At 48.4% G+C, this 141,226-nt stretch overlaps 3 protein-coding genes and 2 pseudogenes across 12 annotated transcripts; 4 read left to right on the top strand and 1 right to left on the bottom strand.

The window, feature by feature from the left end:
• Positions 1 to 37,085: 37,085 nt before the first annotated feature.
• IMPDH1 (inosine monophosphate dehydrogenase 1) lies at positions 37,086 to 54,270 on the top strand. 5 transcript variants are annotated; one of them, XM_082631752.1, is made up of 17 exons: positions 37,086 to 37,321; positions 41,370 to 41,468; positions 43,555 to 43,603; positions 47,055 to 47,156; positions 47,299 to 47,358; positions 47,681 to 47,887; positions 48,039 to 48,126; positions 48,961 to 49,160; positions 49,805 to 49,895; positions 50,123 to 50,218; positions 51,199 to 51,342; positions 51,436 to 51,580; positions 51,886 to 52,029; positions 52,173 to 52,256; positions 52,827 to 52,843; positions 53,235 to 53,324; positions 53,518 to 54,270. In XM_082631752.1, exons 1-17 carry the CDS (start codon positions 37,152 to 37,154, stop codon positions 53,616 to 53,618), a joined length of 1,887 nt encoding a protein of 628 aa, XP_082487878.1. In that variant the 5' UTR covers positions 37,086 to 37,151; the 3' UTR covers positions 53,619 to 54,270. The 5 variants fall into 5 exon arrangements, with proteins under 5 accessions (XP_082487878.1, XP_082487877.1, XP_082487879.1 ...); XM_082631751.1 differs by having other exon boundaries at positions 37,087 to 37,321; positions 47,299 to 47,373; XM_082631753.1 differs by lacking the exons at positions 53,235 to 53,324; positions 53,518 to 54,270 and adding an exon at positions 52,992 to 53,179 and having other exon boundaries at positions 37,087 to 37,321; positions 47,299 to 47,373.
• Positions 54,271 to 72,849: 18,579 nt separating this feature from the next.
• On the top strand, positions 72,850 to 82,890 carry PRRT4 (proline rich transmembrane protein 4). Of its 4 annotated transcripts, none has more exons than XM_082632068.1 (6): positions 72,850 to 73,178; positions 74,411 to 74,490; positions 74,929 to 75,134; positions 75,220 to 75,324; positions 75,650 to 75,763; positions 80,529 to 82,890. In XM_082632068.1, exons 2-6 carry the CDS (start codon positions 74,483 to 74,485, stop codon positions 82,352 to 82,354), a joined length of 2,259 nt encoding a protein of 752 aa, XP_082488194.1. In that variant the 5' UTR covers positions 72,850 to 73,178; positions 74,411 to 74,482; the 3' UTR covers positions 82,355 to 82,890. The 4 variants fall into 4 exon arrangements, with proteins under 4 accessions (XP_082488194.1, XP_082488195.1, XP_082488192.1 ...); XM_082632069.1 differs by having other exon boundaries at positions 74,411 to 75,134; positions 80,529 to 80,755; positions 81,278 to 82,890; XM_082632066.1 differs by having other exon boundaries at positions 74,411 to 75,134.
• Positions 82,891 to 88,727: 5,837 nt separating this feature from the next.
• On the bottom strand, positions 88,728 to 89,856 carry LOC309810762 (chromobox protein homolog 1-like; annotated as a pseudogene). The gene has a single exon. The product of its transcript is annotated as a chromobox protein homolog 1-like (transcript).
• A 477-nt stretch (positions 89,857 to 90,333) lies between these two features.
• Positions 90,334 to 120,271, top strand: RBM28 (RNA binding motif protein 28). The gene is made up of 19 exons (XM_082633176.1): positions 90,334 to 90,568; positions 94,106 to 94,264; positions 94,566 to 94,660; positions 95,093 to 95,168; positions 95,599 to 95,691; positions 96,758 to 96,829; positions 97,469 to 97,652; positions 97,822 to 97,973; positions 101,778 to 101,844; positions 104,141 to 104,250; positions 107,099 to 107,172; positions 107,961 to 108,096; positions 109,079 to 109,143; positions 110,910 to 111,068; positions 112,950 to 113,099; positions 113,647 to 113,721; positions 116,818 to 117,077; positions 117,651 to 117,750; positions 119,835 to 120,271. Exons 1-19 carry the CDS (start codon positions 90,451 to 90,453, stop codon positions 119,967 to 119,969), a joined length of 2,280 nt encoding a protein of 759 aa, XP_082489302.1. The 5' UTR covers positions 90,334 to 90,450; the 3' UTR covers positions 119,970 to 120,271.
• Positions 120,272 to 128,225: 7,954 nt separating this feature from the next.
• LOC309810600 (ADP-ribosylation factor 1-like) lies at positions 128,226 to 128,956 on the top strand (annotated as a pseudogene). Its single transcript has one exon. The product of its transcript is annotated as an ADP-ribosylation factor 1-like (transcript).
• Positions 128,957 to 141,226: the final 12,270 nt, after the last annotated feature.

Genomic DNA, 141,226 nt, shown 5'->3' with positions numbered 1-141,226 from the left:
AGAAATTTGATCTTATGATCCTGGGTCCATTTAAAGAACATGTGCCCACATTGCTGATGAGTATAAATTGGTACACTCTCTATGGAAATCAATTTGGCAATACCTATAAAAATAAAAGAATGCACATGCCCTTTAATCTAGAATTCCACTTCTAGGAATGATCATTACAGGCAACTCCTGCATGTGAAGAATAGAATATGAGGCAGCCATTGCAGCACTTTTTGTAATAACAAAAGATTGGGGGAAAAAAATAGAACAGCGAGCTTATCAGTAGGGGACTGGTTAAGTCTATGACCAGTAGCAGGATTGCATGTTCATACAATGGGTTACCATGAAGCCAGCAAAAAAGAATAAGTAGTTTTGCACATATGAACACGATTTCCACAAAATTAAATGGATAAAGCAAGTGTATAGTGGGTGTAGAGTATGCTACAGTTCGTGTTAAAACAAACTCACAAGATAAGATGTACAAAATGAGATACCACCTCCTACCCACTAGGATGGCAGAAAATAAAATTACAAGTGTTGATGAGGATGTGGAGAAAACGGGACACTTATACATTGCTCTTGGGAATGTAAAATGGTGCAGCTGCTGCTGAAAACAATTTGACAGATCCTCAAAAAGTTAAACATAGAGTTACCGTATGAGCCATCAATTCCACTGCTAAGTATATACCCAAGAGAACTGAAGACATGGGTTTACACAAAAACCTGTACACGAGTGTTCATAGCAGCATTATTCATAATAGTTAAAAAATGGAAGCAACCCAAATGTACATCAACTGATGAATGGATAAATAAAATATGGTACAATGGAATATTATTTAGCCATAAAAATGAAGTATTAATACATGCTACAATATGGAGGAACCTTGAAAATGTTATGCTACGTGAAGAAGTCAGACACAAAAGGACACATATTGCATGATTCCATATACAGGAAATGTCCAGAATAGGCAAATCCATAGACACAGAAAGTAAGTTAGTGGTTGCCAGGGACTGGAGGGAGAGGGGAATGGGGAGTGACAGCTTTTTGAGGATGATGAAAATGTTCTAAAATTAGACAATGATGATGGTTGCACAACTCTGTAAACTGCTGAATTGTACACTTTAAAAGGGTGAATTTTGGCATGCGAATTATATCTGAATAATAGGTGTTATTCTTTAAAAAGAAGGACAAATTAAAGACATCTTCACAGACTCAGATACAGAGAACAAACTAGTGGTTACCAGTGGCAGGGGTGTGTGTGCAGTATAGGGGTGGGGGAGTGGGAGGTACAAACTGTTGGGTGTAAGACAGGCTCAAGGACGTATTGTATCATACGGGGAATATAGCCAATATTTTGCAATAACTGTAAATGGAAAGTAGCTTTTTTTTTAGCTTTTTATTTTATATTGGAGTATAGCCTATTAACAATGTTGTGATAGTTTCAGGTGCACAGCAAAGGGACTCAGCCATACATATGCATGTATCTATTCTCAGAAAGTAACTTTTAAACTGTATAAAATTATTTAAAAAGATATCTTCAGATGACAAACAAAAACAGAATTAACCATTATAGAGCCTTTTAAATTTATTTATTTATTTATTTATTTTGGGCCCGCCACACATCTTGTGGGATCTTAGTTTGCGCCTTCACAGGAAAACGTGGAGTCCTAACCACTGGACCACCAGGGAATTCACTATGGACCCTTATTAGGGAAACTTTTGAAGCATGTACCTAAGAAGAAAACTGAACCTTAGAAGGAAATAGTCAGATGCAAGAAAATGTGAGTAGTCATTTAGAAAACATTTGAATAAATCTAAACAAATAATGACTACTTAAAACCATTTTTTTTTTTTTTTTGGTATGTGGGCCTCTCACTGTTGTGGCCTCTCCCGTTGCAGAGCACAGGCTCCGGACACACAGGCTCAGCGGCCATGGCTCACGGGCCCAGCCGCTCTGCAGCATGTGGGATCTTCCCGGACCGGGGCATGAACCCCTGTCCCCTACATCAGCAGGCGGACTCTCAACCACTGTGCCACGAGGGAAGCCCTAAAACCATTTTTAATGATAATGATTACTTTGGCAAAATAAAACCAGCAAGATGAACTAAAAAAAAAAATGGTAAAGGTTTAAGATAGAACTGGTGAGCAGAGAAAGTTGAGCATGTCTTCTTATATAAGAGGAAGGTAGATATTGATTAATTTTAGACCTTTGAAGTCTTTATTAAAATGTTAAGCATGGCTTTTCCTCAACCTTCCTTTCCTGAACAACTCAGTCTTCAAGCCATTGGGTAGAATAGAGCAGGTGTCTTGCAGTAAAGAGAAGGACCATGGCCCAGGGTGGAAAGTCTCTTATTTTCTGCTGTATACTCAGTGTCTAAAACATCATTCGATGTATATCTGTTGAATGCATGGACTCACTCTCTCCCTCCCTTCTGGACCCCGTCAAATGTCATCTCTCAGGGAGGGCTTCCTAATCACCCTACACAAAGCAACACCCCTCACCCTCTCCATCTCCCTGACTCTGCTTCATTTGTTCTTCATATTACTCAACACCACCAAACCTATTTTATATTTCCTATTTAATTGTCTATCTTCCCTCACTAGAAGGTAGCTCCTTGAGGACAAGGACTTGGGCTATTTTGTCAGTTAATATATACCTAAACCCAGAGCAGTGTCTGGCATATAGTAGGTGTTCAATAAATATTTATTGAATGAATGCATAATAATTTTTGTATATCAGATATTTGACAATTTTTAAAAAAAGAACAGCTGCTCAATGATTGGTTCTATTTATTTGTATTTATTGTGCAACAACATTTTAACAATGATCATTTCTGGGTGATATGGTTATGGGCTTCTTTTTTCTTTTTTTCCTCAAATTTTCTCCCATATACAACTCATATTTATACCATGAGAAGAAAAATTTTAACTTACTAACATTTTGTAAATTAATTGCTTATGCAGCATTTTGACCATGACACATAGGCAATGAGGGGAAAACAGCCGAGTGAGTTTAGATGGGGAAATCAGGACAAGAGCCCCGGGAGCTGTGGGAAGTGGGAGGGCATGGGAGGGCTATGGCAGTGCAGAGCACCAGAGCAGGGTGCCCATGGAGGGGAGAGCCAGCCCTGAAACACGGGCAGAGGGCACCCGAGGCAAACAGTGGCTTCTTCACCCCTATCTAGGCCAGGGATCTCAATTCTGAGTCTGCTTCTGGCACTAACTACCCACTGACCTGGGGCAAGTCACTTCACCAGGCCTCAGTTTCCTCTTCTGTGAAATGCAGGGCTAAGGGAAATGAGCTATCTCTACGTCTTTCTACCTCACAGATTTGTGGTTCCAGAACCTGCACTCAGAGGCTGCAGCCTGGATAGTGTGTGTGTATGTGTGTGTGTTATATATAGAGAGAGTCCTGAAGGCACAATAAACCTCTGTCCCCAATCTCCATTTGGGAAATGCTGGATGAACCATTCACAGTAGGAAAAACAGTATTTAAAACTACAGGACTTCCCTGGTGGTGCAGTGGTTAAGAATCCACCTGCCAATGCAGGGGACACGGGTTCAAGCCCTGGTCTGGGAAGATCCCACATGCCACGGAGCAACTAAGTCCAAGCATACAACTACTGAGCCTGCACTCTGGAGCCCACGAGCCACAACTACTGAAGCCCACATGCCTAGAGCCCATGCTCCACAACAAGAGAAGCCACCACAGTGAGAAGCCTGCACACTGCAATGAAGAGTAGCCCCCGCTTGCCACAACTAGAGAAAGCCCACGCACAGTGATGAAGACCCAATGCAGCCATAAATAAATAAATAAATAAATAAATAGAAGTTATTAAATAAATAAATGAATAAAACTATAGGACTTCCTTGGTGGTGCAGTGGTTAAGAATCCGCCTGGCAATGCAGGGATGCTGGTTCAATCCCTGGTCTGGGAAGATCCCACATACTGTGGAGCAGCTAAGCCCGTGCACCACAACTACTGAGCCCACATGCCACAACTACTTAAGCCTGCACACCTAGAGCCCATGCTTCGCAACAAGAGAAGCCACTGCAGTGAGAAGCCTTCACACTGCAAGGTAGAGTAGCCCCCACTTGCCCCAGCTAGAGAAAGCCCGCACACAGCAATGAAGACCCAATGCCACCCAAAAAATAAACAAACAAACATAAATAAATAAGTAAAACTATATGGGCCATATAAGTTAACAGTGAAAAATTTATATATATTGAGAGACTGATAGGATATACTCTTAAATATTAACATTAACAGTATTTTTCACTAAACAGGGCCTTGTATCCATTAGTCACAACAGGCACAGTGCCTGCGTCCTATAGACTTTACAACAACTCTCAAAAATATTTCAGATGTGAAAATTGCTTCAAGATGGTGGAGTAGAAGGATGTGAGCTTACTCCCTCTTGTGAGAGCACCAGAATCACAACTAAGTGCTGAACAATCATTGACAGGAAGACACTGGAACTCACCAAAAAAGATACCCCACATCCAAAGACAAAGGAGAAGCCACAATGAGACAGTAGGAGGGGTGCAATCACAGTAAAATCAAATGCCATAACCACTGGATGGGTGACTCACAAACTGGAGAACACTTATACCACAGAAGTCCACCCACTGAAGGTTCTGAGCCCCACGTCAGGCTTCCCAACCTGGGGGTCCAGCAACGGGAGGAGGAATTCCCAGAGAATCAGACTTTGAAGGCTAGTGGGATTTGATTGCAAGACTTTAACAGGACTGGGGGAAACAGAGACTCCATTCTTGGAGGGAACACACAAAGTGGTGTGTGCATCAGGACCCCGGGGGAAGGAGCAGTGACCCCATTGGAGACTGAACCAGACCCACCAGCTAGTGTTGGAGGGCCTCCTGCAGAGGCTGGGGGGTGGCTGTGGCTCACTGCGGGGCAAGGACACTGGCAGCAGAACCTCGAAGAAGTACTCCTTGGCCTGAGCCCTCCTGGAGTCTGCCATTAGCACCACCAAAGAGCCTGTAGCCTCCAGTGTCAGATCGCCTCAAGCCAAACAACCAACAGGGAGGGAACTCAGCCCCACCCATCAGCAAACAAGCAGATTAAAGTTTTACTGAACTCTGCCCACCAGAGCAACACCCAGCTCTACCCACCACCAGTCCCTCCCTTCCTTGTGCAAGGAAGCTTGCACAAGCTCTAAGATAGCCTCATCTACCAGAGGGCAGACAGCAGAAGCAAGAAAAACTACAGTCCTGCAGCCTGTGGAATGAAAACCACATTCACAGAAAGATAGACAAAATGAAAAGGCAGAGAACAATGTACCAGATGAAGGAACATGATAAAACCCCAGGAAAACAACTAAATGAAGTGGAGATAGGCAACCTTCCAGAAAAAGAATTCAGAATAATGATAGTGAAGATGATCCAGGACCTCAGAAAAAGAATGGAGGCAAAGATCGAGAAGATGCAAGAAATGTTTAAAAAAGAACTAGAAAAATTAAAGAACAAACAAACAGAGATGAACAATACAATAATTGAAATGAAAAATACACTAGAAAGAATCAACATCAGAATAACTGAGGCAGAAGAATGGATAAGTGACCTGGAAGACAGAATGGTGGAATTCACTGCTGTGGAAGAGAATAAAGAAAAGAGAATGAAAAGAAATGAAGACAGCCTAAGAGACCTCTGGGACAACATTAAATGCAAAAACATTCGCATTATAGGGGTCCCAGAAGGAGAAGAGAAAGGACCCGAGAAAATATTTGAAGAGATTATAGTCGAAAACTTCCCTAACATGGGAAAGGAAATAGCCACCCAAGTCCAGGAAGCGCTGAGAGTCCCAGGCAGGATAAAACCAAGGAGAAATATGCCAAGACACATAGTAATCAAATTGACAAAGACAAAGAAAAATTATTAAAAGCAACAAGGGAAAAATGACAAATAACATACAAGGGAACTCCCATAAGGTTAACAGATGATTTCTCAGCAGAAACTCTACAAGTCAGAAGGGAGTGGCACGATATATTTAAGGTGATGAAAGGGAAGAACCTACAACCAAGATTACTCTACCTGACAAGGATCTCATTCAGATTTGATGGAGAAATCAAAAGCTTTACAGATAAGTGAAAGCTAAGAGAATTCAGCACCACCAAACCAGCTCTACAACAAATGCTAAAGGAACTTCTCTAAGTGGGAAACACAAGAGAAGAAAACGACCTACAAAAACAAACCCAAAACAATTAAGAATATGGTAATAGGAACATACATATCAATAATTACCTTAAATGTGAATGGATTAAATGCTCCTACCAAAAGACACAGGCTTGCTGAATGAATACAAAAACAAGACCCATATATATGCTGTCTACAAGAGACCCACTTCATACCTAGGGACACATACAGACTGAAAGTGAGGGGATGGAAAAAGATATTCCATGCAAATGAAAATCAAAGGAAAGCTGGAGTAGCAATATTCATATCAGATAAAATAGACTTTAGGGACTTCCCTGGTGGTGCAGCAGTTAAGAATCTGCCTGCCAATGCAGGGGACATGGGTTCGATCCCTGGTCCAGGAAGATCCCACAAGCCACAGAGCAACTAAGCCTATGCACCACAACTACTGAGCCTGTGCTCTAGAGCCTGTGAGCCACAACTACTGCAGCCCGCGTGCGTAGAGCCTGTGCTCCACAGCAAAGAGAAGCCACCATAATGAGAAGCCTGCATACCGCAACAAGGAGTAGACCACGCTCGCCACAACTAGAGAAAGCCTGCGCATAGCAACGAAGATCCAATGCAGCCAATAAATAAATAAATAAATAAATAAATAAATAAATAACTGAAAAGAGGGAGAGGACTCAAATCAACAAAATTAGAAATGAAAACAGAGAAGTTACAATGGACACTGCAGAAATACAAAGCATCATAAGAGACTACTACAAGCAACTCTATGCCAATAAAATGGACAACCTGGAAGAAATGGACAAATTCTTAGAAAGGTATAATCTTCCAAGACTGAACCAGGAAGAAATAGAAAATATGAACAGACAAATCACAAGTAATGAAGTTGAAACTGTGATTAAAAATCTTCCAACAAACAAAAGTCTAGGACCAGATGACTTCACAGGTGAATTCTATCAAACATTTAGAGAAGAGCTAACACCCATCCTTCTCAAACTCTTCCAAAAAATTGCAGAGGAGAGAACACTCCCAAACTCATTCTATGAGGCCACCATCACCCTGATACCAAAACCAGACAAAGATACTACAAAAAAAAGAAAATTACAGACCAATATCCCTGATGAATATAGATGCAAAAATCCACAACAAAATACTAGCAAACAGAATCCAACAGCACATTAAAAGGATCATACACCATGATCAAGTGGAATTTATCCCAGGGATGGAAGGATTCTTCAATATACTCAAATCAATCAATGTGATACACCATATTAACAAATTGAAGAATAAAAACCATATGATCGGGCTTCCCTGGTGGCGCAGTGGTTGAGAGTCCGCCTGCCGATGCAGGGGACGCGGGTTCGTGCCCCGGTCTGGGAAGATCCCACATGCCGCGGAGCGGCTGGGTCCGTGCGCCATGGCCGCTGAGCCTGTGCATCCGGAGCCTGTGCTCCGCAACGGGAGAGGCCACAACAGTGAGAAGCCCGCGTACCGCAAAAAAAAAAAAAAAAAAAAAAAACCATATGATCATCTCAATAGATGCAGAAAAAGCCTCTTACAAAATTTAACACCCATTTATGATAAAAACTCTCCAGAAAGTGGGCATAGAGGGAACCTACCTCAACATTGTAAAGACCATATATGACAAACCCACAGCAAACATCATTCTCAATGGTGAAAAGCTGAAAGCATATCCTCTAAGATCAGAAACAAGACAAGGATGTCCACTCTTGCCACTATTATTCAACATACTTCTGGAAGTCCTAGCCACAGGAATCAGAGAAGAAAAGGAAATAAAAGGAAGACAAATTGGAAAAGAAGAAGTAAAACTGTCACTGTTTGCAGATGACATGATACTATACGTAGAGAATCCTAAAGATGCCACCAGAAAACTACTAGATCTAATCAATGAATTTGGTAAAATTGCAGGATACAAAATTAATGCAAAGAAATCTCTCGCATTTCTATACACTAACAATGAAAGATCAGAAAGAGAAATTAAGGAAACAATCCCACTCACCACTGCAACAAAAAGAATAAAATACCTAGGAATAAACCTACCTAAGTAGGTAAAAGACCTGTACTCAGAAAACTATAAGACACTGATGAAAGAAATCAAAGATGACACAAACAGATGGAGAGACATACCATGTTCTTGGATTGGAAGGATCAACATTGTGAAAATGACTGTACTACCCAAAGCAATCTACAGATTCAATGCAATCCCTATGAAATTACCAATGGCATTTTTTACAGAACTAGAACAAAAAATCTTAAAATTTATATGGAGACATAAAAGACCCTGAATAGCCAAAGCAATCTTGAGGGAAAAAAGCAGAGCTGGAGGAATCAGACTCCTTGACTTCAGACTACACTACAAAGCTACAGTAATCAAGACAATATGGTACTGGCACAAAAACAGAAATATAGATCAATGGAACAGGAGAGAAAGCCCAGAGATAAACCCATGCACCTATGGTCAACTAATCTATGACAAAGGAGGCAAGAATATACAATGGAGAAAAGACAGTCTCTTCAATAAGTGGTGCTGGGAAAACTGGACAGCTACATGTAAAAGAATGAAATTAGAACACTCTCTAACACCATACACAAAAATAAACTCAAAGTGGATTAGAGACCTAAATGTAAGGCCAGATACTATAAAACTCTTAGAGGAGAACATAGGCAGAACAGTCTATGACATAAATCACAGCAAGATCCTTTTTGACCCACCTCCTAGAGAAGTAGAAATAAAAATAAACAAATGGGACCTAATGAAACTTCAAAGCTTTTGCACAGCAAAGGAAACTATAAACAAGACGAAAAGACAACCCTCAGAATGTTGGAAAATATTTGCAAGCGAATCAACAGACAAATGATTAATCTCCAAAATATATAAACAGCTCATGCAACTCAATATTAAAAAAACAAACAACCCAATGAAAAAATGGGCAGAAGATGTAAATAGACATTTCTCCAAAGAAGACATACAGATGGCCAAGAGAAGCATGAAAAGCTGCTCAACATCACTAATTATTAGAGAAATGCAAATCAACACTACAACGAGGTATCACCTCACAGCAGTGAGAAGGGGCATCATCAGAAAATCTACAAATAACAGATGCTGGACAGGGTGTGGAGAAAAGGGAACCTTCTTGCACTTTGGTGAGAATGTAAATTGATACAGCCACTGTGGACAACAGTATGGAGATTCCTTAAAAAACTAAAAATAGAATTACCATATGACCCAGCAATCCCACTCCTGGGCATATACCCAGAGAAAACCATAATTCAAAAAGACACATGCACCCAATATACATTGCAGCACTATTTACAATAGCTGGGTCATGCAAGCAACCTAAATTCCCATCGACAAATGAATGGATAAAGAAGATGTGGTACATCTATACAGTGGAATATTACTCAGCCATAAAAAGGAACGAAATTGGGTCATTTGCAGAGATGCTGATGCACCTAGAGACTGTCATACAGAGTGAAGTAAGTCAGAAAGAGAAAAACAAATATCTTATATTAACGCATATATGTGGAATCTAGAAAAATGGTACAGATGAACCGGTTTGAAGGGCAGAAATAGAGACACAGATGTAGAGAACAGACGTATGGACACCAAGGGGGGAAAGCAGGGGGAGTGGGGGGCGTGGTGGAGGTGGGATGAATTGGGAGATTGGATTGACATATATACACTAATATGTATAAAATAGATAACTAATAAGAACCTGCTGTATAAAAAAATAATAAAATAAAATTTAAAAAAAGAATAAAAAAGTATTTCAGATGTGGAAAACACAATATATTGGCTTCAAAATTTTTAAAAAGGCAAAATTAAAATGAAAAAACATTTAATCAAAAGTCTCCAAAATATGACATTATCTCAACTAGACAATTTCAACTCATCTCGATAACCATCAATGTGGGATGTGGGTGTATTTTAATGTGATGGGGGCATCATATGATAGGCATGTTGAGGGCCTGTGGAAGTTCTTAAAGTGGGTGGATGGTAGATTATGGATTCATTTCATAGTTTCCTATCGTTTCCAATTTTTGACTATAAGCATATATTGTATAATAATAAGAAAAAAATCAATGAATGTTTTGAAAAAATGTTAATGAAAAAGCTTAGGAGGATTTGGGGTGAAGAAACCCTGTTTCCTCATCTCAGTAAAAGCTTGTGGACGGTCTAGTCTTCTCTTCTGTAGGCAATAAGCATCAAAGGGGAAACTCACTCAAAACGTGTATTTAAAAGTGTTTTCTCTTTCTGTGCTATCTACCAAACTATGTCCATCCAAGAGTCTGGGCTAAATCTGTGTGTTGACACTCTGCTCTCTCCTTCCTTCATGGAATCATAAAATTATTAAGCGTTAAGACGAAGTCTTTCCCCATCCTGTCCTCTTGTCTTGCGATCAAGGTGAGCTCTCTGAGAGCAGGGGAGCCCAGGCCAGCTGTGACCAAGCCAGGCATGGAGTGAGCTTCATGCCACCTGGCAAGTGGCTGCGGGAGCTACAGGAGGTGGCAGGTGTCCTGCCATCTTATCAGGGAGCTGGCAGTTGGGATAGAGAACTGGGGAGGCAATGGGGTTCTCCCGATTTCTGTGCTGTTTTCATTCATAATTACAATAACACTTCCCCCTCTTCCGGGTATGGCTACACACACATGCCCTGTATTGACATATATGTGCACACATGGGCGCATTCTTCCTCTTCTTGGCTGGCTGGCACCTTTCCCCCAGACACAGATGCCCAGCCAGTTCTGCTGCCAGCTAACTCCTTGGCTCTGTTCTAAGTTGGCTAGTGAAGATGCAGGCTGCCTTGCTGCCTCTTATCCCAGCCAAGAAGGGCAGAAGCTGCCGTGGGGAAACTGTCCAGCCAGAATCTGCCCCTCCATTCCCCTCAACCAGGATGGCTCGGTCCCTCCTGAGCCTGCCCCCACCAACCCACTGGCATGACGGATCCTGAAAGGCAACTAAAACTACTCAGTATCTTAGGCTCCCAGCTCTCTTCTTTGGCCCTGGAAACCTCCCCAGACCGCCACCAGTGGTCTTTTGCATATTCAAGTATTGCTTCCTGATGTCATAGCATTCAGTGTTTATGCCTCTCAATTGATAAGCATGTTCTGTCTAGAGAACCTCTTGTACTGTTCCTAAAAATGATCACAAACATTTTGCTTATTCACTTCCCTCCACTGTTAGATTGTAATCACTTTGAGAGGAAGAGTTATTTTAAGACTTAAAGATGTATTATATCCTTAGTCTATGCCTTGTGCAAACCAGCTGCTCAGTGGTTATCTGTTGATCAATCTCCTATCACATGCAAGCACTGAAGGTCATTAAGCCCCCTGAGCTCACCAAACCCTTTAGCTAGACTGAACCTGTACTCTCTCTGCCCATCCCACGCACGTCACCAAACTCAGGCTCAGCCCTTCCCAGCCCAGAGCAATGGGCCAGTCTCTTTCTGCTTTCAGCCTCAGGGTCCTCACCAGTAAAATAAATGGACCGAGTTCTGTAATGTTCCTTCCAGCTGGTTAGATTCTATAACTCAGTGCTTTTATGAGGTCCTGACAGCCTCCCATTCTCAGCCTTCTGGAATGAATTCATAGCTGTCCCCTGCCTCTTCTCTCTCTGCTAAACAGGGAGAAGTCAAGAAGAAAGAAGAGTAGAGGGTTGTGGAGAATCTCCTTTCACAGCAAAAGAACCAAGCAGCTTTGGGACTTGCTCAAAATGGGGCCTACCCAAAAGAATGAGCTTGGTGTGTAGCGGGATGTAGAGCTCAGGGGGCTCTGAGTGTGCACACCAAGATGGGTGTGCGTGCTTCAGGGCAAGCATGTGCACACTAGGAACCTTGGCACCGTCATTGGCTCCAAGCCTGTGGATGTTCTCATTGTCAGTGTGACTCCTGATGCCCGGAGTGCGTGGGCATGTAGCTTTCACAGCCTCCTTGTGCAGGTCACTTAGTCAAGGGGCATGTGACTATTGGTGATATGTGTACCTGAAACTATGTGCTGGGCTCATCACTGCAGGAAGTTGAGGTTCTTTCGTTGGATTAGTGAATCACCTGATAAATAGTGGACATGGGCTGCCTGAAGCTCCCTTACTTCTTCCAAGCCAGGAAAGGAGGGAAGTCTCCCAAGCTCCAGAGGCCAGCACATCTGAACAGCCCCTTTTCCACAAAGAGTGTGCACTGTGAAAGTCACCCTTATCTCCTGGGGATGAGTTCTCAGTTATCAGACCCCTAATGGGAAGAGCATGAAGTCAAAGTCATTCCAGCATCTGGAGACAAGACTAGGGCCTGCAAGCAAGCTCAGTAACCAGTCCTGCACTTGCTAAGCCCCTGAGTCACATTGCTTCACCTGGTTTCTCACAAGGAAAAGATATTTTCACATGCCAGACATGTTGCTACTATCATCAGAGCCCAGGTTCCAACTCACCCTGCTCCCAAGGCTGGGCTCCTGTGACCTGTCAGGGCAGGACAGAGCTGGCCCTGCCCCTCCCCAAGCACTCTCCCCAAGACTGCTGTCCACCTGCTAGAGTTGAATTTCATCCCCAGAGGGTGAGCTCACCCTCCAACCCCTTCCCAGTAAAGCCACATTCCTGCTTCCAAATATCTCTGATTTTTCTGGCTGCTTTCTCCAACTTGCGACATCTGATCACCCAGTCAGTCACCAGAGCAATCCCTCTCCTGCTCTCTCTGGCTTGTCTGAAAGAGGTCTAACCCAGCTCCCCTGCTAAATTCCATGCATTTTCTGATTACTTCCCTCTTCTCACATTCCTGAAGTCCACTTGTCCTCATATGGTCCCCAATGCTCTCTTGCAAAATTAAGGTGCTAACTTCCAGGAGAGGCATCTCTCCGGTAGCTCCAAGCCAACCATTCGTTCATTCTTCATTTATTTGGTGTTTGCATTTTTCTATTAAAGATTTCATATTTTTTGTATCAGTTTTCCAAGTTCTTGATATATTTTCCAAGTTCTTGATATATTTGAGCCCTTCTTCATATATTGAGCCCTTTCTTATTGTATTTATGAAAATATTTCCCCAACTATTTGCTTTTAATTTTGTTTATGATTATTTCCTCCTTTTTACACGCATTTATTCAACAACTATTTATTAAATGTCACTACGAATAAGCATTGGGTGATGCATTTTGGAGACTAAACTACTTGCCTTTAGGACTCTTCCTCTCTCCTACCCCAGTTATTCAACTTATAGATCTAGAAGTTTAATAGTATAGGCATACTTTTAGTTGATAAAACTCTGATTTTCTTTAAGGTTTATCACTTAAATTTATATATAGCTCACTCATATCAATAAAATTTTGGAAAATTAACTTAAAATATAAAGTTAGTTATTATAACTCAGTATTAGTAAAACTTACACAAAATTGACATAAAAGTACTTATTGATTGATTTCCATTTATTAAATCTCAGTGAGGAGTGCTTTCTTTCCTCTGTACGGAAGTCCATTTGGGGATCCAACACATGACAGTTGGTAGCTCGAGGCAGTAGAATCAGAGCTGGGGGAGCTGGTGGGGCATCTCGGAGGTGAGCATTGCCAAGTTCCACCAGCCTGCTGTCCTCACTGTGCCTCCACGAAGAGATACAACAGGACTGGATTTCTCATGTAGGTGTTTCAGGGTTAAGAGCAGTGGCCTCCAGGAAAACTGGACCTGAGTTAAAACTCAGCTCCACTATTCAGTGACTAGGTGACGTTGGACAAGCTCCTTAATCTTTCTGAGGCTCAGTTTTCTCATCAGTTTTCTCTCAGTGGGATTAATGCTGCCTACTCCAGTAAGACTGTTTTTTTTTGTTTTTCTTTTTTTTAGGCCCCACCATGTGGCATGTGGGAACTTAGTTCCCCAATCAGGGATTGAACCTGTGCCCCCTGCGTTGGGAGTACGGAGTCTTAAGCACTGGACCGCCAGGGAAGTCCCAGGTTTTGAAGAATAAATGAAATTTATGCAGACAAAGCATTTGGTACAGTGTTTGGCACTGATGTGCTCAACTGATGTTAGTTATATTTTGTTATTATTATCCTTATGTTATGTGCCTGAGGCTGTAATGGGTGCTAGGGATGCAGCAATGAACAAGACAGGGTCCCTGCCCCATTCTACCCCCAGGCATCTAATACCCGGATTCAACTCCCACTGCCACACTTGATCAAATGAGATTTGAGTTTTCCACACCAAACTCAGATAGCCTCAATTATACACGTGGCCTCGTATCCCTTCCTGCACTGCCTTGTTGAGAAAAGTAAATTTAAATCAAGTAAAATCTTGAATTATAAGTTCTTTGAGGGCAGAAATTTAAATTACTTGTTCCACTGAAGAGCACAACAATACATGTTTGGAAAATTAATGAATTGTAATCATCCCTTACATATGCAGAGGACTGTTAGTTGTCAAAGCACTTTCTTTTTTCTTTTTTAAAAATTTTTTTAAAAATTTATTTTATTTATTTACTTTTGGCTGCGTTGGGTCTTTGTTGCTGCATGCGGGCTTTCTCTAGTCGCGGCGAGCGGGGGCTACTCTTCATTGCAGTGTGTGGGCTTCTTATTGTGGTGGCTTCTCTTGTTGCAGAGCACGGGCTCTAGGCGTGTGGGCTTCAGTAGTTGTGGCACACAGGCTCAGTAGTTGTGGCACGCAGGCTCAGTAGTTTTGGCCCACAGGCTCTAGAGTGCAGGCTCAGTAGTTGTGGCACATAGCCTTAGTTGCTCCGCGGCATGTGGGATCTTCCCGGACCAGGGATCAAACACGTGTCGCCTGCATTGGCAGGCGGATTCTTGAACACTGTGCCACCAGGGAAGTCCTATATTAGGGTTTTTGAAATATTAAAAATAGCCCTGGGGAAAGTTTTAGTGTGGATAAGGCTGATTTCCTAATTCTGAAGGGTGAACAGAGAGCACATTTTTTTTCTAACCTTGTGACCCCCGCCCTTCCTCCCCGCCCCGGCGACGCGCCAGGGACCCTTTCCATGGTTAGCTGTATTTAGCTTTGAGTTTCTCTGCATCTGGTCAACCCCCGTGTGTATATAACCCAGGCCATTGCTTGGGAAGAAGCAGGGTGCTCACCCCCGCCAGTGCCTTTTTCTGGAGGAGAGAACTCCCCTGAGCGTTCTCCTTCCTTCTGCACCCCTCTCCCCACTACACCTTTGGAGAAAACTGAGCTGTTGCAAACCCCTGCACAGTGCCTGTCAGACAGACTGCAGGTGTTCTGTAGCTTCCTGAATAAAGGCCCTGGAGACCACGGTGAAAAAAAAAAATATATATATGTATATTATTCCTTTGTCATTTAGCTTACATTAATCATAGAAGGTAAGGATTCATGTCATTCATTGCTTCTGGACAATCCTCAGCCACTATCTCTTGGCCTCTTTTTATTCTATTTTCTCCTTACAGAATGCCAATTCGATGAATATTAGTCCTACTCATTCTGATCATCATGTCCCTTAATTTTTCCTTCATATTTTCCATATTTCTGTCTCTCTCTACTACATTCTGTGTAATTTTTTAGATTTTTTTTTTTTAGTTCACCAATTTTGTCCTCCATTCTATCTAAACCTTCTGTTTAACTTGCCCATTTAGTTTTTAATTGTGACTATTATGGCTTTCATTTTTAGATGTTCAACTTGATTTGTTTTTCAAACCTTCTTCATCCTTTTTTGGTAGCATATGGTCCTTTTCTCATGTTTTCAGTTTCTTCATAGTTTTCTTTAAACATTAAAAAAAAGTTTCTTTTTTTTTCACTCTGTACCTAATAATTCTATTATCAGAGTTGGAAAGCCTCTTATGCAGCTATTTATTGGGTCTGCTGACATTTGTTCATGGAGATTTTTTTCTATGTGTTTTTAGATTGTTTTTGGTTTTTTTTTTTTGGCTGCGCCTTGCAGCTTGCGCGGGATCTTAGTTCCCCAACCAGGGATCAGGGATTGAACCCTGAGCGCGTAGTTCTAACCACTGGACCTCCAGGGAATTCCGTAGCCTTTTTTTTTTTTTTTTTTTTTTAATTTGAGCTCTACTTGTCCAGACTTTTTGTGTGGGAATCCTATGTAGCCTGGGATGAGGGGGAACTCCTCCAGAGAAGCTTTGTACAAAGCTCCTTCAAAGAACCACCAATCCATTTCCAATTTTTGTTAATGTTCCCTCTTGTGTCTTCCCAGACCACGCGTAGTATACATTTTACTCTCAAATTCACGGGAAGCACAGAATCGCAAATTCTCACTGGAAACTGTTTATTCAGGTCAAGAATGCAGGTAGAGACAAACACATATCACTGACCCCTCCCTTTGCTGGTGGCCAGATTTCTCCTGGTCCACCCTTCCTGGAAAGCATAGCCTTGAGGGCCCTGCTGTACTCCAGGTTATCGGGATTGGTCAGCACCCTCAGGACAGCCACAGCTTCACTGACAACACGTACAACAGCACACGTTTTGTTCTTTGCATGTTTGTTTGTCTTTTGCCCCTTATAGACTCCCCCCCCCTTTTTTTTCTTCAAGCTCTGCTATGCATGTAAAAGAATCTTTGCTATGTTTTAGGTGTTTTGTATTGGGAAGGTTGTCCTATTATCTAATTCTTATGTTTTCTGACATAGAACTCCTAGGGGAAAATGCACAAATTGACAAACACATGATTTCCAGTGTTCACAGCCCCACCAAAGCCCTTTATGGAACCATTTGCTCCAGAAAATGGGTTAATCAGAAAATGGAATTCTCACTGCTATTAAATATCTAATGTATGACCTCTCTGGGTAGCCTAGAACTTTGACCCACCAGAATGCATCACCCTTAAAAAGGGTTTGAAGAAGTGAAATCAGTGCTAAATCTTTCAAGCAGTCAGGAGGAGAAAGATTGGAGACAAAGGTTGATCTTTCTGAGACTCTTAAATCAATCACCCTCCACCTAATTCTCCTGTGTGGGGCTCTAGGGGAAGGCATGTGAAATATGATGCCTGGCACATAATAAGTGCTCAATAAATACTTGCTGACAGAATGTTGAATGTATAACTGAGTCATTGTGTCACAAGAAAGCTCCTTGGTTTCCTGCAGTAAACTTCCTTCTCTATTGATGTGACCAATTCCCCAGGATAGTGTTAGGGAATGAGTTTGTTAAAATGTTGATATCCAGAAATGAAGTGCATTTGGGTGGTATGCAACAGATAGGCATTTCAGATTAATCAAAGAGTTTCTTGTATAGGGTGTACTTGGGTTGAATGGTGAAAGAAAAAGGTGGGCTGCTCCAAAGCTTACATATGAATTGGGAATAGTAACATCTAACATTTATGAAACACCTACTATGCACCATCACTGTTCTAAGTTCTTTCCATATATCAACTTATTTAATCATCCCAACAACAATAGGAGCTGGGTATTATTACTATGATTCTATTTTATAGATGAGGCACAAAGAACTTAAGTAACTTGCTAATAAGTAATAGAGCTGGAATTCAAACCCAGGCAGTATAGCCCATGAGTTCACGTGCTAAGCTATTATGCCATAGTGCCTCAGCCGGGACCTAGATTCCTTTACACAGAGCCGGATATTATTCCACAGAACATGTCCTGGGAAGCCTCTGAGCCTTGCCTGTGCTCGTCTCAATACTTGAAATGACCTATTCTTTCTTTATCTGATGAACTCTTATTTATTTTTTCAGACTCAGCTGAGATTTTTCGTGCCTCCAGAAAGCAACTCTAGATTAGACAATGGTAAGTTACGAGGACAAATGGGAGGGGAAGAATCTATACTCTGTGATTAAAAAACCAAATATCAAGTTCTCTGTTGGCCTAGTGGTTAGGATTCCAGGCTTTCACTGCCATGGCCCGGCTTCAATCCCTGGTTGGGGAACTCAGATCCCGCAAGCGGCGTGGCAAAATAAAACAAATAATAGACATTGTATGAAGCCAACATGGAGACATCTACGTTGCCTCTTGGCTTGTGGCTCTGGGGGACTGGGCTGAGACCTTGTGTGGGGCGGAGGGGGTTGGGTAGGGGTGGGGAGTGGCAGATGGGAGGATTGGTCATTTCAGGAGTTTTAGGAAGCCCTCTAGCTTCCTAGTTCCTAGATGCCTTTAATTAGGATTGTTTTCATTACCGAACCATACTTAGGTTCGCTTGCCCGCGTGCAGTAAAGCCAATCTACTGACCCTGGTTGTTGGTGTAGGAAAATGCAGCGTTTATTGCAGGGCGACAAGCAAGGAATCCAGGGCCGCTAGTGCTTAAAAGACCTGAACTCCCCGAAGGCTTTCAGGGAAAGGTTTTTAAAGACAGTGTGAGGGAGGGGGATTGTGGTATGTGTGATCAGCTCATGGACATTCCTCTGATGGGTTGGTGGGAGTGGATATCTTCAACCTTCTGGTTCCAACTGGTCTGGGGTCTATGTTCTTGTGTGTGGCATACAGTTAACTTCTTCCACAAAGAAGAAGTTTCAGTATCTGCAAAACAGCTCAAAGGACCTGGCTCAGAATATTACCTATGGCCCTTGAGGAGGAACTAAAGGTCCTTGACTTTGTCTTGCTTGACTGTTTTTCTTTCTTTCTGCATTTTCTCACCTCTCTGATTAAGTTTATTCTTTGACTAGTTCTTCTACAGACGAAAGGCAGGCAGAGGACATGGGGGGGAAAGAGGGGGAGTCCCGTTCCGGGAAGGCTCCATAGGGTCCTGCTCACTTACATTTTATCCAGGAGGGAAACTGAAGTGGCTGGTGGGAAACATGCTGTACTCTACTCTGTGATTTGGGTGGCCATACAAAACCCGCCTGCTCAAATATATTTTCCTTTTGTGTGAAATCCCCACTCTTTGGGATGAAGTGCTGTCCAATAAAAGGCACATTTTACAACCACGTACTGAGTTGGTACTGTGTGCCAGGCACCGTGTTAAGCGTGTTCCACGTTTGTCTCATTTAATCCTCACAGCAATCCTAAGAAACAGGTGCTGTAAGAATTATTATACATTTTGCAAATGAAAAAACTGGCCTCTGAGAAACAACAGAAACTCACCTTGGGTGACATGGCTCAAAAAATGGCAAAGTCAGTACTCAAACCCAGGTCAGGATGCTAGAATCCATACTCTTAACTATTCCTTACACTCCCTTTCATACTTAAGCCTCAGGTGTCTAGATATCTTTTCCTCGTGCTTCTTGAGAGTGGAAGGGGCCTTCAGAGGCAACAACTTCTTCCTTTTAGCAACAATAGTTACTTTACTAGGAAAGTCCTGATGGGGGAAATATCACTCTTTAACGCAAGCCCCTGGAGGATACTAAGTTTGTCCCAGGTGGGAAGGGAAATCTAATTAGGGCCCAGACTTGCTGGCGTCAAGGAGTCCCTTCTCTGGCTGGACAGCGCCGGCTTCCGGCAATCCGAGGGGCCCAGGACCCCGCACTCGCCCACCTGCTCCCGGCTCCCCTCTAGCAGGCTGGTGCTCGGGGCTCCCCCGCGGCCGTCTGTCCATCCGCCCATCCACCGGCCCGGGACCCAGGGGCGCGCCAGGAGCTGCCCAGCGCCGGAGGAGGGGAGTGGGCAAATCCCTGTTGGCGAGCCGAGCCCTGAGCTGGCCTGAGCCGCTCTCCCCCGGAAACTGACTCAGCCGGAAACTGCTCTGGGCTGCCCTAAGGGGAAGGAACCTGTCCTCACCTTTACCCTGAACAGAGACATTGAGGCGGGGAGAGTCCCGCCCTCACCGACCTACCGACCTACCGCAGAAACCAGTATTCCTGCTCGCTGGGCGGGGCAGGGTAGGAGGGCTCGGAGGTGGCTTGGGGGCACCGGGTCTGCCCTCTTCTGGGTCTTAGCAGAGGGGTCTGTCTGTGAGACCCCTCTGGGTACAGACTGCCCTTCTCGTGGAGGGGCCTCCAGCAGGCAATGGTCCCAGAGCCCAGTGAAGCAGCTGCTCCACCTTCCTGAGGACGGCCACACAGCTACGCGTGCCCTAGGGAGCCCCCCAAACCTGGGTGGGCCAGAATCATAAACCCCTGTAGGGTGGCAGAGTCCTGTCAAACTCCTGTCCCCTGTCCAGCACACCATCCTCCCCTCCCCCTCTCCAACACACATCAGAGGAGCCAGGCTGTGTGTGACAGGTGTCTGCCTGCACTCTGTAGGGACCTGGCTGCAGCAGGGAAATGAGTGGGCAGGAAGGAGGTGAAAGGTCCTCCTAAGCCTCCACCTGCACCCATGAGATCAGCAAAGCTGGGCTCGGCAGGCAAGGCCAGAGTGACTCTTTGCAAAAGCTGGGAAGGGCATATGTCTTGTCTGGCTACAGGTAGGTCAAGGACTGAGCAGCCAGGCCTGAAGCCTTCAGTGGCTTCTCAGAAGCACTGTCTCCTTGGGGACCATTTCTATCCTGACTGATTTTGCTTATAGTTTTTTTTTTTTTTTAAAGATGGTGAGTTTGGTGTTTTACAAAAGTGGTGAGGTGTGTGTTTTAGGTACTTGGAGTCGAGGGTGGGGTGGACATCAGGACTGGCCCAGGACATCCTGCCAGGAGCTACCACGTGGAAATGAGTTAGCAAGCATGTTGAGATTGGCTGTTCTGACAACACCCCAACCTTCTGCCTTGCACAACCTGGGAACTCCAAAGGTCTAAATAGAATAAGCCAAGTCCTCTCCTCAGCTGTGGTCAGAATGCTGGCGTCCAACCCTCAGCTACTTTTGTAAATATCACCTTTGCCACCTTTCCCTGTGTTTAAGTTTCTGATAGGAGCAATGAGATGTCTCCAGGCCTCTCAAGCTCAGAATGGGTGCAGTGCCACCTTGCCTTGTCCCCTCACTTCTTTTTTTTTTTTTTTTTTTTTTTTTTTTGCGGTACGTGGGCCTCTCACTGTTGTGGCCTCTCCCGTTGCGGAGCACAGGCTCCGGACGTGCAGGCTCAGCGGCCATGGCTCACGGGCCCAGCCGCTCAGCGGCATGTGGGATCTTCCCAGACCGGGGCACGAACCCGTGTCCCCTGCATCAGCAGGCGGACTCTCAACTGCTGCACCACCAGGGAAGCCCTGTCCCCTCACTTTTGACCCCCTGCCTCTGGAAGCTGAGGGGTGAATAAATACAAGCCCTGCCTGAGGCTGGAACTCTCTCATCAGGGCTGCCAGAATGCAAAGCATGTCCATAGCTAGGACACATGAGAACCAAGACTCAAACCAGGCCTGCCATCAACGTAGGATGCCAGCCTGGGATCATGAGAGTCTTAAGGAGGTGGTGTCCAGATGTGGCAAGATAGGGAAGGTTAATGTGGGGCTCCTACTGTCGTGGTATGTAGGTTTCCTCACATACACACACCCTCCCCACATCAGCGGAGACTCTTTGCACGTGGTGGGAGTTCAGTAAATAGTTGTTACATGAAAATTTTGCCTGAGTTTGGACTTGAAAAGACTCAAAAGCAGGTCATAACCATGTCCCAACCCTTTGCACAATTGTAGGCACCTAATTCCCACTACGCTTTTCTATCCCTGGACCTTATCCTGTGTACTCCTGCTTTCTCTACCTGGAATGCTCCCCACCTTTTTTCACTTGGCTAACTCCTTTTCATCCTTTAAGTTTCAGTCTAGATCTCACTTCTTCCAGGGAGTCTTTGCTGATTCTCTAAGTCTGGATTCTGTCCCTCTTATGTGCCCCCATATGCCTATACTTCCTTCCTGTATTAGCGTATATCACATGGGATATGTAGTTACCTGTTTCCTAGTTTGTGTCCTTTAGACCATGAGCCTTGAGGGCAGTGACTGAACTTTGTTCATGCCCATGCCCCTGTGCCTACCACATAGTAGATGCTCACCAGATATTTATGAGATGAATGTGTTTGGGACACTGATTCTTCTTTCACTTCCTCCCCAGAAGCTGACCTGAAGTTTAACCACCTGCCAGGTGAGACATAAGATTTACCTCTTACAGAGAGAGTTCTATTTTATAAAAAGCCTTCAAGCACAAAGAAATAATATCTAAAGGTGAAAGCTCAGGTACCTTGGCTGGTTGTAGGGGTTTCCTCCTGTGAGTAACATGTTGGGAAGGTGGTCACCTGTTCTGGGGCTGACGCTGCTAATAACCAATGGCGGACGGGTGTGTGTGTTGAGATGAAATGGAAGATGTTTTTAGGTCCTGAGCAGCCCTTTGGTCCCGTGTCATGTACAGTGATATACTGGGCAACTGGAGAGGCAGAGTGGCATGGATCTAACTGAGTCTGCATGATACCGTGGGGCTGGCAGAGGATCTCTCCATAGCAGTAGCTATCCATGGAGGCCATGTGGAGAAAGGGGAGTGAGTTCAAGAACTTTATTTGCTTCATTGTTCTGTCGGTTTATTTTGTGCCGATTTAATCGCCAAGGTGCTGTGATTATAGGTATATATGTGTGTATATACAATGTGCTTGAGGTTGACGACTGGGCACAGGCAGATGGTTAGATTACATGTGTGTGTGTCACACCTCTGTGGACACTGGTGTGTCCCTCTGCCTCCAGGTCTGTCATGGAAGTGAGGAGGGAAGAAAGGGAAAGAACATTTATTGAGTACCTGTTCTATACCAGATGTTTTATGATTTTTATCTTGTTTAATCCTCACAACAACTCTGTAGTGTAGATGTTGCTATCCCCATTTTACAGATGAGGAAACTGAGGCTCAGGACATTCTGTAACTTGCCAAAGGACATGGTAGTAATTTTTGGTCCCGATAGTAATGTTCAATTTATATCTGTTCTACCATTTCCAGGCTGACTCCTAACTCAGTGTTTAAGGTTTGGCCTCTAGGACAGGACACAGAAGTAAAGCACTGACTGAGCCCAGTTAAGAGGAGAGGTTATGGACTTCCCTGGTGGTGCAGTGGTTAAGGCTCTGTGCTCCCAATGCAGGGGGCCTGGGTTCAATCCCTGGTCAAAGGAACTAGATCCCACATGCATGCCGCAACTAAGAGTTAGCATGCAACAACTAAGGAACCCACATGCCACAACTAAGACTAGGGGAAACCAAATAAATAAATAAATAAATATTTTTTTAAAAAAGAGGAGAGGTGAAGTGTTCAGGCTCTGGGTCAGTTCAGACTGACCAAATTCAAATCCTCCCTCTGTGTCTTCACTGTGTGACTTTGATATTAGAGTGGATGCCCTTGGTGTGTCAGTGCCTTTTTTCCCAAATGCCACAAATTTCCCTTTATTAAGTAGTCAGGTCCGAACAACTTAATAAATATTTTTGTCCTAACAGCATAGCCATTTGAAAAAATGACACAAAAGTTGAAAGAGAAAAGATTTTAATTCATTCTTAAATTACCACAGTTACTAATGGGATATCTATGACTCTTGGGCCTTGCCTTGCTTCTCTAACTTTGGAATCAGAGTGAACACCACCAGACTCATTTCCTGTTCCACACTGATTTCATGTTGAAAAATCCAGCTTTGCAAAAAAAGTGACGTCATTGGAAGGCATGTAGCGCCATCTACTGTAGAAGCGGTGAATTGCCTTAAGCTAGTAGGGCACATGATGCCCGACAGATGACGAGTAATTTGTCCCTGAAATTTTTCAAATATCCTGTGGAACCTCACTGTGGCAACTTGGAGCACACAGTTTGGGAATTGTGGTAATAGGGACTATCCAAGGTGAGTTGGGCAATTGACTTAACCTTTCTGTGCCTTGGTTTCCTCACCTGTAACGTGGGTAACAATACCTAGCTGATGGGATTGTAATGAGGTTTAAATGAGGTGCTTATAAAGTACCTACACAATGGCACGTGACACTCTACATTGGAGTCACCTGGGAGAGTTAATGAAACTCATGGATGCCTGGAACCCTACCCACAGAGTCTGATGTATTCGGTTGGGGTGGTGCCCAGGCATGGGAATTACTTTTTAAAGTAGCCCGGGGGATTTTAATGTTCAGCCAAAGCTGAGAATCACTGACCTGTCACATCGTAAATAGACTTTTAAAAATAAAAGTAATATTTTTATGGGCTTCCCTGGTGGCGCAGTGGTTGAGAACCTGCCTGCTAATGCAGGGGACATGGGTTCGGGCCCTGGTCTGGGAGGATCCCGCATGCTGCGGTGCAACTGGGCCCGTGAGCCACAACTACTGGGCCTGCGTGTCTGGAGCCTGTGCTCCGCAACGGGAGGGGCCGCGATAGTGAGAGGCCCGCGCACCGCGATGAAGACTGGCCCCCGCTTGCCGCAACTAGAGAAAGCCCTCGCACAGAAACGAAGACCCAACACAGCCAAAATTAAATAAATAAATAAATAAATAAATTTTAAAAAGCCAAGCATTTGAAGCCCTTTAAAAAAATTAAAAAAAAAAAAGTAATATTTTTATTATGGTTAGGCAGAAAGAACACAAACCTAGGTAACCAAAGTCCTGGATTCTAGAACTTTTTCCCATTTAGGGGAGGTGTGGTCTCCGGCAAATCACTTGCTGTCTCTTAACCTCTGTTCTTCTATGTAAAATGACAAAAACTTTTGTCCAGTCTTAATTCACAGGGTTATGACGTGTGAAGTAAAGTGCATGAAACTGCTGTTTAAACTGTACAGCACTATACCAACGTATCGTGGGGAAGTAGAAAATGTGATCGCTTTCTTCAACGAGTAACAAAACCCCAGGAAACTTGAGAGCCACTGTGTCTGCTGTTTTGTGCAGCATGGGGAGACCTTTAGACCCACAGCTGAAATGATGGAAACACATGGGCCCCTTCTCAGCTGGGGTGGAAGGCCCACAGCCTGCCTCTTTAAGGAATCATTACAGTATTGGAAAATTCCAGAAGGGGGCAGCCTTGTCTCAGCCCCAGACGGGTTTGAGTATAACCATCAGACAGACCCATTTTGTTTTGAAAAAGTTGAAGTGAATGTTCACAGATTTTATTTATTTTTATTAGCCACTATACCATAATACATAAAGTTTCAATAATTACAGACTCGAAAATTAAAACCTGAACAGCAATGTAAAAACTGTAAAAGACATGAAAGCTAATTTTTACTTGCTTAAGGCTCTTTGGCAGTAGATCTTAGAAAAAGTTTCTCTAGATTTCTTTTTAATCACCATTTGGACTTTTGCTAATTACATCTCTATTCATACTGGGCTTATATATCAGCCATGCAAATTAGGTGTGCACATGTAATGGAAACAATAACAGTGAAATAGTTATTTCAATAGTTAGGAGACAAAGCACTAGTTTTAACCAATTAACAATAATACTCCATCCTTTCACTCTAAGCATACCCCAAGGTCAAGGGAAATCAAGTCCCAGGCCCCTAGAACTCACTCACTGCAGAGTCTGACTGAAAATGCACAGAGCTTCTATTTAGCTCTAAGTATCATGGTGATAATAGCTACCCTTTATTAAGCAAGTACTATGTGCCAGATGCTTCATTTACAAACTATTCCTCATAGCATGTTAACAGAGGTCATGATCTTCCTCATTTTCCAGATGAAGAAACAACTCAGAGAATTTCTGCTCATGGGCGCACAGCTGATGTGGGGGGAATGAGGGAGGCCTTCTGTCTGCCCAGCTCACCGTAATTCACGTGAGCTGTTCTAGTACTCATACTCAGCTGTTCTAATCCCAGTAGCTTTGGCTTGGAGACTGTCTGAGGTCTAGTCCAACGACTTAGGCAGGACCATGTAGAGGAGGTATCCTTCCCCACAGCTCCCTGCTCGAGCCCACCTGAGCTGCCCTATAGCTTTATGACCCTGAGGCTCAGAGAGTACCTGGCAGCTACTCTCAGAATGAAGGGCCTTGCCCATAGTCACAAATCAAGGGGAATTAGGGAGTGGCTGGAATAACAATATGAATCTGAGAAACAAAGTAAGGGGCTGAAAGGTTGGATTTTCAGTCCATTGCTGGGCCTTAATGGAAACTATGTTTATAAGCCATGTGGGCTCTTCCTGAATCCAGGGAAAATATTAGCAGGAGAGCCTGCCTGTGTAGTGGCAGGGCCTCTGCACCCAGCCAAGGCTTTCTGAGGCAACTGTGAAAAGCATATTGAAAATCTTGGATAAGACTAACCTTTAGAATAATGCGATGCTTTATATGAACCCCTTTTCATTTAGCGTTACCTTGCATCTTCTGAATGATCAACAATTATCTACAATACATATAGTAGGTATTAAAGCTGTTCACCAAATTTTTCCTCTTCTCTGCCTTCTGGCCACATGCTAGGATAGCACTGCCTGGTCCCTGGTCCCTAGTGATTAGGGGTGAACGTAGACTAGCTATGGCCAATCTGGTGGAAGTGGAAGTGATGGTATCACTTGCAGGCTGAAGCATTTAATCGTCTCTGGGAGCCCTTCCGAGCGCTCTTCCCCTCTGCAGAGCAAGTGGTAAAGCTCCAGCTAGTGGCTGCTCCATCAGCCTGAGTTTACAGTGAGGAGAGCATTGAGTAGAGGTCCCATCTGACCCACAGAGGACATGCAGAATAAATGAGAAAGAAACCTTTGTTATCTGAAGTCACTGGAGTTTGGGTTTTGTTGTTGTTCTTACGGCAGTGTGACCTAGGCTATTCTGACTGGCAGAGTGGGTTTACCAGCTACTTGCTCTGAGTCAAGGTAGAGGAACTGGATTATTTAAGGAGCAGTATGTGTAGAGGAAGGGGAATGGATTTTGGAGACAGAGAGATTACAATTAAATATCAGCTCTGCCACTCACTATACGTACGATTTTAAGCAAATTTTAAAACCCTCTTCATACATACTTATTAGAATGGCAATAAAAGCAAACAAAAACCCCTGACCATACCAAATATTGGCAAGGATACAGAGCAACTAGAACTGGGGATGCAAAATGGTATGGCTACTTTGGAAAATAGTTTAGCAGTTTCTTATAAAATTAAACAACACTCGCTGTGTATCCCACTCCTATTTGCCCAAGAGATATGAAACCTTATGTTTACATAAAAACCTGTAACCTTCGTCCCTCAGTATCCTCAGGGGATTTGTTCCAGGACCCTCAGCAGATACCAAAATCTGCAGATGTTCAAATCCCTTATGTAAAATGGCATAATATTTACATGTAACCTAAAGCACATCCTCCCATATACTTTAAATCATCTCTAGATTACTTATGTTACGGAATACAATGTAAATAGTTATAAATACAATGTAAATACCATGTAAATAGACTCCACATGGCAAATTCAAGTTTTGCTTTTGGGAACCTTCTGGAGGTTTTTTTTTTTCCAACCAAGCTATCTACCGTTGGTTGAATACTGTGGATACAGAAGGCCGACTGCCCGTGAATGTTTTTAGAGGTTTTATTCATAACTGCCAAACGTCCTTCAGATGATAAGTGGATTAACAACCTGTGGTTGAAGGAACTACTGATATAGGCAACGGTCTGGATGAATCTCAACTGCATTATGCTAAGTGAAAAAGGTCAGACTTGAAGGGCTACATATCGTATGATTCCACTTATAGGACACTCTGGAAAAAGCAAAGTTATAGAAACAGAAAACAGATTAGGGGCTGCCATGGACCAGGGGTGGCAGGGGTACAGCTGGCTACAAAGGGGCAGCATAAAGTAATGCGGGGGCTTCCCTGGTGGTGCAGTGGTTTAGAATCTGCCTGCCAATGCAGGCGACACGGGTTCAATCCCTGGTCCGGGAAGACCCCACATGCCATGGAGCAACTAAGCCCGTGTGCCACAACTAACGAAGCCTGAGCACCTAGAGCCCGTGTTCCGCAACAAGAGAAGCCACCACGATGAGAAGCCTGTGCACCGCAGCGAAGAGTAGTCCCCGCTCACCGCAACTAGAGAAAAGCCCGCACGCAGCAATGAAGACCCAAAGCAGCCAAAAATAAATAAATAAAATAAATAAATTTATTTTAAAAAAACCCTGCCTCAGCCAGTTTCCTCATCTATAAAATTAATATTTCTACCTGATAGTTTGTCGTGTGGAATGATTTAATATAAGTAGAGTATAGCATAGTGTTGGACGCTCAGTGGACAGTTAGCTCCTGCCAGGACACTAGATCTGGCTGAACCCCTCCATGTGGTCTTGGGAAGACCACTTCACTGAGCCTCATGTTTTTCATCTGCAAAATGAAAGAGTTGGATCAGATGAACTCTCAGATCCCTCTGAGTCTGGCAAGGACTTAGAACGCTCCTTGATGGTTGGAAGCACTAAGAATAAATAACATGTATGTGCAGCTCTTGACATTTGTCAAAGCTCTTTCAAGTAACTTACTTCATTAGTTACCTCACCTTTTGTTTAATATCTTCCGTCACAATGACAATCAAGCTTCAGAAAAACAAATGATGAATTACCGGAAGCAGAAGCCAAGGTGTGATTGGCCGGGGAGTGGACACACACGTGCAGAGAGGCCCCGGTTCAGCGTGGCTGCAGCAGCTCCCACCTGCTCCCGATGTTAGGGGCACGCTGCCCAGGGCTGGAGCCAGGTGCCAGGAACTCACTCCCCATGCCAGCCCCGTGCCAGGGCGGCAATGGCAGAACTGCCAGTGAGCTCGGTGGTCTTGTCACAGACACCCCGCTCCAGGGTCCCTCCCCCAGCTGGCTCAGGTTTCTAGGCTGCAGGTCAGTGGTGATGTAAGCTTTCCGAACCACTTCCTAAATATGCTCTCAGTCTTGGGAGAGTTCTTTTCGTTAACTGGAAGCTAAACAGGGCAGTATCTCCCAGCATTTTAGGACTGCAGATATAACGCCCTTTTTTCCTTTCTTCAGTGTACGGAGGGAGAAGGAGCCTAGGGCATCCCAGCACGATCTCACCCTGGCTTGGGGTCCTCAGGCCCACCTCTGTACCTTTGAGGGGGAGAACTGTTGCCTCCCCACCTCACCCCCAAGCTGCCCTTTTGGGTACTTTGGTGCCTTAGCCTCCCCAGCGGCTCTGGGCTGAGGTCCAGCTGCACCTAAGGGAGGGGAAGCCAGTGCTGTGGGTACAGGGCCTGCCTGCAGGTAACCAGGTGAGGCTGAAGCCTGCAAGGGCCCCTGGGGATTTGCCAAGAGGCCCAAGTCTCCAGCAGGGAGCCTGGGCAGCCCTCACCCTGAGGGCGGAGTTGGGGTCGGAGCTGGAGGACTTGGGGGCAGGGGTGGAAAGAGCAGAGAAGATGATTCCTCTCCAAGCATCCCCCTCATAGTGTTACAGAGTGGGTGGGTGGGGCAGGAGGGAGTACAGCCTGTGGGAGCCAGCAGGGTCTCAAGGCCTGGGAGCAGGGTGGGGAGGTGACACTCCCAGTGGTACCCGTGGACGGATTAGGCAAATGGGAGGCTATGCCTGGGGGTGGAGGGAGGCTTGGGGAGGTGAGGTGGGCATGGGGCTACCACTCCTGTGACTGGGCCCTCCCCCTTGTCTTCCCCCCTCCCAACATCCAGGCCTTCAGTCCAAGGAGGAGGCGGAGGCCCCATTCACCTCTCTCCACTGCCCTCTGTCCCACTGCCCACTGTGACCTGGCAGGAGGCAAGAGGCAGGAGCTGGCAGGCAGGGAGGGAGGGGGGCTCTTTCCAAACTTGGGAAAGTTGATGCCCAATGACCCTCCCTCCCTGGATGGGCACATCATCCCCTTCCCGCCTTCAGTTCCCTCGGGGCACCCTGGGGACTGAGAAGCACCCACTGTAGCCACTCCCCAGGCCACACCATGCAGTGACCAGGGTGGGGGGCCTGCCCTGACACCCTGGGCCCAAACTGGCCCCACCAGTGCCCTGCGTCCCTCTGCTCAAGCCCCGGGCAAGAGGCAGGAGTGGGTTGGGGTGAAGGCCGGGGTTTGTTGTGGCTGTGATAACGTCAGGGCCTCCCAGGCAGGCGAAAAGTGCAGTCTGCGCATTGTTTACATTTTTCTTATGCAGCCAGGCTGGGAAATGGTTGGAACTAAAAGCGTGGGAGGGTGGACAGACTGTTCTCAAAGACAGGATTTTGGTGCCACCTGTGCCCCTGGGGGTGAGGGGAAAGGCATCTCCGTGGGGATACAGTGCAGAGGATGCTGTGGGCATGGGCACAAGGAGTTGCTGTGGTCTTGGCATAGATGTTTCCTGGACCAGTGATCTCCACCCACCACCCCAATCCACGCTCCACCCTCACCCATGCACCAACCCTGCATGACCAGAACCTCATCCTCACTGGAGATGCAAAAGCAATCAATAACTGGGTGACACATGGCAAAGCTATCAATCTATTTAAGCCCTGGAGGCCAGGGCTGGGATAAGGAGGGGTGAGGGAGAAGAGTCATGAGGCCGGCACCGGGGTCCCGCTTCCTCCCATGGACCCCATCCTTGGATGTGGGTGGCCAGCAGGCGTGGGAGTGAGACCCAGGTCTGGGGCTCTGCCTCCCGCAGGACCTCTCGTCTAATCTCCAGGGTGCTCCTTCACCTCTGACCTCACCCCCCTCCTCCTCAATGTTTAGGGCACAGGTGAATGATTCCTTGACTCTGTGAAGCCTGCAGCTGCCCCTGGCAATCCACTTGGTGCTTTCCCCAAGTCCCAGGCCCCGCATCATCTCAACTAGCCTAGAACACCTGCCCTTTGTTCTCCTTTTCACCCTTTTCTGACCCTGTTCCCAGATGCTTTGCCTCCGGGTCTTTTCTTCCCTAAATGTACACTGGAGAGGAAAGACTCCAGGTGGTCAGAACAGACTCGGGAAAGGGGGTTTGTGATGGTTCCCCAGGACCCTGGACCCTCCCTCCTCAGATCAGCATCGGCCTTTGTCCTCACAGCACCTTGGTCTAGTCTCCTCAGAGTGTCTGAGTGGAAAACTCCTGGTTCTCCCTTTCCCTCCACCAAGTGAGATTTTCTCCCCATTTCATCTGCTCTGAAGACCTACCTAAGACCTACCTGTCCCTGCTCCTTGCCGCCCGCTCCCCCGCGCCCCCTTTCCCAGGCACGGTGACCATGTGACAACACCACAGCCAGCCAGAAGCTGCTCTGTTTCTATTGAGCAAGTGGCTGCTCTTCCCCCAGCTAGTCTGTTGACTGACTATTAATTTTGAGTTTGTGTTCTTTAGAACGTGATTCCATTTTCTACCAGCCTTTCTCTCCATTTCAGGCTTTAGAAGTGTGTGAGTGTGTGTATGTTTAGATTTCTACAGGGTGTCCTTTCAAATAAAGAAATAGTGCTCTTCCAGAGTAGGACAGCTGGATTCAGGACAGAAGGAAGCTTTTGTTTGGATGATGCGTCTCATGGCAGATACCAGTCCAGGGTGGGACCATGACTCAGGTGAGGGGGACTAAAGTGGAGAAAGCCCAGGGCCCGGGCAACAGGAGGACTGGCTTCTTCTCCAGCTCAGAGACCATCACAGGATCTGCTCTCAAGCTTTCTGTGCTTTGGTTTCCTCATCTGTCACCTGGAGATGTGACACCACCAGCCTGACCCAACCCACAGGCTGTGGAGTGGAGATGATGCTCCATCCAGGATGGTCTGCTCACTGTTCCAGAAACCTCCTAGTTCACCTCACCTCAGCACTTTCGCCCATGCAATATTCCCTCCTCGGAATGTCCCCTCTAGGTCCCCTCCCTTCCTAAATCCTAACTCCTTCAGAGACCCAGGCAGGTCCTTTTTCCTCTGTGAAATTGTCCCTGATTTCTCCAGCTATAGCGTTGGGTCTCTTCTTGCAACTTCTATAAACATAGTTGGCATTACCAACGAGAACGTAATTGCTTTATATTGGGGATTCTCAACCTCAGTGCTATTGACATTTTGAGCTGGATAATTCTTTGTTGTAAGGGGTTAGCCTGTGCATTTTAGGATTTCAGCAGCATCCCTGGTCCCTACCCACTAGATGCCCTTAGCACCCCTCTGGTTGTGACAACCAAAAAAACCAATTGCAAAAGTATCATTTCAGAACATGCAGGAGCATCCCTAACCAAAACATGTCTTCAGACATCCCAAAGTGAACCCTGGGGACAAAATTGTCCCCAGCTGGGAACCATTACTTTATATTGTTATTTAGCTTTTAATATTTCATTTTCCAGGCTCGATTCCTTTGTGTGCCCTAATGTGCATAGCACACTATTATACACGTCAAGTGCTCCATAATTATCTGTTGAACAAATCAATGCACACTTTACAAATGTTAAAAGTGCAAGTAGAAGTTATTATGATAGCTACCTTTTCGCCTAAGTTATGCTTTTATGGGTTGGAGATATTCATATTTGCTCCTAAAAGGTCAGTCCACTTTCTTTCCCACCATCAGATCTTGAGGAACAATTGTTGGCAAGGAACTTTGCTCTATCAACTGCAGAAACTTTGTTAAAATAAATGGAACCCACAATAAAAATATTTCCAAGCTAAACTCCACTTATTTCAAGTGATACTTAGATGAAAATCTGAATCACAAAATAATCTGAACTATCTTTTGAAGTCCCCTGCGATGGGCTATATACCTTGTATTAGATTCTCCGCTGATGGTGTCAGGTTCTGTACGAGGGAAGAGAAGATGAGAGTTACTAGGAAGATGTTTAAAGGCTCAGGTGTTGGAGGAAACAGGCCCAGGGCCTTTCCTGGGCCCCACCAATCATCGCTCTCTGCCTGTGGACAAGCTGCTTATCCTGCCTGAGCCTCAGTTTCCTTGCCTGAAAAATAATAAATAATGGGACGTAGGATTAATGAGAAAAGTATGCCAAGTGTCTACCCTAGTGTCTGATGCATATATACTCAATTAATTTTGGTCTTTGATTTGGTCTTTTAGTTATCCTTGCTTTTCCCCCCCTCTTACATTGTAGGTAACTCTAGGGCAAGAGCTGTATCTGATTCCTCTTTGCACCCCTCTAACACCCAAGCACAGCACCTTGCCCACAGGCGTTCCATACATTTTTTATTTTTTATTTTTTGGCTGCACCGCACTGGCATGCGGGATCTTAGTTCCCTGACCAGGGATTGAACTCATGCCCCTTGTAGTGGAAGCACAGAGTCTTACCACTGGACCGTCAGGGAAGTCACATTCCATACATTTTTTTAAAGATTTTTTTTTTATGTGGATCATTTTTAAAGTCTTTATTGAATTTGTTACAATATTGCTTCTGTTTATGTTTTAGTTTTTTGGCCGTGAGGCATGTGGGATCGACCAGGGATTGAACCCGCACCCCCTGCATTGGAAGGCAAAGTCTTAACCACTGGACTGCCAGGGAAATACCTCGTTCCATACATTTTTTTTAATGTAATTTAAAATTTTTTATTTATTTTTGGCTGTGTTGGGTCTTCATTGCTGTGCACGGGCTTCCTCTAGTTGTGGTGAGCGGGGGCTACTCTTCGTTGCTGAGCGCAGGCTTCTCATTGTGGTGGCTTGTCTTTTTGGGAGCACGGGCTCTAGCACGGGCTCACTAGTTGTGGCACACGGGCTTAGTTGCTCCACGGCATGTGGGATCTTCCCGGACCAGGGCTCAAACCCGTGTCTCCTGCAGTGGCAGGCGGATTCTTAACCACTGCAGCACGAGGGAAGGGCAGGAGGATTCTTAACCACTGCTCCACCAGGGAAGCCCCCATTCCATACGTTTTTGATGAATGGACTATGCACCTGACTTCAGGAAGTCTGGAAGGTAAAGAAATGCAGACACACTAGCATCTGGACTGACCACCATCCCTCAATCTTATAGCCCCACGTTAATTGCATCCTAATCGTATAAATGTATTTGATTCATAAACTTTCAAACTGGAAAGGACTTTCTACAAGATCAAATCCAATACTCTCATTTCTCAGATGAGGAGGCCCCATGAGGATACATAACTCTTTCACGTACAAAAAGCCAAAACAGTCCATTGTCCTGTGGCTTTAGGAAAATTAAGTAGTTTTTCTTTAGTTCCCATTTCTTCAAATAGTTCCTCTGGACCAGAGTCTCTCAATATCAACTACTGACATTGGGACTGGATAATTCTTTGTTGTGAAGGGCTGTCCCATGCACTGTAGGAGTTTAGCAGCATCTCTGGCCTCTACTCACCAAACACCAGTAATATACTCCCTCCCCCACTTAGTTATGACATTCAGAAATGTCCCCAGACATCACAAATGTCCTGAGAACCACGGTCTAAAAATTACTACAGGTAAAATCCCTTCATATGACACACTGAGGCCCTCAGGTTATGTGATTGTTTTAATGAATAGTTTGCTGATAAATCTCATTTGTAGCCAACAAACTCTGGAGAAAAGACAGAGCCACTCTGTAAGTGAGACCAGGTCTCAGTCACTGCTGGGACCCACTCACCATGTATGTGTGTGTCATTTATTTTTTATAATCTGCCTACCTCCAGGGATCTTTGAAGTGGATCCTGACTCATTTCTTTCTCAGAACAACTGGCTATGTTCTGTGTGTTGCCCAGGAGTCTGGGCTGTGTGGAGAGGGGTCCTCCTCTGTCAGAGCCCTTTTCACATTGTACTCTCACTGCCTGTTTGTCTTTCTGCCCCAGGGGACGTTAAGGCCCACGGCAGCAGAGACAGTGACCATCTTGCTCAGCATGAGCTCCCAGTTGGCACATAGTAGGTGCCCAATAAGCATTTATTGAATGAATATGTAATAGAAATTATAATATACTGCATTTAGTTGTGGGTCAAAAGCGTAGAACTTAGCCACAGCTTACTTAGCTTAAAATAATCATTACTTCTGTTTATTAAGAGCCTACCGTGAGCCAGGAAGTTTACCTGTGTTATCTCACTAATGGCAAAGCAACCTTTTGAGATACATATTGTAACTCCATTTGAAAGATGAGGAAACTGAGGCTCAGAGAGAGATTGTGACTTTGGTAATTATATAAGAATTATATATGATATAATATATATAAGAATTATATATAATATAATATATGTAAGAAGCACAGATTTGGACCAAGGCCCACCTAACTGCCAGTCCCAGTCCTCTTTGATATACTACCTCTCCTGTTTACAGTCATAAACTTGTGTTTTGGCTCTTTCTGTGTCTAGAATGATCAGTTCACAAATAGGGACCAGAAAAATGACTTCATCACTGCGTACAGTTTAGATTAGTCTGCCCTTGCCTCTTTGTGATACCTGCAGGAACATGGTAATAATCTTTTTTTTTTTTTTTTTTTTTTTTTTTTTTTTGCAGTAAGCGGGCCTCTCACTGTTGTGGCCTCTCCCGTTGCAGAGCACAGGCTCCGGACGCGCAGGCCCAGCGGCCTTGGCTCATGGGCCCAGCCGCTCCGCGGCATGGGGGATCTTCCCAAACCGGGGCACGAACCCGTGTCCCCTGCATCGGCAGGCGGACTCTCAACCACTGTGCCACCAGGGAAGTCCTAATAATCTTTTCTTTCTTTTTTTTTTTTTTTTTGCGGTACGCGGGCCTCTCACTGTTGTGGCCTCTCCCGTTGCAGAGCACAGGCTCTGGACACACAGGCTCAGAGGCCATGGCTCACGGGCCCAGCCACTCCGCAGCATGTGGGATCTTCCCGGACCGGGGCACAAACCCGTGTCCCCTGCATCGGCAGGCGGATTCTCAACCACTGCGCCAGTAATAATCTTGCTATACAAAATTGTCTTAGTCCATTCAGGTTGCTATAATAAAAATACCTTAGACTTGGTGGCTGAAACAACAAGCATTTTTTCCTCACAGTCTGGAGGCTAAGTCCAAGATCAAGGCACTGGCAGATTTGATGTCTAGTGAGAGCTCACTTCCTGGCTCATAGGTGCTGTGTCCTTTCATGGTGGAAGGAGTGAGGGAACTCTCTGGGGTCTCTAATAAGGACACTGATCCCATTCATGAGGGCTTCACCCTCATGACCTAATCACCTTCCAAAGGTTCCACCTCCAAATACCATCACATTGGGGATTAGGTTTCAACGTATGACTTTTTTTTTTTTTTCTAGAAGTGGATTTATTTAGAGAGAAACACACTTCACAGACAGAGTATGGGCCATCTCAGAAGGTGACAGTGGCCTCAATATATGACTTTTGAGGAAACACAAACATTCAGGCTGTAGCAAAAATAATTGTCTATAATGGCATTCACGTGTGGCTGAGCTGTCAGAGAAATTGCTTTGATCTCGAATCTGGGGAGTGGGTGTGTACATGTATAGGAAAAGGTACCAGGCAGGATAAAATCCAAGATCTTACCATTGCGTAAATTCCATTTCCTTTGTGAAATAGTTGCTGAAAAGTCTGACCCTTAATTCTGCCTCCTTAAAATGCATCTTAGCCCACAGTCGTTTAGTGTTTACCATTTGCTCCCTCAGATTGTCCGATTTTTGTGAAAAAAATATATAGCATGAGAATTGTCAACTGTTTATTTTCTATCTATTCTGTCTCCGTAAAGAAATTGCCTGAGGGCAAGGACTCTTACTTGCCACCTCTGCTAGGTGCTCAATCACTGTTGCTAGTCATAACAATTATGAAAGAGGAAAAAGTATGCTTTCTAGTCAGTAGATGAAGAAGTTTGAGCACCTGTGTGCTCAACCCCACTCCCTGGTTATGGGGTACCCCAGGCAAGGGAAGACAAGGCCCTTTTCCTTAAGGAGCCTTCAGTCTTGTTTGTTCCTTCCTCAGGTAGTGGCAGGTAAGGGCTAAGGAAAATCTGTCTTCCTCCTGTCTAAAGGAGTGTGTTGAGCAGGCAAAGGGGGCAGTAGGCAAAGGAAGATGGATAATCTCCCCGCCTATCTTGCCCTAGCAAGGTAGGTCTGCGGCTGGCCGGTAGGAGGCGATTCAAAGGACCGTGCCTTCGTTCGCAAGAGGCAGAGGCGCCCACACAAGACGCGAAGAAAACTCTGGCCGCTGATAATACTCTGCGCTCTTTTCTGGTTTTCCTTAGAAGGGACCAGGAGAAACTGGAAGGTCCGGACGGCGGGAAAGGGTGCAGGTCCTCTGCAGTTCCACTTCCGTCTCCCAGTATCCTGTGGCTGATCCGGGGATGGGAGAGACGGGCTGAATCTGGGCAGCCGCGTAGAGTGGCCGGTGGGAGAGCGTTGCCAGCGCGGAAAGCCCAGCGGCCTCCCTCCCTCGAGCGACCACGTCCCCGGCACTCGAGTCCCGCCCCCGGCACGCAGGCCCCGCCTCGGCGGCCCCTCCCCTTCCCCGGACCAGACTGAGCTGCGCTCACTCCCTAGCCCGGGCCGGGGAGCCTCTAGGCGGAGAGGCTCCCGCCCACCCGCCCTGAGCCGCGGCGTCCGCATGGAGGAGCCGCGCGCTCCGCCAGCCGGGTCGGGGCCGCTCCCACCGCCGCTGCAGGGAGGCGGAGCCGCCGATGTTCCGGAGCCCGGAGCCCGGCAGCACCCGGGACACGAGACGGCGGCGCAGCGGTACAGCGCCCGCCTGCTGCAGGCCGGCTACGAGCCTGAGAGGTGACGCCCAGGGCAGAGCGCGCGGGGCGCATCCGGGGCGGGCGCGGCGGCTCTGGGAACCAGGCAGCGCTGCGGGGGAGGGGAAGGGTAGGTCCCACCACCTATGCCTTCTTACCGCCTCAAGCTCTAACTTCCTAAAACCGGGCTCAGACGCCCCGCACCCAGCTTTGGTTGGGGGATGCAGGCGGGCACTGTGGAAAAGGTTCAGTGCTGTGTTGCACCGGGGAGCAGGTCGGAAGAACGATCCCTAAAATTTTAGTCCTGGGTCTGACCTCAACTACACACCCGAGCCAAGTGGCTCCAACTCCTGGGGTTCAAACAGAGCCTATTGGAGTCCATGTCCAACTTTGCTTACTCCTCCTTAGCCGTTTCCTCCTAGAACCATCTTCAGAGTCTTCCTGGCAGGTGTAGGTGTCCAGATGGAGGGCCTCCTCGGAGTCGAGTGAGGACACCGTCCCCTCCTCACCATTCACTGAGGTCTGATGAGGCGGCCAGTGCAGCTCACCCCAGGGTCTCTCCTAAGATTCAAACCCCCTCTGCCCTTACCCTGCTGGGGTCCGTTAGGGTCACTGGAGGAAGAGTGGAGGTGTTGATCTGGGCCCCAGGGGACTGACTGAAAAGGAGACAGTGGCTAATCTCTGGATTGTATCGCAGCTTGAAATGCAATCCCACTGTCCTTCCGGTCCAGAGGATTTGGACTTCTTTCCCTGTCCCATCTGTTGGTGCTCAGCAGCTTGGGGAGGTGACCTGGAAGCTGGGTTTGGGGGGGGTGGGCGGTGGTCTGGGGGAATTAGCCCTGCAGCTCTGCCCAGGGGTTGGCCTCTTATGTAAGAACTTTTAACGGCTTAAGGGGCTGCTGGGTGAAGGCTGGCCCCTCCTGCCCCCGCAGGCTGGGTCTCTAGAATTGACTGTGGTTCTGGCAACTGTATCCTTCCTCCCATCCTAGAAATCCAGCTACTGGGGCTCAGGGTCCAGGGCAATAGAGAGAAGCTACAGGAGGTGAGAGAGTGTGCTGGGGCACACGGGGCCTTGATGGAAGCAGTGCCTTGGTTGGAGAAGGTATTGCAAAAGTATCATTTCAGAACACCAGGAGCATCCCTTCTCCAGAATGTACTTCTGCACCTGTACTATCCCCACACCCCCACCAGACTCTGAAGAGCCTGTGTAAAACCTGAGACCCAGCCAGGTGGTGTAATGAGATTCAAAACCTGCTGGCTAGACCTCCATCTGCCATCACTACCTTAAAGCTGTGGGAAGAGAACAGGGTTCCATGAGAAGTCTAGGTCTGAGGCCAGAGTTATTGCTCTCTGGCTTGAACCTGGGCAAGCTATGTCCCCTAACGCAGGTCAACAATGTTATTAGCACCACCCCCCCACCTCTCCCCTCGGAAGTGTTTTGAAATCTTGTCCCTTCAAATAGCCCCAGACTAGAAAGAGACCTCTGGGCTCCCTGGCTGGATATGGGTGCCCCCCCGTACTAAGGAAGGGGCTTGAAGGGGCTTGGGTCTGTTCTGTTCCGTTGCCCTCACAGCTGCTAGGTGTGGAGCCTCAGGGGACCAACAGCCCTTCCTTGAGCTGAGGAGGCCACTGGTTGCCTGGTGTCTCCTCCCCATGGAGGAAGCAGCGGGGGGGAAGATCAGGAAGAGGGAGGAGGAAAGCTGGGGGGGGATTAACAGTTTCTGGAAGAGGACAGCCTAACCCAGGGCTGAGCTCAGCAGCTTAGAGTAATGAGGAGCCCTGACACAGGTCAAAGCAGGAGGAGGTGTGGAGCAGCAGGAGACGGGAGTGGGGCTGTGAGGTCTGTGGCCACCAGGAAGAGGACTCTCCCAACAACTCAGCCTGGCAGCCTCCTCCTCTGGTTCTGAGTTCTACGCTGGGGCAGGTGTCATGCTAAGGTCAACTGAGACGGCAGAACCCAGCTGCTGTCCTGGGCCCCAGCCCTGGTGGAACCCTGAATAGTACCCTAGTTGCAGGAGATAGTGACCCAGAGCAGGTCCCTCAGAGACCCAGGGAGACCACAGGGGCAGCCCGTGTGCTGTGCCTGCAATGCTATCCTAGCCCCATCCTTCTGTGGCTAGAAAGGTGCCCAGGACAGCCCTGAGTGGCCAGGTGCTTTCTGTGGCTGGTCTCACTGCTCTGCCTCCAGGTGGCCAGTAGGAAGTCCTAGTGCTGGTCCCCTCAGGATAACCCTCCTCTCCATATGGCTCAGGCCCTCTGGATGAGTCTGTGAGTGCTGAGGGATCAAGTACGTCCCAGGTATCCCTAGCAAGTTGTCCCCAATCCCCACTCAGCAAAGAACCCCAGCAGGCCCTCTTCCCCCCTTCTCAACACCAGAGGGCCTCCAGAGGCCCCCATCAGGAGCCTCCTTGGGGCTCCCTGGGTGGACAGGGAAGCTTGGGTGCCTGTGATTTTTCTGGTCCCCCACAGTAAGAAAGAGGGCACTGTGGACATCTGTGAGCCCCCTGCAGCACTCTCAGCCTCACAGGCCTCATCACCCCAGCTCTGTGGGAAGCCTCCCCTCCCCTCTGCACACAGATGGAACAGGCTGTGTTTTCCTGGCAGGGACCCGGGGCATCACTGGTGGGGCTGGGCATCCCAGGGAGTTTCCCTTGGGCCTGGCTGCCACCACACTGGTGAGAGGTAAACAAACCCAGCCTCGAGGGCTGGGGATGGAAGGAGTACCACAGACAGCCACCTTACCAGAGAGAGGACTGTGTCCCTGGCCCAGCTTTCCCTCACTTCACCAAGGAATGAGCCGTAGGGACCATAGGAGGACAGAGGGAGGAGAGGGTGTGGGGGAGGGGTGGAAATCCGCTTTCTGGCTTCTGGTCAGGCAGTAGAGTTAGTAGTTCTGGTCACGCAAAGGGGGAGGGTCCGCCCCCTGACACCCCACCTCCTCCCATGTGAATCAACTTGCTACCTAATCTTACTACCTTCATGTAGAAATCTGGGTCTTGCTGGGCATTCAGGGCCACCAAATGTCTGCTTGGGGAAATTCTCAAAACTTCCCTAGCCTCTGCCCTAATTTATATGTATACATTCTTGCCTAGGCCAGGCCTGTGATCCTCCCTCACCTTCCCACCACGCTACCCTCCCAAATAAAAGCAAACTTTCCCCTCTGGGGTTAAAATCTACGGTATCCACTCTACTTTTTGAGCTGGGGATGAGACAGGATGTAAGACTGAAGCATTGGATCAGGGGTAGTACCTGTCTCCAGCCCCTCCTGAACTGTAGGTTTTGCATCTGTAAAGCAGGGGTGGGGTGGGACACCTAATAATTGGCAATTAATAGATTGTAGAGTAAATGTGATCATTTATGAAAAACGCCTGTAAACTGCAGAGGGCTCCAAGGCCACCCAAAGGTCAGGGATTGTCCTTGTTAAGGATGCCTGACCCGTAGGACTGATGCCCGGTTGTGGGGAGCACGGGCGGGTGCACTGCCCGGAGGGTACAACCTCAAACTGCTGTGTTGGGGAGCTGTCAGCCCAAACCAGTTCCTCAGGGCTCCAGGCCCTGGTTAAAGTCTGAGCCTTAGTCTTGGGAAAGGTAAACCATGTGAGAGGTAACCCTGGGGCTGGGGAGTAGGACCAGGGGAGACTCAGGCCGGCGGGGTCGGATGGCTTGGGGTGGCCCAGGATGCTGGCGGGCCTGGGGGAGGCGCTGCGGGGAGCCTAGGAGGCGGGACGTGAGGCGGTGGAGGGGGCGTGTCCCGGCCTGGCTCAGCCCCCTCCTCCCGTTGGATCCACACGTCCTCCCCCGCCCCGGTCCCGAGTGGCCGCTGTGCCACTGCAGGCGGCCCTGGGCGTGCGCGCGGCGGCTGGGCCGGGCTCCGCGGGGCTCTTTGTGCTGTTCCGGGCGGAGGCGGCGGGCTCCCGGGGGAGGGCGGCGCCCTGGGCCCGCCCCGCCGCTGCCGCAGCCCCCGCCCCCGGCCCTCCCAGCCCGCGGCGGCAGCGTGGCCGTGGCGCGGCGTCAGCAGTAGCAGCAGCGGCAGCAGCGGTAGCGGGGCGGCCCGCGCGGGTGTTTATGTCGGGTCGCGGTGTCTCCTGGCAGCATGGCGGACTACCTGATCAGCGGCGGCACCGGTTACGTGCCCGAGGATGGGCTCACTGCGCAGCAGCTGTTCGCCAACGCCGACGGCCTCACCTACAAGTAAGCGCTGGGGGCCTCGGCCCTACCTGGGTGCGCGCACTAACGCTCCGTGTTGCCCCCCCCCCCACTTCCCGGCCCCGGCCCTGCACGTGCACAGCTCCCCCCTTGGTGATGCCCGCGTCCCCGGCCCGATTAGAGCGACTTGGGCGGGGGGCGGGGGTGGGGGGAGGACTGGGCAAGGGAAGGAAGGCGGCCCGTGCCGAGAGCAGACGGACGTGGCACAACGACATCGCGGCCCTCGGTGCCATGCCCCGTTTCTGGCTAGATCCGGGTCCGGCCTGCCCCCTTCCTTCTCTCACGGGCGTCTTGGCCGCATGGAGGGGCCTTGGGGCGTGTGGGAACGCGAGATGTGGGAGTAATGGAGACTTTTCCCAGACCTTGGTCCACGACACCCTCTCAACTCCCAGCGTCACCACGAGGGCAGAGGGGGCCCTGGAGCCCAGCTAAGGCAGCTGCTTGGGTGTTGCCCCCAGGAGATGCCCAGCTGGGCAGTTGGGGTGGCTCTTTTTTTTCCACCGTCCAGTCCAGCCTTCTCTCCACTTGTGCCCCTGGCTGCCTACAAGTTAGTACTGGTGCCCCCCGGGCATGAGTATTCTTTGACTATCACCCACCCAAGCCCACCTCACCCAGGATTTTTGAGGAGGAGAAGACCTGTCCATTTGCCTCTGGCTTAATGTGCTTTTCTGTGGGCCCTGGGCCCGTTGTCCTGTTGGCTGCAGGCCTGGCACTAGCTCTTCTGTTGGCTGCAGGACTGTGTCCATGCCAGGAAAGAGCATCAGGACCTGGGACTGGGGTGGAGTGAGGATGCTGGTGAGCCAGGAGCATCCCTGCCCTGTCTCCTGCTAGTTGCTGCCTTTGCCTGTAAGCACTCCTGCTTGGCAGGCGGTTTCCCTGGACACCAGGATACCCGGTCACTCCTGAGGAGTGTCTCCTCTTCCTTGTCAGAGTAGCTGGGGTGTGGGCCAGGTGAGGGGTGTATATAATACCTAGAAAATGCCAAGAGGCCCAGACTCCAGCATTTCTTCCCTGCCTCTAAGTGAGCCACAGAGGCCTCTTCACTGAAGGGCTGCCAAGGGACAGGGGCAGTGAAGGTTCTTTATTTCTTTGGTGGTCTTTGATGAGGGGGGATAGAGTATCTATGATATAGTTTCCGTGGAGTCTCCTAGGGAAATTGTTCTAGGCCTTGGGGCAAATTAAAGACCCCACCCCTCCCATCCACCCCGTAGCTTTTCCTTCCTGCCCTGGGGTGCCCGATGGCTTTGCTTAGTCTGGTTGGGGGTGTTCCTGAACACCATGGGGCATTTGCTTTTGGTGGTGTCTGTCTAGGCCCTGTGATTTCAGGGAAATTGAACCCGTCGGGGCTCCTGGGCAGTGACACTGTGCTTTGCCTTACCCGTGCACGCCTGCATTCCCTTTCCGCGCTGGTGTTGGCCACTGCCATGCTTTGGCTGGGCCCCCAGTGTCCTGGTCCTAACTATAAGGCCTCTTCCTCCCCTTTCCCATCCCAGGCCATGTCTGTTGGCTGCTCCCGTCCAACTGGGCAAACCTTTACCAATGCCTGCTCTGTCAGAACATGCCCCGCACTCAGCCCCCTGGGGTCCCTCTGTGCTGTTCTGAACCCTGTGTGACTCAGCAGCCCTGGCACTGGGCTGTGCAGCTTGTCCTGTGCTGTGTGGTGTTCATGCCATGCTGCCCTACTAAACTGTTCTCAGGTATATTCTGTGTTTATTTATTGTCTCCCCCTCTCAAGATCGAGAAGTTTTCAAGGGCAGACACCTTATCTGCTGTGTGCAGCATTATGGGAATGTCTAGGTTCCTAGACGAACTCTGAGCCCTGAAGGCAATGGACATTTGGGGCCCACTGCCTTGGTGGCGCCCTAGGACCCCAGAGCTTACGCCGCCTTTGGCTCTAGGTCTCTGGGCTAAAGGCGACAAGATGCTAGCGAGGGGCATGAGGGTGGTTCAGTCCTGACATGGCACAGGGCTCAGAGGCTCTGCCCGTCTCTCCATCCCCGTGCTGCTTCCCCTGGCGTGGCAGGCCCTGCCCTTTTCAGGGACAGGAACAGTCACTTTCCTCTCTTCACAGCGATTTCCTGATTCTCCCAGGATTCATAGACTTCACAGCTGATGAGGTGGTGAGTACCTCTTCCACTGATGGGGTAGCGGGGCTGTGTATGGGTGCCAGAGGCTGAGCTCTTGCTCAAGGGCAGGGTGTGGGGGAGACTTTTTCTTCCTTCCTCCCTCCCTCCCTTGGATCTTCTTTGCTGTTTACGCGGGCTTTCCCTGATTGCGGTGAGCAGGGGCTACTCTTCGTTGTGGTGCACGGGCTTCTCATTGCAGTGGCTTCTCTTGTTGCAGAGCGCAGGCTCTAGGCGCACGGGCTTCAGTAGTTGTGGCATGTGGGCTTCCGTAGTTGTGGCTCGCGGGCTCTAGAGCGCAGGCTCAGTAGTTGTGGTGCACAGGCTTAGTTGCTCCATGGCATGTAGGATCTTCCCGGACCAGGGCTTGAACCCGTGTCTCCTGCACTGGCAGGCAGATTCTTTTTTTTTTTTTTTTTTTTTTAATTTATTTATTTATTTATGGCCGTGTTGGGTCTTCGTTTCTGTGCGAGGGCTTTCTCCAGTTGTGGCAAGTGGGGGCCACTCTTCATCGCAGTGCACGGGCCTCTCACTATCGTGGCCTCTCCCGTTGCGGAGCACAGGCTCCAGACGCGCAGGCTCAGTAGTTGCGGCTCACGGGCTTAGTCGCTCCGCGGCATGTGGGATCCTCCCAGACCAGGGCTCGAACCCGTGTCCCCTGCATCAGCGGGCAGACTCTCAACCACTGCACCACCAGGGAAGCCCCTGGCAGGCAGATTCTTAACCACTGCGCCACCAGGGAAGCCTGACTTTTCTTTTTTTTTTTTTTTTTTTCTGACTTTTCTTTTTTTTAAAGCTACACCTTGCCTCTTTTGCGGCTTGTGGGATCTTAATTCCCCAACCAGGGATTGAACCCGGACCCTCAGCAGTGAGAGCGCAGAGTCCTAACCACTGGACCACCAGGGAATTCCCGGGAGAGACTTTTCTTGGGAATGTGGTGGATGTAACCTTCAGTGCTGTCAGAGAAACCGGCACAGTCAGTGGATTATACCTAATGGGTTAGAGGCAGCTATGGGGATTTGGGGATATCCTGAGAGGTGGGCCTGGCCTGAGGCCAGAGGGCTCACTGACAGAACCTGAGGTGAGGTTCAAAAAGGCCCAGGGAGGGGGTGGACATGCACGTGGGTGTGGCTGCTTTATTACTTACTGGATTTTGTCTGAAGTGCTAAGCAAAGACATCATAGAAGCCAGTAAGATTATGGAGACTTTGAAAGAGGTGGACAGACTTGTTTGTGGATCCATGATATAAGAACTGGCAAGAGGGTTTGAAGAAGTTAGATTGTGGGGCTTCCCTGGTGGCACAGTGGTTAAGAATCTGCCTGCCAGTGCAGGGGACACAGATTCGAGCCCTGGTCCGGGAGGATCCTACGTGCCGCGGAGCAACTAAGCCCGTGCGCCACAACTACTGAGCCCGTGCACCACAACTACTGAGCCTGCGCGCCACAACCGCTGAGGCCCATGTGCCTAGAGCCTGTGCTCTGCAACAAGAGAAGCCACCGCAATGAGAAGCCCGCACACTGCAACAAAGAGCAGCCCCTGCTCACCACAACTAGAGAAAGCCTGTACACAGCAATGAAGACTCAACACAGCCAAAAATAAATAAATAAAATAAAAAACATTAAAAAAAAGAAAAAGAGATGAGGTTTAAAAAAAAAAAGAAGAAGTAGTTAGATTGTGGACAAATACAAGGAAACAGTGCCTCCCTTAACTGGAGGGGCTCAGCAAAAAACCAGGTGAATGACCAATGTCCTTTACACAATTAATATATGACAAACCTGCAGGAGCCCAGGGGCTAATGCTGATGGGTGTAAGTCATTTCATGGAAAAGTTAGACTATTCTATCATGAATTAATACACATTAAAAAAAAAGTTTTTCTGTTGGTGTTATCATTGATATGTATTCAGGTCTGATTCTCGTGAAATGCCAGAGGGCCCGAGTGTCCCTGGATCACTTATACATTGGGGAAGCTCATGTCCAGCCTGTGTAGCCAGTGCTGACCCAGACAGATTTTTCAGGGGGAAATTAGGGCTATTCTGGATATTCCCCTTGTGACAGCAACCAGGAGGCCTTCTTGGTCTGGCTGTTCAGTTTCTGAGCACCCTGGCTTTGTGCCAGATCCTGGGCAGGGTGCAAGGAAGAGAGGGATGGGAGAAGCCCCCCTGGCTGTCAAGGGTCTCCCTGTCCTATGGCTATGTCAGGAGGCTGTGGCTCTTCTCCTGTGCTAGGATCCAAGAGGAGAAGGGGGAGTTTTCTAGACTGCAGGGCCAGGGTTCTCAGCCAGGGTCTGGGAATGGACTGCAGGGGCCTTTGTGTCTCCAAAAAATTATATAGCAAAGCCTGTGTCTGAGGGTTTTGAGGGCTAGGATCCACAGCTGTTGGCCTGAATCTCAGAGGAATCTATGATCTGGCCTTGGCTGCCACTCACAGGCAAAAACTGAAAATCCTTGCAGTCCTGAGCTCTCCCTTGAGCTGCAGACCCGTAATCACCTACTCCCCTGGATTGGATGTCTAATAGACTGCTTCCCACACCTCCACATTCCCAGTGCCCAGCATCTCCCACCTGGACCTGTCAACAGCCTCCCTGGTGGTCTCTCTGTTTCAGGCCTGGTCACCTAGAATCCCATCTCCACATCGGAACCTGAGTGACCTCTTTAAATCAGATCATGTCTCTCCTCCGCCTGAGGTCCTCCAGTGGATTCTCATCTCAAAATTGAATGCAAGCTCCTTTCAAGGCTGCATATCCTTGACCCGCCCCCTGCCTCTGAGCCCTCAGCTCCTGCCTCTTTCCCTTCCCTCCACTCTACTAGCTTTTTCTTTTTTTTCTTTTTTTTTTTTGTGGTATGTGGGCCTCTCACCGTTGTGGCCTCCCCCGCTGCGGAGCACAGGCTCCGGACACGCAGCCCCAGCTGCCATGGCTCACGGGCCCAGCCACTCTGCGGCACGTGGGATCTTCCTGGACCGGGGCACGAACCCGTGTCCTCTGCATTGGCAGGCGGACTCTCAACCACTGCGCCACCAGGGAAGCCCAAGCTTTTTCTTTCTTAAACGCACCTCAGGGAGAATTGGAATCAGAGGCGGAGTTTCACACACAGCTCCCTCAGCCTGGAACAACAGTCCCTCTTTGGGGACTTTCACTTGATTAGTTTTCATTTGTCGCCTCCCAAGAAAGAGGTTTCCCTAATCCCCACATTCTTTCTCCAGTGGTCACTTTGCCTCGTTGGTTTCCTTTGGAGCCATCATCCCAACTGGGATCACCTTGTGCATGTTTCGTGTGTGTCATTTTTCCTTCCAAGTATAAGCTCTGGAAGAGGTAGCAGAGACCTCATCCATCTTGCTCACTGCTGTATCCCCGGGGCCTGTCCTGGTGCTAGGTACATATAGCAGCTCAGTAAATGTCTGTCGAATGAATGATAAAACTTTTCACATAGCCTGTGTCTCCATCTTCAGGACCTGACTTCAGCCCTGACTCGGAAGATCACGCTGAAGACACCACTCATCTCCTCCCCCATGGACACTGTGACAGAGGCTGACATGGCCATCGCAATGGCTGTGAGTTGAGCACCTGGGTGGGGACCCCAGGGCCAAGAGGACCGAGTGGGGTGGGCGTCAGGAGGAATTGGAATCAGAGGCGGGTTTGCAGAGTGAGGAGGGTTGGCCACCTGGCTCTGACCATTCTTCCCTTCAACCCCAGCTGATGGGCGGTATCGGTTTCATTCACCACAACTGCACTCCAGAGTTCCAGGCCAACGAGGTGCGAAAGGTCAAGGCGAGTACCAGGCCCGTCCTGAGAAAGAAGATGCCTTCTGGCAGCCTCCGCCTCACAGGCCCTCCCAACCTCCCATTGCCAGCTCTGCGGGCCGGTGCGCTCCCTGGCTGGTGGCTGTGGGGTCTTGTCTGCCCTTCTCCACAGTGGGAGCGCAGGGCTCAGCCCTCATTTCCCCAATGGCCTCTTGCCCCATGGCGGGCCCTGGCTCCCCTGTGGCACAGCCAGGAGACCCTCGGCCCCCTGTGGCCAGACTGTACACACCTCCAGCTTTCTTCCAGCCTTTTCCTTCCCCTGTCTCTGCCCGCAGAAGTTTGAACAGGGCTTCATCACGGACCCTGTGGTGCTGAGCCCCTCGCACACCGTGGGTGACGTGCTAGAGGCCAAGATCCGGCATGGCTTCTCTGGCATCCCCATCACCGAGACGGGCACCATGGGCAGCAAGCTGGTGGGCATCGTCACCTCCCGAGACATCGACTTCCTCGCAGAGAAGGACCACACCACCCTCCTCAGTGAGGTACCCGCGGGGCAGGGAGAGCATGGCTGGGGCAGAGAGGACCGCACGTCCCGGGGCCTCAGGCCGGTGCCTGTGACCAGGGACCAGAGGGAGGCCTGGCTCCCTTCTCTCTCACCTGCCAACCTGCAGGCAAATGTTCCTGGCCCCACAGGTGATGACACCGCGGAATGAGCTGGTGGTGGCTCCAGCGGGTGTGACACTGAAAGAGGCAAACGAGATCCTGCAGCGCAGCAAGAAAGGTACCAGGGAGGAGGTGGAAAATGCAAGAACCCCTCCTCCCCCAGCCCGGCTCCCTGTACCCCAGAGCCCCCTGTTCCTTCACAGCCTTGCAGGTTGTCCCTGCAACTAGGCTGGGCCTCAGGGAAGGTTTGAGTCACGTCAGGCTGGAGCGTGACTTCTGAGGTCTTTTTCCTGGCTCAGGAAAGCCCATCCCTTATTTGGCATCTTCACAGTATATTTCCCAAAACGACTAGTCCTGTGAAACACTCATCATGCAAAAAGGGCTCCGTGTTCTTATAAGTCTGAAAAATGCTGCTTTTCTGTATTCCCCATCTTGCATAAAGAATTGTACATTACTTTATCAAAGGCTCTGAGAAGTCTTGCGGTTAAATTTATTTGACATTGAGGCTGTTGACATAATATTCATTAGGTCCCTGTGGGACCCACTGGGAAATGCTCCCCTGGCCCGTACTGGATTGTTTTCTGGGGTGGTGTTGGGCAGGACACACGTTCCTCCCTGCAGGATAGCCTCATGTTTGTGCCCTAGCTAGGAGTTTTTTGACCACTGTGGCCTGTGGCCCTTCAGGGGAAAGGCTGCCAGTGCTCAGGGGCTGCCCACTGAGCCTGGCCAGGCCACAGGGCAGGAAGAGCTCCAGGAACTGGGTTTCTTTGCTTCCTGTTCCTTGGGCAGAGAGCCAGGTCCCTAGGAGCGCTTCCTGGGTGGGTGCTGTCACCTAGTGGTTGGTTTGGGTACTGCAGTGGAATCTCTGGCCTGGTCCACTTTCATTCTCACTACCCCCCTACCCCACCCTCAGAAACCTGCTCCTTCATTTCACCCCTGCGTTCCTTGTCAGGGAAGCTGCCCATTGTCAATGATCGAGATGAGTTAGTGGCCATCATTGCCCGCACTGACCTGAAGAAGAACCGGGACTACCCTCTGGCCTCCAAGGATTCCCACAAGCAGCTGCTGTGCGGGGCGGCCGTGGGCACCCGTGAGGATGACAAATACCGCCTGGACCTGCTCACCCAGGCGGGCGCTGACGTCATAGTGCTGGTACGGACACTGCCCTGGAGCAGGGGCGGTTCAGTAGAGTTGAGGCTTATGAAGACCAGGTTCACCTCTAATTAAGCCCGGGGTCAGAACTGGGAGGGTCGCTGGTACTCTGACAGCTCAGAATAAACTGTGGACCCCTCTGGGGCCCTTCGCACTCATAACTTGACCCTAATAGTTACCACTCACATTCAGTGAGCACCTCCCACTTGCCAGGCGCTGCACTAAGGCGTTTATGCAGATGAACTCAGTCCTCACAACAGCCCCCTGAGGTGCAATCACCATGCCCACTTGTCAGAGGGGGAAACCGAGGCTCGAGAGGCTAAGTGATTCTGTTTGGTTCGTGAGTTGGTGGGAAGTGGATACGACCGCAGGCACCATCTCTTTGCTGTGAGAACCAGTCCATATTGTGGGTATGAAAGGGCTTTGTCTGCCGTGAGACTATATGTTAGTGGTGCTTAACCTTTGGGGGAAGGCAGGCCCCTTTGAGACTCTGCCGAGAACTGTCCATCGTCTTCCCAGAAAAAGACAAAGGTGTATTCTCATATATCTTTGATACAATTTCAGGATTTGTCCACTTAAGACCCCCTCCCTCAGTGAGGATTCTCAGCCTCCAAGCCTAAGCTTTCCTGCCCCCCTTCTCACAGGACTCATCCCAAGGGAACTCTGTGTATCAGATCGCCATGGTGCATTACATCAAGCAGAAGTACCCCCGCCTCCAGGTGATTGGGGGGAATGGTGAGTGCCGGCCCTTGCCCCCTCACTGTGTAACCTTCCTCTGTCCTTTGGCATTCCCTGGTGATGGCATAGCTCTCGGCATGGAGGGGCAGGGAGCTGAATGAATGGGCTTTGGTCACAGTAGGTGAAGGGGAGGTGTAGACTGGGGTCCCAGGAAGCCCCCCGGGCAGGGCAGGGGCAACCCACCCTCACACCGTTCCTCCTCCCCCCCTCCCCCTCCCCCCCAGTGGTGACGGCAGCTCAGGCCAAGAACCTGATTGATGCTGGTGTGGACGGGCTGCGTGTGGGCATGGGCTGCGGCTCCATCTGCATCACCCAAGAAGGTGGGTGTCAGTAGGAGAGCGAGTGACTGCCACTTAGAACGCCCCAGTCGCCCTCCACAGGCCCTGGGGCCTCAGTCTCGCTCCACAGATGCATGCAGAGTGCTCACTCAGGCCCCTTTCTGGGATGGTGGGTTCAGGGATGACCCAGGCTCAGACTCTGCCTGTCTAGCCCACTGACGTGGGGGGAGGCAGGTGTAAGATGAGGTGACCGTGAGTTTGGGGTGTGTGCCAGTCTGCTTCTCAGATTCTGGTCATGGAAGTCCAACCTGCAGGCCCAAGACTGGTGTATCTGGCCCCTCGGTCACGTCTGGTCATGTCTCCCAAACGCTGAATGACCCATTTGGTCTTCTCTGCCCAAAACATCTTCCCAGTTTGGTCTCTAAGCCTCTGCTTCTAACTGTCTACCTTCGCATTAGCTGACCCCTGAGGTGAGATGTGGGCCTTCTCCACAAATTAACAAATGTTAATTGAGGTCCTACTGTGTGTCAGGCATTGTTCTAAACCTTGGGGCGCAATAACAACAAAACAAAGGTACCAGCAGAGAAGTCTTCTTTTCTCCTTTATCCAGCCTTGCATCCATCCTTAGATAACTGCTGGTTCCTTAGAATTCTCACTTAGAAATGTAACACTTAAGGACCTTGGACAATTAAACTTAAAGAAATGCAAGCCAATATCCCAAAGGAGGCTGTGAGTACCTAACTCTAGTAACTTTGTAAGCGAACTAGTGCCTGGAGAGAGGTGAGGCTGAGGCCAGTACTGATGCTGCCCCCAGAGTCCCCGTAGTGCTCTTGTAGGTGGGCTGGTCCAGGCTCCTGGGGTGCGTTCACCTAGTGTTATTTGCTGCCACTTATTTTTTTGCCTCATTAACATCCAGCCCTGTCCCTTTTCCCAAGTGGAGGTGTAGGGCACAAGGAGAAAGGGGCCTGTACTGCACCTGGCTCCTGTTGCTGTTGACGCCTTTATCTGTGTACTGTCCCCAGTGATGGCCTGTGGTCGGCCCCAGGGCACTGCCGTGTACAAGGTGGCTGAGTATGCCCGGCGCTTCGGGGTGCCAGTCATAGCCGATGGTGGCATCCAGACCGTGGGGCATGTGGTCAAGGCCCTGGCCCTTGGTGCCTCCACAGGTGAGGGGGCAGGTCTGCCGGGGATCGAGCAGGCCGATGGGGGGCGGTGGGAGGGCCATGGGGCTAGAGGCGCTGACCCCCCGACCACTGCAGTGATGATGGGCTCCCTGCTCGCTGCCACCACGGAGGCCCCCGGCGAGTACTTCTTCTCGGATGGTGTGAGGCTCAAGAAGTACCGGGGCATGGGCTCGCTGGACGCCATGGAGAAGAGCAGCAGCAGCCAGAAGCGCTACTTCAGGTGCCTGCCCCCAGCCCTGGCCCCAACCCTTCAGGTCCACCCGAGCCTTTGACTGCCCAAGGTGGCACCCAGTCTCCATATTACAGTTCTGGAACCCAAGGCACAGGGCCCAAGTTGCAGACCTGGGACGGTGCCGGGGCCACCTGACTCGGAATCCATGCTTATTTATGCTGTAGCCCAGGGAGTGGCAGCTTTGGGGGTCCTTCTGGGCGGTAGCCCCTCTGCTGGTACCCTTGAGAGGTGGGGTGGGTTGGGGTCCCCTGAGCCATGGGGGGCGGGGCTCAGTCTTCCCGCCTTCCATGCAGCGAGGGAGATAAGGTGAAGATCGCGCAGGGGGTCTCGGGCTCCATCCAGGACAAAGGCTCCATTCAGAAGTTCGTGCCCTACCTCATAGCGGGCATCCAGCATGGCTGCCAGGATATCGGTGCCCGTAGCCTGTCTGTCCTGCGGTGAGTGCTGTGACTAGAGGGGCAGCAGGTGGGGGGCATCAGGGAGGCTCCTGGCGCCCCCGTATTTCCCATTTCCTTTCTCTCTCTCTCTCTCCCTCCTCCACCCTTGGTGCCCCTGACCTGCGCCACTTCCCTGCCTGCAGGTCCATGATGTACTCAGGAGAGCTCAAGTTTGAGAAACGGACCATGTCAGCTCAGATCGAGGGTGGTGTCCACGGCCTGCACTCGTAAGTGTGGCAGCCTCCTTGCCCCAGCTGGCTGGCACTGGGTCAGGCAGGTGGGGCCATGGTTCAGAGGCTGAGCCGAGGTCTCAGGGACCCCAAGGACCATCTGCACCAGGGATGGAGGCTGCTGCAGAATGACCCCCATCACCCTCTCCTCCAGGGCCCAGCCCACCCTTGAACCCTGTCCTGTAGTCCCCACGCAGGCAGGCCCTCCCATCCCCTCGGGCATCTCCCCCGAGCCGGGCATGGGAGATGCGGCCTCTAGCCCCTCCTGGGCTCCCCAGCCCTTGCTTGCTCAGAAGCTTGGTGGCTGGTGGCAGGGGCTGGCGGTGCTGGGCTCTGGCTGGTGGCGGCACCAGGCAGGCAGGTGGAGGCTGGGGGCATGAGCCCTTGGCGGGGAGAAGGGCAGAGAGACAGATGCCAGGGCCGGCGCTGGGGCGACCGTGGGCGGGGGCAGTGCTAGTTGGCAGCAGTAGTTGCAGGCATGCGGCCCCGCCCTGGTCGAGAGGGCCTGTCCCCCCAGGCATAGGCGGGCGTCTAACCTGTGTCTCTTTCTGCCCCATCCTCCCGTAGCTATACCTTTCTGCCGTGTAAGTAACCGCGCTGCCCGGGCCAGGCGTAGAGTAGAGCAGGGGCAGTCTGGGCGGGGCCTGGGCTGGGGCGGGGCCTTGGGTTGGGGGCGTGCTGGGGTGTAGTCGTGGGACGTGGGCCCTAGTACTAGCATCATGCTCGGGGCAGCTGGCGGTGGCCCCTCCTCCAGAGGAACCGTCCCCTCCCGGGGTGCAGAGAGATGTCCCTGACCACAGGCCTGAGGCTGTCCTGTCTTGGACTGGACCCAGTGACCACAAGGGACCTAGGCCACGGTGCCTTCAGGGGTGGGGTGGAGACGTGGGCAGCAGAGGCTCAGACTGGCCTGACCTTGCTCTGTGAGGATGGGCCGTGCCTTCCTGAGCTGTCTCTCCACCCCGGCACTGAGGACAGTCCCCCAGCTGCGGCTGTGGCCGGAAGGAGCATGGCTGTCCCTGGGCCTGGCATGGGTCTTCCGGGAGCCTTGGCCTGAGGCGGACAGAGGCACGTGGCCTGCTTCTCATTCCCTCCGCCCCCTGTGGCTGAGAGGCAGAGGCTTCTGCAGCTCACTGCCTCTCCTGAGTCTGGGGGCCGCCCGGCGGCCCAGGGCTGGCCTGGGCAAGGGGGTCTGGGGAGGTGAGGCCTCATACCTGCCCGCATACCCACTCTCAGTTTCCCTCTTGCCTTGTGCCCACAGTTATGAGAAGCGGCTGTACTGAGGATGGTGGTGGAGGCCCAGGCGGCGGAGGGGTCATGCCCCAGGGTCCCCCTTTGGGTTCAGCCTCCCTCCATAACTGAGTGGTCCACAGATTTGCACTACTGGTTCCCCAGCTCCTTTCCAGGGAGAGAGGAGGGGAGGCCCTGAGGGTCTGCGGCCCCTCCCTGGGCTTCCCCCGCAGAGTCAGGACTGCTCCCAGGCCGGGCTGCCCTGGGAGCCCCCCGGGTTCCCCCTTCTTCAGTCCCCCTGAGCCCAGCCAGCCTGGGCTCTCAGGCCCTGCGCCTGCCTCAGGTCTTTCTTGCTGCAGCCTGCTCCGGCCCGGCTCCCACCCCTGGGACACGTGGCCCCTCCTGGCTTCTCCTGTAGGGCACCTCCCTCCCTAACCCCCATCCCAGAATTGGTGCTCTCCTGGCCCCGCCTCTGGCCCCTTCCCGGGCTGCTGTCCCCTCAGCCATGTGGCACTTCTGGGCTCCTGACCTAGGCCAGAGGGAGGTCTCTGCCCCCTACCCCTGGCCCTGGACTATCCAGGCCCTGCTCCTCAGGCCACCCCATCCCTGGACCTGGGGAGGAGGCTGCCCATCATTCCTGACTCACCCCCATCCCCAGGTGTACCGTTCCTGCCCTCTCCTCTCAGCTGCAGTTGAAGGCTTTAACTTTGCACACTTTGGGGTCACAGTTGCGTCATTGTATGTTAAATAATCTGAATAAATCAAGAGGTTTCAATGCCTCCGCCATCCTGTCTCTGTCCCTTGTCCACTGGACAGCTAGCCCCTCCCCTGGTGGTAAGCTGGAGCCCAGAGCCCCATCAGAGCCGGGCCGCGGGGGGCGCCAGGCCGAGCCTCCCCGGGGAGGTGGTGAGAGTGCTGCGGCACTCCAGGGGGTGCTGGCGCAGGTGGGCCACGTGGCGCGAGGTCTCCCAGGCCTGCGCCCACCCCGGCTTGCCCAGCTGCTGCCAGCTGGCCAGCAGCTCCTGCAGGCAGGCCCTGTCGCAGAGGGGGTCATCGTGGCTGTAGCAGACTAGCGTCGGGGGCCTCGCGGGCGGCTGCCAGAAAGCGCTCACCGCAGCCTCGTAATGCCGATCGGTGCAGCCCGCGGACAGATGGAAGTGGAGCATGGCTGTGGCCCTGACCACCGGACCCAGGGCCTGCGGTCTCATCAGCTGAGACACACCTGTGGGTACCAGGGAGAGGGGGCTAGTGCCCACTGTCATGTGTGGCTCAGGACCCGCCTTCTGGTGGGGACAGCACTGACACATGGGCTGCTGAGTATCCCTAGAGTTGGGGGTCCTGGGATGTTCACATTGCCTTCTCTGCCTCTGTTGTAGTTGGGCAGCAGGCACCCAGCTGTCCCACCAGGTACAGACACCATTCGGGGCAGAAGCAAGGAAGATGGCCTGGGAATGCTCTGCTGGCAGGAAGCAGAGGGGCCTAGTTGTGGGTAGTGAAGAGCTGGAAACATCCCTGTGACTGCCAGGGAGGGACTCCCTCAGCCCACTCTTGGCATCCTGGGCCAGTAACTGCCCTCTCCCAGGCCCTTCCTAAAAGAGCCACGTGGTCTGGAGTCAGCCTCTCTCTGGCATTTTCCAGCTTTGTGGCAAGAAGGAAAGTGCTGGACTGTTGGGTGGGTTCAGAACTGGTTCAACAATGGCTCCAGGAGTTGTTGCAAAGTGACTGGGTCATCGAGAGTCCCCAGAGGCCTTGTGCCCTGGAATCTGTGGCCTTGGTGAGCACCTAGGAGTCTGAGGTGACCCAGCTGGGTGGGAGAAGGATGTCTGGATACCAGGGGATTGTAAAAGATGAGAGGGGATGGACCAGAACGAGGCCATGTTTCATGGTTTGTCTTGCACACTGCTTTACAAAAACCATACAGGAAGCAATTTGACCAGCAATTGAGATGGAAAAGATCTAAGGATTTTTAGAGAAATTCCCAGTCACTCTGCGTGAGGTGTGTGTGTGTGTGGGGGGGTATGCGGGCCTCTCACTGTTGTGGCCTCTCCTGTTGCGGAGCACAGGCTCCGGATGCGCAGGCCCAGCAGCCATGGCTCACGGGCCTAGCCGCTCTGCGGCATGTGGGATCTTCCCGGACCGGGGCACAAACCCATGTCCCCTGCATCGGCAGGCAGACTCTCAACCACTGCGCCACCGGGGAAGCCGGAGTTTTCCTTTTGAACTAGACGTAGTTGGTCAGTTAGAGCTGAGGAATAGAATGGGTTACTTTGTAACAGTGACCTTCCTGTTACTTGGTATGTTAGCATTAGTTTCGTCCTTCTAGAGGAAGTTAAGAGCACAGTGGTCCTCAAATTGTGGTGGGTATCAGAATCACCTAGAGAGCTTAAAAACCCAGAGGCCCAGGCTCACTGAAATAGGATAGGGTCTGGGCCTCTGAATCATCACTCAGCACCAGGTGATTCTGATATTTACCAAAGTTCGAAAATCACTGTTTTAGAGGAAACCTGTGCATCCAATTACAGTTGGCCCTTGAACAACGCAGGGGTTAGGAGTGTTGACCTTCCACGCAGTCGAAAATCGCATATAACTTTATAGTTGGCTCTCCATATCTGCATATCAGTTCCACATCTGCAGATTCAACCAGCCTCAGATCCTGTAGTGCTATAGTACATATTTACTGAAAAAATCCCCATATAAATGGACCCGTGCAACAGTTCAAACCCGTGTTGTTCAAGAGTCAACTGTACCTGATTTCTGAGACTCTGCAAAGCATGTGTCCTCAGAAAATTTCAGAAGGCACAGCACCTACTTCATGGCCTCACTGTGGGGATTATGTGAGTGAGTATGGAAAGTTATAGGCGCTTAGTAAATTAGTCTTCATAGAGGCTGCAGGTAAAGGCATGCCAGGCTGGACCCAGACAGCACGATCACTCTGGGTTGTAAATTCAGCCACAGTGGGGGAGGCCCAGGTGGGACAAAACAACAGATGCTCTGGGGAGGAAGGCCACGTCAGGTGGACGGTCAGAGGAAACCCAGAGCCGCATTTGGGACAGACGCAGATCACAGACCCCTTGGTCGGCAGAACTGCTTGTCCGCCTGGAGTCCAGCCTGGTTTGTGTGGCCCAGGTGCCCCCTCACCCTTGCCCCGCACACTCACCCAGCGCCATGCAGTCCAGGCTGCCCACCACCAGGCTGTCGAAAATACGGCACCTCAGGCACTGGGCCATGCTGCTGTGGCGCCCCAGGCCCTGGCCCATGAGCAGGAGCATCTGTGCAAAGGTGTAGCCACCCAGGGAGAGCGCGTGCATCACCAATGGGCGGCTGGCCGGCGCCCCAGACCCTCACAGCAGCGCCAGCACTCGGGCAGCTTGCCTCAGGCCCCGGCGCAGGCACAGGAAGCGGCTCAGCACGCTCTCCATGGCCAGCATGTCGAAGCCGCAGGCCAGGTAGAGCTGCAGGTACTTGGCCTGGGCAGCTGGCTGCGCCCCCAACCATAGCAGGAGCAGAAGCATCGGGCAGGGCCCCGGGGACCCTAGGGGGCTCGGCTTGCAGTACAGGTGGATGGAGTGGGGGAGTTGGGTCGCCATCACATCGGTGGGTAGCAGCGGGGCCGTGGCTGGTGCACCCTGGAGGACAGCTGAAGAGTGGTGGTTGGCCCTCAACTCTGGCGCCACATTTCCCCACACATTGCTCTCAGATGGCGTGACTGGGTAGCTCAGGAGAGGTCGGATTAGCCCTCTGAGGGCCCTTTAAGCTTCTGTGGTTCTAATGCCAATCAGGAACTGGGCAGCCAGCCCAGAGAGGAGGGGTCAGCACCCCAGCTGCGTGCAACTCAGCTGCCCTCAACCTTTCCCTTCACCCGCTCTCCTCACACCCGGAAGTGCAGTCTGGAGAGGAGGCAGGACCAGCCCCGGGGGGCTGGTGGGGAGGCAGCGCCCCCCTCCACTCTTATGAAGAGCTTTTTGCTCCTTCAGGATCCCTCCAGGCTTGTAGGGCCACACACGCCCCAACTCCAGCATCTCTGGTCCCCCCTCTGCTTTACCCACAGGCTGCCCCCCATCTGGAGGTTGAGGGGCCAGTTCTATCCAGCCCTTCTGTCTGCAGCTGAGGTGAGTTTGGAGTCAGGGCATCTGGTCAGAGGGTAGTGCCAGGGTCAAAGGATGCAACTTCTCCCGGGCCCGCCGTACCTGTTGTCCTCAGGGCAGTGCCCCTCACCTGCAGGGTTCGGACTCACCTCCATCAGCCTCCTCCTTTACCTTCCTGGCAGCTCAGCTCAGGAGGGAAGATGGGCGGGGTCAGGGAGACCTTGGTCCCCAGCCTGTTGCTCCACGCCCTCTTAGTGACCTCAGCTTTTGGGCTGGGAGCCAGGGTGTCTGGCTCCCAAGGCATCCACATCCCCAGCTCAGTTGAAGTCAGGGAGGAGGCATGTGGGTTGCAAGGTGCAGTATTACCCTGGGACGGGTAGACACCAGCCTTTCCCTCTCTGTGTGCCTCTGCCTCGGTTTCTCTACTTGTGATCCTAACCGGGGAGAGAGGAGCACCCCCCCCACCAGGCACCCCAACAGCTTCCTGTCTTTTGACCGCACACATCAGCTGCTCCACCTCACCCTTCACCTCTCAGGGCAGGATGACCTCAGGATGGCCAAGCACAGGGGCTGCCTCAGGCAGGAATCCAACCCAGGAGACCCTGTCCCTCATAGCAGAGGGCTTTTTGCATCTCCCTCTTCTGCCCCTCGCCCCCGGGAGTTCCCTCTGAGGCAGGATGATCTCAGGCTCCAAGGGGTTTGTCTGTCATGCTGTCAAGGTAGGTAGGGAGGTTCTCCCCAGAGAAGAAGAGAGAAGTCAGGACTGGGGCATCAGGGGCTGAGCCCCTGGAAAGGAGGAGGGAGCCAGGAGGGGATGTTGCGTAAGGACCTGGCTGTGACCCTGCACGTCACTCTCCCACCCCCAATTTTAACCTCTTCCTCCCCACTGTTCCCTCTTGGTGGAAAGTGGACTAATGAGAAACAAAACGTGTGTCTGCACTGCGGAGTCCGAGCTTCAGGAAATCAATTAAGGGGAGGGACTTCCTTCGGACCCCACACTACCAGAGCCCTCCGCCGTCCTCGTCGTTCTCCGGGAAGGACGTGGCTCCCACTCCTCCCTGTGGTTCACGGTGCTTCCAACTCCTTTCCATGCCCCTGGCCTCTGGGAAAATGTAGGGACAAACAGTAAGAAGGACCTTTTATGGTGGAGATGCTGTGAGGAGAAGAGGGGCGGGGCAGAGAGTGTTCTCTGCTGGGGGATGCGGGACTCCCGGGTCTGGGTGCTTTAGGAGCAGTGTGGCACTGCATCCAGCAGGTGGCGCAAGAACCCAACGGCCTGTGGGACCCCAGGGAACCCCGAGTTGGGTAGTTTCCTGGGCGACCGGCAGCCTTTCTGAAAGCCCTGCCCTTGGCAACCATTCCCTGGCTAACCACGTCCATAGTAAAATTTGCCTTCTGAAGGACAGGATGGGGGTAAAATAATCTAATCTCTCAGAAAGGAGAGAGGCTGGCTGGGGGTGGGGAAAGGAGTCTGAAAGACCCGCCATCTGCTGTCATTTATTACTAAGCAAGAGCCACTGTGGTAGGTGCATCTTACCCTCAGCAACCCTATAAGGCAGTCACACATATCCCTTTGTTATGGATGGGGAAAATGAGGCTCAGAGAGACAAAGTGTCCTGCCCAGGTCACCAGCTGATAAGAGGTACACCCAGTTAGGAAGCTGGGCCTGCCTGGATGTCCCCCTCCATTCCACTGCACCTCCTGGCGGGTGTGAAGTGTTCAAGCCCCCAGGGGAAGCTGGCATGGGGGGTGCTGGGGGCCAGAACTTGTCGGGAGACCAGGAGAGCAGCAGTGAAGACAGATCCACCCCTGCTAGCCTGGTTGTCCTCTCCTGGCCTGGGTGGGGAACCCCTCTGCTCAGGGCTCCCCTCACCTTGTGGGGGCTCCCCTCTGTCAGAAGACCACAGAGTTGGGGAGGGGAAGGGATTTAGGGCTTCTGGAGGTTATCTGAACCCTCTGGAGAAGCCAAGGACAGGAGAGCTCTCCAAGCAGGACACAAAGCTGGAGCCCAGGGCTATTCTGGGGAGAAGAAGCAGGAAAGGATTCCACTTCAGCAGTTGTGCAGAGGAGAAAACCGGCCTCAGCTGGGTCAAGGGACAGAGATGGGGAGGATTCAGATTCAGTTCGATGATCGGATCTGCTCTCAGTCCCTGAGATCTCATATCTCTGCCTATTCCACGTCTCCATCAGGACACTGACCAGGATCTCGTCCTGAACATAACCAACACCCGACTTCTGACTCCCTGTGTTAGGCCTCCAGAGAAACAGAACCAGCAGGAGGTAGAAACACAAGATTTATTTATGCCTGAGAACAGGAGAGTCATCCAGTCTGAGTCCAAGTCTGAAAGCAGAAGATTCATGTCCCAGATCAAAGACTTAGGCAAAGAGAGCAAATTCTCTCTTAGCCTTTTTTTTTTTTTTTTTTTTTTTTTTGTGGTACGCGGGCCTCTTACTGTTGTGGCCTCTCCCATTGCGGAGCACAGGCTCCGGACGCGCAGGCTCAGCGGCCATGGCTCACGGGCCCAGCCGCTCTGCGGCATGTGGGATCTTCGCGGACCGGGGCACGAACCCGTGTCCCCTGCATCGGCAGGCAGACTCTCAACCACTGTGCCACCAGGGAAGCCCCTCTCTTAGCCTTTTTTTTTGTTCTATTCAGGCCTTCAGCAGATTGCCCACATTCGGGAGGGTAATCCACTTTACCCAGTCTTACAGATTCAGATGTTAATCTCATCCAAAAACACCAGCACGAATACCCAGAATGTTTGACCAAATATCTGGGCACCCCATGGCCCAGTCAGGTTGACACATAAAATTAACCATCACACTCCCTCACTATCCTCCCAGACCTTTCCTCCTTAAATCTACCCTGTCTGGAGAATAGCAAATCCATTCTATAGTAAATTTCCATAGTAAAGCCTGGTAAAATCCAGGCTTTCCTATGGGTTGCAAGACCATGTGTGATCTGGCCCCAACTATGTCAGACCTTGTTTTCTGTCCCTCTCCCCTCACCCATTCTGATCCCACCACACCAGCCTTGCTGTCCTCGAATGCTTCCACCAGGCCTGAACCCTCCACTTCCTCAGAAATCCACAGGGCTCACTCCTTCACTTCCCTTGGGTCTCTGCTACAGCAGCATCTTGTGAGACAGACCTTCCCTGACACCCTGTACAAAACAGCAAACCGCTCCCCTCCCCCCTCCGCTGGCACTCCCTCTCCCTGCTTTGTTGTTTTTCATGACACATCACAAACATACTCTCTGTTTAAATGCATATGGTCTGTTTTCCCTCATATGTCTTCATCATCGAAAGCAGTGTTACACATAAGTACTTGTTGAATGAGTGAATGAATAGGTAAAACACATATTCATCATCTAATACACACCAGTAATTGTAGCAATGCTGAGATGCAAAGATAAGCAGGACACCATGTTCCCTGGAGGAACTGGGCACCTAGCAGGGCAGATAAACTTGATGTTCTGTCTGTGGGCAGTGGCGTGTATACATGTGATAACACAAAGACCAGCTGCACTTGGAGGGTTTACTCTATGCTGGGCACTGTACTGTGTCATTTAATATAGCCCCGTGAAGTGGAGACTCTTTCCTCAATTCCAGAGGAGATAACAGGCTCAGAGAGACAACGAGATTTGCCCGAGGTCACCCAGCTACTCAGCCACTGAGCTGAGATTTTGACCCCATCACTTGCTCTCTACCCCCAAGTCCCTCCTCCTCCCACTTTCCTAGGGGATCCCAGGGGTGGAGAGGGAAAAAGAAGAGAGGAAGGGAGTGTTTCGTGCCCCACAGGAGAGAGGTAGACCAGGATGAGCTGGCAGGGGGCCCTGGGTGACAGGGCACCTTGCCAACCCCTGCTGGCCTCCCCCTCCACTGATGTGGCCTCTGCAGCCCCAGGGGCTGACTGGGCTCCCTCCCCTGGCACCAGCCTTCTTTGCCACAACCCCACCCTTGCCTGGGGCCTGGCTACACGGGGATCCCTTTCTGGCCCAGTGAGGCATATAACCTCGGGTTGACAGGCGTCCGGATGCCAGGGCAGCCTGGCTGGCCAAGGGTGAGGTCACGGGCTGAGCACTCCATGCCCAGCCCCTCCTCCCTCCCAATGCAGCCTCACTCCTTGCCCTGCCAGCTGCAAAACTCCCCCTCCAGCCTCCCTTCTGCACCACAGCCTCGCCCCAGCAGGCTCTGGCCTCCCATGGCAAGGCCTGGTGTATTAGTTTACTGTGGATGCTGTAACAAATTACCACAAATTTAGCCTCTTAAAACAACACGAATTTATTATCTTATAGTCTGGAAGTCAGAAGATGAAAATGGGGACTTCCCTGGTGGTCTGGTGGTTAAGAATCGGTGCTTCCACTGGGGGTGGGGGGCGGGTTAGACCCCTGGTTGGGGAACTAAGATCCCGCATGCCACGCAGTGTGGCCAAAAAAAAAAAAAAAACCAAACAAACAAAAAACCAAAACCAAAAAAAGATGAAAATGGATCCTCCAGGCTGTGTTCCTTCTGGAGGCCCTAGAGGAGAATCTTTTCTCTTGCTTTTTCCAGCTTCTAGAGACCACCTGAATTCTTTGGCTCTGGACCGCTTCCTGCATCTTCAAATCCAGCAGTGCATCATCTTCAAATCTCCCTGCCTTTCTGACCTCTGCTTCCATTGTCACATCTGCTCTGACTCTGACACTCCTGCCTCTGTCTAGTAAGGACTCTTGTAATCATTGAGTCCACCTGGATAATCCATAATAACGGCCCCACCTCGAAACCCTTAATGTGGTCTCATCAGCAAAGTCCCTTTTGCCATCTAAGGTAAGAGAGTCACAGGTTCCAGTGCTTAGGATACGGGCAGTTTTGGAGGGCCATTATTCAACTTACCATGCCCAGCTGGGCCAATGCTAGAGGGAGTGTTTATGGCACGTTTACCTGAGCCTCGCTCCGCACTAAATAACCGTTGACACTATCCCACGCCATCCCTGTGAGGCGGTCATTGATCTCCACTGTATAAATGAAGAGACTGGCCAACTCCAGAGCCTGTGGGCTTGCTGTGATCCCAAGGCTGCCTCCTCAGATTGGAAATGAGGCCCTCCCTCCTGGGAACTCCCACATGGGCCCCTCTGCTTTTGCTTTGAGTCCCTTGGGTGTGCATCTTGGTCTGGCCTGCAAGCTCCCAGAGGCAGGGCTTGTGTCTTAGCTCCTGGGGCCCTGGCATGGGGCATGGAGGAGTAGGTAAGTGGGCAATATTGGGATGGGAAGAAGAGAGAGGATTTTGTGGGCTGGTGTTCATGGATGGGCTCTGGCGGACCCCCTGCCATGCGTGTCAGGTTGTGTGTCTATTTTTCTGGGCAGCAGGAGCAGAATTTCCACCAGATTCTCAGAAGCAGTTCGACCTCCAAGGATCAAGAAACCCTACTCTGGGGCTAGCCCTCACCCCCCCTTTTCGGGGCTCCCTTCTCTGAACCGGCCTGTTGCTGGCGCACCCGGCACCAGGGGCCAAGGCCAAGAAGGCTGTGAGGTGTCGCTGGGACGAGGGGCTGGTCCACGGTGCACACTGTGAACGGCACGGGTTTAGAGGATCCACCTGCGGTCCCTTCTCCCCTGCATTCAGTCAGTGATTCAGTATTTTTTCAGCTCTCACAGTAGGTCACTCTCTGCCCTCCTCCCATGTCACCCCCTGCCCCTCCCTCCCACTGGCTGTGAGGGTCTGAGCGGGTGCAGCCCTCCCCTCAGGGCAGAGCATGGCCTTGCCTGGGGGCCGGGATGAAGTGGGCTCTCCTCACCTCAGCAACTCACTGCCCACCTCTGCCTTCCCTTATCACCTCCCAAGCGCTTGCCTGCCCTGAATCTCCCGGGGGTCTCCGCCCTCCAAGCTTTTCCTGTTCTTGCCCTGCAGACGTGACTTCACCCTCCTATCGGCAGCGGTCAGGCCCTGAAAGAAGAAGGGTGAACGTTCTTCTCAGCTCTGCCAGACAGGACTGGAAGGCAGGTCTCCCGGTTCCCAAGTGAGGCTGCTTCAGACACATTATTATTATTATTATTACTATTACTGTTATTGGTAGAGTTTGATGAATGGCTTATTTCACGTAGTAAAACAAGAAGCGTGTTAGAAGCAATCTGCTCCAACCGCCTGAGGCAATAGTGTCCCTGGTTCGCTCCCTCACCCGTGCCCTTATTCCTAGAAAAGTTTTACAAGGGGCTCCGCCAACCCCCCTCCTACAGGCAACCAGATCAGGTGGGAGTAGGGCCCAGAGCGCAGAAACGGGTAGAACACAAGCCACTGGTACCCACGGCCTGCGCTCCAGGGGGAGGGGATGTGAGGGCGAGGGAAAGGACCTGAGGGCATCCAGAAGGGCAGCCCAGGCAACGGAGCCCGTCCCCTCCCTCATGCCCCGCCCAGCCCAGGTGCTGTGGTAGGTGAGGTAGAAGCGTGTCCCCAGCATCAACTTTGCCATTTACATAACGAAGGCATCAGGTCTCAGGAAACTGGGAAGAGGGCTGAGATGAGGACCCGAGATTGCTGTGAGGTTCCTCCCCAGCCACAGGAGGAGGGAGGCCTGCACGGGTAACTGGGGGAGCCGGCCCCTCGTTCAGGCTGCTGGCGATAGACGGAGAGGAGGGTGCCTACCCCCACCTACACCCTGACCAGGCCGCACATGGGTGCTGCTGCGGTGGCTCTTGTCATCCTCCCTCAGCCCTGCAGGTCCCTCAGCTGCTCAGATCTGTCCTCCCAGCACCTGAGGGCTGGGGGCATCACCAGGAGGGGGAGGGTCGTGGGCAGAAGCACTCGGGGCAGCGGGTCTCCGCTCGGCTGCTGCGGGCAACAGCTGGGTTCTCTGGGCACTTGTGGGAAGACGTCAGGTTGTCAAAAGCCAAAGCCCAGCCGAGCTTTGTGTGGGAGGAGGGGCAGGGCCCCCAGTGCAGCCCTCAACCTTTTGCCCCATTCCCCTCTTATCCTGAGCCTGGGTGGTCCAAGGGTCTGGGCAGGATGGGAGGGGCAGGGCAGGGACCTCTGCTCTAAGCAGGGCATGTGGTTTTTCACCAGGATGTGAGAACCAGGACACTTTTCCCTGGGGCCGACTCTGTCCTATAAAACTTAAACAGATCAGCCTTGCAGATGGTATCACAGCTCCTACCAGCCGCAAGCTCTTTACCTCTCTCTACCTGCTGGCTAGAGTGCACCTCGTAGCCCATCCCCGGGTAGGAATCCTCCTCTCCTAGCCAAGGAATCCTCCTCTCCTAGCCACTTCCGTCTCTTACTTATCCCCACCCGTTCCTGGTACCGCATCCCCTACCAGTCTCTTCTGTACACTGCCCCCAAACTTCACCTCCTCCACTCACCCCAGAGGCTTTATTTGTCACTCCTGGAACCATAATACCATAGTAATACGGTAACAAACACTTCCATAAGTATTTCAATGTGCCATTTCTACATATTCAAAGCATTTTGTATATATGGGCTCATCTAGTGGTTCCAGTAACTCTTTCGAGGAAGGATTGTTATTATCCCATTTTGCAAATGAGGAAACTGATACACTGGAAAACAGTAAGGTAGAGTTAAGTCTAAGGACTGCAGAAAACAAGGAGATAGAGGCCCACAAAGCAGACATTTGGGAACAGCTGCCCTTGTCAAAAGATTAAAGCACCGTTCTTTTTTAAAAAAATTACACAGCAATGTGTGCAGCAGACCTCCCTGACCCTTGCCCTATTCACTCCTAATCTTTGAGCTAAAGCTTTGTGTCTTTGAGCTAAAGACACAAAGAGATGAAACACAGGGACTCCCTGGAGGGACCCTCTGCCAGCCTGCCCCAGTTCCCCCACCCCAGGAGCCATCAGCAGGAGGGTCCCCACCTCCGTTCCTCAAGACTCCTTCCTGTCACCACTCTGCTTCTCATTCACCCCCATTTTTCTTCATCTCTCTTGGAGAGAGCAGGCAGTCACCGGTAGGCACTGGCTTTCTGGGTGCTGGGGAGGTGTTCTGACCTCCTGGGAGAGGGCAGCCCCACACAGCTGGATTGAGGAGCCCTCATCCCAGACCTGACGCCTGACTCTTCTCACTGATTCTTGCCATGGCCCTTCCACACTGCCATTCCCCTCCCTCTGCCTGCCTCTCAGGACCAAACCAAACTCCACTCTCAGGTGGCTGGTTCTTGGCTGCTAGGAGTATCACTGGAATGTGGCCTCATTCTCAGACCTGGGAGAAGGGGCAAGAAGCCTTAGAGCATGGTTGAGAGGAAGTGAGAGAGAACAGCTGAGCTCAGGAAGGCTAGACAGGGCAGTGGCTGAGGGAAGATGCTAGCCAGGCCACTGGGAACAGGTGAGGGGGATCCTAGTGTGGGACTCAGGGAGATCATAGGATTCTTGGGTGATGGAGGTGTTTAAGGTGTTGAGGCACTCGCCTGGGTGATGTGTGTTGTGTTGAATCTGAAGAGCTCTTTTTTTTTCTGATTAAACAGTAGTATTTGGACAAACCATAGACAGAGAGAAAATATTTGCAAAAGACATATCTGATAGAGGACTGTAATCCAAAATATACAAAGAACCTTTAAAACTCAACAAGAAGAAAATGAACAACTCAGTTTTAAAATGGGCAAAAGATCTGAAAGACATCTCACCAAAGAAGATGGTAAATAAGCATAGAAAGAGATGCTCAACATCATATGTTATCAGGGAATTCTAAATTAAAACAACAATGAGATACTATTATGCATTTATTAGAATGGCTAAAATCTGAAACACTGATACCACCAAATGCTGGTGAGGATGTGGAGCAACAGGAACTCTCATTCATTGCTGGTGGGAATGCAAAACGGGAAGATAGTTTGGTGGTTTCTTATAAAACTAAACATACTCTTACCATATGACCTAGCAATTGTGTTCCTTGGTTTTTACCCAAAAGAGTTGAAAACGTATGTCCATACAATAGCCTGCACATGAATTTTTTTTTTTTTGTCCATTGGTTGGTTGGTTTGTTTTGGCCACACCAGGCAGCATGCAGGATCCTAGTTCCCTGACCAGGGATGGAACCCACTCCTTCTGCATCAAAAGTGCAGAGTCCTAACCACTGGACTGCCAGGGAAGTCCCTGCAGGTGAATGTTTAGAGCAGCTCTATCATAATTGCCAAAACTTGGGAAGCAACCAAGATGTTCTTTAGTAGGTGAATGGATAAATAAACTGTGGTTCATCCAGACAATGGAATATTATTCAGCACTAAAAAGAAATGAGCTATCAAGCTGTGAAAAGACATGGAAGGAGCTTAGACACATATTACTAAGTGAAAGAAGCCAATTTGAAAAGGCTACAAACTATACGCTGTCAACCAATTGACACTCTTGAAAAGGCAAAACTGTGGAGACAGTGAAAGGATCAGTTGCTGCCAGGGGTTGGGAACAGAAAGCAGTAATCTAGGTGAGACAGTGATGGCGACAGAGAGCAGTGAAAAGCATGGATGTGAGAAGTCTTTTGGAGATAAAACTGCTTAGATTTGCTGATGAATTAGATGTAAGGGTGAGAGCAAGAGAGGAATCAGAAACAACAGCTAGATATTTGGTTAGTCAACTGAGTAGGGAAAAGTAGTAGTATTACATAAAATAGGAAAAAATGAGGGAGACTGGAGGAAAAGTTCCTTTGGTGGAGAGGTTGACTGGTTTTTCGTGGGAAATGATTGGGGGAAAGGGTTCTTTTTTGGACATGACAAGTTTGAAGCATCTCTTAGCTAAGCAGAGAAGTCATGTAGGTGGTTAGATAATATGAGACTGAAGCTTAGAGGTCAGAGTTGGTATTTAAAACCATATTACCAGGTGAAATTGCCTAGGCAAGACTGTAAGTGGAGAAGGCCAAGTGGCAAAGGAGGGGAACAAGGCAGGTGCAGTGCCTCCAGAGCCAAGAGGAGTGAGTGATAGAGGAGGGGTAAGTGATGGAGGGTATCTACTGCTTCAGGAAAGTCAAGGAAGAAGATTCAGGTCTACTGCAGTTGGCAACCAAAGTCATCGTGACTTGACACATGGCTTGACAGGAGCTGTTTCAGCAGAGCAAGGGGATGGAAAGCCGGGCTGGAGTATGAGGTAAAGAAGTGGAGACGATGGTGCAGACAACTGGAGTTCTGCCGTGAGGAGTAAAGAAATGGGCCAGTTGCTTGGCTAGTGCTTCTTCCCACTGCTTTCCCCTCCCCATTGATTCTTGTGCCAGAATCACAGTTTAAAAAAATCATTGTGTATCACTTATATGTGGAATCTAAAAAGTACAACAAACTAGGGAATTTAACATAAAAGAAGCAGACTCTCAGATATAGAGAACAAAATAGTGGTTACCAGTGGCGGGAAGTGGGAGGTACAAACTGTTGGGTGTAAAATAGGCTCAAGGATGTATTGTACAACACCGGGAATACAGCCAATGTTTTGTAGTAACTGTAAATGGAAAGCAACCTTTAAAAATTGCATAACAATAGGGACCTCCCTTGTGGCACAGTGGTTAGGAATCCGCCTGCCAATACAGGGGGCACGGGTTCGATCCCTGGTCCAGGAAGATCTCACATGCCACGGAGCAACTAAGCCTGTGGGCCACAACTACTGAAGCCCACGCGCCTAGAGCCCGTGCACTGCAACAAAGAGTAGCCCCCGCTCGCCACAACCAGAGAAAGCCCACGTGCAGCGACAAGGATCCAACGCAGCCAAAAATAAATAAATAAATTTATAAAAATAAAAAAGTAATCATTGTAGCTTTGTACTATATTTTAATATTTATGTAAATCAATACACACTACCCAAGGAGCAAGTTTTTGCCATACATCGCATTTGCCACTCTTTCTCTTCTTGTGCCTGTTATTCTTACAGATGAGCTATGGAATAATTATTTCAAATTTTTAAAAATCTCATTGATGTTTTAATTGAAATAGTGCTCAACATACGAATGAAGTTGGAAAGAATTAATGATCTTATAAAATATTGAGAGGTTCTATCCAGGAACAAGGTTGGTTTCTCCATTGATCAAGGCCTCTTTTATTTTCTCAGCTTTATTAAGGTACAAATTGACAAAACTGTAAGATACGTAATGTGTGCAATGTGATGATTTGACACATGTATACATTGTGGAAGGATTTATCAAAGTCTCTTATATCTCTAAGTAAATTTCTGTAGTTTGCTTCACATAGGTTCCTTTCATTTCTTAATAAGTTTATTTCTTTCTTTAATGCATTTTGCCTATATCGAATGGGATATTTCTCCTCATTCTTGTATAGAAAAACTATTGATGGGGATATTTAGCTTTAACCTAATCACATTTTTTTTCTAATGGCTTTCTAAATGTTTCACAATATAATGATATTTTGGCTCCTCCTTTACTCTTTTTTTAAATACATTTATTTATTTATGTATTTATGTATTCATTTATTTATTTATGGCTGCGTTGGGTCTTCGTTGCTGCGCACGGGCTTTCTCTGGTTGCGGCGAGCAGGGGCTACTCTTCGTTGCAATGCGTGGGCTTCTCACTGCGGTGGCTTCTCTTGTCGTGGAGCATGGGCTCGCGGGCTTCAGTAGTTGCAGCACACAGGCTCAGTAGTTGTGGCTCGCAGGCCCTAGAGCCCAGGCTCAGTAGCTGTGGCGCTCAGGCTTAGTTGCTCCACGGCATGTGGGATCTTCGCGGACCAGGGCTTTGAACCGGTGTCGCCTGCATTGGCAGGCGGATTCTTAACCACTGCGCCGCCAGGGAAGCCCCTCCCCTCCTATATTTTCTATCTCTTTGTGTATTTGCTTTACTTTCCAGGGAGATTGAATCAACTTTATCTGCCTATCTCTGTGTTGATGTTTTTGTTTCTGCTGTCATGATTTTAGACATAATTGTTGCTTTTGCTACAAACATCATTGGATGTTCCTTTGTATAGCATCTTGTTCTTGTTTCATGGATGCAGTATCTTTTATCTCTCTAAGGATATTAACTGTGGTCTTTTTGACACTTTCTTCTCCCTGTGTAACCTGTTTCCTCCAAGTTACTTTTTTTCTGATTGTTTTGTGGCTGTCTTCTGCATTAGAAAATTACCTGGATGTCTGGTAACACTTGGCTGTGATTAAGGTTGTGCAGGTGGGAGGGAGGCTAGTCAGAAACTCTGAGCTCAGAGGTTGGGTTTGCCACGGTAGGGTGGGCTGGCTGGGCTGTTTCTTATGTCAGTATCTTTAGGTCTTTCCTCGTGGACTGGTGAAATACCCCAGAGTAGTGTCTTCCAGTTTCCTACCTAGGTCCTGCTCCCAGAACTTGGGGACTCTGATGGTGGCAGAAAGCTCAGCATTCAGCATTCCACATTCCATATGGCACAGTCACTTAATCCCTTTGTTTTCAGTATTTTTCAGTATGGTATCTCCATTCACAACTGTGCTCCAACCCAGACACCTTCTATCTTACATTCTTCAGAGGAAAATCCCCCAGACTCTGGCTGGCATAGGGGAGGGACTGTTGCCCAGGGGCTTGGAGCTGGGGGAGAGATGGAGGGATCTAACTTCTCATCCTGGTCCTTATCTTAGCAACCTCTTCCACCTTTCACCTCTGGGAATCCAGAGGTACCTTGGACTCCCAATTTCTGTGCCTCTGAGAACCTTGCCATGTAGATCAAGTTGGCTCTCAATTTTTGCCACTGCCAGCTGAGATGTCTTTTTCCTTGGGGCTGGTAAGTCAGTAAATAACCAGATGGCTGGTCTGCCATCCTGCTTCAAAAATTTTGTGACTGTTGTCTTTTTCCCTGTTCTGTCTATCCTTGTAGGTTTATCTCTTGATTTAAAAATCTCTTTATGGAAGTTTTAGTGGGGTTTTAGGAGGGAATGAAATTAGATGTACACATTCAATTACCATCTTAACCCAGAACCCTAACTTCCCTTTTAAAAAATATAATTACTGGGAGGATTGTTATTGGTCGTGGAGGATTGTTATTTTAATGTACTGGGGCATGTTTATTTCTGTCTTTTCATCTAGAAGTCTTTAACTGAACATGATTAGCAGGAAATGAGCCTTTCTATGAGGAGGATTCAAGGAAAATGTCTCAGTCTTTAACTGAACATGATTAGCAGGAAATGAGCCTTTCTATGAGGAGGATTCAAGGAAAATGTCTCTAGTGGGATAACTTTTATTTAGTGGGATAACTTTTATTAAGTATATGAGAGAAACCCAGAGGCTGGATCCCAGTATGCAGCCTCCAGGCAGCCCCTAAATGACTAGGGTGGTTTCCTACTAGAGGAGGGACCCTATAGTGATCCCTGAGGGTGCATCCAGGGAATGCCCTTGGCAATATTTTGTTTAGAGACCCAGAATAAATCCCAGACTTCATCGTTGATGTTCCCTGGAGAGGGGCTCAGTTAGTGGCCTGAGTTTATCTTACATCAATTGGGGGAATTCTGTGATAAGAAAGTGAGTTCTGGATGCCTTTCTGAAATGCAACCCATTGCCCATTTGGGCCCTAGAATCATTCATTCATTCGTTCTTCACTTTGCTAATATTCATTGAGCATGTGCCTGGGCCAAGTGCTATGAGAGCCATTCTTGAGACAGATCTGCCCTAGGTAACTCTTTTTTTTTTTTTTAATGTGGGCTCTAGAGCGTAGGCTCAGTAGTTGTGGCGCTCGGGCTCAGTTGCTCCGCGGCATGTGGGATCTTTCCTGACCAGGGCTCGAACTCGTGTCCCCTGCATTGGCAGGCGGATTCTTAACCACTGCGCCACCAGGGAAGCCCCTGGGTAACTCTTTAAGCACCCTCTCCCCAACCTTGCAGAACAGCAAGGTAGGGGGATCAGGGTAACATCCAAGGCTGTTACCTGGTGACACTCATTTTTCTCTCTGTGTGACCTATGATGAGGACTAAGTGAGGAGACACCTAAGCATCCAGCAGGGTGCTCGGCACACAGTAGGAAGTCTGGATTTTTTGGGACAGCTTTGTATGCTGCAAGGAACCTCCTGTGTTTTATGTTCGCCTGATACTTTCAAATACTAACATTTTGGGAGGGATTTATTTATTTATTTATTAGAAATTTAGTTATTTATTTTGGCTGCATTGGGTCTTTGTTGCTGTGCACGGGCTTTCTCTAGTTGCCATGAGCAGGGGCTACTCTTCCTTGTGGTGCGCAGGCTTCTCATTGTGGTGGCTTCCCTTGTTGTGGAACACGGGCTCTAGGCACGTGGGCTTCAATAGTTGTGGCGCGCAGGCTCAGTAGTTGTGGCGCACGGGCTTAGTTGCTCTGCAGCATGTGAGATCTTCCCGGGCTCAAACCCGTGTCCCCTGCATTGGCAGGCAGATTCTTAACCACTGTGCCACCAGGGAAGCCCTTGGGAGGGATTTAGAGATTCAAGTCAGCATAAACGAGCCAGTACTACTTAAATCAGTCACTGTGACAGCATGATAGGGTCCATTAAATATCCACAGTGACAGCCCTGCTCTTTAGTTATCTTCAACACTGGCCTGCATGCTCTTATATTCCTGGACTGCACACTCTTTGACTTCACTGTTCTCCTCTTGCCCCTTATTGGAAACGAGTTGTAAGCCACCTCTCACAAGGTGAGAGACATTTCTGAAACTCTTCAGTATTTTTGAGAGATCAGTTTTAGCAAAAAGAAATGTTACACACGGATTGACACGGTGGTTCACCTGTGAAGTGTTGGAGGCACTTCCAACTGTTGAAAGCCTCCAGGTGATGGAGAAAACAGCAGAGGGACTGGGTTCAGGTTGCCCAGCTTTGTAATCTTGGGCAAGTTCGTGAGTTTCCCCACCCACCCCGGGCCTTAATTTACCTATCTGTGAAATGGGGACACCCACAGGGTTGTGCTGAGGACTAATGAAATAAGGGGTGCAGACGTGCTCATTACACTTTCCACTCACGGCTTAATAAACATAGTGGTTCTTCTTGCCGGGGGTGCCATCCTGGGCAGGCTGCCGTGTGTGCGCGCGCGCGCGTGTGTGTGCACACGAGCGTGCGCGAGGTGCTCTGGCCCGCGGTGTTTCCTGGGGAGGGCGTACGAGTGGATGTGTGTGATGGGCCGCCCTGGGAGTGTGCAGCTGCGGCGCCAGGCTGAGAACGCGGTGCCCGCGCCCGCCGCGGCTGGGCGGCAGCGCCGGGTGAATGAGCGCGCGTGGGGACGCGGGCACAGAGGCGGCGGCGGCTCAGCGCTGCGGTGCGCGCCCGCCTGCCTGCCGGCCGGGTTGGGGGCGGACCGCGGGCCGCGGGCCGGGGGAGGAGGAGGGGAGAGGGCGGGCGCGAGGGCGGGAGCGCAGGAGGCGGGGAAGGCGGGCGGTCAGAGCGCGGCTGCCGCGGAGCCCGGCGCGCGGTTCTGCCGGGGAGCGAGGCTCGCGGCCAGGAGGCGGCGCAGTGGGAGGGAGCGCGGAGCCGGAGCCGGGCCGGGCCGACTGCCTGGGGACAGCGCTGCGGGCCGGGGACGGGCAGCGCGTCGGCGAAGCCGCGGTGGCCGGGACGAGCCAAGGGGGGCGTCGGGCGCAGAGAGAACAGATCAGAGTCGGCGGAGCATCGCACAGCGGGGCGCCTGGGCCGCCGCGACCGCCCCTTCTCGGGGGACTTGTCGGAGGAGACCCGCCTGCGGGAGGGAGCAAGAGGAGCACGTCTGCCGTCAGGGCAGCGGGAGAGGGAGGTGTGTGCGCGTGCGCGCGCGCGCCTGCCTGTAGGGGCGGGTGGGTGGGTGTGTAGGAATGTGCATGTCGGGGGATGACGGTGTGTGCTGTGTGTCTGTAAGCAGCGTGCGAATGTGTGTGTAGGGGTGTGTATGCCTCTGTGTTGGTATATACTGTGTGTGTCTGTGAGATAGGGGTGTGTGTGTGTGTGCCTGTGACACAGAGCAGGCTGCGAGTTCACAGAGCTTGGGTCTGAACCCATGTAGGAGGGAGGGGGCTCGGCAGGACCAAGTGTGTGTGTGTGTGAGTGTGTGTGAGTGTACGCACTTACGTGCAGGGGTGTGTGAAGGGTGAGAAGGTGAGTGTGTCATGGGTGCTAGGTGTGGCCGTGTGTGTGATGTAAGGGTGCTGGGTGCACCTCTGTCCCTGGCTCACCCTCCCCTTCCCTTACCACATGTAGGCGCCTGGGGTGGGGGCCGGGGAGTTAGGAGTCTACTGCAGCAGTCCCTTGTCCAGTTTGCCTGCCTGGCCATCTTCCCTCCCGGAAGCCAGAGATGGCCAAGCTGACCCTCCCCCCAATACTTCTAGGGTTAAGGGATGGGGAGCCGGCCAAGCCGCAGGAAAGAGGGAAAAAGCTGAAGGGCAGAGCTTCTGCCAGACCAGGGCACCCTGCTTCCCTGGCCAGAGCTGCCTTCTCCATCTCTGCCAGATCACTCAACCCTGTGCTTCATCCCTTCAGGGACCAGTGCTCCCAGGGTCTGAGTGAGAGGACAAACATCTTAGAGGGGGCCGGAGCTGGGGTGCGAATGTGTTGAGGCTCATCTGTGAGGGCTAGCTTGTTCACAGTTGTATTACCAGAAGGGTGCTCAGCACATAGTAGGCCTCAACAGATATTTGAGGGAGGAAAGAGAGAAGAGAGGGAGGGAAGGGATCTGAGTCTGGGAGCCACGTCCACTCACTCGCTCTGCTGTCAGTCAAGGATGAGGGCAGCTGGATGCAGTCAGACCCGTCCCCAGACTGAGCAGGTGGGGGAGGCAGGGGCTTAGGGAGAAGGAACCTTGGCTGGGAGAGAAGGGAAACTGCAGGGAAGAGATTTGTGCTGGGACCTGAATGTTCAGGAAGAGGCTGGCAGCTCTCCTTGGGCAGAAGCCTTTGTGTCCTATCCCCACCACCTGCTTCTCTGGGATCAGAAGCCTCTCTGGGGCATCAGATCCCAGGCAGCCAGAGCTCATAGCACCTCTCCTCTCTCCAGGACCTTCGTGCTCAAAGGTGCTGAAGACCTGAGTCCCCTGCCTACCCAGGCCGCCTGAGGCCAGGAGGGGCCATGGCAGGGTATGGCTGTCTGGGGCTGGGGCTGTTCTGCTGGGTCCTGCTTGCTGTCCCTTTGGGCTCCCAGCCTGCCTCCTCTGTCCCAGGGGCCCATGTCACCACTTTGGCCTCGCCACCTCAGAGTGAGGCCTCTATGCTATCTCTCAACCTGGGGCTTAACTTCAAATTCCACCTTCGGGGACCTGCTGCTGCTTGGGGGAGCTCTGTCACGGAGACCCAGGCACTTTCTCCTGGGCCGAGCCGGGAGCCGGAGGAAGAGGTGGCCGGTGGGCTGAGGACTGACCCACTTTGGGAACTGCTGGTGGGCTCTCTCGGGAACTCCCCCCCAGAGCGGGGCTCTGCTGAAGGCAGCTCTACTCGCTGGGCCTCCTCCTGGCCTCTGGAGTCCACATCCCTCCTCGCTGGGCCCACTGACCGGCCCACTGCTCCCTACCAGCCCAGGATGGGCACCATGACCTGGGATACTGCTGTGGCGGCTACAGCACCTCCATCCAGTGCTCCCAGGCTCCACCAGAGCGAGCTGGAGCTGAAGTTTGACATGGCGCTGAGAGCAGGCGTAGCCCCAACGCTTGGACATCGAACGCTGCCCCTGCTGCCCAGCCTGCGGGCCAGCCTGGCAGAGATTGCTGGGCGCCTGGGACCCTTTGGTGAGTACCCACCCCAACCCAAGGAGAGCCCCTGCTGGGCAGTCTGGCAGGTAGGAGGAAGCTTCAGCCTGGGCTCCTTTTGCAGGGTTCTTTGGCACTACTGTGTCCCCACTCCGGAACTTATCAGGCCCGAGCCCCCCGGGCCCAGTTACATCCCCAAGCTCTGCCTCTAGAATTTCGGATTCTCCAGGTGAGTGTTTATTTCACCGCAACAAGCGTTTATGGAACACCTCTAAATGCCAGCACCTCCTTTTTCCCTTCACTCAAGGGCAGCTCGCATTCCTTCTCCCAGGACCTGGGATACCAGCCACTGTTCTATGGGGAAACACCCTCTTGGCCATACTAAGTCTGGTTTGGTCCCTGTAGCTTAGCTTCTGGTATACATGTGGCTACAATTCCTGGGACAGTGGCTCCCATAGGTCAAGCTCTGAGAAAGGACAGGATTTTCTCCAAAGCTCCAGAGGCCAACGCCTGCTGGTAGGATGGCAGTCTAGCCCTATATGCTCCCTTTGCAGGGTTCTTTGGCACCACCCCGCCCCCATCCCCCCAGGAGAAAAAGCTCCCAAGTCCAAGGCCACTGGACCCAGCTGCTTCCCTAAGCTCTGCCTTGATTACAACAGCATCACTAGGTAAGTATCCAATTCATTTAAACTTGACAATTATTTATTGAGCACTTACTACATGCTAGCCACTCATCGGCATTCTGGGATCCTTTTATTTCACTGTCATCACCATTCTCTTCATCACCACTACGGAGACATATATTAATGGTCTGAGAACAAGTGTTGCTGAGGATGGCCCCACACAGAGTTAAGTAATGGTCCTGTGGGAGTTTTGCAGTCATAGGCAGAGCAGGATGTAGACAAATGTATCAGGGGCAAACGGACACAGGAACTCCTTCATGATTTCCACAGCCTCAGCACTAACCCCACCCTCCACTCCAGTCTGCCTGGCCTGCCTCCCCACCCTCCCACTGCGACCTTGGGGCTCTCTCCTTTGCCGTCTGATCTGACATGACATGCTGTCAGACATAGGCAGAGTTGGGCCCCTCATTGGGAAGACGTTAAAGAGAAGACCTTGTGCAGACAGATGCCATCCTTGTTCAAGGGAGCCTTTCAGAACACGCACATAGACAAGCTGGTGGTGCAGAGGAAAGACGGGGGGCTCTGGAATCCTGAGACTTGGCTTTGAGACTTGAATCCCAATCCCCTTCCTAACTGGCTGGTGACCTTGGACAGGCTATTTAACTTCTCTGAGCCTAAATTTTTTCCTATATCTGGGGTTTAATAATAGTGCCTATTTTGTTATTGTAAAGCTTCCACATAATGTAATGGGCACAAAGTATTAGCTCATTAAATAGTGTCTGTTAACCTTGCTTCTTTCCCCGGTGTGTCCCAAGTACATTCCAGATCTACCTCTCAGACACGGTAACCGTGGCCCCTAAATGTGATGGGACAACACATACCACAAAAGGCAGAGGGCACGTTGCTTGGGGAGAGGTTCTGGTAGGTGAGGCCAAGGGGGACACGCAAAGGGTTAACTGTGGCTGGGAATCCTCTCAGCCACTCCACGCTAGGAACTGGTGCAGCAGTGGAAACCGCTGGTCCCCGCCCGAGCTTCTTCCAGCTCCAGACCTAATGCAGCACCTGCCTGTCGCTTCCTCCGGAGCGGACTCGGCACTCCTGGGCGTGTGGGTGGCAAGCCTGCCGTCTCCTCCCCATCGAGCCCAGTGTGCAGCAGCAGCAGGATCTGCTGTGGAGTTGGGGGCAGGCTCTGTGGCCTCAGGGGAAGGATGCTGGGTGGCGGTCTGCCAGCCTTGGTGACAGCGCTGGCCAGGCAGGTTTAATGAGTCTGGACAATATCAGAGGCAGCCCAGCCGGCTGGTGGCCCCGCCCTCCTTCCCCCTCCTCTCTACGGCTGCAGGAACCCAGCCTCTTCCTGGCTCTTCGTCTTGGATAAACCCCGGAGGGCTGCAGGCCTCCTGGAGAGAAGGCCAAAGAGCCTTGTTCCTGCCAGCACCTTCTGCGGGGAGTAGTGGCAAGGGGATAAAGGGAGTCTCTCTGTGTCTTCTCTAGGAACTTTCTAACCTCGGTACAGTTAACCTTTGGGCCTAGGGCTTCTCTTCTCTTGCATTAGGTCTGCTTCACCTCGGACAGAGCTTGCATTCAGCCAGTAAGCGCTGAACAGTTGTGCAGGTCGTTAACTTAGTAAAAGACTTCCATACCAGTGGATAACTACCCACCCTCCTTAGCCTCCTGAGCACCACTCCCCTCCCTGACCCCCTGGCTGGCAGCTGTTCTGATTCACCTGAAACAGTGGTTAAATATTTCGAATGTCACCCTTACAAGGAGTACCAATCCTCTGTGATCCTGGAGGTGGGGCTGTGGGGAGGGATGGGGCCAGGCCACTGATCGGGCTGCAGCTTCAGGCATCCAGAGTAGAGAGTGATTCCCCAGCCCTTTGATCTGGGCAGCTAGTGGACTTTTCCATAAATTGAGCCGGGCCCTCTTCCCAACTCCTCCCCAGTCAGCTCTGGCTTCACCAGTTACTCACATTGACATCCCATCTCCTCTCTTGCCCCTGAGGTCAAGAGGAGCCACAGGGCCAGAGTGGGACCACCTTGTAAGGGAGGCCTGCACAGGAGAGGGACCCTAGGAAGTCACTACCTTCTGGGGGAAACCGAGGGCCCCTTCTGTGGGAGCCTCAAATGGGGAGTCAGAGGATGAGGTCAAGCAGACCCGTCAAAGGCAGAGGCTGGGTCTTCTTCACCTGTCCCCACCCATACCCGGCCTGCCCTGCCCCCTGGGAGCAGTGCTCCTAGGTCAGAGCTCTCTCCTCTGACACTTGAGCTGGGCCTGTACTCTATTTCCTGGTTTTCCTTCTTTTTCTGGCTTCTTAGGAATGTTGCAAGTTGCTCTAGTTGCCATAATGCTTTGGGCCAGAGGTGAAAGATGGGGTCTTCTGTGGCCCTCGAGTGAGAAGTGGAGCTGGAAGAGGGTGAGGTGAGGCAGCTCACTGAGAGCTGCGCTTGTCTGTACAGTGAGCGAGGAGGAGGCATGAGGGGCGACAGGTTGGCGCAGGCTGTGGGCTCCTGGCTGGGGTCTCCCTGCCTCTCTGCAGAGCCCACCAAGACCGGAAAGACGAAGGAGACTCGTCCACTTTGCAGAAGTGGTTTGGGCAAGGGTATCTGAGGGGACCAATAAATGAGGGGTGAGGGAGGATGTTTGTGTATTTGATCCCACTGGTGTTAGACTGACCCTGCCCCCACCACCGAATCAGCAAGCCGTCAGTTCCCAGCTGAATGATTCCTCATTTAACTCAGGGCTGCGTCTTCAGTAGGTGTTTGGGGATGGTCAGTCCATCCAAACGGTGTCCTTTAAACAGCATTCACAGAGTGAGACAATGCGTTGATGTTCACTCATTTGACTAATTGTTGACTTTCTAAGGGAAAACAGCCTTTTGTTAGTTAAATCGAGAATTAGTTTGAGGCCAGAAATGGTCACACTCACACAGACACACACCGATGACTGACGGGTGATAAACATTAGCCCCTAATGATCAGACCAACAACAGTTGTATGTAAAATGCTTATGATGCGCCAGTCTCTCCAAAGAGCTTTGCACACACTGGCCATGTATCCTCATAACAGCCCTGTGCAGTAGGTGCGCTTCCCCATTTTAGACTTGAGGCATATGATGGGACAGGAACCAGGGAACATGCTGCCACTTGCAGTAGGCAGCCAGCTGTATATATGTAATTTTTTGGCAGCTCCCTCTCTGCCCTCCCAGTTGCGCAATTCTACCTTCCCCTCCCCTCTCTCCAGGGCTGCTTTCTGGCCCGCTCACTCCTTTTCCTTGTTCTTAGGATTGCTCTGTTTTCCATGTCCCCAGCACAAGCTGGCACTGCCTGGGTAGGGATGGGGGTGCGCCTGGAGTCTTCCTGTTTTGTCCTGCTGAGGCATGGCTGGGTAGGGCCAGGCAGTTGGGGCAGGAGTCTGCTTGTCAGGAGATCCTCCCCGCCTCATTCTACATCTGTCTCCCGTGCATTTCCCCATTGCCAGATGGCTCCTCCCATCCTTCTCCACCATCTTTCTCCCTCCATCCTTGCCCGCAGCTGCGGTTCTGCTAAGCCTGCTAGATGGGGGAGGGAGGTTCGGCGTGAAGCATCTTCCCTTGCTGCCTGGCCATGGAAAATCCTTGGGTCTAACTCTTTTTCACCCCTCTCTAGCTCCAGGAGAGTTGAATTAGGGATCTTAGTCCTCACACTCTCTTACTTGACTTCCCTTTCCTCAAGGGATGTGGGGAAGATGTTAGAGCACAGGATGGGGCTGGGAGCCTAAGTTAGCAAACCCCAGAGCACCTGAGGGGCTCACTCGCTAATGTTCCTTCCTCAGAGTTCAAGGGTAGTCTTGAGACCCAGGGGAGTCCATCTCAATGTCACCTTCTATAAAAAGGGGTGAGAACCAAAGGGGCATTGTATTAAGAGCCTCAGACCAATGGCTTTATAGTTGAGTTAGGATGGGGACCATAGCCATGGGTAGGCCGAGGTTGGAGGTGTAGCAGGCAGGAAGGCCAGTGAATAGGGAAGGTTGTGTTTTCTCAGGGTGCTGGGGATGGGAGGGTCATATCACTCCCCCTGCTGTGTGTGTGTGTGGTGGGGCAGTGCGGGGTGGCTTTTCCTGACGAGACAGGGAGAAGGGGGGAGCAGCTGAAAAAAGGCAGGGCAAGCTTCTTCTAGCACCAAGGTGGGAGTTGGGAGTCAGGGGTGCAGAACAAGAGATAAGCAAACTAGTATTATGAAGCGCCTCAAATCAAGGAGAGGGGCTAAACTGGTGCTCAGATCTGGATTCTAGTTGCAGCTCTGCCAATTTGTAACCTTGGACAAGTTACTTGGCCTCTCGGCAGAGCCTCAATATCTTCATCTGGCAAATAAGAGGATTCATTTCTTCAACGAATATCTGCTCAGTGCCCACTCTGTGCCAGGCACTGTTTTAGGCATGGGTATTCAGATGTGAGCAAAGCGATCCTTGTTCTCATGCAGTCTCCTTCCTGGCGGGAGGATTGAACTAGAGGGGGCTTCTACAGCTCCTTCCACTTGTAAAATTCTGTGACTTCTTAAGAAAAACCCTTTTCAGTGGAATCACAGGGTAATGAACAAAGCAGGGAGCTGGGGGTGGATGGGGTGGGGTGAGGGCATGAGGGCTGAAACTGCAGCCAGAGGAGTTTGATGTGGGAGGGGAAGGTGAGGGGCTGCGAGGTCAGTGAGTCTCAAATTTAAGACAAGTCCTTCCTGGAAGCTATGAGGACTCTCCGATTGGCATACAGGCTACTGGCTGTAGGGTGGGCAAGGGGAGGGCTGCACGGAATGCCTCAGACAAACGTTCTTTGACCACAGACTCCACCACCTCCACCTCTGGCCTGGATGACCCCTCTCCCGCCAGCCTTGGGAACCTTTCGGTGCAGCCAGAATGTGGGCCAGGGTCCTGCAGTATCCGAGAACTGCCTGAACGCGAAGCGCAGCCTCCTGCGGCCCCACTGCCCCTCTTCTTCCTGACCCTGGAGGCCGACTGGACAGAGGCCAAGGCTCGCTGGGGTTTGGCCTGGGAGGCCCATGTGTACGGGGTAGGCGCGCTCTTCGGCCTCGTGGCCCTGCTGGCGCTGCTGGCTCTGGCCCTCTTGCCCTGGCGCTGCCCGCCCGGCGCCCCCTGCCTGGCGCTGCTGGACCTGCTCCTGCTCTCCGCCGGGACCACCCGGGCCTTCCCGCTCTTCTACGACGCCTACGGGCACCGCGACCGGTTGCCGGCGCTGGCCTGGCTGCTGCTGCAGGACCTCCCGCTGCCCTGCCTGGCCGCCGGCCTGGGCCTGGCCTGCCTGCTTCTGGCCCGGCCGCGCCCGCCGCGCTGTCCAGCCGCCCTGGCCGCGCTGCTGCTCCTGGGGCTGGGGCTGGCTGCCGCCGCCGCCCTCGGGAGCGCCGCCCATCGCCCGCTGCGGGCCCTGCGGCTCGCCTCCCGCGGGCTGCACGCCTTCCTCGCCGCCCTCCTTTCCGGGCTCCTGCTGGCGCTGTCCTGCTTGGGGGGTCGGCGGCGGCGGGCCGGAGCGCCCCTGGGAGCGTCCGGCTTCAAGGGCGCCACTCCTTTCCCGCAGGCGCGCAGCCCCTTCGGCCCGCTCGAGTCCTGGCGGCGCGCAGCGCGCACGGCCCCAGTGGCGGGCACCTTCGGGCTGCTGAGCGGAGCCCTTCAGGGCTACGAGGTGCTGCACGCGCTGGGCTACGGCGGCCAACCTGGCCTGGAGGGGCCCTGGCCCTGGTGGGCCTTCCAGCTCGGCCTGCGCCTGGGCGAGGTGGGCGTCGCGCTCCCGTTGGCGCTGCTGGGCCTCTACCCGGCGCTCTGCAGCCCCCGCGTGCCGCCGCGCTGCTGGGCCAAGCTCTTCCGCTTGTCCCCCGGCCACGCCGCCCCTCTGCTGCCTGGAGGCTGGGCCGCCGGGCCCCCGGACAAGAAGCCCCTGGGGAGCGCCATCGCGCGTGGCGACGCGGAGCTGCTGCAGCTGTGCGCCCTGGCAGGGCCGGGTCCCGACCTCCTTCTCCAGGGAGGAGGCTGCCGTGGCTTCGACGGCGCGGCCGCCAACCCGGCCCCTTCCCCGGCCTCCTCCCCCTGCAGCGATTACACCGTGGACTTCCGCCCGCCCTCCCCCATCAACCTGCGGCGCAGCATCGAGGAGGCCCTCTGCAGCGAAGCCCTGCTGAAGCCCGGCCTCTTCCAGGGCCCGGCCTTCGGGGAAACCCTGCCGGGGCTCGGCCTCTACCGCACCGCCTCGCTGGGGGCGCAGACCGGGGCCGGGCCCACTGGGAGGTCTGGGGAGGCCCCTGGTTCCCTCGCGCCCCCCGAGCTCCCCTCTTCCGGGGCCTGGCCCGCGGGCAGCAGCGCCTCATCCGGCTCGCTGTGCGGACTGTCGAGGGACAGCTCGTCCATGCTGCTGTGCTCCAGCCCGGACAGGCCCCCTCGCTGTCCGCTGGTCTGCGTCCTCAGTCCCCCGCGGCCCTCAGGAAGCAGCCCTAACCTCCCGGCCTCAGGATCCTACCAGGCCTTGTCCCCACCCTCCCGCGACTCCCCAGAGCCTCCTCCTGAACTGCAGGCCGAAGAGGCCTTGCTGCAGGAGCAATTCCTGGACGCCTGCCGGCAGATTGACGAGCTGAGCGTGGGCAGTGACACCATAGACCTGTGAAGATGTGGGCCCCTCGCCGCCCCGACGATACGCCCCCTTCTGGCGCCTGTTCTGCCCGAGACCTGCACACTGTAACCCTTACCCAATCCCGCCTGGCTCAGGTACCTCTCCCCGCTTCCTTTCCCATCCAGGGACTCCTGGATGGGTGAGTCAGCAGCCAGGTTCTGTTGATTGGGAACTAGTGCCACCTTCTCTGGAGCCCTGGGCACTGATGCCCTCAGCTGCAATTCTAGGCTGGCAGGGGTCCCGCTTCCCTTGGCATTCACCAGCAATAAAGCTCCAAGGTGCTCCACTCCAGACCACCACTTCCCACTCTGGTGCTGAGTGAGAGGGGCTGTCCTCAGCCGACCTCAGGACTGGCCTCAGTCCCCATACCCACCCCTGCCATGCCCAGGGATCCCACCCCTGCGTGAGTGAGACTCCCCGTGCTCCACATGATCCTTCCCCATAGAAGGGTCCATGGCCCATCTAGGAGACTCTACAGCAGATGGGTGGGAGGTGAGCGCTTTCAGAGTTAATTTATCAATAAAATATTTTCAGAGGAGAAAGGTCTCACCTTCTTGGAAAAGCTTAGATGAGGCAATAACAGCAGTGGTTCTGCCAGAACTGGAAGAGAAGCAGTGTTTGGGTGGGGTGGGTCCATCTCAGACCCCAGTGACCTTCACTCCTGACTGCAAGGGGTCTTGTCCTCCGCATGACCTTTCCCCATAGACGGGTCCATGGCCCATCTGGGCTGAGTGAGGGTCCTGGGAGTGGCCCCTTGAAGACCCTTCTGACTCCCTGGGAAGTGGCTTTTCAGAGTTGGATCACTGCCCTGAGAAGTGAGGCGGAAACTCTACAATCGTTGGTGGAAATGTCTGCATTCCTAGGAAACTGGCTTCAGGTCCTGATGGACAAGTGGTTAGGGACTAGTTAGTGTCAAAGTCCTTCATGGAAATGTTGATACACATCTCAAGGGCTTGATCACTTTGAGCTGGGTTTCGCAGCAATCTCCCTGCCACGTACCCAGAGGAATTCACAGAGGAAACTACTTGCTCCACCTACAAGCAGGACCTCTTCAAGTTTGGACTAACAACCCCCTTCCCCTGGAGAACAGTCATCTCCCACAGGTGCAGATCCTCCCTGGAGAAAGCCTGTCTTCCCCAAACCCCAGCCCCATCCTACCCACCAAAGCAGAACTCACAGTGCAGAGACCCATGAATATATCCGGCCACCAGGCACTCTGTAATCCCTCCCTTGTCCAGAGCATTTGGCTCTGAGCTCTGTAGTGTGCATTTGTCATTTGGCTAAAATGCGGTAAGTTCAGAGTGGCACTAAAACAGAGTCATAGATTTGAAAACTAAATTCTGGCAGTGTTTTGGCAGATGTCCTGCACATCACAGGGAAGCCTAGAGGGGCACACATACTAGGCTTGAAGTGGAGAAACGGGAATAGGAATGGTTTTTCTTCCAACTCTGCCCATCAGTGTGTGCGGATTGGAGAAGGGAAGCAAGGGAGACAAGAAGGAAGCAGGGAGGCCTGGAGGGGAGGGGGCCCTCACCAGACCAGGTCCAATGCACTAGTGGGAGAATTAAAGCACTGCTCTCCTCACCCATGAAGCTCTGTCTTGGATGGAAGGAGCATCCAGAGCCTGGAATCTCAGAAGGAGGAGGGAAGCCAATGATGCTTGGGGCAAGTGAGGGTCATCGTAGGGAAGAAAATGAGAGGAGGGTGGGGCAGGCACAGCTGAGGAGTGGGACTGGAGTGGTTCTGACTGTGTCTCCTCCATCACCTGGCTCAGCTTGGCTCAGAAATGCTTGCTGCATCGTCACTCTGGGCTGAGGCCCAGAGAACTGCCATTCTCCTAATTACAGGCATTTCTCACTGGTGTCCTAGTGGCTGTAGCGGCCCCAGCACCAGAGCTGCTCCGAGAAATTGTTTCCTTTCTTGCCCACTTACCCTTCCATCTGCCTCTGCTCACACTCAAGTCCTCTCTGCCATCTCTTCCTCATCCTAATCCTTGCCAGCTCCTCTCACTCACTCACTCTCCCCATCACGGGTCCTTGGGTTCAGGCACACAGCTCTCAGCAAAGCAGTCCAAGCCCCACATACCCACAGTCAGTCTCTCTGTATGTTTGTCTGTCCGCCTCTCTCTCTTTCACAGAAGCGGGCACTTGCTAGCGCGCATACACACACACACACACACACACACACACACACACACACTCCTTTTCTCTTTGGAAGCTCTCAATGGGGCTGGTGAGATGGGGAAGGGGCAGGGGAATACAGCTTGTTACTCACCAGCTCCAGCACTTCTTTGATTTTCCTCAGCAAGAATCGCCTAAGCCCTTTGACTTGATCAAGAGGCTGAGACTTTGGTGAGACAACCCTTCCCTTTTGTCTCATGCCTCAGCCCTTCCTTACCCAAAGCAGTTTCCCAGAAGAGCCCGGGTAGACCAGGGTGTAATATATACGCCCTCAGTTCCAATTCTTAGTACTGTAGGAGACTGAGAAACAAACTCACCTTCATTCATTCAATCTCTTTAAAACAGTTTATTGGATGCTTACAATGTGCTAGGTGATGGGGGTAGACAGACGAACTAGGTGGACAACAGCCCTGAACTTATGAAGTTGAAGGTCTTTTGGGGAAGGCAGACATTAAAGAGCTAATCAGATAAATAATTACAATTACACAAGTAATTAATTACATTTGCGAGAAGTGCTAAGAACACGAAGTATGCGGTATTATAAGAAGGTTTGGTTTGCAAGCGGGAATGGAGCCAGAGGGATGGGGCTTGGGAGAGGCTGGCTGAGCACAGCCCACGCCTCTCTTCCTTCCTTTCCAGGCTCCTGCAAGTGATGGATGAGAAGAGGCCAGCAGTTTATTTCCCCTGGAAGCCACGTTGCTGATGTGGTGCAGGGTACCACGACTCCTGCTATTTAATAAAGAACCCTGCATGTGTCCTGGTTAGATGGATGAGCAAATATTCCTGATTGAAGAACCACATGGCTTCCCTGTTACAAATGGACAGGAGGGGATGTGGCTGAGGCTGGGAGACTGAGATGGGGAGCCAGGTCTGAAAGTTGGGAAGAGTACAAAGGGTCAGCTGCATTGCTGCACTCGCCTAGGGGCAAAGAACTCCTCCGTACTGTGGGTGGCTGCTGCCCTCTGATGGGCACAGGGACACAGTTACCTTTTGTTCTTTAGGGAAGGTTTGGGTCCAAAGTATTTCCAACTGAGCATTGTAGGGTGTGTCCCAAAGGGATGTTAGAGCAGCCTTCTCAGGATTCTTTCCCCAGTGCACACTGCAGCCAGGACTGGGAAAGCCTCCATATAGCTAGGGCCCTGAAGCTTGCAATTTAGACTTTGGGTATGAAATTTTGGTTTCTAAGGTGATGAGGGGGCAAGAGAGGAGGAGAAGAAAGAGAGAGGAATGTGGAATTCCATACCAACTGTATTCAAATGATCCATCCCATTTCCTTTGTCTATTTGTCTCTCTTTATCCTGGATGAAATTAACCCATGGCCTTAAAAATCTGTTTTTTATTTCAGTACTTCCTCTGCTGAGTTGTGTGTTTAAAACTAACTGTGGCATTTTCTTTTAAGCGTATAATAAATGCTTAAAAGCTAGGGTTTCATAAATCTGGTGTTAAACGTTCTCCCTTTCCCCCATCACAATCAACCAGTCATCCATCCAACCAAAATGTGCTGAAAGTAGATGGGGTTTGAGGAGAAAGGGAAACACTTTCATTGTACCTTTTGTACTTTTTGAATTTTCTACCTACCCTGTGTTCAGGTTATGCCATTTAAAAATAATTATTAAAAAAATGCATTGGGTACTTTTGTTCTGTACAGATGTTCTTCAGGGTGCTGCAGTCCTGCACACAGGTCAGTTCCTGGGCCCAATGGGATGGCAAACACTGTCTGTGTTCCAGAATCCAGGAGCACCCAGATCTCCTGGCCAGTGAGATTCCTCAGCCTTGGCTCTGTCTGATAAGCTGATCTGAGGAAAGATCTCCTGTCTCTGGGAGGACCTGGGTACTAGGTCTGTGTGTGCAAGCTGGATGTCATGTTTGTTCTGGGTGTGTTCTCACGTGATCTTGCATGGTGCAGGCTATGATTTATTTGTAATTTTAAAAATAAATCTATAGTTTTGTTAAGACAAAAGCTGACAGTGTTGGTATGAAGTTTAACATTTAAACAAAAGTTTTCACAGAAACCTAACACATGCCTAAAAAGATTTTACAAGGGAGTTCTAGGTGCAGGTCTAGACGATATCAAGAACTGATGGGTCTCATGATTCAAGACAGCATTTTGGGTTTTAGTTAATTCTTAGGATTAAAAAAATTTGTTTTGTTTTAAAGTGAACCACTGCCCCAGTATGAAAATTTAATCTTCTCCTGAGACCAGGGCTTCTGAAATCATTCAATTCTTGAAGTGATTCAGTGAACTTGTGCTGTCAGTGACTGAACCCTGCCACCAATGGTTTCAAAGTTCAAAAAACAGAGGCTCCAAGAGTTTTCCACCTAAGAGCACCAGACCTTGTCTTTGCCTACTCTCCCACCTCCTATACCACCCTCTGCCCTCCCCAAATACTTTAGCCAGTGGCTTGGATGGAGAAGCTGATATTTATAACTTCATAATTGGGAAAAAAGGGTCTTCTTGTCAATTTCAAGAATTAGCACCTCTAAGACAGAATGATCTGCCTGTGTATACACTCCCATAAGACTTTCCGTCCTCAACCAGTTTCCATCCCTCAAATGGCAGCTTTGGTAACTTCTTCACTGGCGTAGTCCTTTGCTGGGAATAGCATTAAGCTCAGGCAGGGAACACCTTGGCTTCTAAGTTTCAGGCATTCACAGCTTTTTTTTCTTTCTATTTTTTTAAACATCTTTATTGGAGTATAATTGCTTTACAATGGTGTGTTAGTTTCTGCTTTATAACAAAGTGAATCAACTGTACATATACATATATCCCCCTATCTCCTCCCTCTTACGTCTCCCTCCCACCCTCCCTATCCCACCCCTCTAGGTGGACACAAAGCACCGAGTTGATCTCCCTGTGCTTTGCGGCTGCTTCCCACTAGTTATCTATTTTACATTTGGTAGTGTATATATGTCAATGCTACTCTCTCACTTTGTCTCAACTTCCCCTTCCCCGTGTCCTCAAGTCCATTCTCTATGTCTGCATCTTTATTCCTGTCCTGCCCCTGCCTAGGTTCTTCAGAATCTTTTTTTTTTTTAAGATTCCATATATATGTGTTAGCATACGGTATTTGTTTTTCTCTTTCTGGCTTACTTGACTCTGTATGACAGACTCTAGGTCCATCCACCTCACTACAAATAACTCAATTTCATTTCATTTTATGGCTGAGTAATATTCTATTGTATGTATGTGCCACATCTTCTTTATCCATTCATCTGTCGATGGACACTTAGGTTACTTCCATGTCCTGGCTATTGTAAATAGAGCTGCAATGAACATTGTGGTACATGACTCTTTTTGAATTATGGTTTTCTCAGGGTATATGCCCAGTAGTGGGATTGCTGGGTCGTATGGTAGTTCTATTTTTAGTTTTTCAAGGAACCTCCATACTGTTCTCCATAGTGGCTTTATCAATTTACATTCCCACCAACAGTGTATGAGGCTTCCCTTTTCTCCGCACCCTCTCCAGCATTTATTGTTTGTAGATTGTTTGATGATGGCCATTCTGACTGGTGTGAGGTGATACCTCATTGTAGTTTTGATTTGCATTTCTCTAATGATTAGCATTCACAGCTTTTAAACAGTCTCTCGCAGTCCTCATTTAGGTTGCCAATGACATTTTTTGAAAGGATGAAATGTTCTGGACACAGAACCAAATCATCATTAATTGTTCTTGCCTTTGTTTCACCATTTCCCCCATCAGGCCCCAAATTTTAACAAAAATAATCCTAACCCATCTTCCTTCTTTCCCAACCCATCCCTCCCACTCTAAATAATACACCAGTAATAGCCAAAAACTACATATATGCTATGCTGTAAAAATGCAGAGTTAACGGTATTGGGAAGAAGGCTGTGGGTTGTGGAGATGCTCTTTGAAGATCTACAGTATCTTTTGCTCTCCCACATCCCATTCTGCAAGTTTTGTCCTTCATAGAAGGCCCTTTGCTTTTCTCAGCAAAGTTCAGAATGGGTTGCCTTGAAACACTGACCCTCCTTCCCCTCCACTGGGATGGGTGTGCAAACTATACAGCATGGGGTGACTTTAGAGCACTTGGGCTGCTGTAGGGCACGGAAACTATACTGGCTCTTCAAAGGACATCTTCTCAAGCCACCTCTATGGTGTCAAGACAAGTAGAACTCCTTCTTTCCCCACTTGAAAACCACAGTCAGATGTGACAGGGGCTGGTACTCAAGAGAGTTCATTCTTGTCATCTTTTTTGTCATCATCCTCCGAGGGGTAGGAATGCCACATCAGCCTTTCCTCATAAAAGGATATGACAACCTGTGGGCACTTGACATTGGCTTCCTTGGCAGGGACTAGGTCAACCTCATCAGAGTTTTTCCATTTCATCAGAAACATGAGTTCTCCACTGGAGTCTGTAGCGCCAATAATCCGCTGCGGTTCCAAACCCCGGGCAAAGCCTCATGGCTTTTCTGACTCTTCTTTCTTCTTTGGTTTGCTCTCCTCCCCCTTATCTTCCGAATCAGAATCAGCTTTGCGCTTGCCTCCCTCTGATTTATCTGTCTCGTGTGCTGTTTTCTGTGACTGCAGGAACTCAGCAATGAGGTCGGGGCGATCCAGGTTTTCTTCTGGCTCCCATGTGTTGTCCTCATCTGAGAACCCCTTCCACTTTAGCAGGTACTCCACTTGGCCCTTTACCACTCGACGGTCGAGAACTTTCCCCACCACATATTCTTCTTCCTCTTCTTCTAGCACCTCCTCCACTTTCTTCTTGTTTTGTTTTTTCCCCATAGTGTCCGCCAGCCTTCTGGTATAAAGGGTGACGCTGGTCAGAGCAGCGCCCACGAGCCCGAGAGGAATCAGGTGCTGCGCTCCAGGCGCGTCTTGTCGGGCCGGCCGTGGGAGTGGCGACCAGTAAAGCAACAAGGCTGTTGACCGCGGTTGAGCCCCTCCCTGAAGCGGCGTACTGCAGGCCCCGGCCAACGGCCCTTTTTTTTTTTTTTTTTCGCGGTACGCGGGCCTCTCACTGCTGTGGCCTCTCCCGTTGCGGAGCACAGGCTCCGGACGCGCAGGCTCAGCGGCCATGGCTCACGGGCCCAGCCGCTCCGCGGCATGAGGGATCCTCCTGGACCGGGGCACGAAGCCGTGTCCCCTGCAAAGGCAGGCGGACTCTCAACCACTGCACCACCAGGGAAGCCCTTTTTTTCTTTTTTTTTCCTTTTTTTGATTAATGTCTGTCTACCCCCACGAGACTGCATACCCCACGAGGGTAGGGGTCCCATCTTTTTTTAGCTCACCAATTTTATCCTTAGTGCCTGGCACATAGTAGGAGCTCAGTAAATATTTTTTTGAAAGAATGTGTATGATCTGTGCCTATTTGTACTTTAGTAGCTATAATTTGTCTGCGAAGTGTTAAAGGCACAGCTGTAGTTATGTTATAGTGTGACAGATGTCTCATATTCTCTGAGAACATGAGAATTGTCCGAATGATGTATGTGACTTGTGTTGATGTGCATTCTGGCTGTGTTTTATGCACGTAATCTGGGAGTCTGTGGTGGCACTTCAGAAAATATTTATTAAACATCCATTATATGTTAGATCCTGGGTTAGGGCCAGAGTAAAACCAACTTCTCCGGCCTGCCCTGCTGAGTTTGGTATCCATCTCCAGGAAGTTAGATTGTGGGCAGTGTAGGAAATAGCGAAGCCAAATTTCTCTACAGCGGCGGGGGCGGTACTTGGATTAGGGGTGGAACCCCGCTCAAAAAGCTCCGCCCCGGCGTCACGATTTTTTCCTTCCGGAATGTTTTTTCCCATTCTACCATGTTTTCCTCCGGACTCTTTTGAGTGAAGAGCACTTCCGTAGTCTCCCGGCAACTTGGCGCGGTCCTCTTACTAAATCCTGTTACTTGACTCGCGTGCGCGAAGCCGTGCGCTTCTGTTTCTCGGCCTTATGGCCGGGCTGACCCTGTTTGTGGGCCGCCTCCCGCCCTCGGCCCGCAGCGAGCAGCTGGAGGAGCTGTTCAGTCAGGTGGGGCCGGTGAAGCAGTGCTTCGTGGTGACTGAGAAAGGTAGGAGGCGGGGCGGTCGAGGACAAAGTTGGGGTTCCTGGGAGCCGGATGGGGGCGAGGACACCCAAATTTAAGCGACCCGTATATAATCCTTTACCTGCCCCATAGTGAAAAGACTTGGAAGTTGAATTTCTTTTCTAAACGGACTCTGCTTTAGATGAATCCATACGGGCCGTTTCTGAAAGTCAAATCAGTCCCTTAAGTTTATGTAGCGCTTTCCGTTTATTATGCGCGCTCACATATAAGATCTTATTTGGTAGTAAATAACTAACTTTTAATAAAACACCAGTAAGGCTTATTGAGAATCAACTGATTGCCACGTGCGGTGCTTGAGTTTCATGTGTTATCTCATTTAATTTCCCCATTAGTCTTGTTGGGTGGAGAGTTAACTCCATTTTACAGACGAGGAATCTAGGGCTTAGGGAAATTTAGTAATTTCAGCTTAAGTTCATACAGCTAGTAAGTAGTAGAATTTGATCACCAGACCCGGAGCTCTTAACCAGTATGTTATTCATTCACCCAGTTATTTATTCCGTAAATATTAATTGAATGCGTATTTTGTGCCAGGCAACTGTTGTAGGTCCTGGGGATACAGCAGTGCACAGAACCAAACCAAAAACCTTGCTCTTCTGTTCAAGATGGGGAAGACAGCCAATAAGCAAATAAGCAAAATATGTAGTGATAATGGTGATAAATGTTGAGGAGAAAAATAAGGCAGGGAAAAAGGATAGGGGGTCTCTGTAGATGTGTGTGTGTGGTGGTGGGGAAGCTGTAGAGGGGTGAGGAGTAGCCAGGGAAAGCCTTTCTGATGTGAGAGAGTGAACATGTGTTTCTCAGTGGGAGGAGCAGCCTAGGCAGAGGAAGCTAAAGGATACTGAAGAGGAGTGTGTGTAGTATATTGGAGGAATAGTGAGGAAACCAGGGTGACTGGAATGCAGTGAGTGAAGGGAAGAGAATTAGCAGATGAGATCTGGTGCTACCAGATCATGTAGGACCTTATAGGCTGTTGCAAGGACTTTGGCTTTTACTTTGAGATATGAAACCACTGGTTTTGAGCAGGGAGCAGTAGATATGATATGGCTTGCGTTTTGGAAGATTCTCTCAGGCTGCCGTGTTGAGAATAGGCTGCTAAGAATAGAACAGAAGCGGGGAGACCAGTTATTAGGCTCTTGTGGTAATCCAGGTGAGAGAGAGGTCATGGTGTTGGACCAGCTGTTGTAGCAGTGAAGGTGGTTAAAAAGTGATTGCAATATGGATATTTTTGAGAGTAGAGCTGAAAGAATTTGCTGATGGATCAGATGTGGGGTATGAGAAAAAAAAGAGTGTCAAGGAGTCAAGTCTGACTCCAAGGGTTTTGGCTTGAGCCGCAGGAGGTATTTACTGACTTGTGGAATACTGCCATATGCTTTGCATTCTGTTTGATGCTCATTCCATCACTGTGAAGGAGGGTTAGCATGTATTAGACTGAGGAAGAATTGTAAGGGTTTTAATTGTAGAAGCATTTCTTACTCTTGCCTAGACTGTGTCAAGGGGCACCTGATGTTGCCCAGAACATAAATTTAGCTTCCTTCCAAGTCATCAGTGTGTCTCTGTAGGTGGCTACCTCCTTGTCTTTCAGGAGAGCAACTGGAGGGAAGTAACATCCTGTGTACCTCTCTTTCCCCCCATGGTATCCAAGTACGTGATGAGTAGGCAGGCTAACAGTGTGCTAATGATCACTCTGTTCTTATCTCCTATTTTGTTAGTAACAGAAATTAGAATTAGGATTGTCGACATGGCTCTGATTGCTATACAAACCATAGCAGCTGCCTGGTTCTTTGTCATTTTAAGTATAGATATGGGCGAATGAGAGAATGAGAATGAGTGCTGTATAGCAGTGTTTCTTAACCTGCAGATCATTGTCCATTAGTGGGTCTTGAGTGGGTCATGATTAGAGATTTTTTTTTAATGAAATAGGAGTATATCTATACATGGTAAAGGAGAAGTTTTCGTAAAATTGTTTTTTTTCAGTTTTGTAAAAAACTGCATCCTGGATCCACTATAAGTTACATTTGTTACTGTGGGTTATCAAAACAATTGAGAAACGCTGCTCAACAGTGGTTGGTTGTGTTCCGGGGAAGAACAGGCCTTTGAATGGGAATTCTCCTTTTGGGTCCTCAGAATATAGGCTACATGTAACCTTACCTGTAGCTTGTGTATGTAGTCTACATCTTTAACAGAAGCTGCTATTCCCTTTTTAAGAAAAAACGTGCTTTTCTGTCCAGGCAGCCAGATGTACTGAATGCTGTACTTAGTGGGATGGGAGGGCAGGGGGTGTGGGGTGAGGTCTTACCAGTAGTGGTGACCTGGACATGCCACTTAGCCTCTTTAAGATGGGAATAATTTCACAGGATTGTCATAAAGATTCAAGTAAATGTGTGAGAGTGCTTTGTGCAGACATAAACAATGCGCGGTGTTTTTGTGAGCAACATGCTTCTGTTTTGCCACTGAACTCCTTCACCTTTCAGCTGCTTCGTTTTTGGTTGTACTGATCAGGAAGGGCCCTGATTTTTCTTGTTCTTGTTTTCTGAAAGGTGAGTGGGCAGGCTTTTGTGAGAAGGAGTTTCAAGAGAAAAAGAGATCACCAGATCACAGTATGCTTTCCTGGTGCCAGGTGTCAGCTTTAACCAGTTTACGTGGATCAGCGTCCTGTGTTAGAGAGCTTGTACCCTGAAGCAGACTGGTGTGTAGTTGTAAAAGGAGAGCGTGTGAGCTCTGTTTCTTCTTTGGGTAGTAAGCAGACTGCTTGGTCTGTCCTTTTCTTTTCTGATGCAGTAAATTACTTAAAATTTTACTACACAAAAATATTAAACTGAAAAAAAAAATACCAAAAAGGGCAAAGGTGGGTTACAGTTGATAATTGCAACTGTTTGTCTTAAATGATTTGTTTGGAAAAAAGCAATGATGATATTGGCTTATCCCTTCTTGGGTGTGTTCTGACAAAATGAGATAAGAGGTTTACAGCTGCTTTAGAAAGGTTTAATTTGATATTGATTTCTAGGGCTTGGTAATAATGGTAATAGTGTCTGCAGGCTTCTGAAGCAATGTTTATTGTTTGAGGTTTTTTTTTCAGGGCCCCTGGCGTTCATTGCCGATCTGTTCTGTGGAGCGGTGGCTGAATTATTTCTTTGTAATTTTTGAAGCTACCATACTTACCTTTCCTGCCTTCTCTGGTGATGTTTTGTTCTGTTTGACGTTGAGTTCTTCTTCGGGGGTGTAATGCATATCATGGGTCCTCCATATTCTTGAAATTATCAGGAAAGAAGGAAGAAAGGGAGCTAACAGCAAAGACACCACATTAGAAGAGGAAGCCTAACAATTTCTAAGCAGAGGGGACGGGGGCCACTCATGCTAACCTTGTCTCTCTCTCTTTTGAGAATGTTGGCAGACTGGCTGGCCTGGCTGTATATTTGCTAGTTTAGGGCTGTGAGAATTTACTGGTTTAGGGATCTTGGCTTAAGGTTAATCCCCCCTCCTCCCATCCCCATACTGTTCCAGGGAGTAAGGCATGTCGAGGCTTCGGCTATGTCACTTTTTCTATGCTGGAAGATGTTCAGAGGGCCCTCAAGGAGATTACCACCTTCGAAGGCTGCAAGATCACCGTGACTGTTGCCAAGAAAAAACTGAGAAATAAGTCCAAGGAAAAGGGGAAAACTGGTGAGTTTCTAGTAGCCGAAGGGAGTTTTCCCCCAGGATTGAGGGGGCAGTGGGTTGGCTCTGGGAGTAGTGTCTAGGCCTAAAAGCTTCCTGAATTTCCTCTTGATGTCCAAAATCATCCAATGTATTTTGTTACTTAGTTTTAGTCTTTTGTTTACTTCTGAGTCTGGAAAACCTGGTGTTCCTGGGCATTGCCATACTTAACCCTGTGTTAAATGCCATCTGTTGCTAGTAGCTTCTTTTCTCTGATGTTCTGGGCCGAGGGGATCACAGATTTACTTCATTGCCATTTATTTTTTAGAAAATTCAAAGTCCCCAAAGAAGGAGCTGCAGCCTAAAAAAGCCAGAGTGGCAGATAAGAAAGCCAGATTAATTATTCGGAACCTGAGCTTTAAGGTAAGAGACAGAGAAAACTAACAGTGAGTGTTTTGAAGGCTGTTGGAGCCAAGGCATGCTCATTGGTCGAACTCCTCACCAGAATGGTATAATTGGGTTTAATTCCTTCTGGGAACAAACTTTAGCCTTGTTGAATTCAGAAAATGGGCCTGTATAAACAAGAACTTATTAAGGACAGAGACTGTGAAGATGCCTTGGGGAAACTACTGCTGAGAAAGGGAGGGGAGGAAAAGCTCTCTGATATCTGTCCTTTTTGCCTGTATAGGAACAAAGCAAGATGTCATCTATTTTGAATGTTTGGTGTCCTAGTCTCAAAATTTAAAAAGGAGTACAAATATTCAAGCTCTTCCTAGTGAACTAATTGAATAGTTGATGTTTTGTGTTTATTTGCTGTGATAATATCTCTTTTTCTTTCTTCACTTTTGGCTTCAGTGTTTAGAAGATGACTTGAAGACAGTATTTGCTCAGTTTGGAGCTGTGCTGGAAGTAAACATCCCTAGGAAACCAGGTACTGGCAAACCTTTATTTTGTGTGGATTAGATTAAGGTTATTTTACATAATGGTCTTTTTCTGTATCACCTTTGAACTAAGCAGAAATACAAGGTTCGGATCATACTCTGTGAGCCCCAGATGATATGATATATGTAAAGTATCAGGCACAGTGCTTGACAAATAACAGTGTTTAGTCCCCTTAGGGTATTGTTAGTTAGATCAGAACTACTTTTAGAAGACAAGCTACAGTTTGAGAAAATGCATTGCTCTCCCCAAGCCTGTGTCAGGGTAACCTCAGCAGGATATAGGCTTGTGCTTTGGGCCAGGGGCTGACTGGTTGATAGGATTTGGGTCTTCTTGCCAGTCCAGGTTTCTGTAACATCCTTCTTAGTGTCTGTTGGTTCCCTACCTGCTACCTCTAACTTCTTTGTTTTGTTTGCACACAGATGGAAAGATGCGTGGTTTTGCTTTTGTTCAGTTCAAAAACCTCCTAGAAGCAGGAAGGGCTCTCAAAAGCATGAACATGAAAGAGATAAAAGGTAAGTTTTCTATGCCCATACCATTGACTCAGATATTTCTGGTGTTCAGGCAAATTAGCACAGTAACCCACTTACTACATTTTCAAAAGGTGTTTGCCTTGTTGAGAGTCTCATTGCTAATATAGGTGAAATATTCCTAGTACTTGATCTTAGGGTTAAACTTGAAAGAACCCATGCTGTCCTTCTCTTTTCTTTTTTTGGTGATGAGTATCCTTTTAAATCCCTAATGAAAAACTGTCCCTGACTGATAGAGGCAGGTTGCTGTCTAGAGGATGTGGGATTAGCAGGTTCCTCCCTCTTGGTTATGATCACTATTCAGCATCTGTGGGCTTTTTTTTTTTTAATTATAAATTTATTTATTATTTATTTATTTGGCTGCATTGGGTCTTCCTTGCAGCAAGCGGGGGCTACTCTTTGTTGTGGTGCGTGGGCTCTAGGTGCGCGGGCTTCAGTAGTTGTGGCACGCAGGCTCAGTAGTTGTGGCTCACGGGCTCTAGAGCACAGGCTCAGTGCTTGTGGCGCACGGGCTTAGTTGCTCCGTGGCATGTGGGATATTCCTGGACCAGGGATCGAACCTGTGTCCCCTGCATTAGCAGGTGGATTCTTAGCCACTGTGCCACCAGGGAAGTCCACCTGTGGGCTTTTAAACTGACCTTGACGTTACTCTGGGTATTGATTTACCAGGTACAGTGCCTAAAGGAGGGATTGGCTTGGAGACTTCCTAACTTCTGAGTAACGTGCAGTTATTCCAGAATGTCTATTTTCCCTCATGCTAGTATAAGTGGAAACTTGGTCTAACTGGAAACACTGTTCTGATTCTTACTCTGTCTTGTTCCAGATGTAGTGGCTGTGTAGAAAGGCAAAACTTCTGTTCATTGATAAAAAGGTTAAGGGTTAAAAGAATAGACACCTACCAGGAGTTTTATTTTAGGACCAACGGTCTCTGAATCCGCAGTTTCTTTGTCTCCTTTGGTTCCATTACTGTCTTTGACGAATAGGAAGTCATTTATAGGAAACAGAAATGTTAAAGAGAAGGCCTTTCTGATGCTACTTTTCTGTCTGACAGGGCGGACAGTGGCTGTGGATTGGGCTGTGGCAAAGGATAAATATAAAAATACACAGCCTGCCTCTGTCGCAGGTAAGATGCAGTGATGTTGGGTAGGAGGGGTTTTATGTCCTAACTGTTTGTCAGTCTGTATTGTACCATCTGGTGATCTGGTCCCAAAACAGGATCTTTTGAATCTAAGCCCACTCCTTGATGTGGATGTGAAGAGTGGGGCCCAAGTTCATTGTCCCTACTACTTGCTGTACTTTCCCAGCTTTCATAATAGGGAGTGATGGAACATTAAAAATAGGGAAACTTAAAACTTGATTTTTATTTAGAAAACAGTTGGCTTTTAAGCCACCAGGAGCTCAGAGAACAGAACTCACAGAGATTAAATTTCATGGCTGGGCTCCAGAGCATGCATTGTGCTGGCCATGGTGCACAATGGTAGGCTGTTTGTAGAGGCTCAGTTGCTGAGCCAGGTTAACCTTAAGGCTTCTGATGAATGGGACAGCCTCCGAGGGAATCTCAGTGATGAGGGGTTTTTGTTGTTTGTTTTTTTGCTTTTTTTTTTTCCCCATACTTTTTCCTATTATGTACAGTAAGAAAAATATATGAGCTTCTGTAAAACCAAAGGAACCGGGAACTTGGGGTATTAGTTACTCTTGTTTAAATAACCTTGTTTTGGATACTAAATGAATTCCTAACTTTCTTTACCAACTATGTATGTAGGTGAGGAGAAGAGGCCTGAACCTAAGTGTCAGGAATTAGGTCAAGAGAATGGCAGGGAAGAAGAGGATATGGAGGAGGAGGAGAATGATGGTGGTTATGATGATGAGGAAGATGATGAAGAAGAGGAGGAGGAGGAGGAGAATAGAGAATCGAAGCCGACCAAGCCTGTGCAAATTGAGAAGAGGTAAGTGGCTCAGTGTGTTCTGAGACAGCAGAGGAAGATTCAGGGTTGTCCCTGAGAGGAAAATACCTTTCCCTGCCCCCGTCATTGCAGAATTGACGTGTGTGGTGAAGTTGGAGAGGCAGGCCTCTCTCTCATCCCAGAACCTTAGTTCTGATCTGTGCCACTGCAGAGCAGTCAAGAGGGCAGCACCTGCAGAAAGCAGTGAAGAGGAGCATTCTGATGACAACAGCGACCTGGAGGAAGGAGACAGGATTGATGGTGGAGAGGACCTGAGTGACACCACTCAGAGTGATACCAACACCGAAGAGCAAGAGGAGGAAGGTTTGCCTTAAATTTAAAATAAGTTACTGAGAAATGTGCATCAGTTCAGCTCAGTCCTCTTTTTGAATAGGACCCTAAGGTGTCCTGTCAAATTTATGTTTAAATGCTGAAAATGAAACCTTTATATTCCTTTCTTTTTTTTAAATTTTTTATTAAATTTATTTATTTATTTATTTTTGACTGTGTTGGGTCTTCGTTGCTGCGGGCAGGCTTTCTCTGGTTGTGGCGAGCGGGGGCTACTCCTCATTGCGGTGCACAGGCTTCTCATTGTGGTGGCTTCTCTTCTTGTGGAGCACGGGCTCTAGGCGCACAGGCTTCAGTAGTTGTGGCACATGGGCTCAGGAGTTGTGGCTTGTGGGCTCGAGAGCTCAGGCTCAGTAGTTGTGGCACACGGGCTTAGTTGCTCCACAGCAGGTGGGATCTTCCCGGGTCAGGGCTCGAACCTGTGTCCCCTGCATTGGCAGGAGAATTCTTAACCACTGCACCACCAGGGAAGCCCCTATATTCCTTTCTTTTAAAGGTTTTTTTTTTTTTTTTTTAATGAGTTTGGAATAGTGTTTGAGGATTAAGATTCTTAGGGAATTTAAAACCTAGCTTAATGCTGAGGCACTGCCTCTGTCTCTCTCAATTACCCAAATTGAATGAATAACTGGATAAACAGGATATTGCATCCTACCACCAAAATGGGTTCTATTTAATTAATTTAATTTAATTTATTTACTTCTGTACTAAAATTACATTTTATGAAATGTAACAAACTCAGGAAGGGAAACACTTGTATTTTTCCATCCATGCTGTTGTCTGTAAACAACAGATAATACGGAGTAGATTTGAAAGCCCAAAGATGGTGTTTTTTCCCCTCAGTGATTAGAGGTATTATTTTAAGTGTGTCTGCAGTGTTAGCAAACCCCAGAACATCAGCTTAGTATATTCTACTCAGAATCAGAGGTTCTTGAATCACTGGCACCTTCCAGGATGAAGACTGACAACAACAATAAAATAATCCATTATGATAGTAACAAACTACTGAACTCAGAATTTCTTATCTGGAAAAGCTCAGTTCTTTTAAGCAGTCTTTTCTGCCTTTTATCATGGGCTTAGGAGTCAAATCATGTGGGTTCAAGTCCTGGCTTTTCCATTTCTAGTTGTCTGGTTCTGGTCAAGTCCTTGCCTCTAGTTTCCATATTACTTCATCTGTGATTGGATGTTAGAGGTCCCCATCTCCTGACATTGCAGAGAGTACCTTCCCAACAGTATTAGTTGCCTTTGTTGCTACTAATCTTATTTTTATGCGCCTCCCTCCCCCCTCCCCCGCCACCAACAATCTTCTAAAAAATGTGTGAGTCTCATTAAGGTAGATGTAAGATGGCTGCTGATAAAATCTTCTGCCTTTAGTGGTCACTGGGAGGGAGGCAGAGGCAGTCTGAGCATTCCACTACTCCATTCAGTTGAGCAAATCAAGTCTCCTTTCCTCATCATTTGCTTAAAAAGAAACATTTATTGAACACCTACTAATGTTAAACTTTGGGCTGAACAGAAAAAATCCTTGGTCTCTAGGAGCTTTTTTTTTTTTTCTGTTTTTTTTTTTTTTTTTTTTTTCGGTACGTGGGCCTCTCACTGTTGTGGCCTCTCCCGTTGCAGAGCACAGGCTCCAGACGCGCAGGCTCAATGGCCATGGCTCACGGGCCCAGCCGCTCTGCGGCATGTGGGATCTTCCCAAACCGGGGCACAAACCTGTGTCCCCTGCATCGGCAGGCGGACTCTCAACCACTGCGCCACCAGGGAAGCCCCTCTAGGAGCTTTTGATCTGGCTCCACTACTTTCAGTCGCAAAGGATTGGCAAGAAAACAAGCAAAGACCAACAAAAACACTTCTGCACTTTCATCAGAGTTTTTAAAAAATGTAGATGAACCAATTTGGAACTGATGAATGAACACTTCTGTGCACACCCTTCCCATGTTGTATGTAAATGCCCATGTGTTTGCTCTTTGGAAAGGTTGGAATAGATGCTTCATGAGACAGTGATTTTTAAACCTGTCATGAGAGAAAAATGTACTTTTTTTTTTTTTTTTTTTTTACTATTACTACACCTTCGTTTATTCAGACAACAAATAGTCAGAGTTCCTGCAGTGCTACACACTGGGTGAACAGGAGTTAAAAGAAAACAAAGCACCATATTTCCTAGAAATCACAATAATAGCTTGTTTGGCAGAGGGTCTCACATCCTATCTCTGCTCCTTTCTCAAGGTATGACTTTGGGGCAAGTTACTTAACCTCTTTATACCTCAGTTTCTTCATCTGTAAAATGGAGGTAATAACCACGTAGGGTTGTTGTGAAGATTAAATTATTTGTGTGACCAACGCCTCGTACTACTGGTATTATCATTGTTACTGTTCTGTGGCAGTGGTGGAGTTTAAACAACAATTGTGAACTGAAGTGGGGATAAAGGGCCTCCTGGGGCATCTTGTAAAACTGTAACCAAACCATATTGCTACTTTTATCAGGAATGTTGGGTTTACACTCAACTAGTTTATTGAGGGAGGCAGGTCATTACAGAATGAGGAGCACTCAGTAAGTGGTCCTTTAGTTTGTCTGGGTGGAGGTTTTTATTCACTTATCAGGTCTCCCTTCTCCCTTTTCTGTAAGTCTGGCATGTTGATTTGACCATATGAGAAATCTGAGGAAATAAGCTTTTTCTGTGAGGAGAGAATAGTAGACACCTTAGAAGCAAAGAAGCTTTTATTCTGAAGGAACTGAGAGACCTTGCATTCTATAACCAGATTCAGCTGTCTCTTACCATTCTTTCACTTGAAAAAATTATAAGACTGATGGATAATAATGAGAGAAAATTAATTAAAAATACAGTACAAAAAATATACATAGTGCAGAAGGGTGTAATATAGAAATTTATGTAAGATCTTAATTTATGTAAGATCTTTAAAAGTTCCTCACCAGTCCTCCCAGTAGTCCCCCAAAGTAGTCTCTGTTATTTCTTTTGTATCCTTCCAGAAATTTTCTGTGTATATATAAGCATATATGTCTATTTTTCTTTCTTTTTTTTTTTTTTTTTTTTTTTGCGGTACGCCACTGTTGTGGCCTCTCCCGTTGCGGAGCACGGGCTCCGGACACGCAGGCTCAGCAGCCATGGCTCACGGGCCCAGCCGCTCCGCGGCATGTGGGATCTTCCTGGACCGGGGCACGAACCCGTGTCCCCTGCATCGGCAGGCGGACTCTCAACCACTGCGCCACCAGGGAAGCCCCTATGTCTATTCTTAAAATCAATGAGTCTCCCTTAAACCCAAATCCGCAGCCACTTAGGGCCCCTCTCCAGAGACAACCAGTGTTTCTTGTGTATCTAAGGATAGTTAATGCTTTTATAAGCAAAAACATGAATGTATATGCACTTATGTAGAATATAATGTATATTTGTGTATGCGAATGTAGATATATATTTTTTTCTCCTCAAATGTTTACATTTTATATTTCCAGAAAGTTTACACTGTCACAACAGTATATGGGAATCTCTTTTTTTCCCCACACCCTTACCACAATGGATTTCATCTGTCTTTTTTGTTGTTTGCCAATCTGTTGGTGATAATTAGTATCTCATTTCTTGTGCTGTGTTTTTCTTTAATTATGAGTGCGTTTGAGCATCTTCGTATATTTAGTTGCATATCCTTTGTTCATTTTTAATTGGAGTTCTTAATTTATGTAAGATCTTTATATATTTAAAAGCCTTTGTTGTAAGGCTTGTACTAGTCTTTTTCAGTTTTTTGTTTTTCTTTTTACTTTGGATATACAAGTCTCAAAGAAGAAGAAGAAGAGGAAATTACCCTCTGATGTGAATGAAGGGAAAACTGTCTTTATCAGGTATGACCTTCTATCTTGAGAACTGCTGTTTGCGTTGCCTTCATAGGTTTCTTTTCTTCCATTCTTCCTCCCTCCCTTCTTTCCTTTCTTCATCGTCTTCTTTTTGCACTAATTCTGTTAGCTAGGCCAAAAAGTTAGATGCATCGAAGACCATTAGCACATCTGCCTAGGAACATAGCACACAATGAGAAATGTGTAGGAGAATCAGAACTATACACAGAAGATAAATAGCAGGGGTCTTTATATCTTGTCCTCATTTAGACTTCATTCTTTGTAATTGGGGTGGGATCATTTGGAACAGATCAGTTTTTCAACTATTAGAACCATCTTGCTTCTGGCCTTTGTTTTAGGGTGAGTGCTAGGGAGGGGTGATACCACTTATCCCAAACGAATTCTCTCTTCATGCCTCACTTATCTTCTACAGTCATGTCCAGAGTATAGTGAGGCATCCCATCTGTTTCCTGGAAAACTGAGGGAGGGAGATAGGTGTTGTATCATGTTGCCATTGCTGTTTTAGTCCTACTGACTGCAGTAGGTTGGTGTTTTCAGGAGGTTGGGGTATCTTCGGCATACCTCAAGCATGCCTTCTCATCCTTTCTTAAGTACCATTGTGCTAGGGCCATTTGGGTCTTATTTTAGAGATGTCTATTTTATTCTCTTGTATAGTCTTTTAAGATTGTTTTCATTATACAAGTAATTTGTTTATTGTGGGAAATATAAGAAATGAATAAACAAAAAGTTAACCTTAATCACTGCTTGGGGAACACCCACACACATGTTCATAACATCATAAATATTTACAAAGATGATTTTAGCCTATACATGCTGTGCTGCAGCCCATTTTCTTTCTTTCTTTTTTTAATTCTTTAATTAATTTTTTATACAGCAGGTTCTTATTAGTTATCCATTTTATACATATTAGTGTATGTATGTCCCATTTTCTTTCTTTATAGCATGTCTTTCCATGTTTTTTTTACTGTGTTATTTGTAATTTCTATATAATTTTGTATTTGTAGAGGATTCTGTGTAACAGGAAAGAAGGAATGTCACACTTAGAAGCCTGTGACCTCAATACCAAGGATACCATTCCTTATACATCTTTTAATTAAAAAAGAACTTAGGGAAGTAAAGGATGGAATAGAGAAAACTATGTCCACGATGAGGCAAATTAGAAGAAATAATGTAGCTAGGATATGTCTTATTCCAGAACATCTTTTTTATCTTGGTTATTCCATAAGATAGAGCTGTTTATGGGGTTGTTAACTAGCATAAGAGAAGTAAAATTGTAGATATTTATTTGGGACTGTTTTTCTTACCCCTGGAAGGCTGTGCATAGCTGGGAAAAGAGGAATCTTTACACTGTGTTGAAATTTAGTAGAACAGAATCTCCTTCCAACATTTTTTAATCCCATCGAGAGAAATAGTAGTTTTTTGTTGTTTTTGCACTTAGCTAGTAAACTTTACCATGTTTGGTTTTGAGTTATTATTTTGAAGGATTTTCTGACTTCTGTAAAATTTTAACTGAAACCTGAATTTCATAGGAGTACAGAGGAGACATTGAGAGACATTTGACTTTTCATTAGCTGTCTGTGAGTCTTCTGGTTGTAGTAAGGGAAACTAAGTTTGGCCAGTTTAAGTGAAAAGGCTGGTATGTTGGATGAACATTAGGGTGGCTCACAGAATAAAAGTTGTCAAAGAGCAGACCTCAAGAAGGGGATGAAGATCTGGGTGGTTCTGGGACCCTGGCTGCAGAAGGCTATGTGTTCTTTTCTCTGAAGACACCCATCCTTTTTTCTATCCCTCGTTAAGGTATAACATGTACATGTATTCTGTAAAGTGTGTTAATGTAAGTGTACAATCAGTGACATTTTTCATGTATATAACCATCTATATACATATACCTTATACATGGATATGTATATATCCGTGTAACCATCACTCTGATCAAGATATAGAACATTTTCAGCTCCCCATAAGTTTCCCTCAAGTGGGACACTGCTGTTTTGAAGTGAATCTGTATCTACAACTTCTGGTCTTTGTATATGTCTGTTCAAGTTTTATATTCCTGGGAAGGAGAATTTGATTAACAGAGGAAGGTCAGTCGGTTACGGCCGATAGGCAGAGTCATACACTGGAGGCCTGGCTAGTGGGAGCCACCCCCTGGTGCTGTCCCTGGGAAGGGTGGTTATGAGCAAAGGAACCACTCCAGTTGATGTCTAACTCACTCACCTTGTACTGGAACGTAGGATCTCACTTTTGTAATTGACCTTTCTTGTGACCTGATTGTCCTCCATAGGAACCTGTCCTTCAACTCAGAGGAAGAAGACCTTGGAGAGCTCCTCCAGCAGTTTGGAGATCTTAAATATGTCCGCATTGTCTTGCATCCAGACACAGAGCATTCTAAAGGTATTTGCTGTCAGCTGGTCAGGCCCAAAAGGGTTGAGACCACTGCCATGGGCACTGACTAGGTTACATGAGAGCATAGTGTGTGCCATTCTGAGGGGTCCACCATTATCCAGGTTTCTGTGATCCATAGAAGCACCAAGGACATTCTGAGGTTGTCTTCCATGTTGTCAAACTCAGCATCTGTAATGGTGCTGCCAGCCATAATTTTGTCTCAGCTTTTTTTTTTTTTTTTTTTTTTTGCGGTACGCGGGCCTCTCACTGTTGTGGCCTCTCCCGTTGCGGAGCACAGGCTCCAGACGCACAGGCTCAGCGGCCATGGCTCACGGGCCCAGCCGCTCCGCGGCATGTGGGATCTTCCTGGACCGGGGCACGAACCTGTGTCCCCTGCATCGGCAGGCGGACTCTCAACCACTGCGCCACCAGGGAAGCCCTGTCTCAGCTTTTTAAGCTCTTGCTTATTTACTTTAGGGTAATGAATTTCATTTGTTGTTCTTTGAATTTCAGATGTGATAGCATCTCATGGGTATTAATCATTCCACATTGCTTGAAATTGCTGGGATATTTTTCAGTCGCTTTTGTTAGAGATGGAAGCTGACAAACTTTGTTGCAGTGGCAACAGTCAGAAGGAAAACTATGTAGCAGGAGTGCTGGCTTAGTTTTTTTTTTTTCCCCCCTAAAGCTATTTCTTTTGAGCTTAAAGGTTGACCACTCCTCATTCTAATATACTGTTGTTAGGTAAGCACCTTTTCAACCCGTTCATAATCTTTGATTTTATCAACTGCAGTTGTTCTACTAAAGCAGTGAATTCTTAATTCATTCTGGTTCTTAATTCCTTTGAGATCTAGCAAAAACTCTGAACCCTGTCCTCAGAAAAATGCCATTTCTGAGTGTTTTGGGGCTCTCTGGAGCCTATCTATGGATTAATTGCCTCCATTCTGAACCTTCTTACTTTCCAGTTTGATGAAACTTGATCATTTTTGGTTTTTACTCAGCTATGGAAGATGTAAATGAGGTAGTATAATGGAAAGAAAACTGAACTGCTTCCTGGAGATTAGGGATCTAATCCCAGCTAAACCATAGACCGGTTGGGTGATTTTTGGCAATCATTTAACCACTGTGGGCTTCAGTTTCTTACATGTAAAACGAGTGGGTTCAACTAATCACTTAACATGCGTTCAGCTCTGATATTCAATTATGCTTCTTGTACCGTCTCCATTTCTAGTATATTTTTCTGAAAATGGGCAACTAGGATTGCATAAAATGTTACAAGTACTGTAGGATATTGCTTGACTTTGATGATCTCTTTTGTCTCTTTCTGGGTGCAGTAGTGTATTGGGTTGACATTTTCAGAATGGAGTCTGTAGTTGACTTGCTCAGTCTCTTTCTTGGTCTGTTAATGTTAGCTGAGAGTTAATGGTCTTAATAGGCATAGTTTCCATTATTTTTTTTCATAATGCATTGTCTTTCCTGAGCTCGTACTAAAATTTTCTGGCACTTTTTCTGCCTCCTCACACAACCTCCTCCTGTACCTCATCAGCATGCTATTTCACTGCCTGGAAGGGCTAAGTATTGTCTGAAGACTTTTAGGAAGGTGGTAGGATTTAACCCAGTAGTTACCCTGGAAATTCCAATGGTAAAATTCTTACCCATTCAGAGAGAAGAACTCATCCTATTTTCTTCATATTGGACAAACAGGCTAATCTGCCTGTTAGAAACATTTTTCCCCCCATATTTCTTTCTATATTACTTGTTTCTTCCTATTGAGTATCTACTTATGCTGAACATTATGGTAGGTGCTACAAATGTAGAAATAGCCAAGAAACATGGCCTCTCTTCCAGAGACATTCAAGTCTTTTGGGGAAGATGCCACCTGACCAGTGCTGTAATAGAGATGAGAGTGGAGGACCGGCGGGGGTTGGGGGGCGGGCACTTGGCTCTGCCTGGAGGAAGCAGGGAAGACCTCACTAGATGGTGACCCTTGGGTTGGCCTGCCGCAGGTGTCCTTTCAGTTAGTCTGCTGCCATTCATTCTTAGAGGGGCAAAAGATCAGTGCTCCAGTAGCTCCAGGAGATATGGCATTATTTTTATTTATGAGGGAATAATTAAAGTTTAAAGGAATACTAACAAAATATTATGGAGCTTAATTTCTTTTTTTTTGAGTTTACTGTAAGGTGAACTTTTTTTTCTTACATAAGCTGCTTTTTATCAAGAGCAGAAAATTAGGATGGGTTGATTGGCCCTGCTTCTAACCAGTGAAAGGTGTGTAAATTCTACAGCATGATTCGAGTTGAATTCATGAAAACAAAACAAAACAAAAAAGGGTTGAGCTCACGGCTTTCTGGTTCACCACTATATTCATGGGATAGAGGCCAGGGACTTTCACTCCAAGAGGTAGATCTGTCCTTATTTAATGGCTCCCAGTGACTGTGATGACAGTGAGATCTGTAATTTAATTTCAGGCTTAAGTGGTTGCTACCTCATTTTTTTAGTCCTCTGATAGGCACGCAGAGAGTGATGCTGAATTAAATGTTAGGCTGGAATTTCTCTAGATTTCTTGTGGATGTTTCTTATTAAGGAGTGGGATGGTGAGACTAAAGTTTCTAAGAAGCCTTAGAAAAGATGAAGGAAGTAATAATAAAATTTCATTTTGAGCAAGTGTGCTATCTTACCTGTCTTTGAACCTCCAGGGCCTGACACAGTGCTTCTTAGTTAAGTCTCTTAGTACTAAACCAAAGGATGCTACTACGCCTCCACTTTGAGTCAGGCTGCCACCATTTGTAGTGTTGTCTTTGGATTCCCGGTGGGCCACGGGTGTTTGGGATCTACTTAGTTTTTTCTCTCTGTGCAGGTTGTGCATTTGCCCAGTTCATGACTCAAGAAGCGGCTCAGAAATGCCTCGAAGCTGCCTCTCCAGAGACCGAGGTAAGGAAGACATTTCCTTTACTCTGTAGCTTAGGCAGTAGTGGCTCCCGGGGGCAGCATCTGATGTTTACACAAAGCCTTATTATTGCCAATGATATAACAATAATAAAGCTAACACTTTTTGAGCACGTAGTGTGTGTTAGGCACTGAGCTTTACGTACATTACTTTACTTAATCCTCACATCAGCCCTGTAGGTGTATATAAGGTAAGTACAATCATTATTCTTACTTTACAGGTGAGGAAACAGGTATACTAATCTACGGTTCACTCTCTGTATGTCAGTCTCTATCCTAGGCTGATGACATGAAACACTGGGACAAGAAGGGACTAAGGCCATCTGTGAAGTGGAGTAAATGTTTGAGAGAGAAAGTGTGGGTGACGGAGAATTTGTCTGTGATTTCTATAACCAAGTGTAAATTGTTTTGAGATAAGTTACTCTGTATTGCCATTGTCTCTTAAATTCTCCTGAGTAGAGTTAATACTACCATTTCATTAGCTTTCTTCAGAATACTAAAAATTTGCCAGTTTCCAGATCATTTTCCTCAATTTGGGCCTACTTTGGGACTAATCAGCTCCCTTAAAACAAATGAACATGTGGCCTTTGCACAGCTGTGCTAAATACTGTTAGGCTCAGGGATCTACTTGCAACCAGCTGGGCTAAAACATCCTGGGGGTTGGGTTCCACAGTATAATTGGGGTTTGCTGTTTTCCCTTTCCTTGGTGTTCCTTGTCAGGTGCTTAGTTTCTGCTCATCATGAATTTTAAGAGAGGTTGCAATCTGTTACAGAGTGGTGGGCTTAAACTGGATGGCCGGCAGCTTAAGGTTGACTTGGCAGTGACCCGTGACGAGGCTGCAAAGCTCCGGACAAAGAAGGTGAAGAAGCCGACTGGGACCCGGAACCTCTATCTGGCCCGAGAAGGCTGTGAGTGGTGGCAGGGATATGGGAACCAGGCTTCTGAGTAGCTGGCCCCTTGCTGTGACAGTGACCTGGCAATAGTATGTTTGGGGCATGTTTCAAATTAAAAACCCTATGTCCTCTTTAACAGTGCTATATTGTTAATCCACTTTAGTAGATGTGGCTTTCTGTTAGGAAGGCTTCACCCAGTTCATGGATTAACGAGTCCCGTTCTTCTTTCTGCCTGCTTGCCTTTAGACCTTTTTGTCAGAGGATTAGCAGGGCAAAGAGGGAGGAAAAACTCAAATTACCTTTGCCTTTTGTCATCATTCCTGATAGGTTTTCTGAAGAAGTTGAAAATTATGATGAAAATTACTCTTTTGGATTACTCATGGATTTTAAATATGCACTGAGTACCTTTCCCTTAATGTCAGAAAGATAATCAGGAATTAGCTTTAATTAAGATAAAAGAGAATCCTTTCCTGTAGGTCACACAATATTGCCACCTGCTGCACAGCTGCACAGCCTGGACTAGCAAATGGGAGACCATTAGCCTTTGAGACTAGGCCGTGTGTTACGATGTAGCTGTTTTCTAGGTTGGCTTATCTCACTGCTTAGTAATGGCTCCCAAATACATGTGCATTGAAATTCCAAGGACAGGTTATAGGTAGAGCATTTTTGCATTCTAGATGCCTAAAATGTACTTATTTCCAGAACTTTCTCTAGGCCTTACCATCTGACTTTGGGCATGTACATGAAACTCTTTGAGAGAAAGGAAGGAGAGGAACAAAATCACAAAATGTTCAGAGTTTTAGTCCTTGAGAGCAGCTCATAGACAAGAACTTAGCCCTGTAGCCTATTTCTGGACCTACCCAGATGCCACTATGTCCTGGCCAGCATAGTCCTCTGGGCCCTGTACAGAGAGCTTGCATCATTCAAATCACATTCCTCTTATTGCTCAGTGAAAATTCCCTTGCTGATGTCTTGGCCTTTTTCCCTCTTTCTGCAGTGATTCGTGCTGGGACGAAGGCTGCAGAGGGCGTGAGTGCTGCTGATATGGCCAAAAGAGAACGAGTGAGTAGATAGGCACCAGTCTTCGTGTTCTGCATGACTTAATAAAATCCATAAATAATAATAATTGAATGCTAGAGATGCTCATCAAAGAGCCAAGCAAGTATCGGTCACATGTGCTGCTTACACTGTTGTTAGAAAACAAGCACACAGGTGAAACGGCAACTAACCCAGCGTTATACATAATATCATGTCAGCATTATATGCCATTATAAGAACTGGGTCTTATTCTTTATTTTATGCTCAGCAGTAAACGTTTGCCACATAGTATGTTTCTGGATCATGGAGTAGATACCTAGAGGCTCGGGCTGTATATAATTAGGTGTCAGTATAAATGCAGAATAACATAAGAAAGGAAGGTCAGGGTGGCTAGAGTTAGTAGGGAAGGAGCTGTAGATGTGGGTCTTGGAAGGGAGAGTTAAGATGTCTGTTTTGACGGGGGGAGGGTGATGTCTCCAGTAGGAAAACTATGTTATGGGATTTCCACTGATAACTGATGCTATTGAGTTCCTTTGCTGCTCGGCAATATTTGTTCTGGTAATTTTTACTTTTGCCCATATAGCTTACTTTCAAAAAGCTAAGCCAGCCTAGAATGGTAAAGATTCGTGATCATTAACAGAATGAACTATGGAACCTGAAAGTGCAGAAGATGACGGACAGAGATGAGAATATAGTGACAGCAAGAGGCAGCATGTCTTTTCTCTGTGCAGTTTCTAGACTAGTGTTCTCAACTTTTTTTGGTAGTGAACATCTGGAAATCATGGTTATTTGGGGGGCATTGTATGCCCTTTTCTGATCACAATGTGATAGTGACACATTTAATTCTCTCTTAGAGTGAATTTTTCTAGCAAAAATGTCACTAGGTTATACACATTGTAATTCACAGCAGCACAGTTTTTCCTAGGAGAAAAATTAGACTGTTCAATTTAAGCATGATAACCTCTTCAAATAGCCCTTTTAATATTCATTTCCAGGGTATTTGTTTATTTTGTGATTTGTTAGTACCTTTACCAAACAAGCAGCAGCAGGAATGAGACTTGATAAAAGAAAAAATTTAATTGCAAACTTTTTTCTACTGAGCTAATTTTAACAAACAAATCAGGAGAAGAATGTCATCCTTTCACTTTAGAGACAGGTTGCCCTGGGACCAGTGCTTTGTGTAGTATAGTTGAAGGTCTAGATGCGGTTTGTTTCTACGGCCATTGACGTTTCTTTGCCTCAAGGTGGCAGAGTTGAGACGAGATAATATTCTATCAAGAATTCTTAAATAAATTCCATTTCCTTCTGGAAGGACTAAGTAATTAGTTTGAGTTGATGGGTAGATAAGGGCTTGGCATAGATGTTAACTACAGTATTATTTTTTATTTTCTCTGGGCCGGGTTTGAGCTTGGGATTTTATGTGTATTACTTCATTGCAGCCTCACATCAGTACTGAAAGATTGGTCTTATATTTTGATCTACAGTTCTACTCTGTAGGTGAAATTATTGAGGCTTAAACAATTTTATGTAGCTTCTCCAGTTAGAGATGGATTTCTAATTCAGTCTGACTCCAGAGCCCATGATCTTATCACCTCTCCACCATCATCTTGCTTCCTTGACCCTTTCTTTCCCTGTGCTGAGTATCATAAGGCTGCAGGGTGGGTGGTTTCCCTCCTTTTTTCTAGATGTGTGGTTATTGGATAGGCGTCACGATTCTTTCCTGTTGGAGAATTATGAGCCTGTATTTTTAAAGGGTGGATTGTATTGTTAACAATTTATTGTTCTTTCAGTTTGAGCTGCTGAAGCATCAGAAACTCAAGGACCAGAATATCTTTGTCTCCCGGACCAGGCTGTGCCTGCACAATCTCCCAAAGGCCGTGGATGACAAACAGCTCAGAAAGCTTCTGCTGAATGCCACTAGAGGGGAGAAGGGGGTGCGCATCAAGGAGGTGAGAGTTGGCCCTGCCCACTCAGAACTTAGGTACTCAACCTGGGTCAGATCGAGTATTTCGTTCAGGCTGTGGTGTGGCAGATTGACAGATTTTCTTTTGGACACACTGTCAGCAGACAAGGCTGAGTTTGGTGATTTTTGTGGTTTTATGGGGTTGAAAAAAATTTTTTTTAACCTCTTCTAAGAACTACCTTTCACATCTGACCAAATTGCAGCAGAATGTGAGGAAGTCTCTGCCCTCATGAATTAATTTAGCAAGCATTTATTGAATACCTGCTGTGTTCTCAGCATTATACCAGGTGCTGTAAGGTTAATTTTCTTGCAGAGAAAATAATCTGTGTGCTTTGCTTTTTAGAAGGGCATTTCACTACCATTCAGGCTCTTACCCTGTAGTAAGAGTCCTCAGTGCCCTGTGGTGAGCATAGAGAGCCACCCGGGTCTTCAGCAGTTACGTTAGACAGACTCTGGATTCACACCAAGCCTTGGTCAGGCTCTGTGTGCGTACAGAGACCTCTCCTCTGCTACCACAACACCCCTGCATACCTCTGTCATAGTACTGACTACTACAGGTCTTGTGACGGTCTGCCAGTCATTCCTCCCCCGCCAGGCTGAGCTCTTAGAGAGCAGGCGTTACCTCATTGTTCCCAGTTCTTGGCATAATACCTGGCACATAGTCATCTCTTGATTAGTGTTTACTGAATAAGTAACCTAGCCAATATTATGAATCTGCTTTGCTCTGATTCATCACTGTAAACTATTTTCCTACTCCTGGAAAGCCTCTTCAAAATGTAAGGTATTGGTATTCCGGGAATTCCAGGAGAGAATATGAACATGTCAGCACGTAGCCGACACCACTCTTGGTAAAACTTGGTAACTGTCCAACTGTTACTGGCATAGGGGTGAGTTGTGTAATTTCTCATTAACATCCACAATGCTTAGTAAGAGTCTGCACATTTAACACCTGCCATCATTTAGAGAAATGTATGTGTGTTTTACAATATTTACATTATATTGAATTTTCTCTTTAATTCTTTCATATGTGTAAATATCGTGTCTCAGTAAGATAGTAAGCCTCTTGAGGATAGGAGCCTCATTTTATGCTTTTCTTGATTATCCTACAGTACATGGCACAGTTCTAGGCACAGAGTAGACACCGGACACACACCAAATGCAGCATCCATGTGTACGCAATACCTAGACTTCTCTGTTAAATGACAACTACAGCTTCCAGGAGTAAAAGCACGTAAACAATCAGTTTTCCCAAAATATCCTACTGTTCCTTGGCGCCCCAGGATGCCTATTACAGCTTAAGGATTTAGGGAAAAATCATGCCAGAGAGGATCTGAGCTCTGAGCAAAGACAGCTGAAGCTCCTTCCTGTATTTCTGAGGCTATATGTTGGGCAGGATCTTCCCCATACCTGAATTGTCTTTCTTATCTAAAGCCATCAGGCCCTTATCCTTCCCTTCTTCAGTAATTTCCTTTCTGAGTGGTTTCTTCAGTGAGGAGATCCACAGATGGCTTTTTAGCCTCAGTGCTAACTTATACAACCTCAAGTACCACGTACCTCTCAGCTTGTGTGTATTGCCGTGTCAACAGTTGGCTATTATAATTTTTCCTTGGAAAGTTTATTTATATGCTTATTTGTAGGTCTGTGTTGAGGTCTGTAAGCTCTTAGAAAGCAAGAAAATATCTGTTTAACTCGTTTTGTGCTCTCCGTAGGTGTAGTCTAATAAAATAGACATTCATAAGTGCTATTCCAGTAAAACTCTTGTGATGGTGATATATATGAAAACTGTTCCAATAACCTGATTTCTTGTTGAAGCTGTTAAGGATCTTTAGCCTCTAATTACTGATTCTTTTTCTTGTTCTACTCATAGTGTCGGGTAATGCGAGGCCTTAAAGGAGCTCATGGGAAAATTAACGGTCAGTCCTTGGGCTATGCCTTTGCAGAGTTCCAGGAGCACGAGCATGCCCTGGCAGCCCTACGCCACATCAACAACAATCCAGAAATCTTTGGGCCTCAGAAGGTGAGCCTCATCCTGTGGGGGGGAACATGTTCCACTGAGGGCCATTTGCAGAAAACCCTCTGACGTTTGTATGGTAGGTAAGAGTGGCAAGGCGTTGGAGGAGTGATCAGTGATTCAGGTGATAAGATGATTAGAAGGAACACTAAACTGGATAGACTGCTTGCAGAACTGGCCCCTTGCATTTAAGTAGAGCGAAGTGAGCAGCATCCTCTGACTTGCAAGAAAGAGGGTAGTGGTGGGACGATATCGCAGCTCATTGCATGCAGAGATTAAGAAATCTAATGGGGGCTTCCCTGGTGGCGCAGTGGTTGAGAGTCCGCCTGCCGATGCAGGGGACACGGGTTCGTGCCCCGATCCCGGAAGATCCCACATGCCGCGGAGCGGCTGGGCCCGCGAGCCATGGCCGCGGAGCCTGTGTGTCCGGAGCCTGTGCTCCGCAACGGGAGAGGCCACAGCAGTGAGAGGCCCGCGTACAGCAAAAAAAAAAAAAAAAAAAAAAAAAAAAAAAGAAATCTAATGAATGACTTTCTGTCCCCTTCTGCCACAGAGACCAATAGTGGAGTTCTCTTTGGAAGATCGAAGGAAACTTAAGATAAAGGAACTGAGGATCCAGCGCAGCCTGGTACAGAACTGAAATGTTTTTTCTGTCTTTGTTCCTTAAATTGTAGTAGTACACACATAAACTTTACTATTTTTAAGTGTACCGTTAAAACATTTTTTTTCCGGACCATATTTAAATTCCTGTTTTGTTCAGGTTGTGGTTCTACTCCCTTAAAGTAGGTCTCTTCCTCGTTAGGTTCTTTGTTACCCTTTACTCTTAGTTCCCTAGAACTCTGCAGGCCATCTCTCCTCTGCTGGCCTGTCTTGTGATAGCTGCACAGGATGGGGAGGAAGGAGAGAGGAGAATCAGACTGATGTTATCACCAGTCAGCAGTGCCTGTACTGCGGTGTTCGGTGATGGCACGTGTCAAAATTAATAGCCAAGGTTAAGTTTTACATTACCTGTAGATTTCAGCTCTCTCTTCCATAATTCTGTTTTCTTCTTAGATGGCTCCAGAAGGGTGATGCCTGATAGTTTTAGTACTGTTTTTAATCTAGTGTAGTACAGAGGAAAGAACAGGGACTTTGGGAACAGGAATATTCGTGTTCAGACTCAGGCTCTGCCCCTTTCTGAGTTCCTTGGCAAGTTATTACCTCTCTCAGCTTCAGTTTCTAGTTTGTAAAAATAGGATTAACATCATCTGTGTTACATGGTTGATGAGGATTAAATGAGGCAACGCGTGTAAGTTGTCTCGGTTACCACATAGTCAGCACAGTCAGTACTCATTCTCTTACCCATCTTGCCGCAGGACATAGGAGGCCAGGTTATTTTTGACACCATAACTCTTACAGATCTCATTGATATTATACCTTAACTTGCGTATATACCAAACATTTGCAGTGCTTTGGTGTCTTTATGGTGTATATCATGAGCATGACTTTTTTTTTTTTTTTTTTTTTGCTGTACGCGGGCCTCTCACTGTTGTGGCCTCTCCCGTTGCGGAGCACAGGCTCCGGACGTGCAGGCTCAGCGGCCATGGCTCACGGGCCCAGCCGCTCCGCGGCATATGGGATCCTCCCAGACCGGGGCACGAACCCGTATCCCCTGCATCGGCAGGCGGACTCTCAACCACTGCGCCACCAGGGAGGCCCGAGCATGACTTTTATAAATTTATTTATTTATTTATTTTTGCTGCGTTGAGACTTCATTGCTGCACACGGGCTTTCTCTAGTTGCGCCGAGCAGGGGCTACTCTTTGTTACGGTGCTCGGGCTTCTCACTGCGGTGGCTTCTTATGTTGCGGAGCACAGGCTCTAGGTGCACGGGCTTCAGTAGTTGTGGTCTCAGTGGTTGTGGCTCACAGGCTCTAGAGTGCAGGCTCAGTAGTTGTGGCGCACGGGCTCAGTTGGTCTGCGGCATGTGGGATCTTCCCAGACCAGGGCTCGAACCCGTGTCCCCTGCATTGGCAGGCGGATTCTTAACCACTGCTCCACCAGGGAAGCCCTGAGCATGACTTTTAGAGGAGCAGTATCAGTGGTTAATACAATGGCCCTGGGTTGGAAAAACCTGAGTTCTGGTTATTATTCAAGGCAGCTTTATTATTGTAGTTATAGAATTATTTACTGCCTAAGTCAGAGGTGATTCTGTAGCTACTGGCTTAAAAAAAAATTCAGCTGGCCTTATTTGTTGCCTACACTTATGTACATACTGATCTTTCTGTGTAAAAGTGTTCCTCTCCCCTGACTCAAGGATGCTTCTACTCAGCTTCCATACTCATATTCCACAAGTAGCATTTCCCCACCTCTCTCAAAAGAGATAAGACTTTATTACTTGTACTTCATGAAGTTCCTTAAACTTTTTTTTAGTTTTTTACTTTGTGGATGTCTCCTTTCTCCACTGGGCTGTGAGTGCTAAAAGGTAGACACTTCATTCTGTCCATCTGTACCCTTACCACTTAGAGACTGGCACATAAGAGGCACATAATAGATCTTTGTTGTGTCAGTGTGCCTATCTAGATTTCTGAGGTGAAAAGGACAAAATAACGTTATTACTACATTAATTTCACATGAATCTTCTTTTTCTTCCCCCACTTCAGTGCAAAATAAATCTGTAACATACTTTATGTCTTCCTTCTCATGTCATCTTTTCCCTGTCTTCATTTCATTTATCTTTTCTCTAATGTTTTTCCTTTCTCTATATGGATTCAAGTTTCTGACCTGTCATTTCCCCTCCCTTAATATATTCATTTAGTATTTCTTGCAAGGCAGGTCTACCAGTGATAAATTTCTTTAAAGTTTTTTTTTTTTTTTTTGGCCTCACTGTGTGTATTGTGGGATCCTAGTTCCCCAATGAGGGCTCAAACCCAGGCCCCTGGCAGTGAGAGCACTGAGTCCTAACCATGGACTGCCAGGGAATTCACAGATTTCTTTAATTTTTGTTTGTCTGAGAAAGTTTTTGTTTTTCCTTCACATTTGAAGGATAATTACATGGGTAAAGAATTCTAAGTTGGTGATTTTTTTCCCCCAAACTTTGAATATTTCCTTCTATTCTCTTCTTGCTTATATGGTTTCTGAAGGGAAATCCACTGTAATCTTTTTTTTTTTTTAATCCAATGTAATCTTAACTTTGCTCCTCTGTAGGTAATGTATTTTCCCTACCTCTGGCTTCTTTCAAGATTTTCTCTTTGATTTTCTGCTGTTTGATATGATATGCCTTGGTGTACTTTTTTCTTTTTCTTTTTTTTGGGAATATCCTGTTTGGTTTTTGGCTGAGCTTCCTGGATCTGTGGTTTAGTGTCTGTCCTTAAGTTTGGAAATCCTTAGCTCTTATTACTTCAAATGTTTCTCTTCTTTCTTCTCATTCCCATTATACATGTGTTACACCTTTGGTAATTGTCCCATGCTACTGGCCTATTTTCTACTGGCTTTTGCATTTTGGACATACCTGTACTTTTCCCCTATTTCTGCATGTGGAAAGGGAAATGGTTGTTTTGTGTCCCCCACCCAGTAACCATCTGTTACTATTTCAGGGCCTGTGAACTACTTGCATTCACTTTCCTATAGTCTCTAACTATTTGGGGGAAGAATTCCCTTTCTCTCACCAGCTCATTCCTCTTCTGAGTATTTCCAGCAAATAAACCTCACCCAGTAACTAAATGGCATTCTCTTGTCTTATACAGCAAAAAGTGAAATCCAGGTCGGCAACTGGTGAGCAGCCCCAGCAAGAACAACCAGAGCTTGGAAAAAAACAGCAACAGAAAACAGCTCAGAACCACATGCATCAACAAAGCAAGGCCCCCATGGAGCAGAAGGAGAAGACAGGATCTGTCTCGTGGACAGGGTTCCAGACCAAGGCCGAAGTGGAGCACGTGGAGCTGTCTGATGGGAAGAAGAGAAGAAAGGTCCTGGTGCTCCCCTCACACCGAGGCCCCAAAATTAGGTGAGATGCAGGATGGCGGCTCAGAGGGTTTGTTTTGCTTCACCCTTTTTCCTCTTTGTGGCTTTGTTTGGATGAAAGGGATGCTTAGTGTGCGCCAGTCCCACATGAAGTATCTCTACACCAGCAGAGTCACTCTTGGACCAAATGGAGGCCGGAACAGGACTGGCAGAGGGGGCCTCAGAGGAGCCTTCCAGTGCGGGCTTTTATGCGATTTTTCTCTTCTGAAGAGCTTCCTCTTGTCCTGATGGCGGTCTCTGTCAGCTGAGGCCCATCCACGTGAGGTTTCTGTTTGGGATAACAGATTAGTGACGTCAAGTCGATCTTAACAAAATTTTTGTTGAGTATATGAAGGTTTTTGAGATTCCCTTGAGGTTTTAAGCTAAAACAAAAAGACAAGTATACAGATGTTGAGCCATAGGACATTCTGTTGCAGTATCCCTTTTTAGCATGATTTCTCATGGGCTTAAAAAGAGCCAGTGTAAGAAAAGGCATTTTATCTTTTGGGCTGAGAAAAATCTCAGGGGTCCCAATTAGAGGAGGAACTCAGGGTGACACTTGACCATATTGTTTCAGGTTACGGGACAAAGGCAAAATGAAGCCTCTCCCTCCCAAGAAGCCAAACCCCCAGATAAACCACTGGAAGCAAGAGAAGCAGAAATTATCTTCCAAGCAGGTAAGTTCTGTAGGCCCTGAGGCTTTGGCATGGCACAGCTCTGCCGGGGTCGGCAGCCACTTGTGCCGTGATTAGTTGTGCAAAAGGAAATGGCTTCTGGATTGCACTTCTGTACAGGATTGCAGCTTTTTAGAGGATGTGGAGGTATACGGTCCTAAAAGTGGGGAGAATAATAAAACGAACCCCATGTATTGTTTACTCTGCTTCAACAATTATCTTGTTTTACCTACCCCCCGCCCCACCCCACCCTGTGAATATATTAAAGCGAATTCTACTTCACTTGTAAATGTGCCTCATGTGAAAATGAGGTATATTGCTCAGAAAAATATCTCAGAATTCATCTCGAGCTGATCAGGCCTTAAACACACATATACACAAACACATATTATGCCATCATTACATCTAATGAAATTAATAAGAAGCTCTTAATAGCTAATATGTAACTCATATTAAAACATTCCCAGTTGCCTCAAAAATACATTTTTTAAGTTGGTTAGTATGAATCAGGTTCCAAACAAAGTCCACACGTTATACTCGGAATTTTTTTTTTGGCCGTGCCCTGCAGCTTATGGGATCTTAGTTCCCCGACCAGGTATTGAACCTGGGCCACGGCAGTGAAAGCACAGAGTCCTAACCACTGGACCGCCAGGGAATTCCTTATACTTCGTTTTTAAATCTCTTAAATCTTTTTTTTTTCCCCTATAATATCCAGTCTTCCTTACATCCACCCCCGCTTTTTTCCATGCAGTTAATTTGTTGGATAAGCCAGTCCTTAGCCTTAGAATGTATTACATTTTGAATTTAGTTGCTTTCTTCCTTGTGCTGTCATGTAACTTGTTCCCCTAACACCCCATGTTGCCTACAAACTGGTTGTTAGATCTAGAGGCTAGATTAGATTCAAGTTCAGTTTTCTTGGCGAGAGTATTTCATAGGTGGTGCTGTGTGCTTTCTGTTGCATTGCACCATAAGGTGCATAGTGTCTGGTTGCCCCATTTTTAGTGATGCTGTGATTCATCAGTAAGTTTAGGAATTGTCTACCTTATCCCTCCATTTGTAAAGTCCCCCATCAGCCTCCCACCTAAGGGTCTTAGCACCCACCGATGATTGCTATCTAGATCCGTATTTCAATACGAGTTGCAGAATGGTAATTTTCTAATTTTATCAACGCTTTTGTGTTTTTTAAGAATATTTCTAGGAAAAGAGAATCTTCCCTCATCAACTGTTTGGTTCCCATGAAATATCATTTGTGTAGGAAAGGCAGGGTAAATGCTTGATTTTGTTTTTTTCCTTTTATCAGTTTCCAGAGTAATGAGTCGCCCTACCAACCTCCTCTGATGACCAGTAAGATTTTTTTTAGTATTGTGAATTCCTGAGTTTTTATGTACTTGTGTTTCAGTCAGATGCAGTCATTATTCTTGTCCCATCTGAGGCCAGCAGAAGCCCCCTCAGGTTGACTCCTGCCTGAGTCCTTCTGACATGACCCTGTCTTTGATAGTGTCCTTACTTTCTAGTACAACTGGATGTCCCAACTTATCTATTTCTTCGTCAACCCTGGCATTAGCTTCCAAGGGGCCCTAGTTCTTAATAGAAAGTGGTGGTCCTGCATTCTTGATCATTTGAAGTCAAATTTTCTTTTTTTCCTTGCCTAGTTCCTTTCTTTAAAGGGTACAAGAGCATTAGCTTCTCATCCTACTCAAGAAATCTGTGTCTCTGAGAAGCCTCTGACCCATCAGACTATCTTATAGAGCTCTCTTTGGAACCCTGTAATTCTTGGTGAGGGAAAGGGCAACAAACAAGACCATCCAGACTTGGGGCCGACTCATCTTGGAGGAGATTCGTGTGAACATTTGGGAATTGAAGAGGGAGAGGCCTTTGAAACACGGTACTTTAGTGGGGCCCTTCTCCTAGGCACTCCCAGTCTGATTTCTTACCAGTGGATGATTCTTGCGGGGTCACTGTCTGGAAGTCCCTCTTGTGGTGGACAAGATCTCTGGACCTACTTTCTTCCTTGGCTGGCCTAAGGGTAAGGTAATACTTAGTGCTTGAAACTGATTACCTTATGTTTCCCTACCTTTCATTTGTAGGTACCTAGGAAGAAAGCTAAGGGAAACAAGACAGAAATTCGCTTCAACCAGCTGGTCGAACAGTATAAGCAGAAGTTATTGGGACCTTCTAAAGGAGCTCCTCTTGCAAAGAGGAGCAAATGGTTTGACAGTTGATGATGGTAGCAGACTGGGTTAGAAGCTGGATTGTGTGCTTCTTGGTAAAGCCTCCCCACCTCCCCCATGTCATTTACTGAGGGAAGGAAACTCCTTGAGTGCACTGCCACTTTGGGGCACTGCGACTGGGGCACATCTGAACTTTGGTCCCTCCCTGGTGTGTGGTTAGATAACCACAAAGAGGAACCTCAGAAAAACATGGTGATGCTTCTTGCGTATTTTGTGTGAAGTTGTGTTTATAATTCTTATCCATTTTAATTCTCTGTTGCTCAAATGGAAACAATTATAAAAAGCATTCTTGACTGCTGAATTTTTAAGATGTGTATTTTGTTAAGTGGCTTCTCTAAATGAGATATTTTGTGGCTTTTTGAATAACAGACTCTCCTTTCTAATATATGGGAATCCTTTATTATTTATAAACGTTTTTGATATTCCTAACTCTAATTCAGGCATGTAGTCCTACATACTGCAGGAATCGATTAAGAAAGAGCAGAGAAACATGATTTCCAACCTAATCTTTGAGGGTGGGAGAAACTTGGAAAGTAATTGAGGGCGTGGGGCCTGGCCAGGAGCAACACCTGATAATTGTTTGCCAAATGAGTGGGTAATTGTTGGTAGTTAACTAGAAATCAGTTGGCAGTGGCCCACAGACACTAGCCTGGGTGGTTCTAACCTGCATTTCCTCTCTTCCAGCACCTCCTCCTGAGGACTCAAGAGAGGTGGTGGGTGGTGGAGAGAGCAGTGAGCATGGCCAGAGAAAGAGTTGGAAATACAGCACAAAGCTCTTAATTCCCCAGTCCAGTCTGGTGACATAATAAGTGATGCTTTCTTCAGAACCATTGCTAACCTAGGGATATGGCTATTTCATTGCAGTATCTTCGGAAACTAATGAATGCTCAGAAATGCCCTTAATTGGTTTAAAGATGGGTAAAAGAGAGACCATGAAAATACTGAAACCTTTTGGAGAGAACTAAAGGACAGAGGCTGTATCTCCAGAGTTACCTTGAGACAGTGCGACTTGGGGCGTTCGAAATGTTCTGGCAGCAGCTTGGCAACCCATCAACCCTAGGATGGCCAGTACTCTGTGAGGGAGTCAGACACTTTATTAAAGGTTTAAATAGAAGGTCCACAGCCTGCCTGGCCTCTGATCTGTTTTCCCTGGGCTAGCTGTCTGCTCACCAGACACTTTTTCCCATAGTGTACAAATACCTATAAATTAACATTTAAAAATAATCTGAACATTTAGGATAGGTAAAAATTGGGGTTCATTTCAGATAGCTTTGCCAGATTTTCTTAGATCCAGATTTTTCTTCTGACAGGTATAGCAGCCCAGTATGTTTAAAACATCATTCAACTGCTTGAAAAGTTACTGCACAGTTCTTTACTTTTTGCCTTTATTTTATTTTATTAAATGATGTTTGAATCACTAAATTAAAAAAATATATATTGCTGAACGTTTACAATGATAATTTTGCATTTCTCCATATACTTTATCATAAAATGATGTCATATGTTTTCTAAATTTCTTAAATCTATATTTAAGATACAACTATATAATAAGAATCCCAAGGAAAACAAAACTTAAACCTCAAAATTATTGTTCATCCCATTACTATTTAAGCTGCTAATTTTTGCCCATTAAAACTCCGTTTTTTATGCATATTTAAAAAGCCACATACTAGTATCATTTTCATTTAAAAAGTCACTCTTTAATATATAACTTTCAGCATATGGTTATTTGCGAATATAATTTTGCAAAAAATTATCTTTATCTTATGTCTGACAGTTTACTTTTGAAACTATTTAGAAAGCTTAAAGATGCAAAAGAAAAATAGCAAATCGGATTATATTATCTGCATACATAAAGGATTTGCATTGAACTAAATCACAGAGGCAGTTTTGGTGAATTCATATTCAATATTGTCTTCACTTTATTACTCAAGAATATTTCTGAGCTGGATAGTGTGCCAGAACCCCTATCAGGTTTGTCAGTGAAAAGAGACAAGAGAAAATGTAATTCTGCAGGCAATGTAATAAATAAATATATACTTTTAAAGAAAAAGGACAAAGAAAATGTAAATTTGGTCTGTCTTCTTACCTATAAAGAAGGTAGGCACAGGAGTAAATTATTATTATTATTTTTTTTTTTTTTTTTTTTTTTTTTTTCCTTTTTGCGGTATGCGGGCCTCTCACTGTTGTGGCCTCCCCCGTTGCGGAGCACAGGCTCCGGACGCGCAGGCCCAGCGGCCATGGCTCACGGGCCCAGCCGCTCCGCGGCATATGGGATCCTCCCAGACCGGGGCACGAACCCGCATCCCCTGCATCGGCAGGCGGACTCTCAACCACTTGCGCCACCAGGGAGGCCCATATTTTTTATGTAACATTTATTTCTAAAGTTTTACAAGATACGATTTTAAAATGGGTATATTTTATGGGTTTTATATTAATTTTTTTTTTTTTTTTGCTGTACGCGGGCCTCTCACTGTTGTGGCCTCTCCCGTTGCGGAGCACAGGCTCTGGATGCGCAGGCTCAGCGGCCATGGCCCACGGGCCCAGCCACTCTGCGGCATATGGGATCTTCCCGGACCGGGGCACGAACCCGTGTCCCCTGCATCAGCAGGCAGACTCTCAAGCACTGCGCCACCAGGGAAGCCCCTGTTTTTATATTATTGATACAAACATAGCCAAATACCTATGTGTATAAATTATTTGGCCAGTATCCACTCACTTCATACCTTTAAGAAAGAGAATATAAGGTCATTTGCAATAATAATAATTAACTAGTTAATAACATAAAACAAGCTAAAATAATGTTTAAAGAATGTTGACCTGAAAAAGTGTAATGATTCTCAGTGTAGGCGTTCCTATGTGGAACAAATTAATGTGTGATTTACAATACAGTTTAAAAGGACACACACTGCACAGTTCTTTAAAAAAGTAATAAGATGAATCATCCACTTTCTCAACAACCAGATTGCTTGTATGGTGCCCTCTGGGACACCTCACCATGGGTTATCTGGGCAGCTTCTTAACACTTGCCTCGGGAGTATTAATGCAAGGAGAATCATGCTCATTTCTTCACTTCAGAGCCTGATGTTTCATGAAATGGAGTTTTCTGAATTAGACGTGAAAGTGGAGTTACAGACTGCTTGGTTAAAAAACAACAATAACAAACATTTCATTAACATCCAAGACTGAAGGCCATTGATCAAAACTGTCAAGTTTCAGTAGATTCTTCTGCTTGGTTATACAGCAGCCTGACTCAGAGATACTTATTTTAAATAAAGAGCCTTAAGATTGTGTGCTAGCTGTTTCTTTGCTTTTTCGGTGGGTGGGGGGTGTGTGGAGAGGGGTAGATGGGAGACTTGGTAGTTTTGAAGACTCTGCTTTGATCCAGGGTGTATAGTCCCTTGCTCTAGACTTCGCCTGCAGCGAGGATTCTGCTTCAGCTCTTGAAGTGAGATGTGCAGCTTCCTCTGTTACAAAGTTAGTGCATGTGAATTCGTTCTTCGAAATACTTCCAAATGTCCTTTGCTATGTTTTTGCCTTGAAAAGAGGTTTTCCAGCTAAAAATTCAGAGTGTAGAACCTCAAGGTTCCAGAGATCCCATTCTCACCATGTATTTAATCTTCAGTCATCTGAGGAACCAGGAGGTCAAATATGCCTCTGTGAGTGCTGGCCACCCAGAATCATCAGTCACAGGCCCTCTGGCTGATCCACGTAGCTAGTTCTTTGCTTAATATTCCTCCCACTCACTTTTTTTTCTTTTAATTTTATTTTTTGGCTGTGTTGGGTCTTCGTTTCTGTGCAAGGGCTTTCTCTAGTTGTGGCAAGCGGGGGCCACTCCTCATCGCAGTGCGCGGGCCTCTCACCATTGCGACCTCTCTTGTTGTGGAGCACAGGCTCCAGACGCGCAGGCTCAGCAGTTGTGGCCCACGGGCCCAGTTGCTCCGTGGCATGCGGGATCCTCCCAGACCAGGGCTCGAACCCGTGTCCCCCGCATTAGCAGGCAGATTCTCAACCACTGTGCCACCAGGGAAGCCCCCCACTCACTTTTTGAGAAGTGACTGACTGACAGGCATCTGCCAATTCTGTCATATAAGTGGCAACTCTGCCCACTCAACTTGGAAAGCTCCTGAAACTTCTCCATGGACTGCTCCGTCATGGTAGTAGCCACATCATCAGACTGAGGATGCCCAAGATAAGTTTGTATTTCAGTTTGTCTCAGATGTTGCTCAACTGTGCTTTCTCTCACTCAGTCCTAACTGGCGCTTAAAGGGCCAGGATGAAACATTGCTTTGTTTCTCTCAGAGTGAAAATTTCCAGGCCTCCCTTTGCCCAAGGTTGACTGATTTAGAAGTTACATGCATGCATTGTCTTACTTTGGTTCTTTCTTTCTTGTCCTGATGTCTCGTCCTTTCCAGGATTAATTGCAGAGTCTGAGACTGCTCATTGATTGGGGTGTTATTCAGTGGTCTAGACATGGATGAGTTATAGGTACAACTGCAGTTACTTTAGCTTTTGATTCTGAACTGGTGTTTGGCTGCAGACAGGCTTCTGTGCTTATGAAGTAATATAGTGGGAAGAATGTGAGGACACAGACTGATTGAGCCTGGTAACCAATTCTGAGAAGGAAACTGCAGAGTCACCAGAATACCTTTTGGACAACCCCCAAATGGAGCATCTTGATAGATGGCAAATCCAGTTTTCCTTAGGCTCCATGCTGCCCAGAGCCTGCTGCCTTTTGTCAGATGAATACTTCACTGCTGCAGAGTCATCCTGGAATCTCCTTTCCTGGCCGTTTGATGGAAGGAAAATCCTTTCTGTCCTTGAGGGCAGGGACTGTATTTTACACTTTCCTATGTACCCTGCAATACTTAACAATGATTTACACATAGTAGGAGTTCATTTAATTCCACTGAACTCACTGGAACAGAAGGCCATCTGGTCCAGGGAGCTGCGTTTGTGAAGGACAACAGAGTCATTTCCTGAGGTGATGTATGTGAAAGGGCCCCAAAATACAAAGTGATAGAAGAATAAACTGCTGGTCACAATCCCTTGAGCACACCACCTGTGTTCTTTTTGCTGTGCCTTGTCCACACCAATTTGTCCTCCACTCACGTGCTATCCAGCATTTCTCCCTGGGAACCTCATCCAACCCAAGGCATTGTGGTCCCTCCCTTGGTCCCTGACACTTTCTGGTTGACGTCAACTCACTTGACAGCATATGCGACTGTGGCTTACGTGTCATTTCTTTAGATCTTACTTCCCCAAGTAGATGGAGCCCCGTGATGGCAATCCCAGCCCCAGGGCGTGGCCGATGGTGTCCTTAGTGATTGACTGCTGAGGATGATGACGATGAGGGGTGTAGCACACAGTCACCTGCTGCAGTGAACTCTCCCCAGCCTATCATTGAATGTATTTTCTTTTTTCTTTCTAGTTCAGCCTCGTTCCTCATAGTAGGTGCTCAGTTAATGTCAGTTCCTGTCACTCCTTTTCTTTTCATCTTCCCTGCTCTACTGTCTGGGCCTCAGTCTATCAGCAACTCCCCTCATATGTTGCTTAATCTGCCTTGTGGCCAGAACCCATCACATTCCTGTCCCCCTCTGCCCGAGGGACTCCCAGCCCTTATGCACAGGGCTGGACGTTAAAGGCTGTATGTGCAAAAACCCTAGTAAAAGCAGCTCATTCTCAAGTGTTGCCTTCTCACTCTCAACTTCTCTCCATTTTTCCCTCTCCTCTCTCCTGGGTCTGACACTCCACTGTCTGCATGCACTTTTCAACCAAAAGATACTAAAATACTGGGCTTTTGATGAGGTTTTCCCTTTGGAAGCTAGTGCAGGAAAGATGCTTTGTATTCTAGCCCGCGCTGGGGAAGACCCTATCGTGGCAGTTGGCACCTCAGATGGAGGAGGAAGTCCAGAACATTGTTCCTATACTACTTGCAATGAAAGGACGGGATTTAGATGCACCCTTCTTATAAGATAATGTAATATTGTGATTTACAATAAGAAATATATGTGTGGTCTTTGTCCCTGTTCCTGGAACAGAGCTCCTAAAGCCCTTGGAATTTCCTGTGCAGAGAGTAATAGAGGTCTCTTTTGTTATGTTAAATAAGATGACTTATGGAAAGCCCCTAAGGATGCCATTGGAGGCAACCCAGTGATTAGAGGGTTGGAACTTATGGCCCTCCCGGCCCCCCACCCCATCTCCCATGCAGGGAAAGGGGCTAGAGATTGAGTTCAGTCATCAGTGGCCAATGATTTAACAAATCACCTATTTGAGGAAGCCTCCACAAAAACCTGAAAGAACAGGGTTCCAAGAGCTTCTGGGTTGGTGAACATGTGGAAGGAGATCTGGAGAGAGTAGCTCACTTGGAGAGAAAATGGAAGCTTCCTGCCCTTTCTCCATACTTTGCCCTGTGCATCTCTTCCATCTGGCTGTTCCTGAGTTATAGTTAACTGGTAATCTGGTAAGTAAAGTGTTCCTCTGGGTTCTGTGAGCTGCTCTAGCAAATTAGAAGGGGGTCACTGGAACCTCTGATTGGTCAGGAGCACAGGTAACAACCTGAACTTGTGGTTGGCTTCTGAATTTAGGGGGTGGGGGTCAGTCATGGGGGACCCAGGCCTTAACCTGTGGAATCTGACACTATCTCCAAGTAGATAGTGTCAGCATTGAGATGGAATGTAGGACACCCAGTTGGAGAATTGCGTGGTGTGGGGAAAAACACACACATTGGGGTTGGATGCAAACTCATAATTGGTGTCAGAATTATAGATAATATTCTTTTAAAAGCACCCCAACAAACATCCTTCCTCCACTAGTGTGGTGGCCATCAGTTGCCAGCGTATGTGAATTTGTCCAGCCCTCATGGCGCTGCCACGCGCTCCGCCTCAGGGCCCTAGGGAGCGAAGTAGGCCTGTGTTACTTCAGAGGTGGGTAACGCCACGAATGAAAGGCACAGCGACTGAGAGGCAGGGTGCTCTGGCTGTTTCCAAGCCAGCGGGCTCCGCTGGAAGTCCGAAAGCAACCTCCCTCGTCAGATCAGACCCCAGGCCCACCTTATGTGTTACGCAGGTCAGAGACCACGATCTCTTTCAGAGACATGGCAAACTGAGGCTCAGACAAGGAAGATGGCACGGGATGAGGCTGGGATACAAGCCCAGGTCTTTTGACACCTGGGCCAGTGCTCTGGCCTCATCCGATCTCCGCTGCCACCTGGCCTGCCCCCCTCAGGGCCTCTGTTTCCCCCTTGGCACAAAAGACAGTTCCCTGAAGGAGTGTGGGCTTCCTCTGCCCTGCCTGTCACCAGCTCCGCGATGTTGTGGCCTAGCAGAACCCATGGCTGTCGAGAGACGCAGAGCCACAGCCATGGCCTCTGGATCAAACTAGCGGAGTGTGGGCAAAGGCAGGGCTGAGGGGCTGCCAGTCAACGTCAGCCTGGGATTCCTGGGGCCGTCCACCCCATGGGAAACGGGAGCCAAGACCCATGGGGTGAGTAGCGGGAGGGATGGTGGGCTCCTCTATCCCCTCCTGGCTTGAAGCTTTTCTCAGGATGGGAGAGACAGAATGAAGGAAAACATCTCTCCCCTTCTCATTTCCCTTCCTGATCTTTCCCAGGCAGCGTGGCGACAGCCTGGTCATTTGAGAAGTGGATGAAGCTTCCCTGAGGGAAGGTGGTCTGGCTGTGACAGGTTTTCAATCCAGTTTTGCAGTATTGTGTTCATGGTGCCCCCTTGGGGGCCTCTGGGTTTGGACATTGCTCCTTTCTCATGAAGACTGGCTGGGCAGGGCTTTCCTATCATCTCAGGTGATCTTCACAACAGTCCTGGCTGAGATCATTGAGGGGCAATGGTTCCCACCCTAGTCTCACAGCTGATGGAAACAGGATGACACTCCTAGGATCCCTTGGCTGCTGAGCTAGGACCAGGGCAGGGCTCCGACCTGGCCCAGGGCTCTATCTCTGGGGCCTTTTACGGAACTTTTATTTGAAACCGCTTTTTGCCAGGTACACCAAGTGTTTTTAGGGTAAAGGAAGGTTTCTCTTTTTCACATTACATAAGAAAAGGAAGGACATTTTCATCCTCACCTGGTCTTTGGATGGCAGTGAAACATTTTAAAACTTCCCGCAGAGCGAAACCAGCACCTGCCTCGGAGTAGCAGCTGCGCCGCGGCCGCCCAGGGTTTCTCTGGCCAGTGTTGCTCCCACGGGTCTACAGCGTGGGGCATATCTTTGCAAACCTCTTCAAGGGCCTTTTTGGCAAAAAAGAAATGAGCATTCTCATGGAGGACCTAGATGCTGTGGGAAAGACCACCATCCTGTACAAACTGAAGCTGGGTGAAATCGTGACCACCATTCCCACTACAGGCTTCAACGTGGAGACCGTGGAATATAAGAACATCAGCTTCACTGTGTGGGCAGCCAGGACAAGATCCGGCCTCTGTGGCGCCACTACTTCCAGAACACACAAGCTCTCATCTTCGCGGTTGACAGCAATGACAGAGAGCGTGTGAATGAGGCCCGAGGGGAGCTTATGAGGACGCTGGCAGAAGACGAGCTCAGGGACGCCGTTCTGCTCATGTTTGCTAACAAACAGGACCTCCCCAATGCCGTGAATGCAGCCTAGATCACAGACAAGCTGGGTCTGCACTCTCTGCGCCACAGGAAGTGGTACATTCAGGCCCCCTGTGCCACCAGCGGGGACGGGCTCTATGAGGGACTGGACTGGCTGTCCAATCAGCTCCAGAACCAGAAGTGAGCTGTACTCCTCTCTCCTCCCCTCTCACTCCCTCCTTCTGCCCTCGCTTTACTCTCATGTGGCAAACGTGCCCCTGTGGTGTGAGTGCCAGAAGCTGTCTCCATGGTCGGTCACAGTGTGCTTCACCATGCTGTAAATGTGCAGACGCAGCCTGCAACTGGGTTTTTATCTAATGTAAGTAGTTTTTGTTTCCAATGAGGCAGTTTCTGGTACTCCTATGCAATATTACTCAGCTTTTTTTATTGTCAAAATAAAATCGTCCCACTGTTTAGTACTGAGAAGGGATTTTAGGCACATGGGTCATCCAGGAGTCACTGTGTCAGACAAGCCCGATGCTCCTCCCCTGGGCTTTAGATCTGTGTTGAGATCCATTTTGGTGGTGGTTTTTTAACCTAAACTCAGTGCATTTAAAAAAATAGTTACAAATACAAGATAAGGAGAACACTTGAACACACAGAAGGGAGAAATGTGCCTAGTGTAGGTTCTGCAGTAATGGCCTGAGTACGGTCCACCGGTGATCTGTTTCCTGTTGGGAACGTGAAATGGGATAGAACCAGCCATGATCCATTCTGCATGGTCACAGTAGGGTCCCTGTGATTTGCTCTGTCTTGAGTCATCCCACACCCCATAGCGTCTGTGTTTGTTTCTGTGCTTACATGGCTGCCCAGGAGATGGGCTGGAGGCTGCAGCCACCGCTCTCAGACCCCTTGGAGGAACCCCAGCCTTTTCTGGGGTCAGCATGGGCACTTTGGTTGGGATACTCTGGTTTGAGCGGGAGCCCTGCAGTCCCCTTGCTTGCCTGCTCCGGGCTCTCTGGGGGTCTCACCAGCAGGAGCGCGGGTGGTCATCCTTGAGCCCCAGGCCCTCGGAGCCCCTGTCTAAGTGTGCTTTCACTCCCTCAGCCTACAAGGGTCAGATTTGCCATCGAAAAATGATAAGCTCTACTGTTTTCTTTTGTATTTCGATAAACACTGAAGAAGCTGGAGCTGTTAAACTTTATCTTGGGGAAAACCTCAGAACTGGTTTATTTGGTGTCGTGGAACCTCTTACTGCTTTCAATACACAATTAGTAATCAACTGTTTTGTATACTTGTTTTCAGTTTTCATTTCGACAAACAAGCACTGTAATTACAGCTATTAGAATAAAATCTCAACTATTAAAAAAAACTTCTTGTAATCAATAATGCCAAGTTTTTATGATAAAGTATTAACTTAAAAATTAAGTCCTTTGCTTGACCAGCTCCTTTCTCCCCTATCCCAGGGCAAAAGACACCAGTCTTCACATATTTTTGTAGTTGTTTTCCTCCCTCTCTCTCTCTCTCTCTGTCTCTGTTTCCTTGGCTACCAGAAGCCAGATGTACTCATGCACATCAAAATAGGTGAAGAAAGACTTTGAGTGGTGACTATATTTATTTTGTGATTTCTTTGGCAGTAGCCAGGATGCCATACCTTAGTTTTGCATTGGGGTTTGCAAATATCGAAAGGGTGGATTGGCTCTACTTGGTTTTATAACTGCCTTTCCTGGAATTCTGCAGACATCTCCATTCCCCTGGAGGTCAGATAATGGCTATTTATTTTCCATAGTCATGAAAACCTCTGGGAAGAGCCATGGCAATTTGACAAGGACTATTGAAGAGACATCAGGATTGAAGTGACTGCTCAGGAAATCACATACCCTTGCTCCTATCTGTGGGGACAGCTGCCAGCCGGGCTCTCCTGTCCACAGCCAGCTGTGCACGGGTGCAGCTGGTGAAGGGGAAGAACCCTTTGCTTCCTTTTCTCTCTGCAAGAGGATGGGTGCCCTAAACTCAAATAGAATAGCTCATAACAGCAGCTGACAATTGCTGAGCACTTACTCTTTGTGGCAGGCATGTGCTAAGGATTATCCCACAGAGTAAAATGCATATCCCATCCGTATCCCCACGGCCAGAGGCCAGATGAAGAGGACAGAAGGGACTTAAGTCTCTCTCTAGGAAGGCTAGAGGTCCCTTTCCCTCTGCTTGCAGACCTTCTGGGACGGGAAGCTCACCACCTGCCCCAAGCACGCCATGCATTTTCACACAGCTTGAAACACATGTCCACACTTGGCTAATTAACTGAGCACCCAGAGCGCCTATGAATCCTTCATTGGTGCCCTTGAAAGTCTATTACTGGGTGTGCCCTCCCTGCTAGGGTGTGAGCTGCAGGAGGGTGAGTGGGACAGGGTGTCTTTCCTTCCGTCTGCCCAACCCACAGCCATGCTTAGTAGCAAGCAGGTGCTTAAGAGAATGCATTGAGGGCGATCTCCAGAGGTGGCCCCCAGCAGGACCCCAGTCTTTCCAGGAAGCATGAATGTTCTGGGGCTGGGGTGAGGGTTCTGGGGAGGGTCCACATAGCTCCCAGTGACCTGCTGATGGGCCTCTGGGTTTTGAGCTCCTTGGTGAGATTTAGGCAATTTAGGGTCTTAACAAGGGACCCATGTTCGTCTTTCCCAGGGAAGCAGTGAAGGATCTGAGCTGCTCCAGGTGGGCGAGGGACAAAGGGGGAAAAGCAAAAGGCCAGGGCTCCTCCCAAGAGATTCCAAGTTCTGGAGGACAGGAAGCGTGAGGAAACTCACCCTCTGCCCACCTTCACAGCCCAGTTCCCCAGGATAAAGGCAAAGAGACAAGGGGGTGACCTTGGACAAATCACTCAGACCCTCCAGTCTTCTCTTTTCTCATCTGTAAAGCAGAGGCGATAAAGCAACTTTGTAGAGTAATTAGCACTAAATGAAAGAGCCGTTGGAGGGGAGTGTGGAAGTTGACGGTGAGGCCTACAGCACCTGGGACATGGGGGAAGAAGGGTCTCTGGGATGCCTTTTGCCCTCAATGACCTGAGTGAATTCACAGGAAAGAGGAGAAAGGATGATTGTCCTAGAAGGGTTTTGCCCACCTCCAGATAACTGGCTAATTTCCACCTCTCTCCTGCCTGGGTTTAGGGAGCCCATCCTGTCCTCAAGGGAGCAGTGACCCCACCTCGGCCTCTGCAGGGAGATCCAGACACGTGGGCGAGGCTCTGTTCCCAGGGCAACCTGCCCTCCTCGGAGACTGTCCTCTCCCCCAAACTGCAGGGAGAACAAGTCTGTCTCATCTTGACGTTTTACCTCTGTAAGGAGCTGGCTAATGCCATTTGAGGAGGTCCTCGGGGTTGAGTGCTGTGAGGAGACAGCAAAGAAGGGGCACCCAGGCCACCCTACTTCCTCCTTTGCCTGAGGCAGTCATTGCTAACTCATCACTTCACTCCTACCATCCAGCCCAGCCTTGACCTCAGCATCTGTTTCAACAAAAAAGTACAGGCAACCATACAGACAATTGGAGTTGGCATGTGAGGTGAAATCTACTTGCCAATGTTGCTGTAAGGGAGCATCCTTCTTTGCCAGAAAGTAACCCAATATTAATAACTGTCTCTTATTGAGCTCTTGTTTCATTCCAGGCATCGTGTCGTGTTTCATGAGTATGAGTATCTTCAGTCCTCACAAGGTCAGGAGGTAGATGCTGTTAGCGTGCTTATTTAATGATCTAATGAGGGAGGAGGTCGCACCTTCATTCACTCAGCAAGTATTAATTGATCACCTCTAGGCGTGGCAGAGGGCACTGAACTGAACTGAATTCCTGCCACCTTGGAGCTCACATTCTATCGACCAAGCCCCAATTTAAAAGATACTGTTCGTGCTTTGTGACCACCTAGAGGGGTGGGATAGGGAGGGTGGGAGGGAGACGCAAGAGGGAGGAGATATGGGGACATGTGTATACGTATAGCTGATTCACTTTGTTATAAAGCAGAAACTAACACCATTGTAAAGCAATTATACTCCAATAAAGACGTTAAAAAAATTAAAAAAAAAAATAGGGCTTCCCTGGTGGCGCAGTGGTTGAGAGTCCGCCTGCCGATGCAGGGGACACGGGTTTGTGCCCCGGTCCAGGAAGATCCCACATGCCGCGGAGCGGCTGGGCCCGTGAGCCATGTGAGTCCAGAGCCTGTGCTCCGCAACAGGAGAGGCCACAACAGTGAGAGGCCCGTGTACCGCAAAAATAATAATAATAAGAATAAAATAAAAGACAGTTTTACAACAAAATAAAATAAAAGATACTGTTCCCCTGTCCCTCCTAACCTAGGTCCTCAGACACTGAGTTCCCTTCCCTGGAGGCACCATGTTAGGGTTTCTTTTTTTTTTTTTGGCCACACCGCTCGGCTTGCACTCCGACCAGGGATTGAACCTTGGCAGTGAAAGTGCCGTGTCCTAACCACTGGACCACCAGGGACGTCCCATTTTAGGGTTTCTTGTGGGTCCTTCTAGACAGACGCTGCACTTACAGGCACCTAAGTATGTACAGTGGAGAATATTGCACTAGGTGTTTTGCACCAGGGGTTTTCCTTTTTATGACATCTCTTGGAGATATTCCATTCTTTTTCATGGCTGCATAGCATTTGATTATTTTGGAGTGAAATTCCTTTTCATTCCTCTTCAAGCTTTTTCTTAGCTACTCTTGCATATGTATTTCTTCTGAGTAAACTTTAGTACAACTGTGGCATGTTTAACAAGAAAATGACAAACCTCTTTGGACTTTTGACTGGACTGTGTTTAATCTCTGGTTTAACCCCACAGTACGTTCACTTTTCCCTCTTAGGAATATGCCATGCCTTTCCGTCTAATTAATTATTTCATGTGTGTTAGAAAAGTTTGTACATTTTTAAGATCTAGTTTTCCTGTTTCCCACACTTGTTGGTAAAATCAATCCTGGGTATTTTTGTTACTGTTGATTGTTTTGTGACTATGTTCTCCACCCTCCCATCCACCCACCCTCGTTGTATTTTCTAATTGGTTATTGGTAGTTGATGAGGAAGCTATTGAATTTTGCATGCAGCCACTTGATTAAATTCGCCTGTTAGTTCTAATAGCATTTCAATTTATTCTTGTAGGCTCTCTGGAGCCTTTTGCACAGACCAATTCAGATGAATAATTAATTCTCCAGCTGAGTCAATGACCTACCCTAAATCAGGTCTCTTATAAATTTAGGAGTTTGGCTGAAGGAGAAGGCTGTGTAAATGCAGTGTGAATAAGGGTCTTGGAAAGTTCTGGTAGCCTCCAAAAAACTTACAGTCTTTCATTCATAATTTCATTGTTCAAAATATGTCCTAAAAAAGTGATCAAAACTGTGAACAAAAGAACTTAGGAATCAAGACGTGTATTGCAATGCATTTTATTTATAACAGTGAACCTTGGAGACAGCCTAAATGATTAACATTAGCGGATTGGTTAGGTCAATGTTGACTCTGTTTTCACCTGTCTCCTGATCCTCTCCGTCTACCCACTCCACCCCAGGCCTCGACTTCTCCCTCAGATGCAGCCTCACAAATCCCACTGCCTGCAGAAGGCTCTGATTTTATTTCAGAGTCCGCCTGCATGGCTACTTGCCCCAGTCAGAGCCCAGCCCCCTCTTCCTCTGACTAGGTCAGGTTGGTGGGAAACACTCTGAGGCAGAGATCTGTGTCTGGTTTTCAGGGAGAACTTTAAGAGCAGCATCTGTCAGGGAGTGAGGGAAGAGGATTGGGCAGCAGGAGAGTTGAACTGTGATATAGTCACAACAGAGTCACCAGCTGATCCCATGAGGAGATCTAAAGCTGGGATGGCCCTTCAGAGTTGTCCCAAATAGAGGTAAGGGGGCTGGGCTCTGGAATCCCTCACATGACCAGCTGTGCTTTGGGAGGGAGCTGTGCTTTGAGGGGGGTGGAACTTTGGGAGAGGACTGTTTCTGGGGGGACACCCAGCTGTGAGCAGCCAGTACTGCCAGGAGGGAGACAAAGGCCTTCATCTGGAAGGAGGCGCTGGACGACCGTGATGCTTCAGTTTACATGTCAACTGGACTCAGTCGTGGGGTGCCCAGATATTTATTTGTTTATCCATTATTCTGCGTGTATCTGTGAGGGTGGTGTTTCTGGATGAGATTAACATTTGAATCCAAGTAGACTGAATAAAGCAGATTGCCCTCCCCAGTGTGGGTGGACCTCATCCAATCTGTTGAAAGTGGGTATAAAATAAAATGTTGAGTAGTAAAGGATTCTTTCTCTCTGCCTGACTGTCTTTGAGCTGGGGCATCAGACTTCTCCTGCCTTCGGACTCAGACCAGGACTAGAACTTACACCACTGGGTCTCCAGCTTGCTAACTTCAGATCTTGGGACTTCTCACCCCCATAATTGTATGAGCCAATTCCTTATAGTAATTGTAAATGAGATCTATAACTGTATTTGTATCTATATCTGTATATCTTATTGGTTCTGTTTCTCTGGTGAACCCAGTGGCGCACCATAGCATTCATACACCTGTTGTGGTGGATTAAAGGTGGCTGCAAATTCTTTGCTAATCCATCCATTGAGAGGTGGAAAGTATTTCTCCTTTCTTATATATGAGGTGGCTCAGTGGCGGCTTTTGTATTAGTCAGGGTTCTCCAGAGGAGAGATGGGTCGATTGATCTATCTATCTATCTATCTGTCATCAAGATATATTAGGGAGAATTGGCTCATGTGATTATGGAGGCTGAGAAGCCCCACAATCTGTAGTCTGCAAGGTGGAGACCCAGGAAAGCTAGTGATGTAATTTAGTCCGAGTCCGAAGGCCTGAGACCCAGGGGAGCCATTGGTGTAAATCCCAGTCTGAGGGCAGGAGAAGATGAAATGAGATGCTCCAGCTCAAGTAGTAAGGCAGAAAAAAGGGTCAAATTCTTCTTTCTTCCACTTTTTGTTCTATGCATGTCCTTTACTGAATCCGCTGATTCGGATGCTAACCTCATCCAGAAACACCTTCACAGACACACACAGACGTAACGTTTAACCTGGGCACCCACGGCCGGTCAAGCTGACACATGAAAGTAAATGAACCATCACAGCTGGCCTTATTTAAAATAACATTACGAAATGTTTCATGTCATCGAGAATGGCTTATCACCTGCTGTTAAGAGAAACAAGCACTGCACAAAATGAAGAGTACAGTATGAGCTCAACCATGTGAAGGAAAAGGAACAGCAGAGAAGATTGGAAGACGATACGCTGACGTTTTACTAGTGGTTGCTTCCAAGGTAATGGACGCTTAGTAATCGTTTTTCAACATCTTTATAGTTTTCTGCATTTTTCATATTTTCTACAATGAGCATGTGTCATTGTGATAAGGAAAATACTTGAGAAAGCAAACCGTGAGGGCTCAGACAGTACTGGAATCTCCTGGCTCCCAGAAAAGTCAGTGTAGGGCGCCTGGGTGCCTCAAGCCGCAATCACCCGCTTGACCCTCAGCTGGGCCAGCGGCTGCCTTCCCCTCCTCAATATGGAGCAGCCCCTGCAAATGGGAGAGTCAAACTGCTGCAGAGCCAGACGGGGCTGCTGGGGACTCCTATAGCGTTCCCCACAGTAGGAGCACTGGGCGAGACAAAAAGGAGGCAACGGGGGAAAGGACAGGCACATGAGAACGGGGTCTTGGCTCCCTCTCTGCCACCGCCCCTTGGCCCTCCGTCTCTCCACACAGCCAAGGCGGGCGCTGGGAGCTGCTGGGTCCCTTCTGTGAGCGCACCTGGGGACACGGCCCCATCCTGTGCTCCTGTGCAAGCTGGGGGAGAAGCAGAGAGAGGCACGGTGGCTGGGGTGTGTGGAGGAGGCTGACTCCGCAGGGGAGCCCGGGCAGCAGGGGAGGCCCTTGCCTGGGGTGGGTTCCTGTGGCCGCCACATCAAGGCCATGCTTCCTCTGCCTCCTGCAGCCCCTCTGATGGCCAAGGGGAGCTGCTGGGGAAAACCACAGGCCACAGGACTCCCTGGCTGCCCAGGAGCAAGGCCACCAGTAAAACCCAAATGAAAGAGAACCCCATACTCACTCCTTTCTAAATCCCCAAACTCAGTTAAAAAGCAAACACTTCTTGGTGACAAACATCCACCTCGACAAAAATAATGCATGGAGTTACCTGGTCCCCAGTCCCAGACGAGTGAGTAAGTGTAGAGATGGCTTTTTGTGCCAAAGGGACAGCCAAATGGGAAAGAAATATCACTTCCTCCCAGGAAAGAGAGGGAGGCTTCTGGACTCATGCACAAATGAATGAATACCTTCCCCCCTTCCCCGCCCTCCAGTCCCGAACTGCCATCAAGCTGTTGTCACTCTACTCTGGCTTCCCAGACAATGGGGCCAACAGGTGAATTCAGGAGCCCCAAGACTGTTATTCTTTTTTTTTTTTTTAACATCTTTATTGGAGTATAATTGCTTTATAGTGGTGTGTTAGTTTCTGCTTTATAACAAAGTGAATCAGTTATACATATACATATATCCCCATATCTCCTCCCTCTTGCGTCTCCCTCCCACCCTCGGTATCCCACCCCTCTAGGTGGTCACAGAGCATCGAGCTGATCTCCCTGTGCTATGCGGCTGCTTCCCACTAGCTATCTGTTTTACGTTTGGTAGTGTATATATGTCCATGCCTCTCTCTCACTGCCTTCCCGGCAGTTCTTCTGTCTTCCCTGTCAGGTCAAACTGCTCCCTAGGCTGCTGCCCTCTGCTCATAAGCAATTTTTCAGTCCTTTAGCACAGCTTCGTTAAAAAATCTACTACTCTGCGGCACCTGAGAGGTTTTTCTGTCATTTTTCCAAGTTCAGCTCTTTTTGAGTCATTTCTTATACTTCTCTCCTCCTTCCACCCCTCCCTTGTCCCCACATTGAAGTTCTTTTGGCAGTGGAAGCCGGATTTTTCCATCTTCTGCCTCTACCTGTAGAACAAGAACGTGATTGGCACAAGTTTTGGGACAAGATGGGGCAGGTGTTTGTCCAAAGGGGTCACAGGGAGCGAGCTCTGAGTCAGTGAGAAGAGGGCCTCTTGCTGTGACTTCAGTCTCAGGGTCCATGGGGGGGCAGGTGTGTTGGGGGGGGCAGGTGTGGGGTGATGGGTTCAGGCTTTGAGGGCAGAAGGTGGGTTGGTGTCCCAGGCCCACCCCTGGCCAGTGGCATCATCCCGGGGCCTCTCTGAACCTGAAGGTCCTGATTGATACAGTGGACATAACAACATCCCTCCCTCCAAGGGCTGTGGTGAGGTTGAAATGGGCTTGGGTCTTTGGAAAGTGCTCAGTTCAATGCCCTGCACACCTAGCTGAGAGGGGTTAACTGAGAGGTGACACAAGCACCTTAAATCTTAAATTTAAAATCTGGCTGGAAGGGAAACACATCACATTCCCAATCCATCAATTGAAACTCTCTCTCTCTTTTTAAATAAAATTTGCTTAATTCTATAAACACTGACTGAGCACCTGCTGACATACTATATGCAAGACACTGGGCCAGGCACTATAAACATGAGTAAGAAAGATAATGGTTTCTGCAACTTGACAGAACTTCCCACCATGTTTTCACTCCCGGAGCTTGAGCGGAGCTTTTTCTGGGTCCCCATTTGGGTCCTTGGAGAAGTCAGACTTGTCTAGTTGAGATCTGGCCCCAGCTCCCGCCTTCTGGTTGATGCCTCCTTTGAAGCCTCCTCCCTTAGACTAGCCCAGCGAGTAGACACTCATGTCTGGGAGCTGTGGTCAGCTGCTGGCAGGGCTGGTCCCAGGGCAGTAGGAGGGTAGTCCCAGCCACTCTTCATTTTCTTGGTTACTCTTTGTCCTGTAATTTGGGATGCACTCTGAAGCATCTGATAATTTCAGGCTTTTATGACAATTTAAGAAGTGCAGGGCTTCCCTGGTGGCGCAGTGGTTGAGAGTCCGCCTGCCGATGCAGGGGACGCGGGTTCGTGCTCTGGTCAGGGAGGATCCCACATGCCGCGGAGCGGCTGGGCCCGTGAGCCATGGCCGCTGAGCCTGCGCGTCCGGAGCCTGTGCTCCGCAACGGGAGAGGCCACAACAGTGAGAGGCCCGCATACCACAAAAAGAAAAAGAATAAAAAAAAAGAAGTGCAAAGGCAGGAATTTAGTTTGGTCCCTGGGGTAATTTAGATTCTCAATTAAACCTTTTAGCCTTTTTGATTAAAATAGAGACATTTAATATCATTAAATGATGCCCCCAAACATCCTCCAGCTTCACACATTAGTCTCCCTTTCTTGCCTTCCTGAAGGACACGCTTTTTTCTCTTGGGTCCTTTTCTCCCTCCCTCCCTCTGTATTTTCACTTTTCCCTCTTCTGATGTTTCCTCTCCTCCAAGTCCTGCCATAATCCCTGGAGACACCAGCCTCCATGGAAATGACCTGTCCAGCTAGCCTCTCACATCCTTGGCGTCTCATCCTCAGGGCTCTCTCCTCTGTTGCAGCCCATGCTGTGGACTTCGATTGCGCCCAGGACCCTGCCACCTGCGATAACACCTGCAGTCATTGCACCCCCTGACTTCAGCCCCACCCTTTCGGCTCACCTGCTTGGTCGCCCGTAACACCCTGCTCGTCAGGTCCTTAGGGACTACCGGCCCAGCGTGCCTCCACACTGTCCCCATCCCCCAGTCCCCACTGCCTTCACATGCCTCCCTTCCCAGCTCAGATTCCATGCTCCAGCTCCAAGCACTAATTGTCTATATCTTAAAATCCTTCTCTCCCTTGCCCTTCCCTTGAAAGCAACTGGCAAAAATCCAACCCTCAACAAACGCACCCAACGACTTTCCATAATGCTGGGAAGGCTGGGGCCCCGTGAAGTCCCAGTCTCTACCTTCAGCTGGACCCACAGCGGCGCCCAGAAGTCTCACTAGCCTGTGTCTGCAGTCAGCTCCTGCTTCTGTCCTCCACAAAGACTACTCCACCCCCTCAGACTCTGACAAGCCGGCCAGCCCAGCGGTGTGCTGGGAGATATTTTACAACAGGCTCCAACAGGGGATGGGGAAAGCCCTGATCTGTAGTGTTTGCTGATTCTCATGGTATAAATACTCCCACTGTGGCCCATTTCAAGCTACCAAGGCATCAGTTAACCACCACATAGATACCACAGACGTAATATCCTTAAGATCAGAGTAGTAGTGAGATGGAGTGAAATCATTAGGAAGTGATGGGTTTTTAGTGTTTGTTTATCTTTTATTTATTTATTTATTTATTTATTTATTTATTGGCTGTGTTGGGTCTTTGTTGCTGTGCGCGGGCTTTCTCTAGTTGCAGTGAGCGGGTGCTACTCTTCGTCGCGGAACATGGGCTCTAGGCTCACGGGCTTCAGTAGTTGCAGCATGTGGGCTCAGTAGTTGTGGCTCACATGCTCTAGGGTGCAGGCTCAGTAGTTGTGGCTCAAGGGCTTAGTTGCTCCGCGGCATGTAGGATCTTCCCGGACCAGGGATCAAACCCGTGTCCCCTGCATTGGCAAGCAGATTCTTAACTGCCGCACCACCAGGGAAGTCCATGTTTGTCTTTTAAAATATAATTTGTTCGATTGTAATTTATATAATATAATTTAAAAAATATTTTATTTTGCGATAATTGTACATCCACATAAGCTGTAGGAAATAATACAGAGAGACCCCTTATACCCAGTGATAACATCTTATGGTACCAGATCACAAGGAAATTGACATTCATGCAATCCATTGGTCTTGCTCAGATTTCACCAGTTTTACATGTACTCATTTGCATGTGTGTGTATATTAATTCTAAGCAGTTTTATTCCATGTGTATTTTTGTGGGATCACCACACTCAAGATACAGAACAGCTCCATCACAAGGATCCTTTCTGCTAAACTTTAAAAGCTACAGCCCTTCCTCCGCCCACCCTCCAACCCCTGGCACCTGGCAATCTGTTCATCTTTATAATTTTGTCATTTCAGCTGTGCTATATAAATGGAATCATACAGTATGCCACCTTTTAAAAATGTATGTTTTAAAGTAAACTTTTTGTTCTCAGATGATTGTAGATTCACCTGGAGTTGTAAGAGATGATACAGAAAGATTTCTGTACCTTTACCCAGTTTCCCCCATTGGTAACATCTTACAATCATAGTCCGTTTCACAACCAGGATACTGATGATGATACAGTCAAGATACAAAACATTTCCATCACCACAAGGATCACTCCTGCTGCCCTTTCAAAGCCACACCCCCTTTCTTCCCTCTTTCCACCCCCAACACCTGGCAAGCAACCACTAATCTGTTCTCCGTTTCTATGATTTTTGTCATATTGAGAATATTATATAAATGGAATCATACAGTAGGTGATCTCTTGGGATTGAATTTTTGTCACTCAGCATAATGCCTGGAGATTTATGCAAGTCTCTGCCTGTGTCAATAGTTTGTTCCTTTGTATTGCTGAGTAGCATTCTATAGTGTGGATGCACAGCGGTTTGTTCATCCATTCCCCATCACAGGACATCTGGGTTGCTTCAAGTTTTTGACTGTTAGGGATAAAGCTGCTATGAACATTCCTGTACAGGTTTTTGAACATAAGTTTAATTTCTTTGGGATAAATGCCCAAGAGTGCAGTTACTGGGTTGTTTGTAAGATACTGCCCCTACTCTTTTTTTAAAAAATAAATTTATTCATTTATTCATTTATTTAATTTTTGGCT

This window comes from Mesoplodon mirus, assembly GCF_964341445.2.
Source record: "Mesoplodon mirus genome assembly, chromosome: 9".
Classification (NCBI taxonomy): domain Eukaryota; kingdom Metazoa; phylum Chordata; class Mammalia; order Artiodactyla; family Ziphiidae; genus Mesoplodon; species Mesoplodon mirus.
Note: the sequence above shows the minus strand (reverse complement) of the source record. Positions and strands in the feature narration are given on the sequence as shown.

Bases quoted from the DNA above. Each gene is read 5' to 3' on its own strand.
- IMPDH1 (XM_082631751.1), top strand. From the start codon at position 37,152: ATGGAGGAGCCGCGCGCTCCGCCAGCCGGGTCGGGGCCGCTCCCACCG. The intron at 41,469-43,554 runs GTAAGCGCTGGG...CTCTCTTCACAG, and splicing joins GCCGACGGCCTCACCTACAA to CGATTTCCTGATTCTCCCAG. The intron at 43,604-47,054 runs GTGAGTACCTCT...CTCCATCTTCAG, and splicing joins ACTTCACAGCTGATGAGGTG to GACCTGACTTCAGCCCTGAC.
- PRRT4 (XM_082632066.1), top strand. From the start codon at position 74,483: ATGGCAGGGTATGGCTGTCTGGGGCTGGGGCTGTTCTGCTGGGTCCTG. The intron at 75,325-75,649 runs GTGAGTGTTTAT...CTCCCTTTGCAG, and splicing joins TAGAATTTCGGATTCTCCAG to GGTTCTTTGGCACCACCCCG. The intron at 75,764-80,528 runs GTAAGTATCCAA...CTTTGACCACAG, and splicing joins GATTACAACAGCATCACTAG to ACTCCACCACCTCCACCTCT.
- RBM28 (XM_082633176.1), top strand. From the start codon at position 90,451: ATGGCCGGGCTGACCCTGTTTGTGGGCCGCCTCCCGCCCTCGGCCCGC. The intron at 101,845-104,140 runs GTATGACCTTCT...TGTCCTCCATAG, and splicing joins GGGAAAACTGTCTTTATCAG to GAACCTGTCCTTCAACTCAG. The intron at 109,144-110,909 runs GTGAGTAGATAG...TTGTTCTTTCAG, and splicing joins ATATGGCCAAAAGAGAACGA to TTTGAGCTGCTGAAGCATCA.